The sequence below is a fragment of the Hyperoodon ampullatus genome, assembly GCF_949752795.1.
Source record: "Hyperoodon ampullatus genome assembly, chromosome: 2".
NCBI lineage: Eukaryota > Metazoa > Chordata > Mammalia > Artiodactyla > Ziphiidae > Hyperoodon > Hyperoodon ampullatus.
In genome coordinates this window covers 59,706,235-59,850,413 of record NC_136915.1, presented here as the reverse complement: position 1 = coordinate 59,850,413, position 144,179 = coordinate 59,706,235, and the positions used below count along the sequence as shown (strand labels likewise).

Sequence of the window (144,179 nt, the reverse complement as noted above, 5' to 3'; positions counted from 1 at the left end):
TGAACAGTTGATTGCATTTGCCCTTCTAATTTTAGAATGGGTGAAAAATGGTGATGAATAAAATTGTGAGATGATAGAAGATATACCCTAAGTGGCAGATCTGTGGCTTCAAATGGATGTTTATTGAACTTCAGCCTATATCTGTGTTCAGTTGTGAGGGTAAGAAAAAAATGAAAGGTCATCCAGGAAACATCAAGGTCTATCTTCTCAGACTACCTCAAAGGAGAGGATTTGGGGATATGAAGAAATCTTTAGATTATGAATTGTGAATCTATGTAAAAATTATTGCTATAATTTGAATGCCCAGAGGAGTTCAAGGCTGAGAGAGATACTGCCAGAGGTAAAATTCACAGATTCCTCCCTCAAGGAGAGAATGCCAGAGTTCAATTCCTTTTGACAAAAACTTCAAAAAGAAAAAACCAGAAGTTGCTGCCATAAAGTCATCTTTATAAACTCCTGCTCAATATCCTGCACAATCTCATTTTGCAAATCCTTTTTCCCACAATGAAATGATGTGTTTTTTCTGTTTATAAGATGCCATCTTTAGAAAGTAAGTTCCTTACAGGCAGAAATATATTTTGTTCACTGAAGAACTCCAAGCACCCAGATCAGTACCTGGCATAGAATAATCACTTAATAATTATTTACTGAATTTAATTCAAGTAAAGTCAAGTTGGAATAAGATATTACTTTATAAAATTATTTGCTATATTCAATTTTCTCTGTGTTAAACAATCATGTGTACCTGGTGTAACCCAGGAGTTTAAGGAAAGCTAAAATGGAGAATACAATTAGGATTTTATTATTTTAGCTCTTTCAGGTCCAGAAAAGTTAAGCATCAGGTTAGGTTCTGTCTTGCATGAAGAGTTTAATATTGATCAAGTCACTAAACTTCCCTGAACCTGACTTAAGATAGATAAATAATGACATGTTTATGTAGCAAACTATTTGTTTAGCAAACTATTTGTTTATCTATGTATCCGCCTCACAGAATTAGGACACCTTCTAAGAATACATACAATGGACCAAAACAAATTAGATAAACTGAATAAAGAAATGTATAAATACATGTGTAAGTTTCAAAAAAACTATAGGCTAAAGGAGAAGATATGACAAAGAATAAAGCTTTGTTTTTTTCAGTTTTAAGTTAAGAAATGGCACCAACCTTGCAGATTGATGTATTGAATGATTTTATGTGATATTAACTGTAAGCTTAACACATTTTAGGTCTTTTAGTTGTAATAGTTGTTGTAATTGTAACCTTAAAGATGAGTAGGGTAACTTCATGTTTCCTACCTTCATACCATTTGTGGCATTAATCTCCCCTCTGCACTGTAATCTTTGTGACAATTGTGGATGCTCAGTGGGTATTACTGAGGGTGACACAGTGTGGTAGATTATATGCAAAGATGGCCACTAGCAACACCTCCTATTCTTATATGTCTGCTGGGCCTCTCCTCTAGAAGTGCAGTTTATTTTCCTTTCTCTTAAATCTGGGATGACCTTGTGACTTGCTTTGTCCAAAAGAATGGAACGGAAGTAATATTGCACCAAGCTTTGTGAAGTGTTGAAACTTGTATTTTCACTCTCTTGGGAGCCCTCTGAGACACCATATAAAGGAGTCCATCTACCCTGCTAGACAGAGAGGCCATAAGGAGAGAAACAAGCCCAGTCATTCCCGGCCATTCTAGCCACCCACTCTAGCTGGAGCTCCAGTCATGTGCATGAAGCCATCCGAGATCCTCCAATCCAGGGGAGCCACCCAGCCAAGAACACATGGGGCAGAGAAGAGCTGTCCACCCAAATCCTGGCCAATTTGGAGAATTGTGGGCAAAAGTGTGGCTCTTGTTGGAAGCCACTCACTTTTGGGGTGGCTCTTTATGCAGCAGTAGATCAACAGCATGGTTTTTCCCTGGGCAGAACCCCAGCCTCAGAAGTGCCCTATCCAATAGTAGTTTGTTTTGTTTGCTTCACCTGTTATCTCCCATCCTGAGCAACTTCCTCTTTATTTCTTCAGTTACCACTCCATTAGCTGATCTATCCACTGTCCATGGATTTTCAAGGAAGATCAGTGATGTTGTGAAAAGGGCCTTGACCTTTGATTGGTACCCCAGGGAAGACTATCAGGTGTGAGGACTAAGTGAAGATATTTAAATATTTAAAACTCAGAGTTGTTTAACAATACAGAAATGGAAATCTGGGCCTTTTATAGACCAAATACCAGAAACTGGATGTCACAGTGGCTTGTTTGCATAAGGCAAAAAGGAAGGAAAATGACATTAGTCAGTCCCAGTGGACCGCAATAAGATATTGGTATTGCACAGGAAATACAACCTCACTTCCCTTAAAAGTGAAAAAGAAGCGTAGCACACACACAAACATGCCCTTTTTATTTTCAATTTTAATGTATTATACAATCAATATTTTAATGACAAGGAAAAGAATAAAATAAGCCACAGTCTTACCACCAAATTCAACTATTTTCATTTTGCCAAGTTCTTTTCCAGTCATCTTCCATGTGTGTTAACTGTAAGCCCTTATTTTTAGCTGGTTAATTATCCAGCTTCTCTTGCACAAGAATAAAGACCAATAGGAACTGAAAGGAGTGAGAGAAGCAGGGAAGGAAAATAAGGGAACTGTGCCCCCTGTCTCCATGGAGGCTTGGAGAGAAGGTGTTAACGGTTAATTTATATCTTCATTTATTCAGTCAATGAACATTATTGCAAGTATTTTAAGTACTTTCCATTTCTTAACATTCTTCATCTGTGTAACTACTTGTTCCATGGTCTTCTGCCCAATTAGACTGTGAGTTATACATGTCAAGATCTGTTTTATCTTATTCACAATTATTTTTCTAGCATTTAATATAATGTCTAGCACTTTGAAGGTATTAAGTAAATATTAGTTGGATTGAAGCACAGGAATGGCAAGTCTAGAGAATATATTTACCAAACCAGAGATGGAAGGAAAGAAGGAAGGAGGAATGGTGGTTGTTAAATAGTGGGTAAGAGTCTATATATTAAAAGGAAAACATGCATGCCCTAATGTACTTTAAAATAAATGTGGCCTATTTGATTAATCCTGCTAGTTAGGATTTGGGTCTTCTGGAAAAATAATGATGAAACCATCTCCGGAGACATTGTGTATTCAGTTCATTTAATATTTATATCGAGCTTCTTAACTCAGCATCCTCAAGGAGACTGAAAATGAACATTGGAATGTGCAGTGATACTCAGGAGGATGGGGTAAGAGCACTCCCCACTCTCCCAGTCCCAGATAAATCAACATAGATTGAGTTAAATTTAGGTACTTTCCTGAAGGGCGGAGGAAGTACTATAGAATATTCAGAAAGGAAATATCCTTTCTCATCTCTTTCTCCACAAGACTCTAGCAGAGGTTTAAAAAGTAGGTTTGCTATTACGAAGAATAAAAAATATAAGTTAGGGGCTTCCCTGGTGGTGCAGTAGTTGAGAGTCCGCCTGCCGATGAGGGGGATGCGGGTTCGTGCCCCAGTCCAGAAAGATCCCACGTGCCGCGGAGCGGCTGGGCCTGTGAGCCATGGCCGCTGAGCCTGCACGTCTGGAGCCTGTGCTCCGCAACGGGAGAGGCCACAGCAGTGAGAGGCCACAGCAGTGAGAGGCCCGCGTACCACAAAAAAATATATATATATAAGTTAGAGTAGAGGTCAAAAAAAGACCCCAAAATTCAGTGGCTTTAAAGAAGATAAAATTTTACTGTGCTCTCTCATAGCAGTCTACAGGTGGGCAGACCAGGCCAGTAGACAGATTTGCTCAACAAAATAACTGACATTTAGATTTTTTTTCCATGGATGTTGATCCATCATCCGCTACTGAGGCAGTACTTCTCAAATGTTAATGTGCATTCAAACCACCTGAGGATCTTGCTAAGATGCAGATTCTGGTTCAGTGGGACTAGGATGGGGCCCAAGATTGTGCATTTCTAAAAGGCATCCAGGTGATGCTGATGCTGCTAGTCCAAAGACCACACTAGGGGTAGCAAGGCCCTAGGGTGGCACTGTCATTATCTGCATTGTCAAAGCTGGGTGGCTGGCTTTTTTTTTTTTTTTTTTGCGGTACGCAGGCCTGTCACTGTTGTGGCCTCTCCCATTGCGGAGCACAGGCTCCGGACATGCAGGCTCAGCGGCCATGGCTCACAGGCCCAGCCGCTCTGCAGCATATGGGATCTTCCCGGACCGGGGCACGAACCCGTGTCACCTGCATCGGCAGGAGGACTCCCAACCACTGCGCCACCAGGGAAGCCCGGCTGGCATATTTTGATTCCAGTTTTCAGGAAAGGGAAAGAGAGCAAGTCCAGGGCAAAAAGTTTCCTTAAAGTGAACAATGTAGAAATTATATGCATACCATCTGCTTATATTCAAAATCAGTCTTAGTACGATGGCCATGCTGGGGTTCCATGGGGCTGGCAAATATGCTTAGTCTCTAGTTGGCAGCCATGTTGCCAGCAAAAAATGTGGAGTGGAGGAGGAAAGCACCATTACCCTAGGAAAAGAGAGAATGGCTGTTGGGGAACTGTTATCAGTCTACACACAAAAACAAAGGAGGCAGGAATGTGTAATGAAGCAATAGAGATGAAATGGAACACCAAGAAATAGGATGTATGAGCTAGATATTACCCTTAAACCTATGAAGACAGCTTGAGCAAAAAGCTATTGGATCAGAAGTCTATGGGCGCTGACAGAATCCCATTTTAAGTTTTCAACCCCGGCATGCTTTGCTTGCGTGTCCTCTGTGACTTATTCTTGGGGGGTGCTGACAATATGATAGGTAACTGGGAATGACTCAGAGACTATTTTATTTTATTCTTGGCTGCAGTGGGTCTTCATTGCTGCACGCGGGCTTTCTCTAGTTGTGGCGAGTGGGGGCTGCTCCTTGTTGTGCACGGGCTTCTCACTGCAGTGGCTTCTCTTGCGACGGAGCACGGGCTCTAGGCGTGTGGGCTCAGTAGTTGTGGCTCGTGGGCTCTAGAGCGCAGGCTCAGTAGTTGTGGTGGACAGGCTTAGTTGCTCCGTGGCCTGTGGGATCTTCCCCGACCAGGGCTCGAACCCATGTCCCGTGCAGGCAGATTCTTAACCACTGTGCCACCAGGGAAGTCCCCAGAGACTATTTAGAGACACTGAGTAGACACTGACATCTGCCTATGGTTTGAGAAAAGAGATGTAAACAAAAATCAAGAGCATAGCTAAGATGTCATTAAAGACATTAGGCTAAATATTAAGAAAATCCAAGCATAAATTAGGAACTTCTGGACATAGTTAACATGATTTGTTATCCCTGTGACCATCAGTTTACCCGGGACGTATTTTGAAATTTGCTTCTGACAGCATCAGGAACAAAATTCATTGCCTAGCCCTTTGATATGACACATTTTCTCGGAACATTCAGTTGCATAATAAATTTGAGAAGCTTCCAGCAAAGAAAATTACATAAACTTTTCTGATAGTCCCACCTCATTTCAACATTTAATTATCCTCTGTCTTACATAAGATCTTGTTTGGATCTAACGTCGTTAGAGTGACCATGTTGGAACACTTCCGAAATTGAAATGGGCATTGTTAACAATTATGCCAGAACAATAGGTATAAACCAGGACTGTCCTGGGTAACCCAAGGGATATATAACTTAGTCTAGGTAATACCTATCATATCTTCTTTCTCTCTCTCTCTCTCTCTCTCTCTCTCTCTCTCTCTCTCTCTCTCTCTCTCTCTCTATATATATATATATATATATATATATATATATATAATATCTAAAAATATATTATTTCTTCAGTAGAAGTAGGGAACATTAACTGTATTAATAAGGTTAAGATTGTAGTGAATAGTCAGTTGCAGATTGTCTTTGGTAATGAGAGTTTGTTCCAATAAAAATAACAAGAAAGTGTGGCTGGGGAGCTGTGCAATCAGTCACTGTTGACTCTAATCCTGTACTTTTTTTTTTTTTTTTTTTTTTTTTGCGGTATGCGGGCCTCTCACTGTTGTGGCCTCTCCTGTTGCAGAGCACAGGCTCCGGACGCGCAGGCCCAGCGGCCATGGCTCACGGGCCCAGCCGCTCCGCGGCATGTGGGATCTTCCCAGACCGGGGCACGAACCCGTGTCCCCTGCATCGGCAGGCGGACTCTCAACCACTGCGCCACCGGGGAAGCCCTAATCCTATACTTTTAAGAATGGGATGTTCAACATCGTTCAGGATATAGTCTGGGTTCCACTGTCTCTTCCTCTCTGTGTGCCTTTGTTGGGCAGAGATATTGCCAAGTCCAAAGCACTTGGCCTTCTTCACATCAAGCGCATTCAAGTTTGCCTTGTTCAATCAATAGTACCCAGGGAACAAAGACAGTTTACCTCATTGAAAATGTGAACTTTATGTGGGCTTTTTGTAGGAAAAAAAAAAAAAACTAGTTGAGGATCATTTGCTCTGAAGTCATAGCATGCACATAGAACACTGTGAACAGGACTTCCCCGGTGGCGCAGTGGTTAAGAATCCACCTGCCAATGAAGGGGACACGGGTTCGAGCCCTGGTCCGGGAAGATCCCACATGCCGCGGAGCAACTAAGCCCGTGTGCCACAACTACTGAGCCCACGTGCCACAACTACTGAACCCCGCAAGCTCTAGGGCCCATGCTCCGCAACAATAGAAGCCACTGCAATGAGAAGCCCACACACTGCAACGAAGAGTAGACCCCACTCACCACAACTAGAGAAACCCTGCGCACAGCAACGAAGACCCAATGCAATCAAAAAAAAAAAAAAAGGAACACTTTGAACATTTCTCTAGTAAAACAAATCTGTTGTGTTGTATATTTCCACTTATGTTTTTTGCTTTAAATGGAAGAAGCATACAATTGATTGGGATATTCAGAAAGGAAATAACATTCTTTCCTATCTCTTTTTCCATGTGACTTTGTAGAGGTTAAAAAAGTAGATTGTGGGGTTTCTCTGGTGGCGCAGTGGTTGAGAGTCTGCCTGCCGATGCAGGGGACGCGGGTTCATGCCCCGGTCCGGGAGGTTCCCACATGCCGCGGAGCGGCTGGGCCCGTGAGCCATGGCTGCTGGGCCTGTGCGTCCGGAGCCTGTGCTCCGCAGCGGGAGAGGCCACAACAGTGAGAGGCCCGCGTACCGCAAAAAAAAAAAAAAAGTAGATTGTGGATTGTGGTCCATTATGACCATATAGCTTATTTGGTCATTTGATTACTCCTTTGTAGGATTCTGTTACCAGAAGAAGTGGGGAGAGTGAATGTGATGGGCAGACAAAAATACAAATACTATCATGCTGGACAAGTGATAAAAGCTGATAGAGTGAAGTAGAAAATGTGTGGAACTTACCCCAGTGATACTGGCAATCTGAACAGGAGCTGCCCTCCAAGATGAGAGTTTAGATTGTGTCTGGAGAGGAATGCTATGTAGAAGGTGTGAACTCAGAATCACATAGCCCAGAGAGGGTTTCATAATGAAAGAACGTATTATGCGGGAAAGGGAGCTAAGATTATAACCTGGAAAAAATCGGATGTTGCCTTAAGCCACAGAGACTCAATTGGAAGTATAAATATGGTAATGCATATGATAAAGACAGTTAAGTGAGGGATGAGGGGATGCAGGGTCAAGGTCAGGGATTTTTGTATATGGCTTCTTGAATTTTGCATATCTGGTAGAGAATATTTCTTTTAAATGTGGGTCCTAGCTTGTTTCATGATAGTGGAAAATAATTCTTAAACAAGTTGAAAAGAACCAAATTAGATAAATTTCTTATTTCAAGGAAGTACAAAGCACTGAGATAGAAATTCCCTTCCATAGGCACTCCACTGCCTGGGCGAGAAAAATGAAGCCAGCAAGGAGGCCACGAGTGGGCGAGTGTGATGGTATTTGGGAGGCGAGAGCTCCTTGAGCATTCACTCTTTCCTTGTTGTACCAAGTGCCAACACTATCCATAGTTTTTAAATGTGCTGTTCCCCAACAGAGTGGAGACATGCAATAAAACTTTATTGGATGAATGTATGATTGGTACTATTATTTCCCTTTTCCCCCTTCAAAACAAGCAAAGCCTGAACGTCCAACCTTCCCTCTCTATAAACACTGTGAAGGAACCAAGCCTAGAAACAGAATTAAACCTAAGGTGTTCCTTTTAGTATTTTCCACAAGCTAAATAAACTTTAACCTATTCAACTTGCTAATGTCTAGACCCAGTGTATTCTCTTAATTATATCCCTTTTCAGGGCCATCAGGACCAGTTACTAAGGTATAAGAAGGAGCATGTATAGTTAACCAACTTGAATCAGAGACAGGGATACAGAACCCAGCTACTAATCATGGGTCAAGGGCTTATTGTGGCAGAGACTGAGTCGGTATTCACCAAATCTATTTTCTCTTCTCCCTGAAACATTTTTCAGTCTTGTTTACAATTAAATGTGATTATGTTTTAGCTAATAGAATGTGAAAAAAGTGATATGTGCAAATTTTAGATCTGCTCAATAACCTTCCATCCCTCCATAGCATACAATCTTTGTTTTCTTTTCTATTCCCCTGGCTTAGCGATAATAAGCATGGTGACCTGGGATGCCATAGTTTGAAGATAACAGAATCACAAGATGAAGGAAGTCCCAAATCTTCACTTGGAGGAGAGCCACCTACTTATCAGATGTCTGTTTTGGACTTTATATGAGTAAGAAATAAACATCTTTTGTATTATGTCACTGAGATGCTGGTGTCTATCTGCTGTAGCAACTAGCATCACCTGACTGGTTCCTATACACATGAAGAAAGAATCATGGAAATTAGAGCTGGAAAGGGCCTTAGAAATCATCAAATCCAACTCTCTCAATATTCAGAAGTGTGGCCCAGAGAGGAAAAATATTTCCCCAAGACTAATGAGCTAGTACTAGAATCCATGTGTTATTTATTAGTCAGGATGAACTGTAACCGTACTAAACAAAAAACAGTAATGTATTGGCTCACATAACTGAAAAACTCATGGGTAGGGCTTCATCCAGAGGCTGAGACAATATCATCAGGATTTGGCCTTGCCCCCTCTCTCTGCTGTTCCTTCTACTGGGTGAGCTCTGTTCTTAGGAAGACTCTCCACTTTTGGGAGCAAAATGTCTGCTGGCAGCTCCAAGATACAACCCCAAAAGAATGAGAGTTTTTCTTTACTTCGCTTTAAACAAAAATCCTGGAATAATTGCTTCTGATTGACGTAGCCCTGTCATATGCCCATTTCAGGACCAAATGCTGCAGCCACCAAGCTAGATGACTTGCTAGGTGGCATCGACCCCACACATAAGATCTAGAAAAGCCAAAGGTCAGTGTTCTTACCTTACATAACTCAATGCACCATCTCTTCCTCACAAGAGCATTGACCATGCATTTACTCACTGTATATTTGCAGTATGCCAGGCTCTGTGCAGGATGCTATAATGGATAAAAAGATAAATAAGACACAGGTCCTTCACTCAAAGATCTATCAATCTTGTGTGTTTGATAAAACATATACACAAATAATTACCTGGCCACCAAGCAACCATACGAGCAAGCTATCAATCATAACTAGGATATGCTTAGAGTTTATGATTGCAATTTCCTACCATGGGACAACATGTTTGTTAAAATCCACAGTCAGTGCCACTAAAAAGAGGAGAAACAGTTGAATTAGGGAATTAAAGAAAGGCCAATTGAAACATACTTGGGGAAAATAGAATAAAGCTCGTTTTCCCTTGTAATTCCAAATTCCAGCTTTAGTTACTAAAACAAAAGCCCAATTTATCAAAAGTAGTTTAAACAAGATAGAAGTGTATTTCTCTCTCATAGAACATTTTAACAATAAATGATAATAAGGCAGCTTCATAGTGTGAAAAGTCTAAATTCCTTCTGTCTCCGTCATTCCTGATGGTGCTCTCTCCTCGTGCTTGAAGGTGGATTGCCAACACATCTCCTCAATCAGCTTTCGGCAAGCAGGAAGACGGAAAGGTTCAAGGGAAAGACATGCTTTTTCCTTCTAAAGGTACAACCCAGAAGTTGCAAACATTACTTCTGCTCATATCCCATTGACTACAAGGGAGACTGGGAAATAGCTTTTGTAGCTGAGAGTTCTAATAAGGGACAAAGAGAATGGGCACTAAGGGACAGCTAGCAATCATGCTACACAGTAGAAATAACGATTTAATCTATCCATGAATGATTAGGGAGAACGTTGGTATTATTTAGTCAACTTCTATTGTAGGAAACCAAGATTCAGAGAGGTTGAATGATTTAGCTAAAGTCACATAGCAAATTATTGAGGGAGCCAGGACACAAATTGGTGTTAGTTGACTTCAGATGGTAAACCGTTGTTATCACCCTGTGCTGCCTGTATTTTATTTTTATTATTTTTTAAAATACGTGCACTTTTTTTTCTTTTTAATGCTTCTAGTACTCTTTGTTTTTAAATTAATTAATTAATTAATTAATTTTTGGCTGCTTTGGGTCTTCGTTGCTGTGCGAGGGCTTTCTCCAGTTGCAGCAAGTGGGGGCTACTCTTCGTTGCAGTGCATGGGCTTCTCATTGCCGTGGCTTCTCTTGTGGAGCACGGGCTCTAGGCGCCCGGGCTTCAGTAGTTGTGGCACGTGGGCTCAGTAGTTGTGGCTTGTGGGCTCTAGAGCGCAGGCTCAGTAGTTGTGGCTCACAGGCTTAGTTGCTCCATGGCATGTGGAATCTTCCCGGACCCAGGCTTGAACCTGTGTCCCCTGCATTGGCAGGAGGATTCTTAACCACTGCACCACCAGGGAAGTCCTGTGCTTCCTTTAAAAGTGCTTTGTCACATAAAGTTGTAAAAAAGAAAATAGTAGTGTAAGATATCAATGAGAGCTTCTATAAGAAATGTTAAAAGGCAGAAGTACTGATTTTTTTTATTGCATAGTTGATAGAGCTTATATAGATTTTAAGATATTTGGTTGTGTTATTTAATGCAAATTAATATGCAGTCACAAGAATTAAAGTATCACAGAAGTGGTTAAAAGTAAAAATCTTCCCGGGCATGACCGCTCTTAACAATTTGTGCAGAGATCTTCTCAGGTAGATTTTCAAAGGTTCTTGTGTTTATTCCCAAAGTGATGAGACGCCCAGCAATATTTTTTTAAGTAGGATCAAGGGGAAAAGGCAAGTAGATTAGCAGAACCATTCCCAGTCACTGCAAAGTGGGGTGATTCTTTGGTTAGGAAACTTCGGAGGCACCTGGGGTCAGGCCACAGAGAAGTAAAGAGCCAGTATAAGAGGTGGGCACACCTGCAGTTGTCATCTTGCCAACACCAGGACTGGTTGCTTGGCATCAATTCCTCCCTCCATCTCCATAACCAGTGCTCCATCCAAGCTGATATTATCCCTGAGGACACTGCCTTCCTTCCTCCCCAAAGACTGGCTTCCACAGCCACATTCACTTGGTGGAAAATATTAAGTTTAGGGGCAAAGGGAGAGGAAGAGCATGAGTTTTTTTGTGTGATTTTCTGACCGTTCGGAATGACAGCCCAGAACTGTATTCCCGTTCATTCTGTCTGTCCAAGAGATAGTGTGTGCTGAAAGGCAGAGAGCTCAGTTCAAGGCCTTGTGCCACTATTTACCATACATGTGCCTTGTAACAAGTCACTTAGCTCTTTGAGCCTAAATTTCTTCATGGTGACCAGGGACAATTAATCTTACCGGGTTGAGAAAATTAGTGAGATGCTGTATATGAACACTGTTGTAACTCTAAGCCTTTGTGGAAGAGACGTGTAAGGCCCTGCTATCAATGGGCTACACTACCTTCTTTCTTGATTCAAGTAATTTCTGATATTAAAAAGAGTAAACGTGTTCATATACCACTGAAATTTGTGTTGAAAATCCCACAAGTTCTAATTTATAAAAATATTTTGAGGGGGCTTCCCTGGTGGCACAGTGGTTGAGAGTCCGCCTGCTGATGCAGGGGACATGGGTTCGTGCCCCGGTCCGGGAAGATCCCACATACCGTGGAGCGGCTGGGCCCGTGAGCCATGGCCGCTGAACCTGCACGTCCGGAGCCTGTGCTCCGCAATGGGAGAGGCCACAACAGTGAGAGGCCCGCGTACCGCAAAAAAAAAAAAAAAAAAAAAAAAAAAATTTTGAGGAACAGGACATAACAACAAAAATATTAGACTAAAATCTAATATTCATAATTCTTTAGGGACTTAGCAAGCCCCAGGTTATAGGTTTGAAGTGCCCTGGATATTTTTAGCATTAATAAAAGGATTCTCCTTAATGAATAAGCAGTAATTCTGTAACATTATTCTTAATCTCAGAACTAGATCAGAGGGGCTAGTCCTTTTATTTTTTGTTTTTATTGTGAGTTCTATTACTTCCTTTTTTAGTTCTAAACTTCACACGAAGATTCTCTGGGCCATTACTATGTTGGCAACAAGGGAAATAGATTGAGGAAGCCTAACAGGTAGGGGTGATAGCCAGCAGGTACCATTAATTCAGGCTAAAAGTGGTGGTTTAAGGCTGGCCTTTCTTCTGATTAATACCTGAATCAGTGCTAACAGGGACATTTCATTAAAGAAGCAAATGTCCGTTTGAAAATCAACTCATTCTTGAGGAGAGTAGAGTAAACTTAAAGCATCTTTACTTTGTTTGGGCAGAAAGGTTTAAATCAAAGGCAGATTTTTTTTTGTTTCTTTTGGCAGATATGTTTTTCAACTCCCCAAACAAATGTCATTTACAAGTTGACTGAATTGCATAGACTTGCCCTTGGGTTTTGGTCCTGTTTTAAGCATAGTTTGGGGTCACTTAAAAAATAAGCAAACAAATGAATCAACCTCCTCCACTGCTCCCCTCCCTGCAAAGAAACCCAACAAACAAAATCAGTGGTGTCAGGAACGCACTAACCATTTTTGCTCATAGACATAGCAGCATGTGTGTCTTTCTTTCCAAGATCCATTTTCAACCAAGAATACAAGCAAGTGCATACTCCTAATCCTTGCCATTCCCTTGAAGATATTCCTGAATCTACATATATATATATATATATATATATATATGTCAACCCCAAAGTGTTTGAAGACAGCAATTTGTGAATTGGTATATCTGTCTTCCTTCTTTATTTCTTTCTCTCTTTCTTTCTTTTGAAACATTTTAAGCTAGTGACTAATAAAACTAAGATTTTCCAGCTTTTCAACCAAAGATTAGAAACCCTACCCATTTCCTGGCCTCTGATAATTTTGCTTCCATTTATAGGACACAAAGAAAAGACAGCATGGGGAAATCAGTTAATTCAGAAATTACTTCTCTGTCAGTTGTGCATATTGAAATCAGATGTATAGACATATAGAAAGAAAATTATGAGGAAAACAAGAAATTCAGAGAACTCAATCATTTCTATTATGACTGAATCAAAACAATTATTTAAGCCACTATATCTATCAAGTCTAAGCATAGCTTATATAAATGAGGAATAAAATTTGAATTACTCCAAACTATCAGGTTATTCTATTGATACTTTTCTACAATACACTGAAATATTCACTTTCTGTATTTTAGATTTGAGATTGTGGATGATCAATTGCTTTCTTTTTTCTTCAAAAATTTTTTGACTCACATATACTATCAAAATCGGTGTTACTTTTTAAATTAGAAAAGTGAATAAAATATTATAGTCAGTTTTTATCATTAGAATACTCTTTTCTGTTCTAAAATGTTGATTCCACTGTGAAAAGTAAGAATTAATAGTTGTTGATTTTGCTGTTGTCCTCTACTGTTCAATTAATCTTAGAATTTTTTTGATGGAATCTTTGTTGGCAAGGTACCACAATTCTGAAGTCAGTGTACTTTCATAAAATTGAATATTTCTCTTATGTAATAAGTCTCAGGGAGGTAACAAAAGCCAAATTATTCAACCTAGAAAGAGCCTGAATCACCTCTAATAGAAGCTAAAATTTATAATTTTGTTTAATTTTGCCTTATGCTTATTTTATGAACTTTAGTTTCACCTAAAGAAGAGTCAGGTACCTGATTCTGACCAGGAAATGAAACAAAGACTTAGGCACATTTGCCTTAAACAAAGTAAAGTTTTGAATTTATGACAGTAATATAACCTTTAATATAATTTATTTTTTATATTTAGCAACCAGATAATTTCTAAAAAAGATTGACTAATGACTAACATTAGTCAGAGGAACTCTAATAGTCAAAGAAAATTCCCCAGAAGGAAATATCACAACAGTCTTCCTTGGTTTAATTTATGAAATTGATTAATAAACCTGAAATACAAATTTGCCTCCATGACAAAGATGAGCAGTTTATTGTGACCTCTGAATATTAGCAGTCAATCCACAGCAACATTAGACAAGGAACAGTTAAAACATGTTAGCTTTCAGCAATTTAATGTGTTCCCACCATTAAAATGATTATTTCAAACCAGTATCCCTTCTAATGTTTCAATGTTTTAGGAAAAATAAGCTTCTATTGATTATCTCAACAAATTCAGATGTTTAGGATTTTTTCCCATATTGAGGTTAGGAGTTATTGGAATTTTTTTAGCAGTAAAGATAATAGGTATGACTGCAAATAAATCATTCTTGTGTATGTGTTACATTTTTTACTAGAAATAAATTCCGTCTATGAAAAGCAGAACAGCCTGATGTTTAAGAATACAGATCTGTGTCAGAACCTTGGAGTCAAATCTTGCCTCTGCCAATTACAAGTGGTAAAACTTTCAACAAGTCAACCCACCTGACACTCAGTTTCCTCATCTGTAAAATGGGAACATCTCATTGGAATGTTGTAATGATTATACAAAATACAAAACTACAGTTTCTTATCCAAAACCCTAAGGCCTAATGTGTTTCAGAATTTAGATAGTATGTTTACAAAGGAAATATTGTGAACATACCATATATTATGCAATACCCCCACTAGAGTCTGGGGTGGCACTCCAAAATCAAACATGTTGTGTTAGTCAGCTCCTGCCTCAATAATTCCTCATAACAAAACACACCAAAACTCAATGGCTTACAAAAACAATCGTATGTATATGTTTTTTATTTATAGGTCTGTGGGTCAGTTGGCATGACCACTTCAGCCTGTGGGTCACCTGAGCTCAGCTAGGATTGGCTGGGTTTGCTCCAGAAGGTAGCTTGGGGAGGCTGTTCTGCATTTCTTCTCATTCTTCTTGGACCAGCAAGTTCCTGGGGCAGGCTTTCTCATGGTGAATCATAGGAAGGCCAGAGGCAAACCAAATTCAAACCTCACAAGCAGATTTAAAGCCCCTGCTCTCATCACCTTCGCTCCATTCCACTGGCCAAAGCAAGCCACATGGCCAAGTCCAGAGTTAGGGGAATACATTTCAGAATGAAGTAAGTGAAATTATTTCTGTAAAATACTCAAATCTATCATACATATTAACATTTCTTCAGTAAAATATACTAATATACTCATATTAAGTGGGATAAACACTAATTATAAATAACCTCATTATAGTCTGGTTTTCAGAACTTTTTGAATTTTATATTTGTTACTAAGACATTGTGGATCAGTAATGTACGCAAAGAAAGCACTTTTACTGTGCCTGATAATAGATAGTCTTCTTCTGTGCTCACAGATGATGTATAACCTTTATGGTACCTAGAGACTTAACTATTGAAAACTTTTTCCCATGTCATGCCAAACATATTAAAATGTATTTCTATCCCCTCTTGCATATATGAATAAAATTGAACTGTAACTAGTTAGATGACATAATTCTAGATTGTAATGATGCCTAAACATTTATTAAACTTAATTAATTTATTTTAGTTTTCTTCTTGAAGGTTGAAACGAGTAATATGTCTTTAAATCTGAAACACCTACATGTAAACACAACATAGAGCTTACTATGAGCCAGGCACTATTAAACTTCACATGTAGAGCTAATTTAATCCTTATAACCACTCTGTGAGTTAGCCACTATTGTTATCCTCAGTTTGATATCCCCAGATAAAGAAACTGGATCATCTTAGATGCTCTAAAACTTAAATCAAGTTCACATACCTAGGAAGCTGCAGAATTGGGATTCAAATCCCGGGGGAGCCCACTCTCTTCTCCTTTCTCTTAACCTTGTGCTAAGTGTTTTTGTAAACACAAAGAAGCTTAAGTTTTTCAACAGTGGACCAAGAATCCGTTGTGGATAAAAAAAGTCCCTGTTTGCACATGAATCTAGGACTTCTCCAGCTATCTTTTAAGATTTGGAAGATCTAGTCACTATAGTTTACTTTTTGTCAGTAACGTTTATCTGTGAGCTCCTGAAAGGCAGGAGGGCCATGTGCTATACCATTATATTTCCAGCATCTGGCATAATGCCTGGCATATAATAGGCACCAAATATATATTTGTTGAACAAAATGAATGACCAAATGAGTAAGCTATACATAATTAATGCATTTTAAACATGGACCTTTAAGGTAATAGTGTGTATAATTTCCATCAAATCACGTGGTATTTCCACTCATCCTTTTACTCTGCAATTCCTACTCCTGAGACTAAGAGCTGAAGTAAGGATGACCTCCCCTCTGATCAAGGCAGGCAAAAGCTACTGCTGGTACCTGATTCCTAATGTTCTCCATGGCACCTTGGCTCTTTCAGATTTCATCTACTTCTTTTGTTGCTCTCACAGGGCCTAACAAAAGCTTCAGACCCATAGGAGGTCCATAAAATAATGCTTATTCAATTGGATTATAACATCAGTGAAGGCTGTAGATGATGCAAGCCAATTGTGAGAAGGCTTGGGGAGTTCAGCCCCAGGGATGTTCCTGCCATTCAGCTAGTGTATCTCATCCACTCCTACTCTGTAATCACTCTTCTTAAAGAACATCTGAACAATTTTCAGGTGGGTTAATTAAACTTCACATTTTCCATTTATTTACTAATTCATACTGCCATGTTTTTAACCAGAGTGAGATAGTTACTTAGACTTCAATAATATTCTCCTAAAATAAAGAAAACAAATCTTGGCAATAAAGTTATACTTAACATTTAAGGCCAGCTAATAATTAGTGACTATACCATTTATGTATTCCCTTAGTTTTCTGAGAATCATGTTTCTAAGGGGATTTGAAGTAAAGCTATGGACTTGTATTCAGAGCGGAATATTGCCCAGTAACAGTGCTATCTACCATATATTTATCCCTAACCCTTTTGGCCTAGATTGTAATTAAAGAGAGGGTTATTACAACAGCATGGTTATTACTTGTTTCATGTTACAGTAGGTTGGTTGATGTCTTCTTGAAAAATAAAGAACTCAACTTTAAGCTGAGTGATTTTTCTAAATACCCTGATGCCATTCTTGAGTGCACAAAATTATGATTTCTCAGGTTTCGAAAGAAGATGAAATAAATCCAAAGATTTATGAAAGAAAAACCATAGAAAACAATACTGCTGAATTACTGGCAATTGAACCAGACAAAAGAGTCAAAATGAATTACATTTATTTTTAAAGCTAAATCATGAAGAAATAGCAAATCAAAAATAAATAAAACAAGAGACATTTTTATGCTCACAAAGGAGATTTCTTAACATTTTTCTGGGACTTCAAAGATTCTCACACACATGCACAATTGACAAAAATTTTCCATTGCTTTTTATTTTTATTTTTTCAAATTTATTTATTTATTTATTTTTGGCTGCGCTGGGTCTTCGTTGCTGTGCGCAGGCTTTCTCTAGTTGCGACGAGCGAGGACTACTCTTTGTTGTGGTGCGTGGGCTTCTCATTTCGGTGGCTTCTCTTGTTGCGAAGCATGGGCTGTAGGGTGTGTGGGCTTCAGTAGTTGTGGCATGCAGACTCAGTAGTTGTGGCACACGGGCTTAGCTGCTCCGCAGCATGAGGGATCTTCCCAGACCAGGGCTTGAACCCATGTCCCCTGAATTGGCAGGCGGATTCTTAACCACTGTGCCACCAGGGAAGTCCTCCATTGCTTTTTAAAATTAACTATTTTATTACAATAGTAATATAGGCTCAATATTTTAAATATTAACAAAATAGAGAGGTATAGGTAAAACAAAATTTCCCTGCCTTCTGTCCTTCATACTCTGTAATCCCACTTTCTGGAGATAACTACTGGTAACATTTTCTTCCTTTTACAGCCGTTGAAAAGGTTTCACTTTTATTCTTTGTATTAGTTTGCTAGGGTTACCATAACACAATACCAGACTGGGGGCCTTAAACAAGAGAAATGTATTTTCTCACAGTTCTGGAGGCCAGAATCCCAAGATTAAGGTGTTTGAGGGGTTGATTTCTTCTAAGGCCTCTCTCCTTGTGTCATACACAGCTGTTTCCTCCCTCTGTCTTCTTGCAGTCTTTCCTCTGTGCATCTCCATCTCTCTGAGTCCTAATCTCTTCTTCTTATGGGGACACCAGTCACATTGGAGTAGGGCCACCCTAACAGCCTCCTCTTAACCTAGTCACCTCTTTAAAAGTCCTATCTCCAAATACAGTCACATTCAGGGGATCTGGGGGTTAAGGTTTCTACATATGAATTTTGGGGAGACACAACTCAGCCCATAACACTATTAAAAGCAATACTACAACAAAATTGTGAAATTCCTGTACATATATCTTCAAAAACCTTTGCAAGTATATGAGTAGGATAAATTTCAACATGGAGGTCAAAGGATATGCTCATTAGTAATTTGGAAAAATGTTGATAAATTTCCTAAAATGGTTTATAATAATTTATACTATCAACAATACATAGAAATATCAATTTCCCTTTAGCCTTGAACTGACCTAATCTTTTAATTTTTAACTGAATAGAAAAAAGTGACAATTTATTCTTGTTTTAATTTGTACAATTTAAAATATGAATATGGTTGGGTATCTTTTCATGTGTTAATTGTCTATTAAGATTTTTTTCCATGAACTCCCTTGCCCATTTTTTCTCTTGGGTTATTTATCTTTTACTTACTTATTTGTGAGAATTTCTTGTATACTAAGGATGCTTTTTCATATGTATTACAAATATTTTTTCCAATTTGTTCTTGTCTATATTTTTGCCCTTTTTTATTGCATAGTCTTAAAATTAATAAAAACTTAAATATTAAGATATAAATTTGGATATTAAATGTTCTTGAATAGCTTGAGAGGTTTGAAAAATGCTTTAGAAAGGCCTTTCCCATGCCAAAATTGTTTATGTGTTACTATTATCTCAAGTTCTCATCCAGGTATTTTATGGTTTGTTTTTTCACATTTAAGTTTCTTTTTTCACATTTTAATATAGAAGAAGAAGAATATTCAGCTTTATGTACGTCAAATGTTCAGCCATTCTCACCGACATTATTTATTCAACAATTCATATTTTCCTAATTTATTAAAGTTGGCTTTTATCACTTATTAAATTCTGAAAATTATTCAAGTTTATTTATGAATTCTCTCTTCTGTCTCATTGATCTGTTTGTCTAATCTAAGGTCAGGGAAATACAGTTTGAAATACTTTACTTGTTACTCTCCTCATGATTTTTCTCTTTTAGAATTTTTTCGTACATGTACATTTTTCACATGAATTTTAGCATCATTTAGTTCAAGTTAAAAAAAAAAACAACACAAAACCTTGTTCATATTTTTGATTGATTCAAAGATAACTGATGTCTTTTTAAATATTGACTCCTCTATCCAAATTAAGGAAATCTTTTCATTTATTTAACTCTTCTTATAGGTACCTCAGAGGAATTTTTAATTTCTGTGCCTTTTTTGTTATATTAATTCCTAGAATCTCAATATTTCATAGTAATTGTGAATGAGACTTTCCCTTAATTCTACTTTCTGATAGTTAATCATTAAGGTAAAGTAACTGTCTTTCATATTAAATTTTTGATTAACCATATTAATGAATTTTTATTGTGCTAAATAATTTTTATTTGAATTGTTTGTAATTTTTAGGTTTATAATTATATCAATTACAAATTATTGTAAATTTGTTTCCTTTTTGCTTCTTTTTTAATTCTCTTGTCCAGTTGCACTGGCTAGCATTTCCAAAATAAACATCAAATAATAGTGGTGACTTTTCAATTTTACATTGTACTGAAGGAATTGGCCATACCTATAAGAAAACAAAATAAAGCTGTAATGTTTGGAAAGGAAGAAGTAAAATTGTCATTATTTGTACATGACATGATTGTTCATGTAAAAATTCAAAAGAATCTACAAATAAATTATAAAAATAACTTAATTTTGGGCTTCCCTCGTGGCGCAGTGGTTGAGAGTCCGCCTGCCGATGCAGGGGACACGGGTTCGTGCCCCGGTGCGAGAAGATCCCACATGCCACGGAGCGGCTGGGCCCGTGAGCCATGGCCACTGAGTCTGCGCGTCCGGAGCCTGTGCTCCGCAATGGGAGAGGCCACAACAGTGAGAGGCCCGCGTACCGCAAAAAAAAAAAAAAAAAAAAAAAAATAACTTAATTTTGCAAGGTCACTGGATAGAAGGTCAATATAGAAATATATATATATAGGTACCAAACTAGAAAATAAAAATTTTTAAATTACCATTTATAATAGCACCAAAAAAATCCAATATTTAAGAACAGATCTAACAAAAGAAGCATAAGACCTCTTCCCTTAAAATTAAAATATGACTGAGAGAATCTAAAGAAGACTCAAATCATTAGAAGAGACCCCATGTTTATTGATTGGAAAACTTAGTATAATAAGATGTCAATTCTTGGCAAATTGTTTCAATGCAATCCTCATCAAAACCCAGCGAGTTCTGTTGTGGAAATTGACAAGATTATTCTAAAATTTATTTAAAGTTCAGAGAACTTAGGAGAGCCAAGGCAATTTTGAAGAAGAGCTAATCTGGTAAACTTAATTTATATCAAGTTTTAGCATAAAGCTTTAATAATTAAAACAGTCTAGTGTTACCACAAATTGAGATAAATAGACAAATGGCAGAGGATACAGATCCCAGAAGAAGACCTGCACAAATATGTTTACCTGATTTAGCTACATAGCAACTACTGCAATTCAGTGGGAAAGAAGTGGTGCTGGATCAATTGGCTAGACATACAGAAAAATTAATTTGAGGTGAATCATAATCTTTTACATGAAAATAAAACAATCGAACTTCTAGAAGAAAACACAGGAGAATATCTTCATGACCTGAGAATTAGACAAGGTTTCTAAAAATGGAGCATCAAGACAAACTGTAAAAGGAAAGATTGAAACATTGAACTTAAGAATGTTAAGAATTAACATTAAGAATGTCTATTCATGAAAAAACACCATTTAAATAGAGAAAAGACAAGCCATAGAACAAGAGATATCTGCAATACAAATACTGAAGAAGGGTCTGTATCAAGAATATACAAAGAACTGCAAAAATCAACCAATTTAAAAATGGAGGGCTTCCCTGGTGGCGCAATGGTTGAGAGTCCGCCTGCCAATGCAGGGGACACAGGTTCGTGCCCCGGTCCAGGAAGGTCCCACATGCCGTCGAGCGGCTAGGCCCGTGAGCCATGGCTGCTGAGCCTGTGCGTCCAGAGCCTGTGCTCCGCAATGGGAGAGGCCACAACAGTGAGAGGCCCGCGTACCGCAAAAAAAATAAAAATAAAAAAATAAAATAAAATAAATTAAAAAAATTAAAAAAATTAAAATGGAAAGAAGACTTGAACAGACATTTCACAAAAGAGGATATCAAATGACCAAAAGTCAACAGCATTAGAGAGCAGGGAAATACAAATTAAAACTCCAAAGATATACTCATACATCCCACCAGAAAGGCTAAAATTAAAGAACTGATAATGCTAAGTGTTGATGAAGATGTGGAACAACTGGAGCTTACATTGCCAGTATATGTTGACACACTTACTTTGGAAAATTATTCTACAGTATCTGTTAACATTGAATACACCCATATATCTATAGCTTAACAATTCCACTTTTGCTATATACCTAGCAGAAAGGAATGATTATGTCCACCAAAAGACGTATATAAGAATACTTACAGCAGCTTTATCATAAGTCAAAAACTGGGAGCAACTCAAATATTGTATAAATTGTAACATATTTACACAATAAAATGAAATAAAATACTGCTACATGCAATAACATGGATGGATCTCACAGACAAAATTTGGGGGGAAAAACAGCAGTCAAAAAGATAACAAACCCATATTATGAAGTTCTGAAACAGGAAAAAACATCAATGGTGATAAAGATGAAAAGGGATTAGCACTGGAGGATTGATTGACTGGAAGAGAGCACAGAAGAACCTTTTGAGATTAAGGAAATGTTCTATACCTTGATCTAGGCAGTATCTTATATATGTATTTTCTACAGCTGAATTATGTCCTCCTTCAAAGTCATATGTTAAAGTCCCACCCCCCAGTACCTAAGAATGTAACTATATTTGAAGATAAGGTCTTTAAAGAGGTGATTAAGTTAAAAGAGACCATTTGGGAGGGGCCCTAATCCAATATGACTGATGTTTTTAGGAGAAGAGGAGGGGACATCAGGGGTACAAACACACAGAGCAAAGATCATATGAAGAGACAGTAAGAGAGTGGCCATGTTCAAGCCAGGAGAGCAGTCTCAGAGGAATGCAACTCTACCAGCACTTTAATGTTATATTTACAGCCTCCAGAACTGTGAGAAAATAAATTTGTTACTTAAGTCACCCAGTCTGTGGTATTTTGTTATGGCATCTCTAGCAAACAAATACAGTATTCATTTGTAGAAATTCATCAATGCGTATACCTATGATTTATATAGTTTACTGTATGTAAGTTACATATACATCCATCTAAATTAAAAAAACAAAGTTTCCTTCTGGCAGACAACCTAACTTATCCCAAACACATCAGTCCTACTCATCATTGGAAACCTAGTTTATCCAGGATTTTCTGCAGAGCTCATCACTCTATCTGATTATCTTTAGCTCCACCTTAGCCTTTTCAGCTACAAGATTTTGCTCTATTTTTCCATGACAAGAAGAGGAATGGGGGGAGAGTGTGGAATTAGCATGATCTTGTTATTTTGGACACTTCAGTGAGCTGCAATTTAGAGTCCCATTTCTAGGTCCATCAGTAACTTTTTGTGCAACCCTGGATTTCTGCCTTCCCTACCTTGTACTTCTGCTTTCCTGTATAGAAAATGGTGATAATTATAATTGGCCAGACCTCCAAGGTTGTGAAGATTACTAAGATAGTACCTTAAAATTGTACAGAATTGGTGCTATACAAACACAGAAGAAGTGTTATTATTCCCAGTCCAATAATAAACATGGTTTCAAATGATAGCTTTTAAAGATCTATAATCATAATGAGAACATCACTTCTCCACCCTTGTTATGTTCCTATTCCCATGGCTATAGGTCTCCAAAGCAATATGGTGGAGACACAATGACACATTATACTACCTCTTTTGTATGAGCTTTAGGAGTTACTCTTCCCTGATTTTAATATTGCCTATCTATCTATCTATATATTTTGCCTACTTGGAGAAAACCTGCTCATTTTTAAAAACTCATCTAGAGTTACCTTCTTCTCTAAAGATTTATATGAACTCCTTTACTCACTCTTTGTTCTTGCTTCTCAATGCCCATGTTTCCTTATATGGTAATTTCATTAAAACAACAACTACTGCTACTACTACTAGCTACAGCTGCCCTTTACTTAGTGTTGCCATGTTCCAGGCAGTGATCAAAGTTCTTTATATATAGTAAAACTTAAAATCTTAATAGCAATCATATGATGTAGGCATAAATAATTTAAATGAATTTCCTAAGATCACACAGGAGGTATGTGGCAAGGCCAGGCTTTGAACAAGCTCTATCTTGTTCTAGAGTCTGTGTTTTGTGTTTGTTTTTTTTTTCTGGCCACACTGCAAGGCATGTGGGATTTTAGTTCCCCGACCAGGGACAGAACCTGTGCCCCCTGTGGTGGAAGCACGGAGTCTTAATCACTGGACCACCAGGGAAGCCCCTAGAGTCTGTTTTCTTAACCTCTTTGTAATTCTACCTGTTATACTTCATTGTACTTGTTGGCTTTAATGTCCTTTTCATTTTCTAGATTTTTATTTTCTGAAGAGAAGAAACATTCTCTGGAGTATTTAGTATCTTTCATACAGTAGGTATTCAATAAATGTTTGCTTAATAGGTAAATGGTTGACTGAATAAAAGAGACCCTCACTCTCATACTGGAAAGGTACCTAAAAGTTTGTATTAAATGATCTGAGAAAGAGAAATTTCCAAGGAATTCTGAAACAAGCCTTTAAAAGAGTAAAAGTATATGCTTTTGCACTGAGTATTCACTTCAAGGTTTTTATGGGTTTCCAGTTTGAACTTTTATTCAGTTTTCTTTAAATTTATCTGTATAGATAATCAAGGAGAAAAATGACACCTACCTCACAGAGGGTGTTGTAAGGACTGAATGAAGTAATACATGTAATATATTCAGAGCAGTGCCTGGTAGATAGAAAACCTTAAGGTATGCTACTATCACTGCTATTTGAATCAAAGGCAGAAGAGAGCATCTGTTAAGTGCAAGGACTTTGGTGCTATACTGATTGGGTTCACAGCCCAGCTCCAGTGTTTATTAACTTTGTGATCCTGGGTAAATTACTAATCCTCTCTAAACCAAAGTTTCCCCAGTGTCTAAAATAGCATAATAGCATGTATCTCAAATGGTTGTTGTGACGTTAAAATGTTCTAAGTGATATGTATAAGAGTACACTTAGAACACTTAATCCTCACTACAACTATTTGAGGTATATGTTTGTATTATACTTTAGTAGTTCTAAGTGTTATATATTTACATTCTATCTATCTATCTATCTATCTATCTACCTCCCTAACTATCTAACTATCTCACTTCAAACAGGGTCTGTTACGTAGTAAGTATGATGTGAGTATTTTGTGTTATTATAATGATGCATTATTTATGATGCCTGGCAGGTAATATTGTCAGTATCTGTTGACTACATTTACTAATGAGAAGTCTAGGATAATTTCTAGGTTTCCATTGGGTCTCTGGATAGCCAGCACTTTTAAACAGACAATGCAACAGGAAAAATACCATGAAATCATAGCTTGGTGACATCGCCTTAGGGGTCAACTAGTCTATCCCAATAATTATGTCACAAGGAGAAAGACATAAGCTAGACTGTGAATTATACACAGTGAGGTACAAAGAAGTGCCTTGGTGAGTCTGGGAACAAAAGGTAGTACAAAAGAACTAGATCTGAGAGTACTCAGTGGAATTTTGCTAGACAAGGGCTTAAAAAGTAGATTTTATTTGTAGGCAGTGGGAAGATACCACAGAATTATATTCAGAAAGTGAGCAAAACAGATCTGCGTTTTATAACGATCATACTTGGAAACTGTGTGCAGACTGGATTATCTAGAGTAAGAAACCAGAGATTGGAGAATTGTTAAGGAAGGTCTTCAGTAGTCCCAATTTGGAGAGATAATGAGGGTCTGGAGTTGCAGAGAAGTGGGGAAGATGGAGATGAAAAGGTAGCTCATTATGGGTAAGGAAGACAGAATCTGGTCTGGATAACTGATTGGATGTGGGGTAATGAATCAAGGATTGCCTTGTAACTTGGGTAATTGGTTGGAAAGTTGGGCCATTAAGTGAGATACAGAAGACACCTGGTTGGTTTGGAGATGCATGTAGGCAGAGATGTCTAGGAAGTGACATCTATAAACTCTATGAGTCTATAGTTTAGTCAAGAGGTCAGGGCTGAAGATGCAGATTTGCCCACGGATTCTATGAGAAGAGATGAGGTAAAGGAAAGAATACTCGGGGATATTACCATTCAAGGAGTGGGCAGAGGAAATGGAGCTGGTGAAAGAGAGCAAAGGGGATGTTAGAGAAATAGGAAGAGAATCGAGAAAGCAAAGTTATTAAAGCTGAGGTAGGGAGAGCTTTGCCAAAAGTAGTGTTAAATTTCAGAGGCATCAAGTAGGATGAAGACCAAAGAGGTCACTGGTGATATTTGTCAGAGTAGAGAAGAGTAGAGTCAGTGGAATACTGGGTCTGGAATCTAGATCATCTGCAGTAAGTCAGGGAGGGAATGGGAAATGAGGTTATAAAGCCTGCAAATATGAACCATTCTTTCCAGAAATTTGATTCACAGCCAAAAGAAAGAAGCCAGTGAAGATGATGGATTAAAGAGAATGTGAAGGATGTATTTTAGGGTGGAGATTTGAGAGTAAGATTGAAGAAAGGTAGGAAAAAAGATCATTAAATAAGCAAGTTGTAGAAGGTGATGGAAGGTAATTAATAATAATAGGTAACAATTATTGATTGAATACCATGTGCTAAGTACTCTATCTAGGAAGTGCTTTCCACAGGCTAATTCATTTAATCCTTATTCTCACCCTGGAGGCAGGGGCTAAACAGAGCACACACTCTTAACCCTTAGGCTGTGCTGGCCAGCTTTCTAAAATAGGCCTAAGAGCATAAGTTAAGGTGGATATGCATCAGTAAAGTTGTATGCTTTGCCCAAGAGGGGGTTCATTGCTTCTTTGGAGATCAGGCATCGGAAAATATTGATGGGTTTGGAGGCTAAGAATGTTTATACCTGATGGCTCCTTCCCCAGTAAAATAGAGCAACTATTTTGAGAGGAAGGTGAAGAGACAAAAATCAGGAAGAAAGATCTGTAAGGATCACTACAGAGCCTGGGTTTCTAATAGAATTAAATAAAAACTCTTCTGAGTAAAACACAGTCCTTCTACCTTAAAAAACTGTGTGACTTAATAGAGTAGATATGACAAGTGCCCAAATAACTACAATATCAGGTAGCATGTGTGAAGGGATATAATAGACATAGCTATATGAGGGTTCACCCAAAGGAGATACTGTATCTGTTTATGAGGCAGGAGAATCAAAAAGTATCTCCAACTATATCTGTGATACTGGAAAAATAGAGTTTCAGCAAGCAGTCCTAGAGGCTTAGTATCCCATTCTTTCTAACAGACAGCTCCACAGCTCCATAAGAGCAGGCTTGTTCCATGAGAGAGTTTTCAACAAGGACTACAGGGAATTGGAGTTGATGGGAACAAAGCACGGGGGAAGGAAGAGTCCCTGAACAGGGAAGGATGGGAAGGCAAGGGTTGAGAGCACTGAACCTGTTTTCCAACTAAAAAATGTCAGCCATCTCTAAGATTATTCTCCTCTTCCTCCTCCTGCTCTTCCTCTAGTTCCTCATTATTGAGTGCTTATCAAATGCCTGGTACTTTACTAAGCTCTCTATATATTGAATGTATTCAATCTTCTCCATAGCTTTTGTGAAGATGTGATCCTCTCTACTTTACTGGTGACTTAGCTGAGGCTCTAAGAGGTCATGTTACTTGCCCAGGGAATTCCACCCAGATCTGTTTGATCTTTATCCTTGCTTCTCACACTGCCTCCAATAATTATACAAACAGCACCTGGCATATAGGAGATATCCCATACATTAATAATGATGATAATAATAGTAATAATAATTATTAATGGATATATATCCAACAACACATGGTGCTTTGGGGATTTATCAAGATGTTAAAGTGAACAGAGTCCAAGGTACATTTGTGGGAGTGATAGAAAAGGAAAAAATTTATTTGTTTATTTATTTTTAGCAAATCCATTGAACTTAAAATCAGCCAGTTTTAAATACTTTACACAAATTATCCCATTTAATCTGCATAATGATTATACTTGGGGAGGGTATTATTATTCCCATTTTACAGGTGAGGGTACTGAGTGACAAAACAATTACCTTAACTGGCCCAGGCACACAACCAATAATTGGCAAAGCAAGGATTCAGATCCCAGGTAATCTGGCCCCAGATCCATGCTCTTCACTGCTACACTATGCTGACTCTGAAGGTTAAATGGAGCCAGAGTGTGGAGGACCTCGTACATTCAGCCAAGGAAGGCACACCCCCTCTCAGAGCACATTCCCTTTCTCTTTCTCAGATCAGAGTGTCTCCCATGCATCTTACACCAGTGATTCTTTAGGGCTTACTATCTTGGCTAATAGGGCCATTGCATCACCAAGATCCTTGGACACACCTGAGATTATAAGCTTTACGAGAGTAAGAGTATATCTGTCCTTTTTGTATTTGTATCCCAGCACTTGCCAGACACTTGGCAGATGGTAAATGTATAATAAATTTTTATGAAATAAATGAAAAGAAGTATCATCAAATCATTCAGGCTTCAGGTTCAGATTTCCTAGAAAGGTAAGACATATATCAGAAGTAGGAATTTTTACCCATATAAATGATACAGTAAGATGAATAATATTTATAAAGCAACTTGAAACTTTGTGTAGAGACAACACAATATCAAACAAAAATATTTTAGGACTCAATCTGCAGCTTAGCTAAGCCAAAATTAATTTTGTTCATTGAATGTCTTTTCCTAATGTATATTTTCAAGGATGTTCTCAAAACACTGTGAAATCATGCTTAACAATTTCTTCCATGAGTCATTTGACTTGAAAATTGATCTTCAACTTGGAAAAGCCTTAGTGGCAGATCCAAGCAAGGAAAGAATTGCAAAGATTTAAGACTTTATTGGAGGGAGTTTGACCTGAGTGAGAGTAAGGTGCTGAAGAAAAAAACAGAGTTGAGTGTATGAACTAAGTAGTAGCTGAAAAACACTAAAACAGGCCCTGTCTCAGAATTGGCAGGAAAAGGGGTTTCTGAATGATTGTCTCCTGAGGGAAACATGGGAAAGCAGGAGTTAGGCCCCTCAGCCCAATGACAACATGATTTCTACTCACTTCCACAGCCTTATGGGGTTCTTTCTTTGATAAGTTCAAAGGGCATGGCTGACATAAAGGAGGTGAGAACCTAGGCCCTGAAGTGAGCTTTCTAAAGTAAGCTGCATGAGGGCAAGGCCTGTGTTGGGCTCACTGCTCTTCCCCAGGGTCTAGATCAGCCCCTGGCACTTAGAGGAGTTCAGTACATATTTGGTGATTGAATGAATGGAGTGTTGCATCTACTTTAGAATCTTAATTCCCCACGTTACTAGCTCTGTGGCCAAGGGAATATTTGTTACCTTCTCTGAACTGGCTTTCCCCTTTTAAAAATGATAAAAATAATACCTACCTCAAAAGTTGTCACGTGCATTAATGGTGATAACATATGTAAAGCATTTCATGGAGTGCTTGGTACATAGGAAGCAATATAAGTTCTTGTTGTTGTTGCTGTTATAATTATTGGTGTTATTATTAGGGGCTATTTGCTGCCATGTATCTGACATTTGGGGAATTACCTGCCCTCCCTCACTCCCAGTCATCCCAGTTTCCTTTGGCTAGTGGGAAGTAGAAATATGAAGTTCCTTGACTTTCACGTATTTTATTCTCATACAACCTTTACTTTCCCACATTACACATAGATGCCTGAAGCTGTTTTTATTGGAGATTGTCCTTCATGCTGAGCTGCTTAGTGATGATTCTGAGCTAATTTACAATTAACATGGGGTAAGGACTGGGCTTTGGTCCAAGTCAGGGCCTATTCTCACCCCAGATGGTCTAGGGCTGACGTTAAGTCTGAGCCCCTCTTCTTGCCATTGGCCACCTGTGGGGGGCCTTCTTGAACCCCTGGACAGCCAGGGACTGGGACATGTTCATTGGTCATTCATTCATTCAGCAAAATTTGTGTGCTGACTCTGTGCCACGGTGTCGAGTGCTGTCTACACATCATAGGATCACTGTCCAGGCTCTCCTCCCACTGCTACTCTTGCTGGGGAGAAGCAGATGGAAAGGAGCTTGTGAGCATGACAGAGCACAAGGTGAGATGGGGAGGGAGAGCAGTTGTGAGAGGATGGGGAGTGAGGGTAGCAGTCAGCTCAGACCCCATTAGGCTTATACCGGCTATGAAAACACGCTAAGAGAAAAAGCCCTTTCCTCCACCTCTGCTCCAGGAACCCAGCAGGTGTGACCTCTGAGGTTTAAACACTGGAGGCATGTCTGCTCTCTGCCGAAGCTTCTTTCAAGCCTGGGAAGCAGCAGGATGCTGGCTGGCTACTTCAAGTTGTCAGCTGCCTCCCACTGGAGGCCTCTGGAAACCTATAAAGTTTCTTACCTGCCCTTCCGGGTTGCAATTTCAAAGAGACAATAATTAGGTGTTTCATAGTTCTTTGGGGTTTTTTTGTTTGTTTTTTCCTATCTGGGAACAGAAATCTCCTCCTTTATAACATGCAAAATGTTTGTTGAGTGCCCACTTTGTGCCAGGCTCTGTGCTAGGCACTTTGTAACATTATTTTGCTTAATGCTCACCACAAACTATGAGGTTATATTATCACCTTTTTTTTTTTTAGAAATAAGAAAAATAAATACCAAAAAGGTAAGTAATTTTCTCAAGTTTATTTACACAATTAGTAAGACTTAAAGTTGGGCATGAATAAGCCTAATGTCTGAAATGTATGCGAAATGTGAAAGAAAAAGTGAAATGGAGAACTTCAGGGCAGGTGCTGATATGTAAAAAGGGAGGGGTGGCGGGGTATTTATTAATTAAACAAATTCATCTAAAGATCAGGTTGAAATACTTGTCTTCCAAGCTCTGGGTTCTACATAGTTCCTACCCAAGGTTAGCCTGTGAAGGAGGGGGCTGGGAAGGGTCTTGTGTGTATACACAAAACAAGACAATGGGACTCAGAGAAAGAAGGGAAGGGCGGTTCCGTGTGGAAAAAAAATAAGCATTTTAAAAGAAACTGAATATATATATATATACATTCAGGGAGAGAGACAGAGTGAGGGAGAAAAGTGACGCTGAATAATAGAGTGTGAACCCCAAATGCCTGCTCGCATTCACAGGCACTAACTGTGAGAAAATACCAACAACGGAGGAGCTGCGGGGATGCTATTTATGGATAAAAGCTATTTATGAGAATGAGAAGCCTCAGAGTGGGACTATTACTCTTGTTAGGTCCCTCCGAGAAGTAAATTACGTGTTTGAGTAGGTAGGTGCAACTCTTTTGTATTTCTATGTTACATTTACTGCGATGACAATAATGATATGCCACCCTTGGCTTCCAAAGGGGGCTTTCTCAACTTGAGGAACTGAGCCTCGCTCTGTGCAAGTTGCCGTGCTGGGGCTGTGAGAGACACAAAGGCTCAGTCCATATCTCCTTGTTTTTAAGGAGCTTGCCAGCCACGGGTGACAATGCAGCACATATATAGATAGATGTGCAAACTTCAGCGCAGGAAAATGTGCCAGATAGGCATTTAGTCAGTGAACGCTATACAGGAATGGGGGTTGGGAGAGGGGGAGGAATTGCAGTGAATCCACCTGCAGTTAGATATTCATTTATTCATACATTCGTTCACTCATTCATTCATCCATTCAATAAATATGCACTGCAATCTTTATGACCTTCCATATGCCAAACCCTTCAAATAAATCAATGGATAAATCAGGATCCCCAACTTAAAGTCTAGCGACGTGGAGTTGGAATGATCAGTTTCAGTTGGCAGAGTTGGATTGCATCCTTGGATTATCTGTCTTTTGGACAATGTACCTAATGACTCCAAAAAAGTGTTTTACTGGTGATTGGGCGCAGAGTTTAGAATAGCATATCTATATTTAAGGTTCACTGAGTGTTGTTCAGAGTTCAGTACTAGATGTTGGCCTTGTTAGCACTTTTGTCAAATAGTTAATCACCCAGACTGATCCTAAAATATGCTTCCAAAAATAATTATAACATGATAAAATTTTAGAGCTGAGAAAGAACCAATTAGTGATCAGTTTTACTAGTCTTTTAACACAAAATTTTTGTTTTCTTCTAAGGGTTCCTAAATATAATCATCGTTATCATCATCATCATATCTTGCAAGAATACCATGAGGTAGGTACTATTATGATCTCCATTTTACAGATGAGAAACCTGAGCCTCAGAGTGGGTAAATGACTGTGTAATGGTTTATGGTGATCACACATAGCAAGAGACAGAGCTGGGATCCAGCGGACTCAAACACTCATGCTCTTTTCTACTCATCTGTGTTATTCCCCTGGGAAATAAGGATCCGATAGTCACTTTTAATATTCATAAAGACATAATAGACATTGTGAATTTTTTAAAGCAGTTCATGGTGATGAATATTGCATGTTGTCTGCCCTACACTCAGTTTGGCAATATTGGTAATCTCAGGCAAGCTAGAAGCATTTATTAGCAATTAGAAATATCTCTTTTTAATAAAAATGGTTATATAAGTGCCTGTTCAAAATAGGGGATCATATTTGTGGGGAACCAGTATCTTATCCCAAGCCTCTGGTTTCCAGATGTGGACACTGGAACATAAAGAGTTAAGCCAGTTAGTCTGAAGAGATGCATTTGGGAGCTACGGGGATGGGGTGTGTTGTAGCAGTTGATAGAAAAATGAGTTGAGGACTCATTAATCTTAAATGAAGAAACCAGTGCAACTAGCCAAGAATATCTTATGGATCCAATTCAAACTTGAAGTGCGTGGGACACCCATTTCTTTCTTCTTAAATAGTGAAATGTAATATCAAATGGAGAGTAAATCTTGATATTGAATCCTGTCAACCTTACTTTAGAAATATCCCTTGATGTTAAAAAAAGGAATTCTAACCCTAAGGCATTATTATTTAAATGTGTGGAAGTTGCCAGCTTGTTGAGATGAGAACACAGAATGTGGAGTTAACTAGCAGTAAGGTGAGAAGGACATTCTTACTTCTTTTTATGATGCTCTGGAACTAATTCTGACAGGGAAAAAAATGATGTAAGATTCTGAAAAGGTAAAGAAGGAATGCAAAAATAACCCACGCTGGTCTATCTATGTTTGGGTACCAAAGAGCTGACCGCTATTGTTCACAACAATTCTGTCTATTTCTGACCATTTGCCATTTGATCTGCTGTTCTGTAAAGTAAAGATGGTTAATCACTATTCAGTGAATAACAGCTAGTCTGGGGCTCCTCCAGGTCAAGGGCAAGTGTCTTCACATCTTGGTATCCTCAAGTACTTAGAAAAGAAAAGTTGGGACAAGTTAAGGGTGCAATATGTGCCTATTGGTTAAAGGGAAGAATAAATAAATAACAACTGTATCCCCAGAACTGTTAAAAACTGTTAGACTCCAAGGAGATGGAATTTTATATATGTATGGTTTGGCACCTGTCCTTAAGGAGTTCCTGGTCTAGCTGGAGATTAGAATCGAACACTTCTATTAAGTGTAACCTGCATGGCATCTTCTATAAGGGCACCGAGAAATCAGGAACAGAGTAGAGGAGGAGACAGGACTTGGCATATTCCCTTGGCATGAAGAGGGTGTAGGTGGAGGCGAGGGACAAGAAACTAGGCATGTAAGGGGTGGTGGGTGGTGGAAACTGTGTATGTGTGAGAATAGGGTGCTACCAAACCAAGGGTCTGTGGGGCAATGTGAGTTAGACTGGCCAAGTGGCTAGTTTATGTAACGTGGAACAGCCAGGCCCAGGAATTTAGACTTGATGGAGCAGGAAATCTCTAGAGTCCCACTTACCTTTCCCCCTGGAAGTTAAGCATAAATATAAATATATCCTTACAAAGAGAGGACAAACATTGTAACTTAATATGTGTTCCCTCTAAGGCAAATAAGGTCTCAGGCTTTTGAAATGCACACCGTGGGCTTGCTTTCACATTCACTTATTTATTCATTCCACAAAACTTTACAGAGGACCTACTAGAGCTAGAATTTTGTTAAGCACCACGGGGGGTACAAAGATGAAGAGCACTCGGTCCCTATCCCCCAGGAGTTTACAGCTAAATGGTGGAGACAAACGTGTACACACAAGTCCTTGCAATAGGAGGTAAGAACGTAAACACAGGAATTGTAGGGGCTTAATGCCCGGAAATATTAAAAGGAGGTGGTTTGGAAAGTAAGAAAGATTTTTCAGGCGAGCTGGTTTTTAAATGAGGTTTAAAACTCCGATGGGGTAGAATATATTTTCTTTCAAGGCAAGAGCCAGGGTTAAGGCTCTGGAAACCTATGGAATAGGGGGATAATGTGGTAATGAACAGTGGCCTGATCTGGCTGGAGCGCAGGGTTCCCCAAGGGGTGTAGTGGGGGGGATTTAGCTGGGTATTTGCCCAATAACGAGGCTGGGATCAGGCAGAAGGAAGCCCAGCTGAGACTTTATTCCGCATCTCCGTGCTTTGACTTAAGCATCTATTGGGTCCCTTTAAAAAATTCTCCTCCTCTTTCCTAAAGAGAGTTCTAGCAGTTGGGGGTGGGGACCATTTCCTAAAGTCAAGGCGTAAGTTAAAGGTCTGCCGAGCTGCCCACGGGGGATTTAAATCTCGCACCAGAAGACGAAACGTGTGGGAAGCGGAGTAGGGGGAACCCACTAAACAACAACATCAGCCCCCAAACGACACGAGCCCCTGGCGGGACAGGTTGCCTTCCAGACCCGGGAGCCGGACACCAGCACCCGCCAGAGCTCGGAGCCCCGCACTGGCGGGCAAGAGGGAGTGGAAGAGCGGGAGGTAGGGAGGGAGGGAGGAAGCGCGAGAGGGAGAGGAAGAAAGGGAGGGAGGCGGCGTCATGTGATCCGCTTCCCTGCTCCTTTAAGCGTCCACAGGCGGCGGAGCGGCCACAATCACAGCTCCTGGCATTGGGGGAGCCCGAGCCGGCTGTGCCGGGGGAATCCGTGCGGGCGTCTTCCGTCCCGGTCCCATCCTCGCCGCGCTCCCGCACCCCTGAAGTTTTGCAGCTCCCAGAAAGGAGGCGAGGGAGAAGGGAGCGTGAGAGGAAAGGGAGCAAAAAGCACACCCTAAAACATTTATTTCAAGGAGAAAAGAAAAAGGGGGGCGCAAAAATGGCTGGGGCAATTATAGAAAACATGAGCACCAAGAAGCTGTGCATTGTTGGTGGGATTCTGCTCCTGTTCCAAATCATCGCCTTTCTGGTGGGAGGCTTGATGGGTAAGTGCGAGAGCTGCAAACTTTTCCCCCTTTTCTCTCTTTTCGGGCCCCTTCCCTCTTTGCCTCTTCGGCTACTTGTTACAGTATCACTGCCTTGCTTCTATGATCTAATTAGTCCGGCTATTGTGCTTAAGAAAGCAGAGCTCCATGGGGCTCCGTGGGGCACAATCCAGTCTAGTGGCTAAGAGAAAAGGAGGGGGAAAAGTTTTGGCCTAGTTTCAGTATCCACTTGAAAGGAAGGAGGGGGGTAGCGGGGGTGGGAATCTTAAGCATGGCGACGGATCGCGCGAGGAAGCGCTGGGTTACAAAGTTGATTGCCGCTCCCCCCGCTTTTTCCCGCGTTCCCCCCCTTTTCCTCTCGCTTCCCTCCCAATCAGCTCCCGGAGGGCAACGTAATCGACTTTATTAGGAACAACTGAAGAGTCAGAGAACTGCGCCCGGCGCAAACCCAGAGAGCCCTGTTACAGGGCTGGGATCTCTGCATGTGTAAACGCTTTGGGTTGTCTCAGCTGGGGGCTGAGAGTTTGCATTTTGGGTCCTGACCTTCGTGCCCTCGGCTTCCTCGTCGCACTCCCGTCCCACGCCCCGCCGTGGCCGTCCGCAAGGTCCGAGCCTTGGCCTGGAGCCTGGATGGGGTGAGGTACGGTGGGAGAAAGTCCTTGGATGGCGCTGCGGGAAGTTGGAGAGGCCGGAGGGGAAAGGCGTATCAGAAAGGTGTTGCTTTTGGCCTCCCGCCCTCTCGCGAATCTCCCCTCCCCCACTTCTTAGAGCTCCAAGAGCCGGTGAGTCTGGAGCCCCGGGTCCTACCTTGGCGCCTAGGAGGGCGGCCTGCGCCCCGCCGCAGCACCCCGCAGGTGACAGCTCCCCCCCTGGGAGACCTCCCCTGGCGTGCATCGCCCGGACCTCTCGAGCCAAACACGCTTCCGGGTGAAGAAGATGGTTTCACAGACCTTCCACTCAAAAATACTCCCTTCTTCTCGCCGTGTCTCCATCTCCATCCATCCTCCCGCCTCTCCGCACAGTCGCTTTCCCCTTACCCTCGAGATTTAGGACGTCCCGGCGCAAACTTCAGCGCCAACTTCGCCACGGGTAGGGATGAGAGGCTTGGCTTCCGTATTTCGCAGATCTGTAAAACTTTGCGGAGTGGAGAGTCTACGGAGGGGCTTTCTGCGCGCGTCCCTTTTCCGGAGCCCGCGCGGCGCGGGTGTCGTCGTGGTCGTGAGAGCTGCACAGGCTTGGGCACCTCGAGTCCTGTGCCTGGCGTTTTGTCTCCAGACTGGGTTTGATGGGAACAAATGAAAGGGAGTCTGGTATTGTAAATCACCGTAACATCCAAGCTAATTGTTTAAACAAAGGAGAGTGGGTGAAGCTTCACCAAGGAGAGAAATTTCTGGAGGAGATCCGTGCCTTTCGCTGTGTGTGTATCCACAAAGCAGAAGGAGGTTCAGAGTTTTCCAAGCTCGTATCCTCAATTTGGGTCAAACAGCTTAATCTTTTTATTCCTGTAACCCTCCCCCCACCCCTCCCGTTAGGAGCTCCTGTTTAGCTACGTGCAATCTCCATGTTTCCCTGTATTGGATTTTTCGAGGCTCTTAATACATTCTCTACTGGGAGCTGAAGGCAGCCTTCTCTGTGCCCTCACGGTGATTATGCAGCGGTTACAATTACACCTCTTGTCTCCCTTGATGAGCAGTTGCAGTTAGATGCCATTGGATCTTGTGTGATTTCAGTGGCAGACCATAATTAAAATTTCTTGCACCTTGTGCTTTCAGAATTAAATTGGCCTATTATCCCTGTCTGACCTTCATCCTCTTTGAGGTTTTTGCACAAGCAGTGAACCATTACACATAGTTCCCTGGTATTTGTTGGTGTGTGTTTCTTTTTCTAAAGTTGATCTAGCCCATTATCCACTGTTGTAGGTTTCTTAGGGCACTTCTGGAACTAGCATAATTTCTGGAATCTTAGTACTGTGGAGAAGGTCCAAGGGCATTGGTGAGTGGCTGCTGGACATTGGAGTTTCCATAGGATCAGAACAGTTGTATATTCAAGGAGGGGTTTGTTTGGAGTAAGTGGTGCCAAGGGTTGTTTTTCCCTGAGAACTTGATTAGTGACCATATCTGATAACAATCTCAAAAAGTTAGTGATAGGTCTAGATTCCCCTCAGTAAATCAACTGATTGAATTCCATCTTTGCTTGAAAAAGAAAACTATCTCTGTATAACACTTCTTGGGGGAAATTGTTGTGTACGTTTACCTCTTACCTCTCCTCCTTAGCTGCCAAGGCTATGTCCCTAGTTCTGGCCTGAAGGCTGAAAAGATCAGATCCATTTCACCGCAACACTTGAATAGTGGCTTAGCCCTTACCACAACCAGTTGTAGAGTAATTTTTTTTTTTTTTTGCTGTTAAACAAATCTAAGAACTTAGCTATGCTATAAGACCCAAACATGGGAAATAAATATCAACAAAAGGTAAGTGATATGTCTTCCCACCAAACTTCCCTAAACTGGAAAGCAGGTGAAAATAAGCAAAGGATGGAACTTCAAGAAAGTGAGTGAGTGGAATCAGTAGCTGGAGAAGTGTGTAGGCTGGAAAGTCTAAGTAAAGTCCAGAAACCTCCTCTTCCACGCTCCCCAGTGAGAAGAGAACTTCTTCACTGCTCAACCCTATTGATCCCGATGTCTTAGGTGTGCATTGTCTTTCTAATTCATCTGCAGAGGCCAAGTGAGAAAGTGAAATCTTCACTTTGAATTGGCCTTGGTATATAAATTCCTTTTTGATCACTGTTGTCCTAGATGAAAGGAAACATGACAGCCTAGCCTAGAAAGGGGAGGATCCGAATGGCAAAGCTCCTGATGGTAAGGGTGTTGTAAGTACTCCACACACGCAGACGCAAAACAAAAACAATCAACCACCCCCCCAAACAATAATGACAAACCATGCACCCGAGGTGACAGGCACTTTTTCAGTTAACCAACAGGCTTCAGTCTCCTCATTGGTAGGTTGATGAGTTTAAGATTCCTTTCAGTTGTGAAATTGTATGAATTTTTCAGTGCTTAAGTTTTATGTGGCATTCAGACTGGTGTTTGGTTGTAGCCTTCTAGAATTGATGCGGAAAAATTTAAACACTAGGTAAAAAGGAAATAAGAGGGATTGGGTTTTGGTTTAGTCAGCTTAAATCCTCCCCTGCTCCAACAGCCTTCTTAGAACCAAGGTTTTTTTGGTTTGTTTTTGTGCTTGTTTTGTTTGTTTTGTGCCAGGGTCTGTATACTGCTAAGCCTTTAATGGGATTTTTCAAGAAGTCTCTGGGAAGCTATATCTTATGTGGTAGAATTTGGGGTACTTAAGAATTCACTGAATTATGCCATGCTTTTGTAAAAACTTTGAGTCATTATAAAATCATGCATCTGATTGTTTTCTTATGTATTGAGAAGGTTTCTTAAGTGGCTAACTTATTTTGTATTTAGAATTCATTTAAAAATTTAAGAACCCCTGAAGGAAAAGAAAATATTTTTAGAGATATAGCTTAATCTTTAGCCTCCTTAAAAATAAGCCTGCAGAAAATTTAAAAAATAATTTTCCTTTGATTTCACGTTTGGTGAGTTTAGTTCATAGAGAAGCAGCTGCAGGGGTGGTGGAAGGGGGGAGGGGAAGGAGACCATGTGTGCTGAAACAAGAGTGCAGCCGACGAAAAATCATGAACTTGATTCCCTGGCCTATTATGTGCAATTTGCTCAGCTTCAAATTAGTCATGTCTGGGAGATATAATGGTTGGAAAAGCAGGTCACCGTTCCCACCTGTTCTAAAACTGGTAAGAGTATAAAGATCAGGATTGGATGAATAGAAAATTATTGCATTGTTTTAAGCATACCCATAAATTAGAATATTCCAAACTTAAACCCAAATATGTATCAACAAATTGCCCATTATTATTTTTTTAGGAAGGATTGCTTTCTTTCAAAGGCTTAGTATGTGAGCAGCCTTTTCTTGTTTTTTATTGCTGAGAATATTATATGTGTGTATGCATGTATAATACACATACATACACACATATATAATCAGTTTTCTCAATTTTAGCATAGACTTATCTACTGCTTTTCAATGATATAGCCCGTATTATTGTGCTATTATTGTTTGAATGGAAACTATGGATGGTTTTGATTGTGGTCCATTAATATGAAGAGTTTTTGCTTCTGCTACTATCACTTACTTGAAAGGGGCAGGATTTTAAGAAATTAGATAAAATTACAGTTATGCAGAGTATATAAGTGTTTGCTTCCCTCCCAATATATTAGGTTTTAAACTTGTTGTAGTATTTATTACATTTTAACATATATTAATAATGCAATACTTGGCAGTCCTGCAGTGTTTGGGTATCTGTTGAGAAAAGAACTAATGAACTTGCTTTTGGTTGATGTTACTCAACATTTTTCTGTATTTGATTCTTATTTTGTAAAATTTCATATCTGACTAAACCATGTCATTTTTTTCTTTGTTAACTATCAGAGTATCTAATATGGTTTGTAGAAGTACTGTGCAACCTCAAAAATTCTTTTGTAAAGAGTGGGAAATTTTTTGTAATTGAAATTACATTATTTGACTTTTAAAAAACTATCTAAGCTATCTACTTGGTTATTGCAACAGAGTCATGCTAGTGCTAACAGTCTCTAATCATGCTTTCATCTAATCATTCAGTACAGCCTGTCTAGGCTTCTATTGGAACTTTCCCTTTTCCCTGTTCAAAGTGAGAAACATTTCCTTGAGATAATAGTGTGGCTTTGTAAGGTTTTCAAGTCCCCTGCCTGGAACCCAGATCTAGACTCAAAGCCTTTCCTAGCTAGTTGACATTTTGCAGTAATGCAGCCTTTAAAAAAAAATTTTTTTTTTAATCCATGTAGACTGAGGAAAGATTCTTACCTTATCTTCCTCATAAAGGTGTTTCTATGGAGATTTAGAATTTGGAATTGTGTGAAAGTCCTTAGCTTAGAGCTCATGTATGTTACCTACCTAGTGTGCAAAATATTGATTAGAGCCTAATGTGTACCCAGCATAGTGCTACAATGCTGACTAGGGCTTAGGAAAGAGGGGACTTGAAGCCTGAGTAACCTCGGGGAGCCAGAGGTAGAAAAGAGTCCCTCTTAATCCAAGTTCACTAGCCAAAGATTTCTTATGATGAGGTTTTTAATATCATGATAATTCTCACTCATTTACTGGGAATTTGAGAACATGTGAAATAAGAAGCCAAAGGGTTATATTAATATTTTGTCTTAACATATTAATATAACAATATAAATAATGCTAAACATGTGTTAAATATGTACTGTGTGCCAGACTTTGTTTAATTTGATTCATGCAAAGCCTTGCCACATTGGTACTGTTGTACCCATTTTACACATAAGTAAACTGAGGTACAGAAAGGTCTAGAAAAATTGCTCAAGATTACCCAGCTAGTCAGGGTCAAAACTCAGATTGGATTCCAGTCAATCCAGAATTATCAACCATTAGGTGCTCCTGACCCCACTTCCCAAAGCCTTGCCTTCTAGGGCTGAATAGAAATGGTTTGAATGTAGACAGACATGATAAGTAACACTGCAAATGCAACCAATTTCTCATTTCTAACCAACAGGTAACATGTTAAAAGAAAAAGTATAAAACCTGATGATAAGTGAAATGGAGTCCAGCTGTACTTAATAAAGCAGAGCCTTGACCCAGCTAAGGGAGGACAACTTCTGAGAAGCCTATATATGCCAGTCCAACCAATTTCTTACAGGTTTTAACCAGTCCCCATAATTCTATGAATAATCCAACTGGCTGAGCAGCCAAGTTCATTAGCCACAAAGTGTTTGAGTTCTGCTACCTTAAGGAAGATTACTCAATTTTATTTTATCTAGTTAGTGGTTTTAACATTTATACAGTTATATAAGTCTGGACTTTTTCAAAGGAAGAAGAGAGAAGAAATCAACTGAGGTTGGAGAGGTTTTTTAGAGGGTGTGGATTGGCAGTGAGAGCAGTTGAAAGAAGAGCCTCTTACTGAAAGTTGAAAATTCAGTTTCCCCAAAGGATAATTTTTGTTTATATATACACCCATGCATAATAACGAGGGCATTTCAAACTGGAGGCTTCCATGCTGACGCCATGAATAGGTACATGTCCTATTGAAAAAAATGCTGATGGATTTTCTCTATTGAGAGATTTACTGCCCTCAGTTTTAATAGAGACTCTGAGATGAAGGGAGACAGAGAGCATCAAGATGTGAAAAGATCATGTCTATTTCATTTGTCTTCTGTTTTCTCTGAGGTGTTGTAACGGTGGCACAATAGAATAGACAAGTGTGCCAGATGTGGATGGTTCCCAGAAAAAGTGACTGGATAGGGATGGGAGTGGAGAGGAGGAGCTTGAGGCACTGAACTTCTCAAACTTGATGATGAAATGTTTTGCATTTTTTCCTTTTCATAATAGGGCTAATCAAAAAGAATTGATAAATAACAGAAAAGAGCAACTCATATGTTTTAGAATACAGAAATCCTAAGGTTCTTTAGCCCTTTAGCACTACCTCTCCCTCCCCTCCATCCCTCCCACCCTACCATGTTCCACCCATAATTAAATTTTGTTGAGGAGCAAAAGCAATAATCAGAGTGTCATCTGACCAGTAGTGAGGGATTTGGCTAATTATGATTTGTTGCTTTTTTGAAGATTTATTGGGTGACTATGGAAAACATTTTACATGTATTGATTCACTTAATGAACATAACAACCTAGAGGAGCAGGTTCTTTCTCCAGTTTTCAGGTGAGCATGAGGCTCACTTAAGGAACTTTTCAGAGTTAACAGAGATGGTAAATAAGAGGGCTGGCATTCAAGCCCGTGATCCTGAACTGAATCAAGCCATGCTCTCAAGTCTAATGCCACTCTCCTCCTATTGTTCCTTCAATTTCTATGGGAAACAAAGAGTCAAGTGTGATGAAACATTCTACACAGATTCAAAAGAAGATGAAAGCTCAGACTGGCTTTTTCTGCTTCTACGCCTTTCCCAGACCACGTACTCCCATCACTGCCTGGGTACTATTCATTGACCTAGTTACTTCCTATACAAATGATCCCAATTCCTAAAATATATTAACCTCCTTCACCAGCTATTGTAAATGTTGGCCAGTGCTTGCAGGCAATGCCGAAGAGGGCTGAACCCGAAGAAATTACACCCCATCCCCCCGCAAAAGAAATTATTACACACAGCAAAGAGTAACTGAGAGTTGTAATTGAAAACTTGTCAAAGAGTTGCTTCGACCTGAATGCCAGCTAGACTTAGCATACACAATAGGTCCTGAATATAGCTGTTAAATACAAGAGAGGGGAATGTGGGTGTGGAGAAGGGAGATAGGAGTAGAATATGGATTCAGGAAAGGAAAATTAAGGCCCCTATAAACATATGAGAACCTCTCTTTGGGACATAACTTATGCCTGGATTTCCAAAATCTACTTCCTATGTCACCCACTCCTCCCAAGCTGAGCTAGTGTTTCTCTACTTGCCTGTTTAAATCCTGGGCCTTCAAGTGCAATTTCTGCTCCCTCTTTTTCTTTTCTACTCTATTCTTTTAATATTCCCTGGTAAAGGGTGTTCTTTCTTCACTGGCCCACCGGAATTATAGGGCCTTCTTAATCTTCTAGTTAATTCCCTGGGTTAACTAAGAGGCTTTATCCATAAATACACATTTCCAAGAAAGCAGAAGAAATTGAAAGAAGACGCCAAGTTATTACATTTGTTTTGGCAAGGCATTATGATTTTTCTTTATGAAGAAGGTAACCGGTCTGTAAATGATTGGTTCAGTTTTTTTTTTTTTTTCAAGCCCCAGATTAAGGAGGTTAAGCTCATGAGAGCTGGTTGGGGGCCAGTTATCTGCTGCTTTTAGTTTTGGACTGAACCCCTCCCAGGGAGAGAGTGCCTGGTCTCAGGGCAGCATCATGTAGTGGAGAGGAACTTGGCTGTAACCCTGCAGACGACCTGTGGTCTCCGTGATCGCAAATAAGTCACAAAAGCTCCTTGGCTCCCACCCTCAACTGTGATGTGGGGCAGAGGCCTCCTATTTCATGGATGACTGTAGTGAAGAATCCACTATCATGAGGATAAGGCACCCTTTGGGTTTCTCATTGAGCCAGGCCCACCAGAGATCTGATTCCCAGAGGACATTTTGCTGAAACCATCTGCTTAACCCATATCCATTTCTCCTACTTTTCTTTCTCTGTACCTCTCTGCTCTTAGATCTGGAAGAATTTAGCCTTGACGTCGTTTTTTTTTTTCTTTCTTGAGTCACCACCACTTTGTCAAACACCTCCAGATTCATGGATCTATTTAGGCAGAGGGAAGTGGAATGACCCAAAACATTACTCATTTTGGGTTTGAAGGTGCCCAGAGAGGTCAACCTGCTTTCTAACATGAATTCCCATTATAACTGTATGTCTCAGAATGAGCCTTCCCCAAATGGTAGATATTAATATTGTTGCAGATAACTAGCTAAAAAGAACATGAGTCTAAATCATTGTCCTAAAGCATGCACATTTTGCTCCAGGTTAATTACTTTTGCTTTATAGGCAATTTTAATAAAGCTTGGTTATGCCATTTTCTAAGTCTACAGCAGTTGGGACAATTTGCCATAGAAACTCATTGGCAGCAGAAAGATGTAGATGTGTGGTAGGTAACATGAGGACATGTTACCTAGAGAGAAAGGGAGCATGCCCCTGGTTCTGGGGTCTCTGGATATAGGCAAGTCATTTCACACCTAGCAGTAGCACCCCTTCCCCCTCCAGGGGCATCGTTACATTATAGGCTGGGGTATGTTAATTGATTCCACTCTAAAGCTTTGTGATCTTATCACTTGCCATGAGTGCAGCTTTTTGGATCCACTGTGTCTGTCCCCTTTGGTGGTATCTGGCCTGAATGGAAGCTGTGAAGCTTGTTGCTATTAAATTGTAAAGATAAAAGGGCCTTGGAGACCATCTTGTCCTACCTCCTTTGAGGACGAATCCGAGTCCCAAGAAAGGGAAGGGGCTCAGTTTACACAATTAGAGGCAGAGCCTTGGTTTAGACTCAGGTTCTAATGCCAGTCAGCACTCCAAGCATATATCTCTTTCTGCTTTTCAGCGTGAAGATCATCTGATTTCCGTCGTATAGTTAATGTGCAGAAAATTCCCAACCTGTGGTTCTTAAAGCTCTGTTGACTTTCCTGTTACTTGAAAATAAAGTAGCAATAACTTTACTGTCTTCTGCTTGCCTTTGTGTACTTAATGTTCTTAGCTAACTTCTGATGAAGCAATAGGATTATATGGAGTGTTAAGCTGTTCTATGTGGATTCTAAAGAATACCACATAATAATAAAAAACAAAAATAAAGGTAAATTTCTTCCTTGTTTGCTGAGCGGGTGGTACATCCCCTTTCTCCTGCTTGAGAAAATGTAAATTTAAAACTTAAAACTGTGCACTATGGTCCTTACCAATCCAACCCAAAGTGACATCCTCATGTTTAAAGACTTCATCAGTCTAAAGCTTCCTTGTCTAAACGTCTGTGACTAACTTTTGTGCTTTCAGGGGATGTTTGTGGCAGGCATAATTCTGAAGTTGTAGTGAGTTTAGGGGAAGTGACATGCCCTGTATTTTCTGGGTCTATTTTACATACAAAAGAAACAACAAAGTTGCTCATCCTTTGTATCTGCCATTTCTGCACTCTGAAGGTACTTGCAAGTAGAAAATTCAAATTGCCAAAACAGGGCTTAAAATGTTGAAGGCCTCATGCAGTTGTGTCTGACAAGCATATTTTTGTGATTTCAGAGGTGCCGGTATGACAGGGTAGATTCTTCTACTTCTCTTATTTTTGCTGAAACTAAACAGTCACAAAGCACTGTTTTTCTGCGCCTCTGATTTAGCTGTAATGAATTTTTTTTCTTTTAATTCTCTCTTTAACATGCTTGCCTTCAGGTGATCCCAACCAGAAAGTTGGGATCCATATTTGTGAAACCCAGCCCTCTGTCAAGGCAGATCAAGACTTTTTTCTGTTCCTTTTACTCCAGGTTCTTATATATTTTATCTGCTCTCATTTAGGTTAGAACTCGCCTGAGAACGGAATGCCTCAAATGTAGAAAAGACACATCCCCACATTCCTTTCTTTGCTCTGCTCTGTTGAGCTAGTTCTGGCTTGTGTGAAATGGGCTCTGACTTCAGCCTCTGCGTGCCTGGGCAAAAGGAAGTTGTAGATAAGATTTTTACTGAGGCTTTGGAAAGAGACTGCACCAGGGGCCTTGCTGTCACTTAAAGAACACATCTGTACTTAGAAGGGATCAGCTTCTTCCGAATTGTGAGGTGGCAGTGGGTGAGGTGGGGAGGGGCTTGTGACAGGCAACTCCAGGGCCTTGGACATCCATTCAGTCACCCAGTCTCCTAACTGTACAGCGTGTGCATGTTCACGAGCCAGCCTGTGTTAAATCCTCGGCCAGCATCGTTCTTTGAACATGCCCAAATGGAACAGAGTTATGCTCTATGAGCATGTGGTGTTTCTGGATAATAGTTGATGAAAGAGAAAGAAACAGAATAATTTGTAGATGCCTAAGATTTTTAAACTAAAAGTATGCTAAGGTCCCCTTTCAGTTAGCATCTTAGTTTTTTCTAGAGATCGGGAGAATTCTCTCATGTTGCTTCTCTACCCCACCTACCTGTTAAAAAAGACAAAGAGAGGGCTTCCCTGGTGGCACAGTGGTTGAGAGTCTGCCTGCCGAGGCAGGGGACACGGGTTCATGCCCCGGTCCGGGAGGATCCCACATGCCGCAAAGCAACTAAGCCCGTGAGCCATGGCTGCTGAGCCTGCGTGTCCGGAGCCTGTGCTCCGCAACGGGAGAGGCCACAACAGGGAGAGGCCCGCGTACCGCAAAAAAAAAAAAAAGACAAAGAGAGAAAATATAGTTTGGGAGAGGGATGAGCAGTAGGCTTGGGATTTGAACAAAATCAACACTAGTATATATTTGAGAAGACAACATTTCCAGGTCAGGATGTGGTTAGGTACTGATACCAGCTCTGTCCAGGGAAGCCGCCAGCTCTCTGTGCATCTCATGTTAGAGTAACTCCCCCAGCTAAGCAGTGACGTTACAGGAATTTGGAAGTTGCCTTTAATGACTTGGGCTTCTTATAAGATTCCTAGGGAATTGTCACACTGCAAAACAACATGGTGTTGGCTCAAGGTTTTCCATATGATGTTTCTGTTCAATGATAGACTTACTGATTTAAAGTGATCAGATTTCTAACTGCTGGCATGCGGTTTTTGGGTTGATCAATGGGTGTGATCCGGTTTGTTATCAAACTTGGACAAACCATTTGCATTCTATGAGCCAGCCTCAGTTCCCTCATCTAAACATTTTTCCCTCACAGGAGGTTATGGGTTTAAATGAGAGAATATGTTACCTGTGCGTATGTGCTAGATCCATCAATATATGTTAGACGTTTCCCTGAATTAGAAGTCATCACTAATTAGCTTTTTAAGGATTTTTTTGAGTCATCCCATGTCTAGTTAGGCTCATGGCAGCTTATTTCTGCCTCTTAGTGAATTACATAAAATTAGAAACCCAGCCACCCTGCTTGATAGCCTTCCCATTAAGCATAATCCATGCAAGCCAGCAGTTCAAGAAGCATGTCATCCACATATTTGGTGAATTAGAGCAGGTAACTTACTTTTTGATCCAGTTAGTGATAGTTTTCACCAAGGTTTAATTTGAATCTTAAATTTTGCCTTTTAAAATGCTTGCCAGTATTCATGGCTCTTTATAGCATATATAGCCCAGGTAGCTTGACTTTTAAATGAATACCACTCAATATGTGGAAGAGAGATTCCATCCATGCTTGCTGCCTGGCAAATCCCAGTTGTTCTGTTTTACATTATAAAATTGAAGTCATCATCCACTGGGAAATGTTTTTGCTTCTAGATATAATATAAATGACAAAGACCTTTGAAAGTCAAGCTTCAAGGAAAGAAATGATCTTTTTCTTATAAAATGTTAACTACTTCTGAAACCTTAGCTAGAATTATTGTGTTGTATTATAAGGAATTATAAAGAAAAATAAAGTTAAAATATAATCCCTGTAAGACTATAAACTACATGAGAACAAGGATGGTCTAATGTGCTCATCTTTATCTCCAGTGGTTACTACAGGGTAGTGCAGTATAGGTGCTCAGTAATACTTTTTTTTTTTTTTTTGTTTTTGTTTTTGTTTTTGTTTTGCGGTACACGGGCCTCTCACTGTGGTGGCCTCTCCCGTTGCGGAGCACAGGCTCCGGACGCGCAGGCTCAGCGGCCATGGCTCACGGGCTCAGCCGCTCCGCGGCACGTGGGATCCTCCCAGACCGGGGCACGAACCCGTGTCTCCTGCATCTGCAGGCGGACTCTCAACTGCTGCGCCACCAGGGAAGCCCCAGTAATACTTTTTGAAGAAATAGATAAATGCCTTGCATTTTGGACCTGTTGCAGGGGTAGCTAAAATGCTTCAACTTTAAGGTCAGCCCTAAAATTTCTAACGCTCTATTCTGGGCTATTCTTTTATAATGTAAATGAGGACAGGTTTCTTATTACTTACTTGAACTTAAAAGATTATGTCACCTTCATGACTTATATGCTTAGATTTATAAAATTGTAAGTTTGAGGAGTTTGGGGAAGGGACCTTTTCTTGTTATGTCGTATAATAGAAACTAAAGCACAGAGAAATTGCAGTGAGAGAAGATTTGAACCAAGTTTCCTGACTGCTAGGGGAGTGTTTCATTACCTATGCCTAGTGTTACAGTGATTACTACTAGGTCTGATTTATGTATTGGGTCTTTATTTGGCCATAAAGGCAGAAAATTGATTGTGGTTATCCATACTAGCTGATAAAGTTTGCTGGGAAAAAGAGACACCCTAGTACATGAATCTTGAATATTCAAATGGGAATGTGGAACCATAATGGAATTTTGTGATTTATTATCTTTAAGAATTAAGTGTGTTTCTTCTGCTCCCTGAGAGCTGATTTTTAGGGGCTTCTTTAAGAAGATCACATAATTTGCTTAATTTTCTATAAACTTTTAAAGATGGAAAACTCATCTTTCAGAGTTTCCCTTCCAAGAATTTTGCAGATGTATTTATGGTTCTTCTTAGAGATCAGTAATGTATTTGTAATGTCAGCTTTTATAACTGCCCTTGACAAGAAAGCATAAGACATTCAAATAACCACCTCTGCATCCCATTGTGTTCAGCTTGTTGATCTGGTGGGTGGGAATGAATTCATCCACACATTCTTCCAGGTTCCTGAACTCTACTGAAACATGCTGTGTGGAATAGGTGCCTTCAGGCAAAGAGGAGCCTGGGCCTGCTGACTTTCCAGTGGAGCCAGGTGGAAAGGTGGGAACAGAGATTTAAGAAACAGATGTACACTGAAAGGGAAGGAAGCAAAAACCAAGGAGAAAGCTACGCAAAAGCTGAACTTGGACTTCTCTTAGCCAGACCTTCCAGCTAGAGGTGGAAGTATTGGGGAGGGGACACAGAGCTGACACAAGAGTCAGGGGAGAGGAGGCGGTGGTGATGGAGAGAAAATGGGCTTGAAAGAGGCGACAGGAATTCCTCCTCGGTTGGGTCATCACATCATCATGCAGGCCTTCCCTCTAAAATAATGACGTGTGTGTGTGTGTGTGTGTGTGTGTGTGTGTGTGTACGCTATGAACCTATCCACTGCTCTAAAGGCTAGGTAAAACCACAGCGGAAATAGAAGTTTGCTATTCTAAATATAAGCAAGAGCGTTGCATTCAGAAGGACTGGATAGAAATCCTGGCTCTACCCCTTGGTGGCTATGTGGCCTTGAACAAATTATTTAAACTCAGAACCAGAGTTTCCTCATCTACCTCTTGGGTAAAATGGGAGTAGTAGCGCTTGTGACATTGCTGTGAGGATTAAATGAAATAATCTGTGAAATGAAAAGTATGTGTACAGTAACTTGCAAATTGTAACCACATAGAATATGCTACATGTTATTTTATTATTAGTCTTATTCTTTTAACCCAAGAATGATTTCCCAGTGTTAAATCACCCAGAGTCCTTTGGGAGCTGATATAAAAGGTTTTCTGCCTGCTCCGAACCTGGATACAATGGTTCAGGGAGATGTAGGTGGCTCTAGAGTCGGGTTTAGATTGCTAGTGACTAGAGACATGCATTTTTGTCCCCTCCTAATTTTATTTGTTTTTAAGCAAGAACACAATGATGTTAAAGGAATTAAAAGCAAAGAAAAAAGGAAAAGAATCCTCCTAAAATGCACCATTTTAATACAATTCCGTGTTAATTTTTTATTTTTTCACACTTCTGTGACTATTTCCAATTTTATATAAAAGAAATGTAAAAGCCTAGTTAGCAGAGGCTCAGACGTTTATTGTTTATTCCTCTACCAATTATGTGTTTTCTTTGGAAATTCAGCAGTCAGTTCCTCCTCTCCTTCTAAAACTCTTCTCTCATACTTAACTCAAGATTGCTTGTTGAACCATTGAACCATGGGAAATTCATTTTCAAAATCTGCTTAATTGCTGTGAGACTTTTAATTTGTTCTGGATGATGGTGCTAATGTCTGGGAACTGGGACCGAAGCCCTCCAAAGTTGTTAATTCAATCAGCCACTGTGCCCTTGCCATGCCTAATGAAGGGAGGGGGGTATCCAGACCCCTCTCACAAAGAGGCTGGGTCCCTCCTGACCACCTCGTCAAAGATGAATAAGAGGGACCCCACAGTTAGGTCGAACACTTGGGGCAAATTACCAGGGTGTCAGTCCACATTATCCAAAGCCCTGGGTTGTGCTTTCCCAAATAATTATTCAGTTGGTTTTATGTAGGAGCCCAGAGTTTTAAGGCATGGTTTTTGTGTGCATGTGTTCACACCTGCTAATCTGCAAAATTCTTTAATCACCAGCGTCTATTTGGCTCTGTCTGCAATCTGTAAGATCATAAACATCACCCCCAGACTATTGATATTCCTGTTAACCACTGAAGTTTTCCATGGCGAGACTGGTGAAAGCTTGCTCTGTCCTCATGATAAATTAGCTTGTTTATTCCTCTTCTGCTTATTTCTATCCTGCTGTTGGTTAGTGTAATGAAGCAGAAGTCCATTGTGTATGTTCATTGGGTAGCGATCCTCTGGCACCAAAGGGGGTAATTGAGTAGAAAGGCAGAATGCTGTTGGTGCATGGGAGAAGTTAACACCACATGAGGTCACCAGGCTTCAAGCTTTAATCAATGTGGACACAATGCAATTGAGATTTTGAAAAGGATTTGTTTATAGTGTGAGAGTAAGGGTCAGTAGTTAATTTGAAATGCTGTAGGTGTGTTTTCCTTGAACCAAGAAGGTACAGAGCATGTGTCATAGAGGATTGTAAATATCCTCAAGGGAGGGATGTAATTGGGGTGGAGGCTTGAAAAGAAGGGAATTTAAGAACTTCAGTGTGCTTATTATTGACCCATCCATGTTTCATTTAAACTTTTACCATTCTTCACAATGGGAAAAAGACTGTAGGAAAAAACCCTATAAAAGTCCATAGTATAAGGGCACAGCCCTACCAAGAAACAACTTTTTTGTTTTTTTTAAAGCAATGCTTTCCTTTGGGAAGATATTTGGAGTGCTATAAAATATTGCACTAAGAGTACTTAGTAGTACTAATATTACTCTTACTATTAGCTGCTAATTTTCAAAGAATTCCCACTCTCAAAAGTTTACATCTTTTAGGATTTTTAATTGCTGTGGCTTGAATGAGATAATATGAAAACCCTTAACCCCTCTACTCATTTATGCTGCTGCCTCTTTCCATTTCAGGCTCCAGTCTAAACCAAGCATGTCTGTCTGCTTTTTGGATTATCTTTGACATTTCTCCCCATTATTTAATTACCTACATTTCAACAGCTAGAAACACCATGCTTTTATAATCACTATTCCAATTTGAAAGTAGAGAGGGCCCTATCCTTTTGTTGCAGGGAAACTCTGCAGGCCAACGTCTGGTTTTCAGAAATGACTACAGGAAAAGAACGTGAAGGCTATGGCAGAGCCAAAGACTAGACATAGACTCAGAGATGCTTTGTTAAGTGCATGTTAAACCTAGGTGATGACTTCATACTCCTAATACCTCATATTTGTATAGTGCTTTTATCTTTCTTCAAAGCACGTTCATATAAATGATCTCATTTGATCTTAATAACAGCACTCTGAGACAGGTCAGTCCACCAGGAATATTCACATTTTAAAGTTATGGAAACTGAAATGGAGAATAGCTGTGTTTGTGGTTAGTTTTGTTTGAGAAGGGTTGATTTGGTAAGATTTATTTGTGGTGGAGTTACTCTGAGGATTTGAAGATTAATTGCTACATGATGATATAGGATAAAGAGTAGTAAAAAGCTTAGTTTTTTAATATAGAGAATTATTTCTTACAGAAGTTGCTGTATATTAACCAAACATTACTTTCTGAGCTATCTTCTAGGACAAGTACATGTCACCTGTGGTCCATCATGTTTAATTTCCCCATGTAACACTCAGCTGCTCCCTTAAACAATTGTTAAGCAAATATGTCAAAAATATCTCTTTGAAGGAACAACAAATTTTAGCCTGTTGAAGGTGTCCAGATATTTTGACCTTTCCCTGGGCAGATCTGGGTCTTTAGAACCCTATGGAAAATCTTAAAGAAGGAGCCAGGGAGCAGCTAGAGATGAAAGTGAAATTAATTTACTAATTTTAGCTAGTAAATGGTGCTGTGGTATGGTCACCCACTTAGTAACTCTTCCATGGTATGCCTTTCTCCCTTAAAGTCATGCCAACAAATATGCATTGAAAAGCCATTTTTGGTGTTGGTATGACAGCCCATAGAATGGATTACCGTAATTAGTTTACCTAATCTCCTACTGTTGGACATTGATGTTATTTCCAGTTTGGGGGCTACATAATAGCACTACTGGGAAAAGCTCCCTTGTAGTTAAATTTTTATTCATGCCCTTAATTATTTTCTTAGCAATTTCACTTCTGTGAATTTATCTGAGGTCAAAAATTATGCCCATTTTTAAAGATTTTGATAATCTCCATCTCGCCCTTTGAGATCAATGATAACCATCACATATACCTCATAAGTCAATCCTAGGAGTGTCCATATCCCTGCATATTGGCCAGTACTGGGCGTTAATTTTATTTTTAAAAATTTTGCTAATGTGCCAAGAATATTTTTTTCTTTCTTTCTTTCTTTTTTTTTTTTTTTTTGCGGTACGCGGGCCTCTCACTGCTGTGGCCTCTCCCGTTGCGGAGCACAGGCTCCGGACGCGCAGGTTCAGCGGCCATGGCTCACGGGCCCAGCCGCTCCACGGCATGTGGGATCTTCCTGGACCGGGGGCACGAACCCGTGTCCCCTGCATCGGCAGGCGGACTCTCAACCACTGCGCCACCAGGGAAGCCCTTTTTCTTTTAATTTACATTTCTTTGATTACTGGTGAGGGTGAACGTATTTTCATATGCTTATTGGCTACTTATAGTCTTTTGTGACTTGCCTGGTTGTTTCCTTCCTTTAGTCTACTATTTTCAAAGTTGATCATCCTTGTAATACAACTTGTTAGAGATTAGGGAAAAAGGGAAGACTTACGGAGGAGGATGGTTCAGCCTAATTCTGTTGATAGCAGGATCCTGCATTTCCTTTGTGGTACCTCCCCTTTCCCACTCTCAGACCATGTGCTTTAAGAGAATTTTCATCTCTGACTCCAGTTATGGACATGTGACCAAGCCACAGGGGACACGTGGCTCAATTTAGTCTAATCAGAATGAAGTCTGAGATTTGTTGTGGAAGCTACCAGGAAGAGATGTCCTCTCTGTTTATTACTGAACCTGAACCCAGATAATATGAGCCTGGAACTGCTGGAGCCCTTCCAATGAAGTCTGAAAATGAAGCTAGTAAAATATGATAGAATTCAGTGACCGTAGAGAGATGAGATCTGTTGATATAATTTGATTTCTCAAAACAACCACTATCTAAAGACTATGCTGTCTCTGGACATTTTTCATCTTCACCTTGCTAATTGATTAATTTAATTTTTGCTCAAGCAGCTTTGTGCAGGGTTTCCTTTCTTTTGCAACCAAAAGACCCCAGACTGATTTACTTACTATGCCTTTGGTTTAAAGATAGGTCAATGGAGACTGCTGCTATATCGTAGAAGGTGTATTTGAAGAGTTTGCTCATGTTAGGTCTTTGGTAACAATTAAAAAATAAAATTAGCTATGGAACCAACTTCTGTTAGGCGCAGCTCTTCCAACTATAGCAATAGTTGAAATGGGGTGTGTGTGTGTGTGTGTGTGTGTGTGTGTTGTGTCACGTCACGGTTGGAGCACCAACTGGCTGGTGAAGATCATTAGTGACAATTCTTGGAACTTGGCCAGGCTGTTGGCTTTGAAGCAAAGCTCATTGCAACATGTACTCCTGCTGAGCTAGATGTGTGTGTGAAATGGATGGCAAGAGGATGTCCCAGCAGCTAAAATGAGGTTCTTGATGGCACCACAGGAGAAGCTTAATGACTGCCCAAGCAGGCTAGTATTTGGGGGGATGGTTGGGAAACTTGAGTAGGTATTATGGTGACTTGAGGTTTCTTTGGGGCATCCAGAAATCTGTGAGACAGAACAAAGGATGAGCTGGCACATGTTACTACAATCCCTGAGCTGGGTTAGTCATGGGCTACAGAAGGAATGCACACATGGATCTTGCCTTTGGGCAACTTAACTTTGATTAGAGAGATAAGAGCGATCAAATAAGACAGTCTGTTGTCAAGGTCAAAGTGGGTGAAATGGATGAAGTGCTCTAAGTATTTTTTAGATCAGATATAAAGATTTTTTTTTGAAGAATTAGGGAGTTTGACCTGGGCCTTTGCAGTGTGGGTGGTCATTGGAAGCACAATTTGATGTACATAATTCAAGACAAGATTCACGTCAAGACAAGATTCACGTCATTCAAGGCACTGAATTAAGAGCAAGCTTAATAGAAAAAGCTATGAGTAGAGTATCGAGATCTGGCCCTAGCCCCATTTGCCTCCTTAGACATATCATTTAATCTCTCATGCTTCTTCTTGCCTTTGATTATTTGCTGAGTAGACCTGGTAATGCTTTCCTTGGCAAATAAAGACAGAGGCATGTCTTTCTCAAAGCCAAATACGTTGGCTTTTTCCACCCATTTCTTTTCTTTTTGTTAAAGGCATTAAAGTAAGTCCTCAGAGTCTTTAGGTTACCGGCAGATTAGAAACTTGTTTAGATGGTGATTAAGGTATATCTTAGCACTTTGCTAAATTCTGGGGAACATAAAGAGGCAGAAATCATGATAATCTGCTCATCTGTCGTGTCATGGAAAGAAAGCGTGAAGTTGATGAGTTGAGATCTCAGGGAACCTATTTCTCACCAGCTATGAGACTAGGTTTGCTTTTAGTATCTTGTCTGTACCCTACCATAGATCTGTAAATCGGTAAATAAGAGGATGTGTATGAAGGCAAGGCACTTATCTTTTGTAATGTACCAAAGACGAATGAGGTGGCACCATTTTAGCTGAGTAGACAGGCAGGACATACATAAAAATATCATTAATAAAACAGAGCATGGTGTGGTAAAAATGTTAGGTAATATTAATTGAGCACTTACTATGTGCTAGGCAATGTGCTAAGTGTTTTATATGCATTATGTTGGCCCACTAACATGGTTGAGCTGGAACTAGAATCTTTGTTTCACTTGCTGTTTTCATGTTTAAAGGTCTAGAGAGACTGAATGATCCTTAAAGCACTGATTTGGACTTCTTTAACTGGATAATTGTATTTTCTTTAAAAACTGTAAGTTCGAAAAGCGGTGGAGTTTTGGGGACAAAACCTGGAGGTGGTTGTAAATTGACCAGAAGGTTTACAAATACCCATAAGGACCGGCATTGTGTTAGACATTGTGGGCAAATCCATTCAGCCTAGGGCCTTCCGTCTGTATTTCCCTTTGTGAACTCTTTTGCTGAATGTCCCATCATCCTTTGTGAGATGAGGTCCTGTTCATCCTGTCTGCTTTCACGACATAAATGTTTTAGGAACTCTCCACAGACTGGCTGGATTGTCTCTTTGGGCTATGAACAGATTGTGTGGGTGATGAGACAAGTAGGAAAAGACTCAGCAATCAAAAAAGGGGGGTGGAAGTCTCTTTCTCTGGCTCTCAGAATGGAGCTTGGACACAAAGGGAACTTCGTTAATCATGCCTCCTTTGTAATCAGAATGGTGGAGGCATTTTTTTTTTAAACCACTATTATTTTGTCCTTTGTCTCGTCTGAGTGAAACCAATTGTTAATAGCTAATCGAGGGGTTAAAAATTTCCCAGACATGGCCAGGCAGAATCAACTTCACTTGATAAAGTAGTGGGTTGATTCTGGTTGGAACACCAAGTCAGGTGTGGTGACAGGCTTCTTGCAGACATGGTGCTCGTCTGATAGGATACCCTTGTCCAAGATCTACATGGTGCCAGCTTTGTGCTTAGCTGATGAAAATTTCATGCATGTGTGAGAAATGGGGAAGAGATAGGTAAGACTTGGGTGTTTTGGTGAGTTAGGATTCAGTCACTTTGTAGTATTAAGTCCCTAAAACAAGCACTGAGTGGACAACTCCAAACATCTCAATTTACTGAGCAACTTGGACAGCTTACTTGTTTAATCTTTCTGTAGTTGCTTTCTTAGAAATCAAAAGAGGATAATAATCTTTGGTACCCACTTAATGGGTGTAAAACAATGAGAATATAAACACTTTGAGTGCCCTGGAAATGAAGAGATAGGGAAAATTCTCTTAATGTATTATTCATATATAATATGATAAGATGAATCAGTATGGTTTTTTTGAAAACCTGTTATTATTTTAGCACCTCCTCCCTTTTACAAGGGAGGTTGTGTGCCTTAGCAGAAGTTGACTTTGTAATAATTTTATTTGCCAAGACAGGTCCAGCAAATTTACAACGTGGTGGGTTTTCTAAGAGGAAAGGTTGAGGTTAGCCCTGTCCTAGCCATTCCCTGAATCTGGTGGTGAGTTGTTTTATAATGAATTGTTGGTTGAGGGCAAGTCAAGGATAGTGAAACCAAAGGCAATACCAGTGTTTAGAAGAAAGCTGTCAACTGTTATTCTAGCTAGTCCTTACCTGGATGTTTGTCTATTTTCTTTAAAAAATTGAATGGATTTTAAAAATCAGATAGAGCTGGCTGTAAATTCTAAGAAACAGGCATCACAGTGTATTAGGGTTGGAAGACAAAAGAAAGAGCTGCTTGATTTTTGGTCCTTTTTTAAAAAGCCTACTGCCCTACCCCTTCATCTATTCAGAAGAGAAAAAAATCCCCCACAAGGTCTTCCCCTCTTATCTGGTACCACCTAAATGATATTTTCTTCCCAGGCAAGATGGGAGTCTACCTCTCCTATTATGGCGATGAACTAATGCTGGTGCTTTTTGCCCAATGGAGATCCCCACCTTTCCCACCCTCCATTTGTTTGTTTTCAGCAGGAATCCACAATTTCCCAGTTCTTTAGAGAAACAGAGATTCTTGTTTTGTAAGGGGCCTGGGAATTTGTCTAGTCTAACCTCACCCACACTGGGGTCTCCCCAACACAGACGACCTCCCTGGCAGCATTTTTTTCCATTCCAGTGACGGTTGCTCAGTAGACAATTAAAATTGTTTAATTTTTCAATCGAGTTGAAACACTATGATGGTTAAATGTTCTTTCTTAAAATTCAATGGAAAACTGGTTTCCATTACCACATTGTATTTTCCACTCATGAATCCTGGACTTTCCTTTTGGAATAATCTAGAATATGTGCTGCTTCCCTTTTGTTAGATGGTGGCCTTCCAAATAATTGAAGATGCCTCTCATTTCTCTCTGACTTTCCCTTTTCCAGGTGAAAACACCGTTGTCTGGTAAGATTCCTTACCAGAATCTTGCTGTCCCTGTCTGGTGATTGTATTCCCAGTCAAGATTAAGTTTACCTCTGCTACCATGGCAACCAGCTACTGCTTGTTGTTTCTGCTTAGAGGAAACCACCATTTTCCTGTCTTCAGTAGAAAATCCATAATTCAAAAATCAACTTGTCAGTGTCCTTAGAACAAACACGCCTCTATTACTGGTGATCAGCTTAGTTCAGAGAGCACTGAGTTCTACAACAGTCTGTGTGCTGGCCTCTCCATTTTAACTCATGTAACTTACGCCAAATGTACTTCGCATATATGTCTGCACTGGTTTTTCTCATTAGGAGAAATAGTGTGACCTGAGACAGAGAGAGACTCTGGACTCAGATGGATTTAGGTTCAAACCCCAGCTCAACCCTTTATTGGCTGTGACCTTGGTTGAGTTATTTACATTTTCAGAGCCTCATTTTACTCATCTCTAAATGGAGATAATGATATCTACCACTTACTGCTGTATAAGAATGAAAATCAATCCAGTTAAATCCCCTAGCCTACTTCCTGGCACATATGAAATACCCAGCGATTGGTAGCTGTTATAATCATTTACAATTTGTAGATGACAACCTGATGCCCGATGCAGCCAGTCCAGCATGCAGGCAACTGTGATGGTTATGGATTATTCAGAGCTTGGAATCCCCGTAGTTGCAAACTCTGAAAAGGGAGTGTCGCAAATTGGCTTAGTGGGGTATGAATTTTATTCCGAAGCCCGAGTGATTGGGATAAAGCCGGGGTTCTCAACCAGGAGTGATTTTGCCCCCCAGGGGATATTTGGCAATGTCTAGAGACATTTTTGATTTGCACTACATTCGGGCAGAGGAGAGAAGATGCTCCTGGCAACTAGTGAACAGAAGCCAGGGCTGCTGCCAAATACCCTGTAGTGCCCAGAAGAGCCTCCACATTTATCCAGCCCCAAATGTCAACAGTGCCGGGGTTGAGAAACCCTGGGGTAGAGGGATGGCGGCAGGGTAGCCAGGAGTATTAAGAGGGAATAGGCATGTGCAGCTCTCTGATTGTAAAGAGCCCAGGCTTTGAACAAAATATTGAAATAAAATGATGATAGGGCTTCCCTGGTGGCGCAGTGGTTGAGAGTCTGCCTGCCAGTGCAGGGGACGTGGGTTTGTGCCCCGGTCCGGGAAGATCCCACATGCCATGGAGCGGCTGGGCCCGTGAGCCGTGGCCACTGAGCCTGCACGTCCGGAGCCTGTGCTCCGTGGTGGGAGAGGCCACAACAGTGAGAGGCCTGCGTACCACAAAAATTAAATAAATAAATAAATGATGATATAGTGTAGGTGTAGCTCTAACCTCATATGGTCAGCCCCATAATCCTAACTTGCCTTTTCTAAAATGTTAATCCTTTCCATCTTCCCAGTGTCATGTGCTGATTAAATAAGTCCTGCCAAAGGTTTGGATGACGTTTTTGCACCTGTTAATCTATTTTGTTTGTGTTGCCCCCATGTAAAGACATGACTAGCCTAATAGAGCCATCTTGAAGTAGTGATTCTGTCAAAGAAATAGGCAATCCCCCCAAAATGAATTAAAGTAATATAGTAACTTCAGTTCTCTATTCATACTGTGAAACACGGTAAAGAAGACGTATAATCTGTAGCACTACTTCTGGAAATCCCCCTTTTCTTCGATGCTTCTAACTTCTCTCTTCCAAAATACCCCTAAAACCTCCTCTGGTAAAATCCCCCCCACCCCCAGCCCAAGCCCATCTCTTCCACTTGTCCCTTTTCTCTTGATTGTGTGTATCATGAAAACTCAAAGAATCCATTTAGCAATAAGTTGAACCCTTGTTGGGGGCTGGTGAGAGCCTGCAACAGAGCAAGCAAACCCAGCATTCTCTCTATCTGCAGGGAGGAGGCGATGGAGTAGGGAAGACCCACATTAATACTTTTGGCTATAGTTATTTTCTAATAATTTATGGAAATAACTGAAAAAAGATGTTATTAAGCCCATTTCACTGAGGAGAAAATTAAGAGCTAATTCTGTGTTCAAACAACAGGCTACTTAGGATATCCCTGGGATGTTTCTTAGGGAAAGACGTCTTAGATGTTCAAGTTAAAATTCTGATAGAATCATCTCCGATTGCTGAGAACCTCTGTTTTTAATGAACCAAGATTCAGACCCTCTAGTTCCTTGAATGTTTAGATAAACACATCCCTGGGGGGAGGGAGGGGGAGACAGGATAGAGAGCAAGGAGCATGTCACCATCTCCCACCAGATTATTCTTCTCCATCTGCTGGCAGCTTTCTTATTATCAGTAGTTAACATTCATTAAGGCCTTACTATGTGCAAGGTATTGTGATAGGCTCTTTTTACTAATTATTTTATCTTTACAACAAACTTACGAGGTGGGTACTCATAGTAAACTTTTCCAAAGGAGAAACCGGCATTTTGTAAGGCCATGAAAATTGCCCAACTAAATTGCTAGTAAGAAACAGAGTTAGATTTGATCCCAAGTTTTTCTGAGTCTAGAGCCCTTGCTTTTAATTTCTCTTGTTCTGTTTTTGTAGATGCCTACAGCAACCTAAAGAACATTTTCAGTGAAAGCATTTCCCTTGCTGCACTGTAATTGTCATTTTCTCTTATGGAACATTTTTTATAGAGGGTAAATTTTGAAATATATTAAGAACCCAGCAGTTTAAATGAAAATCTGAATGAATGTTATGAATTGATGTCTCGTTAGCAAATTTTGTCCATGATCTTTTGGCTTAGGGCAGTGTTTGCCATGACTTCCATTTCTTCTGAATAATAGACTCAGCTCTGTTGAGCCTATTTCTATCAACCTGAAAAATAGAGGTTGGACATACTCCAGATTATTTCATTGTGTTGGAATGTCTTTGTGTTGTTATACTGCAAGTGTATGGGCCATTGGCTGGAAGCTGGAATGGAGTTTTGGGTTTTTTTCCCTAAACGTTTTCATTATGATTAGGTTGGACCACCTTCCCATACTATGTATTACAGGGGTATATTTCATCGTGCTGAATATATCAGTATGAAATTTTACATATACAGTTGGCTCTAGCTTGCCTTTGCTTTCTGGAATAATTTGTTGATGTCAGCAGTTGTTGGAAGATAGAAAACACCCAGAGCCCATTTCGACCTCAATAAGCAGCAGAGAAGAGTAGGAGATTACAGTCTTTTCCTCTAACAGATGTGAAAATACAAGGAAAATGAGGGGAGAAGGGGCTAGATGGGCAAGGCATGTCAGCCTGTAGTGTTGGCATATATATTGATCCTAATTTAAAAGGGTATTTTTCAACCTTAAAAGAATGACTTTCAGGGCTTCCCTGGTGGTGCAGTGGTTGAGAGTCCACCTGCCGATGCAAGGGACACGGGTTCTTGCCCCCGTTCGGGAAGATCCCACATGCCGTGGAGCCGCTGGGCCCGTGAGCCATGGCTGCTGAGCCTGCGTGTCTGGAGCCTGTGCTCCGCAACAGGAGAGGCCACAACAGTGAGAGGCCCACGTACCGCAAAAAAAAAAAAAAGAATGGCTTTCACCATAACATAGAACATATAAATTCCCTTTAGAGTCGAAGAATTTCTAAGTTAGGAATGTCTAGCAGTTAAAATACTGCCCTTTACAGTTGAGAGAACTGGGGCCCAAGATTGGTTGAATACTTCGCCTGCTTAGTGGCATATCCAGTACTAGAACTGCACAATCCTGATTCATTGATAATTTATGATAATTGATAATTCATTCTGCCAAGGTTCTTATCCTCAAACTTGTAGTAATTCAGGATAGCAGATCAATTTGTGGCCCAGAGTTGAAGCTCTAAATGTCTGAAGGGTGCTCATAGAATATAATGATGGAGAAGGCCCTAAAGGCTGCCTTTCCATCCCCATCAGTGCTCAAATGTCCTCTGCGCTCTTTGCACTTACCAAGTGTTTCTAGCAGGAGCATTTGTACTCAACACAGGTATGAGTAACTCATTGTCTTCAACTGGTCAGGTTAACTTCAGACCATCTGATTTCTATTGCTCTCAGATTTCCTTCCTTAGGACTTGCAGCATTGGAACCACCTAGAATAAATCTAACTCCTCTTCCAAATCTTAGTCATTCATGTATTTGACCTTTTATCTGTAACACCCCCTGCATCATACAGACTGAGCTCTTTAATTTAACAAGCTCTACACCCCCAGCTTCTTTATATTCTGCCTGTCATATGACATATCACTCATTTTCCTTTGATTCCTCTCCTAGAAAATGACATTGCCATCCATCTTCTGCCCATGCAAGGAACTTGGACATCCTTGACTTCTCCCCCTCACTCATGTCCCAGGTTAACCAACAGGGCCCACAAATTCTTCCTCCTAACTAGCTCTTCCCTCCAGTCACAATTGCATTTGCCTGTCACCATTCAGAAGCTCCATGTGTCATCTCAAGACTTCTGATACCATCCTGTGCTCCACAGTTCCTTCAACACCAGAAGTCTTCCATTGCTTTTCTTTGCTACTCTTTTGTGAACTTTCATATGTAATTCATTGGACCACAGAGAAAATCTCATTTAGAGCTGCTAGGTAAATAGATCGTAATGCCGCAGAAGATTCTTTTGCCCAGGTTTCTGTCTGAGCTGTTTTGTAGATTTGATCTCAGAAGTAGGATTTGATGCCTTTAAAAGCAAATGACTTGTGTAGGGGATGTTAATGAAATGGCCCAAAATTTCCCTATATATGTTCTTAGGCATATAGATTTTGTTATAAAATCTTCAAATTTGCAGCCATTAATTATATATACTTAAGTCTAAGATGTGAATATTTTATCTCATTTTGTCTCCTATTTTTCTTTCCACCATGCAGGCCTTGATCCCTTCAAGGCAGTGCTGGTATAGGGTAAATAATTGTTAAGTCCTACCTTTGTGAACCTCAGTTTCCAGGAAATAATGCTGAAGAGTGGTATCTAAACGTGCTCCCACAATTTTAATATTGGCTTCAAACCCTCATAGTAAACAGGTAAAGGCTAATGAGTAAACTGGCAATTGAGGCAATGTGGTGTATTGGAAGGAGCAGCAGATGTGAAGTGAGACCAGGGTTCTAGTCCCAGCTCTGCCACTTACTGGTGGGACAAAGCCACCAATCTTCTGCATATGCAGTGTGGACCATTATAATAACAACTTCACCTGTTTCCTATGAGGATTAGATGATCCAAGTGTCTGAAAGTGCTTTGTAAAATGCAACGTGCAGTTCACATATTAGTGTTCATGTCTATTATTATTATTATTATTATTTTTGCGATACACGGGCCTCTCACTGTTGTGGCCTCTCCCGTTGCGGAGCACAGGCTCCGGACACGCAGGCTCAGCGGCCATGGCTCACGGGCCCAGCCGCTCCGCGGCATGTGGGATCTTCCCGGACTGGGGCACGAACCTGTGTCCCCTGCATCGGCAGGCAGACTCTCAACCACTGCACCACCAGGGAAGCCCTCATGTTTATTATTAACATTGATGATATTGATAAAAGTAGAATATCCGTACTTTATAAATAATACATGTCTGATAATAATAAATTATAGGTAATAAACATGTGAAATTATTGTAGAATGTAATAGGTACTTCAGAACAAAGCAGCTATTTCTCCTAGAAGATTTAATTTGGGGGTTTTCTAACCCTAAAGTTTCACTCCAAAGGTGTGCCAGTGGTGAGCTTGCTGGTTCATAGAGCCAGGTGGCCACCTTTGTGTCTTCCCTACCCACATAGCTGCCAGGAGCAGTTTTGGGGGCCTCTACAGGGGCTCTGAGAGATTTTCCACACAAAAGCTTGTTCACCCTCCATGCTGGGTTTATGAGATCATAGCCAAGGTAGTAAATTATAAGATGCTATAATTCACTTTCCATAGGTGGTCTTGGCTGCATTCCACAGCCTTTTGGCTGAATGGTGGCTGATTTTGACGCACTGGCACCAAGTCAGAAATTCAGCCCAGATGACTGGTTTGCTGAGCGATGAGCAATAGTGTCAACAGATGAGCCGTTTGCTTTTTCTGTGGAGGACTTTTGTGTTCACTTCGTGTGTAGTTTCTAGTGTTTTGAGTCTTTTTGAAGCGATGGAGAAACAGTCATTGTAGGTATTTTTCAGAGCTAGAGGTTAGAAATATTTGATGTACCTGTCAAGCTTCTTAATTTAATCTCTGTTCATTGCCAGACACCAAAGTTGAGGGTCAGTTTTTTTAATCTGAATTCAGGATTGCTCCCCCAATTAGCACATCTAATGGTTGGCAGATTTTATGTGCTAACACTCTGGCAGGGCTCTTTATGTGCATTTTATTATTTTTTCAAAAAGAGGGGAAAAAAAACTGGCATTAATCTTGAGCCTAAAGTAACTTCATGTTTACCACAGCATTTCAAATACTATGTAAGAATTTGGCTCTGTGTCCCGAAGCACAGTAATTTTTTTCCTTTTGGTTCCAGCGCTCCTCAATTCCACAGGATCCAAGCCAGACAAGTAATGGAAGCCAAGTGGCGCTTCATGTTTGCTGTGTAGATTCTGACAAATGTAGAGTAATTCTTCTATTCCTCAAAGCTGTTGCATCTTTGGCTCCAGAACAATTGAGGTTGTAGGCTAAGCATTTAAAATCCTCATCAGCCTAAGATGTAAACATACACTATTTTTCAATATTTTTTAAGGAAGGAATGAATTACACAAGTGTTTGCTACAATTTCTGGACCTTTCCTGTCAAAATGTCTGTCATTTATTCATAAGTTTATGTTGTAGGGAACTGTTTTAAAATACGTGTTTGACTTGTGTGTGTACAGTACAAATTACTTTGCATTCATCTCTGCTATGTGGGGTGTGTGTGTGTTTGTGTGTTTTGGTGGTGGTAGGTTAGTGTAGAGGAATGTTCTGCTGTGTTTAAAAATTTAGCTTTCTTAGAACAGATGTTAGCATAATTAACTACTACTTACTGAAAACGGCTGGCAAGAATGAATTGCACGTCACTTAATGTACCCCGTTACGCCCACTGGGGCATAGCTAGGATAATTCTGAAAATTACTTCTCCAGATCTTGGCCCTGCACACCCACTTTTGGTTCTCTAGTGACTGAGATTGAATCGTGAAATAATATTTTAGTTAGTAATGTAGTAAGATTTAATTGGTATGGTTGAAATATAGGAGAATTTTATCTTCAAAGTCAATGGCAGAGGTAGAGTGGGTGTCTGACCATTACACCTTCAGAGCAATTTATGTAAAGGAATTAACAGACTGAGTCAGTTAATTCTGAAGCACTCAGTTTAACACAAGTATTTACACTTCCTTTAGCTGAAAAGTTTTGAAGTGGTCATTATTATGAGGCATTCTAAAACTTAGGTATATGCTGTGGTAGATACTAAGAAATCTTTTTAGGAACTGACCTGGAGGGAACAGTAAGCAGAATTGGTTAAGGAATTGCTAGTTGTCTAAAACCTCTCAACTCAACCAGATAATATGATGTGGCTACTTCAGTTGTATAGTATATCCCACATGTATCCTTTTTTTTTTTTTTTAAAGCTTTCTTTTTTTTAAAATTTATTTATTTTTGCTGTGTTGGGTCTTCGCTTCTGTGCGAGGGCTTTCTCTAGTTGTGGCAAGTGGGGACCACTCTTCATCGCGGTGCGCGGGCCTCTCACTGTCGCGGCCTCTCTTGTTGCGGAGCACAAGCTCCAGACACGCAGGCTCAGTAGTTGTGGCTCACGGGCCTAGTTGCTCCGCGGCATGTGGGATCCTCCCAGACCGGGGCTCGAACCTGCGTCCCCTGCATTGGCAGGCAGATTCTCAACCACTGCGCCACCAGGGAAGCCCGCACATGTATCCTTTTAACTAGAATTAAGGTAGAAGGTTTCTGAGCTTAAGAAAGGCAGGTGCAATCTCTGAGGGAATTCAATTTAATACATTTAAAAACTAATTTTTAAATTTAGCTGAAGATTCCTTTATGTTAAATGAGTGTTTGGGGGGGGGGTGGTTTGAATAAAACTTGTAGTTGTATAAATAACAGGTATTCATCTGTTCTCCTTGGTTTCTGTGGCCACCTATGTTCCTCTGCCCCTCTTTTCCCCATCCCCTTCCTTGGGAGGGAATCAAAAAATTCTAAGCAAACCCTGGAATTGTCCAAGGGCCTTAGAGGCCCAATGCCTTTCATATAAATTCTCATTTAAGCAAGCATAGATATTCAGATAGTCAAAGCTTAGAACCAATTTGAGTATATAATCTTTTATGAACATCTTATACATACCATCCATGATGAACATCTTACACATACCGTTCATAGCCAGGAAATGGAAGTTTTCTTTATATTACAAAGTGAAATGGATATTGAGCCATTTAGCTTTGTAGTTCAGGTGAAAGCTGTGGGGCTTACATTATCCAGCTATTGCTTTTATTCTCTACTTTCATAGATACAGACATAGGCCAAGTAATTCTTAGTGCCCCAAACATTAATTCCATGCTTTTAAATCAGCCTCAACTCTTTTTAAAAAATAAAGTCTAATATTCTCTTCCTAGTATCCAGAATCTTTTAGGGAACAAAGTAGAGAACAAATAAACAAATTAAATTGTAAAAAATAAACCAATTATTCATGTTTATACGGGTCAGAGAGATTTCAAGAGTTAAATCAACCTCCCTCTTGAGTCAGTAGAAAGTATCTGCTAGCAATTGTCTGTGTTTTTATTTATTTATTTATTTATTTATTTTCACTTTAATATTTTAATACATCTCTCTTCTAAATATAATTCTGTCATATTTTTTACACCTATATAAACAGCTTAATAAGTTATTTTAAGAAATAGGAATGAAATTAAAGGAAATAACACCTTAAATTTTTATTAATTAGCAAAAACAAAATAATGAAAAATAAGAGTAATGAACTCTTATATAAGTGCACCATTTTCTACAACAAAGACATATAACACTTTCAAGAAAGTAAATAATTGTAAGAATATAAATAATGTACTTTGTTTAAACAGTTCTATAGTTTACCTGGATCAGACTTATTGCATATATTTCATAACAGTTTAAAAATTTCTCCAGATTTAAATGTTAAGTCCCCAAATTTATAACATTATATATCACATTTCATTCCAGAAGAGAAAATGACCTGGTCTCAGGGATAGTTGCTTACAGCTTGGATATTTTGTAAACTTTTATATGAAGTATTAATATAATTTCTTTCATTCAGACAATTAAAACAATTTTCCTGGAATATAATAGGGTACAAAATGTGTAGAAATCTTATAGTTAAATGGGATCAAATCAGACAGCAAAGATTTCCCAGACCATAAAATCTATGAAGACAGGAAGCAAGTGATTTAACTTTCAAGATGTTAATTTACAGATCTAACTCTTCATTTATGTTTGACATTAAAACAAATTTTGAATAAGTACTGTTACAGCATTTTTTTCTAGGGACAATCTTATACTGGTTGGGTTATTCTGTCAATTATTATATATTCATTATTAGATCATATAATTAATGGGAGTCTACTCAGCTTTGTTTCATTTCATTAATTGTAAGGGTGTGTTTTTATTTTTTTAAATGTTTTTCTTCCAGTTTTATTGAGATATAGTTGACATACAGCACTGTATAAGTTTAAGGGGTACAGGATAATGATTTGACTTACATACATCATGAAATTATTGTGTTTTTAAATCAGTGTGTATAGTTTTGTTTTTTCATTTTTGTTAACTAAGATGCTATTATAAAAATAAAATTCTCTAAAATATTTCTGAAATGTTTGACCATTTTTAATTAAAATCGTTACTTTTTCAATTAGAGAGGTTCTGGTTATTAATGCTTGTAAACATGAATTACCCTTTTAATTGGTCTCTTTTCCACATTCCTTCCCCTTGGAGCCCAAAGCACATTAATCCTGAAATATCATTTCGGTTGCAAGGAAGACAGTCTTCCTCTAATTTAGGTGAAGTCTATTCTGATAATGGAGACTGCACAGGCTCTTTGGAGACCCCATTGCCTTCTCCCTTCCTTCCGGGGCACCGTGTTGCTCATGTCTGGCCTTGTGGCTACCTATAAGATACCAACAGTGTCTTAGAAGGAAAGATTCCCCCAAATAAAAGTTCTTTGTTATTTGTGGATCTCTTCATGTCGCTGTACAAAGTGAAGCTGAGACTGTTGGGAACAGAAGCCAAGGCCCCCTAGAGAACTAGACCCCTGGTCAGAGAAAGCAAAGGGCTGTAACAAGGTTAGGGCTGTGCAGCATTTTCACCTAGTAAATGATCTCTTCTTAAATTTGATGCTCAAGGGCTTCCCTGGTGGCGCAGTGGTTGGGAGTCTGCCTGCGAATGCAGGGGATGCAGGTTCGAGCTCCAGTCCGGGAAGATCCCACATGCCGCGGAGCGGCTGGGCCCGTGAGCCATGGCCGCTGAGCCTGCGCGTCCGGAGCCTGTGCTCCGCAATGGGAGAGGCCACAACAGTGAGAGGCCCGCGTACCGCAAAAAAAAAAAAAAAAAAATTGATGCTCAAACACAGACCGTACGATTGGCCTTCGGTATCCTCAGATCAACCAGCCAGGGATTGATCTGCTGATCAGGAGGGCCGACTATATAGTGCCATTTTACAGAAGGGACTTGAGCATCCTCAGAATTTCGTATCCATAGGGGCCGTGGAAGCAATCCTCCACGGATACAGAAGAACGACTGTATTGTGGTTTTCTAGATAGCCTCTGACCCAGCACATGCTCTTCTTCAGCGCCTTCCCTACTCCTGTCCCCTTTTCCACCTGGCTAACTAACACCTGCTCTCCTTGAAGTCTAAGTCCAGGCCTCGGGCAAGCAGCTCTCCCAGCCCCCTTCACAAATGATGCCTCCTGTGCAACATCTGTAAGGGCACGTTTCTATCAGGATGGACTTCTCTGCCAACTTCTCACCCTCCCACACTCGACTGTGAGCAACTCAGGGTCTGGGACTGTCATTTGTCTCTATCTTTAGTTTGCACAGTGCCCGCATAATAGTAATACTCCTAGATAACTGCTAAAGGAAACTTCTTTACTTGTAATAAAGCAAAGAAATAAATAGTCTGTGTTGGCTTAAACGGAGACCATGTGTCATGTCAGCATGTTGTTTTAATTTTATTTTAACTTTTCTAGGAGGGAACCAAGTCTTGTGTCTCTGTCCAGCTCTCTAATTAAAGGTTCTGGCGGGAGTAGGGGCTAATGATTTGATGTTGACTCAGCTTTGAGCATGATAGCGGTAGTGGTTGGCCAGATAGTAATTTGTAAACTGGACAGCCATTTGAGATGCCATAACAGGAAGCTGACTGGAGTCAATGAATATTCTTCCAAAAGAAGTACAGGTTTAGTCATTGTTCACTTACATTTTTATTCAAGGTTGCATTGTAATGATGACTGGAATTTTTGCCTCGTTCTAGTGAATTCATTTCTCCTGCCTTCCAAATATCTGACTATGGCCCTTTCTCAGGTAATGTCAGGGTAAATATAGTATCACCACAACTATACTTACTTTTTCCTGTAATTATTTATGTATTGTCTGTTTTCCCCATTATTTTTACATTCCACATGGCTGGTGTCTGTTAGGTTCCCTCAAGCACCTAACAGTGCTTCGTGCATAGTAGGTATTCAAGACATATTTGGTGAATGCAGTATGAGCCTTAGTGATGTATGTCACTGAAGGGTCACTGAGTTTTTAAAGAGGCTTCATGTTGTGTTTGTCCAGTTTTTCACAGCCTCGAATTAGAAGTCTTATTGATTTCACATCACTTTAAATGTTGTGTAGTGTCATATTTCACGGTTCTCTGCTATTGTGGAGAGATGGAGGCCAAAAATACTGTGTTGAAATACAGATAAAAAAAGGAAAAAAAAATGGCCTATGTTTGACACGGTAAAGAGAACTGGCCTCAAAATGGGGTGGTGTTTTCAAAGAGTAGCTTGTGTTTTATAACTTCTGTGCCTACTCCAAAAGTTGTGTTAACCTACCATAAACTAACCAGTCCACAGTGCCTGGGCATATTCATTTTGGGCCAAACTGCTCTGTCTATGAAATTGTACTGATGTAGAAGTAGCTTTGGGCCACTTGTTTTCAACTAAGTGCTACGAATGGGTAGAGTAGGGACATTTATAATATGTGCCGAAGCAGCTGGGTGATATTACATTACTATCCTAGGAATACTGAGGAGTGGTTATTTTTAGCTTTCACCTGAGCAAACATGACTCAGTTTGTTGACCTGAATCCATCTAGTTCCTTCTTAAGTACACAAACTATTAATCCCTAGAACCATGCTGGCGACTGAGGCCTTCCTTGCATATAACTGTTGGTTAGTTGACTGTGGCTTGTTCAAAGGTCACAGATAATTTCAGCTTCTCCCATTTCATTCTCTTCTCTTACAATAAAGTCCCTCACACTTTTTAAAAATTTAAAGACAGAAATCAAAGTTCTTTTGATTTTAGACACTGCTTTGTGATCTATGTAGTCACATTGTTGGCTATAGCTGATGAAAACACCTTCTATAGTAGGCAAGGAGCTAAGAGCTATAGACTTTGTTTTTGGCTTACTTTGATATGCTTTCTACATAAGAAACACCTGGAAATTCACTTTTAGCTGGAGTAGGAAGTTGTCTTAAACTGTAAACATGTTATTCAGGGAACATTAATTGTCCATGTTTGAATAACAGAATGTCTGTTTACTTTCTCAAATAATACAAGGGTTTTGCCTTTTGAGCACTATTAGAAATGGAAAATGTTGAATTATCTTCAGGTTTTTAAAGTTATACAAAAGGTTTTTTAGACTAGATTTATTCAAGTGAAGAAAAATACTTGTGATTCTTATAGAACAGCTTGAGATGCACTTGCGGCTTCCCAAGTTCATTGCCATGATATTTATGAAAATATTAGTATTCCTGGGATTTTCTTCTTTATGCAAGAAACACTAGACTAATGAAAGAATGAAAATAATTCAGGCTGCTACAAAGGCAGGCGTTCACCGTGTCCATTAAAAATGCAGCCTTTGTGCCTGTAAAGTGTTCAGCTTCTCTGTTATTAAGTTTGGAATGTGGTTTTGGAGGTTAACTGGGAACTCAGATAGTTATTTTTCATTTTGGTCTAAGGAGGAAAAGACTTGTTTTTCAAAAGGAAAAAAAAAATAAAGAAATGAAAAAAGGTTAGGTTCATTTTGGAAGAATAGAAGTTTTAAAATGTAGTAACTATTTTCTGCAGCAAATAGTCAGTTTGAGTATGTTAGCCAAAAATAGAATTCGTGACTTTTGTCTCCCTGTTTATTCTCCAACCACATTAAAAGAAGTTTAGTTAAATGTGCCATTTGGTCTTTGTAATGTTGGTGGGCTGTTTAGCAGAGTCAGGATAACCAAAGTTTGATTGGTTCATATTTCTAATAATAAGTGAGATGTCTGATTTTAGATGGATTAGGTGTAAAATGTATTCATGATACAGTTTTGAGTTTTAAAGAAAAACTTCCCTGGCCTGGATTAGTGGTGGCTCTGTGTTGTGGTATTCAGGATACTACATTGAAGAACTTTCAGCTAGAGTTTAGCAGTGCTGTGTTTTCTGGCAAGTTTTAGTAGGCATCATCCCAACTTTCTGGGAACATAACATTTTACTACTCAAAATTTACTGTTAGGATTGATATTTAGGGATAGAAAAATGTGTATTTGAGCACTAGAAGTAGGGCAAAGTATTAATAATACACACTCTTGCGTCATAAATGACTTTTCCTCTTACTTTACATATTCCTCTAGTTGCTATTTGATCTCTGTCAAGTAAGAGATGATTTCTGTTCATAAAGGGTCTGAAAGCACTGCATGTCAAGTATCATATGTGCAAAATTAAACATATTTAAACCATGCACATAAACCAGATTTATGTTTTCCTTCCACTACTTTCAGAGAAAAGTTTTATAAATAGATTTAAAAATATATTGTAGGAGAAGGATCTACATGAAGAAAACTATGAAAATTTTCAAAGAGATATTAAAATGGACTGCAGTTAATAAAGAAGTGATCACTGTTCTTGGGTGGGAAAACTAAATGTCAGGAAAGGATGCTGACTCTGTCCACATTAATTTATAGATGTAATGTAATTTCAATCAGATCCCAGCAAAAAATATAAACATGAAATGGCATGGGGGAGGGGTTTTACTCTATCAGATATTGATATAAACCATCAGTTTACGTGACTTAAAACCATGTTGTGTTGGGCCATGAATTTACAGTCCAACACATGGAAATAGACTAGATTGTCCAGAAATATCTATTTGTATACATAAGACAAAGGTGCTGTCATAAAGCAACAAAAAAGGAGAGTTTGTTCAGTAAAGAATAATTTAAATATTTAGAAAAATGAAGCTAGATTCTCACCTCATCCCTTATATCAAACAAATTCCAGGTGGATCAACTATTTAGATATTTAAAAAATGAAATTGTTAAAAATGACTAGAAGGTAAAAGTTTATTGAATTTGGAGATTAGAAAGTCTCTCTATACACAGAAGAATGGGAAGAACATAAAAGTGTGATTGTACATGAAATCTGGGATTTCTCTGTATTAAAATATGCCGTAAACAAATTGAGACAGCAGAGGGAAAAGTTGAGGTAAATCACTAACAAAACATATTAGGCAAAGAATTATTCTTATTTATAGACAACCTTTACAAAACAAGGGGTGGGGGGTTATAGGTAAATTAAAAGGGTGTATCGTGTGATTATTTTGCAACCACTAGTTGAAAAATTTTAATTACATAGAAAATGTTTATAATATAATAGCTAAAATTAATTTTATATTTTTTCATGTACTTTCAAGCACTGTTCTGAATACTTTTCATATGTTAATTTGTTTAATGTATGCAACGACTCAGAAAGTGTGACAAGATCTGAGACATTGAGGAAGTGATTCCAAGGGAAATCGAAGCCAATGACATTGTGTCTTCTGTCCACAGTCCCCTCCCCTCCATGGAGATGAGTCCTTGGTTCCAGGTCATGCTGTTTATCCTGCAGCTGGACACTGCATTCAAGCTATTATTTTTGCCATTTAAGATATAACAAGACTAATATACAGACAGGTTTAGAAATTCACCCCAAACTTTGCTAGCTTGGATTCATGATGACACAACCAGAAATGAGAGAGCCAGGCAAGTTGGCTTCACAGCTTGTGTTATTTACCACTGTTCTACTCTACTTTGCTAAGTGATTAAAAAGAAGAAGCTACAAATAGGTATGACCCTATTTTGTAACAATATGTGTTAATATTAGTATGTATTTTAAAGTTATACAAATTAATTCCTCTATAAATTTGTATCTAGTTACACACTCATAGAAAAGACAGATAATACTTTGATATTTTTCCAACAGTGGTTACTTCTCTTTAGTGGGATTTTGGGTAAATGTTGTTTTGAACTTCAACATTTCTGTATTTTGCAAATTTTCTGTTATAATTATGTGACCATTTTATAATCACAAAATTGTGTTGTTAATGTTATATATTTCAAATTTGATGATCCCTCTTGAAATGCATGTATCGTATTTTAGTATATCCTTGAAGTGTCAGTCAGTGTTTGGGTTCCATCCTCTGATAGGTACATTAAATGGGGGCCCAAAGTCAGAAAAACTCTTTCTCTCAATCAAAAGCAGTGTTGTAGAATTTCAGAGTTAAGAAGAATCTTAGAAACCAGCCATCTTGCTTGAATTTTAGAAGCCAACCATCTTATTTCTCAGTTGAGGATCCTGAAGCTACTATAGATTTAACCAATTTACCCAAAATTACCTGAGAGTAAGTCATTCAACCAGGCTTCAGACCCAGGTCTTCTGACTTCAGACACTGTGTTCTGTGAAGCCCCTGAGGTCTCCAAGCCCTCAGGCAGGTGGAAAGTGAAGCACAGTTGATTTTTGTGACATTTGTTTGGAATGAGGAAGGAACTGAACAAAACTGAAGAAAACAAATGTATTCTTTCAATAAATAACAGTCACTGAAAACAATGGGAAGGCTCTTGGGGATGCTTTATGATGCCTCTGGAGGTCACTGAAGGATCCTCACCCGGATTTGGGAGATCTCTTGGTATTAATGACCTCAAGTTATAGAAGGTGGTGTGAAAAATGGAGAGAGGACAGTAGTGGAAAGAATATTAGAAAGAAATAGGCACTTCCGTGGATGATTCTTCTAAAACAGGAAAATATTCTCTTTTCAGCTCCAGGACCCACAACGGCAGTGTCCTACATGTCAGTGAAATGCGTGGATGCCCGTAAAAACCATCACAAGACAAAATGGTTAATGCCTTGGGGACCCAACCAGTGTGACAAGATCCGAGACATTGAGGAAGCGATTCCAAGGGAAATCGAAGCCAATGACATTGTGTTTTCTGTTCACATTCCCCTCCCCTCCATGGAGATGAGTCCTTGGTTCCAGTTCATGCTGTTTATCCTGCAGCTGGACATTGCATTCAAGCTGAACAACCAAATCAGTAAGTGCATTCTCCCCATCCCTCTCCTATCCTGGAGAATTTCTCTCTTCAGGCTTTTCAGAACCAGTTATAATAACAGTAAAATAATAGTATTACTAGTGGCAATTATCGACTGCTTTCTACTTACTAGACACTTTTCTGAGTACTCTACCTGAATTAACCCATTTAATTCCTAGAGGTAGGTCTTATTTCATTTTACACATAGAAAACTCAGACATCAGTGAGACTGCCCAAAGTCAGAAGGCTAGAGAGTGGAAGAGCTGGAATTCAAAGTCAGGTGGCCAGAGCCCTGCCCTAACCAAGTTTCATCACCTCTCTAGTGCTGAGAGGGAGCTCATCCTAGTGGAGTGATTTGAGGGTTTCTGAAAGGTCCCATCTTTGCAAATGTCTTTTCTGGCTGGGCTTTGAGTGAAGCCATTGTCTTAGAAAAATATACCTGTCAAAATGGGAATACCAACCCACAAGCACCCATTTTCCCACAAACCAGGTTATTTTTCTAGCTTACTCAATTATGATTCAAGACTCTGAGGGCATGAGGCATATAAACATTTTGTGAGGAGAAGATTATTGGGTGATTTTGGAGAGGAAGATCCACTTGTGGCATCTGAGGACAGTATAAGGAATCTGCAATTGAGAAGGAAGAGAACGTTTTTTACTGAAGCAGGATCAGGGGTGAGAATGAAAGAGAAAAAGGTGTGTTGAAGACAGATCTGCCTAGGGCCTATCCATGGATTAAAGCACATTTTCAATTCTAATTTTCCTGTATCAACAATTATCTTGATACACAATCACATTGATTTTACTCTGTTTAGGAGTTGGAGCAGTATATGTGCCTGGTTGACATTTTATCTGGAACAGATTATGCTAAGATAATTTTTCAAAATGTAGAGTTTCCACCCTACCCCTAATTCATTCAGTCTCTTACCCATTATTTCAAACTGTTTTTGAGTACCCACTACGGCCACATACCAAATTGATGGCTGGACATGTGGTTACATGTGAAGACACTGTCCTTCAAGGGGCTTATAGTTAAGTGGAAATGACAGGCAAATAACCAGTCATTACAGTAGAGTGTGCTAGGTGCTGTGACCAAGGTATACCCAGGAGCTGTGGGAGCATAAAGAAAAGGCTTCAGAGCAGAGAAAGGGAAGGCTGCCTTGGTGCGCATACACACACGTGTGTGTGTGTGTGTGTGTGTGTGTGTAGAGGTGAGCAGACACATCTTTGAGGTGAGTGTTAAATAGTGAAAACCCTGACAAGGAGTTGGGTTGAGGGTGGGTGCAAGTGGAAGAGTACTTTAGGTAGAAGTAATGGCTGATGGGCACATCTGGACCTTCATAACAGCATTCAAGTGGTACTTCCCACATCCGCATTCTCTTGCCTATTGACTTGCTTACTCATTCATTGCTTGTGTAACACATTTGTTCATTCAAGCTTTATTAAGTCTCAACCATGTGTTAAGCAGTAGGTACTGAAGATACAAGATTGAACAAAGCACTAGGGAAGAAGTGGTTGGGAGAAAGATACTTAAACATACCATAAGGAAAGATAAGTGCTATAACGAGAGGAATATGCCATATAATGTGTGAGAATCGGGCAGGAAACTTTGCTATGAGGTTAAAAACTGAGACCAAAGCTAATGTATATATCTTGAGGTTTGGGCTTTGATAGTCCTAATTCTAAGAACGTATTCAAGGAAAGGAGAATTACAACAGTTAGAGGAGCCATGGTAGGCTGACATGGGTAGATTAACTGGCTCATTTATGTTTTGGTGTGAAGGTCAAGGACAGAGTTTTCTGTTATCTGGTTGTCTGTTGTGTATTTCAGGAATAATGTTCCCAGACAGACTCCTAGCTCCAAGTATAAAGGAAATGATTTACTCTGTAATAGAAATTAAATAATTGCTCTGTATTGGCTGTATTAGTGCTGGGTATAACAAATTATCCTGAAATTTAGCAGCATAAATCAATAAGCATGTATTATCTCCCTGTTTCTCTGGGTCAGGGATCTGGGTACAGCTTAACTTGGGAGTCTCTGGCTGAGCTTCTCTTTTGAGGTTGCAGTCAAGGTGTTGGTCTGGTCTGCAGTCTCATGAGAAGGCTTGAAGGCTCGACTGGTGGAGATCTGCTTCATGTGGTCACTCATGTGGTCGCTGGTAGGCCTTGTTCCATCACCACATGGGCCTTGCCATGGGGCTGTCTTAGAGTAGGTCCCCCCCACCCCTCAATAAGGGCTAGTGATGAGAGAGAGGCAGAGAGAGAGAGAGAGAGAGAGAGAGAGAGAAAACGCAGGTGCCTAAGACAGAAGCCACTCAGTCTTAGAAGTGACATCTCATCTCTTCTACTGTATTCTACTGGTTAGAAGTGAACGAGTAAGTGCAGCCCACACTTGAGGGAGATTACATAGGGCATGAATATCGGGAAATGGAGATCATTGAGGACCAATGAGTTGATCAATCAAGCCTATATGATGAAACCTCCATAAAAACCCAGACGGAGAGCTTCCACGTGGCACCATACTGGACCCCAAACTCCATGAGGACAGAAGCTCCTTTGCTAGGGATCTTGCCCTATGTATCTAGATGTTGATTTGTATCTACTTTAATATCTTTTGTAATAAACCTATAATCTAATTAATAAATGGGTTTCTGAGTTCTGTGAGCAGCTCTAGCAAATTAATCAAACCTGAGAAGGGGGTTGTGGGAACCTCTAGTTCGTAGCTACTAGGTTGGAAGTACAGGTAACAACCTGGACTTGGCGGCTGGCATCTGAAGTCTAAGGAGGGGACCATGGGATCCTCCATTCTGTAGCCAGTAGGTCAGAGGTGCAGGTAACAACCTGGGCTTGTGATTAGCGTCTGAAGAGAGGGGCAGTTTTGTGCAACTGAGCCCTTAACATGTGGGATCTGATGATATCTCTGGGTAGATAGTGTCAGAATTGAATTGAATTGTAGGACACCCTACTGGCATCAGAATTGTTGGATGTGTGGGAAATTTCACACCCCATCCTTATTGGTTGTCAGAACCTATTACATATCTTAATAACTTCGCAGATGAATTGCTTCCCATCAAATATTAATTCTAAACATCAAAAATGCCTATGTTGGTAAGGCTTTAACTAAAACATTGCTATATGTAAATGAAATGTGAATGCATCTTATGGTTTCTTTTCCCAAGTACATCTTCAGGTTCCAAGATATATTTTATCTTCATCTAGAAAAAGAGTGGACTAAAGATTCCTTATCTTAGAAACATACTTTAATTTCTTATATCATGAGGGTCTGCACTTAATAGGGGCACACTAAAAAATTTTTTTCCGAGCGAGGGCTACTCTTCGTTGCAGTGCACGGGCTTCTCATTGTGGTGGCTTCTCTTGTTGCGGAGCAGGGGCTCTAGGTGCGCAGGCTTCAGTAGTTGCGGCATGTGGGCTCAGTACTTGTGGCACACAGGCTTAGTTGCTCCGCGGCATGTGGGATCTTCCCGGACTAGGGATTTAACCTGTGTCCCCTGCGTTGGCAGGCAGATTCTTAACCACTGTGCCACCAGGGAAGCCCCCCACACTAAAAATTTAACAAGATGGACAGCTAACAGTTCCTTCAATAAATGTATAAAATAACTGAAACCATAGAGTCATCAAGAAAACCAGATCAAAAAATGCTTATTTTGAGCAGTAGCTCTGGGTGGAGGCTGTTGACTTTAATATGAAAATGTTACATTTTGGGTTTATGAGAATATTTTTTCTTTAAATGTATTCTCCTTACCTTTTGCTTGTGGGCATTAAGGAGGGCATTGATGAAAGAGGGATGGTAGAGGGATGGTATGTCTTTGCTGATTGATATAGACATATACACACATACATATATTTTAATTATAATAATATTTATAAGACATGGTAGGTCTGGGTTTTACCCTGATCCTTATATTAAAGAGTATATGCAGCTGCCGGTTCACTTTTTATATTTTATCATTGTTTGGATGCCTTTCTGACAGCAAGAGATGGGGCAGAAGAAAAAAGATAAGTGTGGTGAACAAGATCCTATTATATGTGGATGGCTTTCTGTTTATCAGAGATTCAGCTCTAGCAATATTACCTCAAATGGAAGGAAAAGTCAGGCCAATCCTGTTTTTTTTTAAACTTTCCTAGACAGTCTGTGAAATGAGTTTCAGATTTCAAGTAGTAAGAGATTTCACATTTGGACTATGAAATTAAAGTTAGGATTATATATATATATATGTGTATATATATATGTATTCAGAGTTTTCATGTATCTTTGAAGGGTCTTTGAGCAGATAAAATAATCTAAGGACTATATATTTTAAAGGACAGTCATTTGGTGCTAAATTTTATTCATTTTATTTTTAAATTTATTTATTTATTTAAAATTTTTATTTATTTATTTATTTTTGGGTGAGTTGGGTCTTCGTTGCTTCACGCAGGCTTTCTCTAGTTGCGGCAAATGGGCTACTCTTCGTTGCGGTGTGCGGGCTTCTCATTGCGGTGGCTTCTCTTGTTGTAGAGCACCAGCTCTAGGCATCGGGCTCAGTAGTTGTGGCATGTGGGCTCAGTAGTTGTGGCTCTCGGGCTCTAGAGCACAGGCTCAGTAGTTGTGGTGCACGGGCTTAGTTGCTCCATGACATGTGGGATCTTCCCGGACCAGGGCTTGAACCCATGTCCCCCACACTGGCAGGCGGATTCTTAACAACTGCGCCACCAGGGAAGCCCTGTTTATTCCTTTTAAACTTTCAATTTAAGATGATACAGGTTTTGGCTAGGATTTGAAATCTTGACAATCCATCAGAAACTGAATAAGAATTGACATTCACTTTAAAAACTGGTCATTGTTTCATCAACTTCAAGATTTCATCAGACTGATGTTTTTTGGAGGGAAATGATGATATTATAGGATAATTTATAGTAATAAAAGTGTTTAGAGAATGTGTATATTTTATTTGATTGTTGAAAAAGATGATATTCCATGTTTATTATTCAATAAAAGTAATCCATACCTGAAAAAGCAATTTTAAGCAGAATCCCTACTATCATTTTTAAAACATAAACAGTTAAAAAACCTACAGTTGTCATTCAGTAATAAGTATGAAAAGTAGTAGCCAGTTCAACTTGTAAATGGTGATAGTTTTAAAACTATAGTCTGCAGGATCTGGGAAGGGAAAGCCAGTTGAATAGAATCTAGTTCTAGATGCTTAGAAAGTGGACATTTCAGTAAATGCCAATTACAGTTGGCCCTTCGTATCTCATCCTTGGATACTGAGGGCCTATTGTACTATGGTACTTTGTATAGGTTACTTGAGCTTCCATAGATTTTGGTATTTGCTGAGGGTTGGGGGTGGAGGGTGGTCCTGGAAACAATCTCCTTGGATAACGAGGGATGACTGTACAAATTCTGAGCAGACCTGTCTGTTGAAATCTATGTTTGGGTCACTGCTGACTTTTACCTAAACATTTCAGAGGCATGGAATTAACGTGTTTGTCAGGGCACAAACGTGGTGCTTCTATAGAGTTGAAAGAGACAGAGAACTTCAGTTTTTGCTCTGGAGAGTTAGAAAATGGAGGGAGTGTGAGTAGACTAAAAAGTGTCAAAAAAAAGTCAACCTAAACATCTGGTGTCTGGATGGTTGATCATTGAGAAAAATGAATGCTTATCTATGTGATGCGCTTAGATTGTTCTGTAACAGCAAATTCTGTTACTTGAAAATATCCTCTAGAGTGGGTGTATGTCATCCTTTTTAAAGTGTTTTATCAGTCACTTAATTTATGTATGTATTTGTGAAATACAGGTTTGGGTTGGCTAAAATGGTACCCACTTGTAATGGAATGTCGCTCTACTGATTACAACTGCAAGTCACATACTTAGCATAACCTCAGACTCTCCATGGGGCTTCTTTTGAGGAACTTGGGTGGAGAGATCAAAGAAGGAGGGTTTTTTTGACATGTCTCTACCCAGCTTTCAAATCTACTGTTGAAATAGAAGCACTGAAATTCTTTGGCAGAAAGCCTCAAGGTGGATTGATCTGTCTTGAGTAGTAAATCTAGGATTTCAGGGGTCTAAATATCCCTTAGGATGAAGAAATACTGATAAATGGTGTGGGATGGGGAAAGCCAGAGCATTTATTCTGTTCTTAGGTAATGAAGTCATTATGTTTTGCCTCGAACCCCGTGCTGTACGCTATAATTGAGTATTGTCTTATTTGCTTGTTTCATTCTTGCAAATGACTACATGTAACGATGGAATTATTTCTGTAACAAGTGATTTTTCTTTTCTCAAACTGAAAACATTTCTCTAAAACATTTCTAGTAAAAAAAAAAAAAAGTAGAATGATATTATTACCCAGTCATTTTTCAAGTTAGATGGCTGAGTGTCCTGGGAGGAAATTGCCTAACTTTTTATGAAATGATTGTGTGCTTCCATTTGTGTATCTATTATAGAATGTTAGTTAGACACCACATGAAGACAGAATAAAGGAACAATCTGCTGACTGTAGAAAATAAACTGTCACATTATCTAAAATGATTAGGGATGAATTTATAGAAGGAAGAAAGACGGAATCCTATTGTGATCTTATTGTTGACCATCAGCAAGAGTCATGGTTCTTAATTCTATTATATTTTGAGATGCCTCTTGGAAAGAGTCCACAAAGAGAGCTTAATGGGGCAGAGGATTCTGTACACCGTAAAACTACAACTACTGTGATGGAACAGGCCATTGGTAATATGGTATTCACATAACTGGAATTCCATGCTTCATCAGATAATCCTCTTTAACAAACTATACTAAAGCAAGTCACTGAGAAGAAATCTAATTCTACCCTCCCACTCCCATTCCCCCACTTCCCCTAATAGGGACCTTCTTTTATTAATGACCATGTCACAGTCTCTATTTATAAGAAACATTTCTGATTGGACAGTTTTTGTTACAGGCTGGTGACACCAAGATTTTTTAAGTTACCTTTTAAATTTCTTTGCCTGCCCCAGAGTCAATGTGAGCAGAAATAAAAACCTCAAATTTTTCATCTCCTCTCGCCCCTCCCCCTTAAAAAAAGATAAGCTGAAAAAGCTCAAAACACACCGGAAAGATGTGGCAGACTTAAATGGAGTGGGGTTTGAGGTGGTGGGTAAAGGTAAAGAGGTTGTCACTATTCGAGATGGATTTACACGGCCATTCCTTTTTCTTATGGAGTCGTGTTTCCCCTTCAAACCAAGGCTAGAACCTAGAACTTACAAGCATGACTCAGTCTTACCTACTGACTTGAAATAGAAGGAAACTGAAGTCGTGGGAGAAGACCATATTTTGTTGATTAACCCAGGATAGTGAATATTAAGGATATCATGTTTGTTTACTCTCATTCATGGATTATCTTTCCCTTTGCGGGAATCTTCAGGCACAACTTTGGAATTAACCATTGTGAACGTGTTTATATTGGCAGGAGCATGGGAACCTTTGGCTTTGTTTTATTTGGGTGTGATGGGTGTAAGCATGTGACTTGGACGGCATCACTATAAAGCTGTCTGGATCTCTATATCTGGCTCAATGGTTTTGGGTTCTGTATTTCCAAATGAAAAAATCCAGTTGAGAAACAGAGTTGGGCTCTTTCAAAACCTTCCCAAGATGTTTTATTAATGTTTATAGTTTGCTTATCCAGTCCCTCCCACTTCCTTCCAGTCATTCATTGACTTACCAGTCAATTTAACATTGGAAGCTAGACCGTTTTGGATTGGTCTTTAGTCTTAGCAAAACACCCATCTATGGTGTTGAATAATTTGCAGTAATTGTTACTAAACATCAACTGTGTGATTGCAGGCTCTGAGCACTGGAAGATTGGTTAGAGTGCTGCTGGTCTAATTATCTTTAACCAGGAGTCTATGGGTAGGGTTCAAGGGCCACATGAGCCCCTGATACTCTGTGAAATTTTAGTCATATTTACTTATGTGCATTTTGGGAGTAAAAGGGTTTCTGGCTTTTGTCAGGTTTTCAAATGGGTGTTTGGCCCCAAAATGTTAAAGGACTAGTCCCTTAGTTTACTAGATGAGGAAACCTTACAATACTTGCCCACTGTAGCACAGCTGGCTGGAGACAGAGCAGGATCTCCTGGTGTATATCAGCCATGTAGGCAGGTGGATGGTACCTAGCAACAAGTAGCTACCGTATACAGAGCAGTGAGCCTTCTGCCAAACAGCGGCCTCTAAGATTCTTGGACAGAAGTTGTGCTGGTCTTTCTAAAATGGTGTATTCTCTATGGTTTTTTGTTTTTTTTTTAATCTCCCAAGTTCAGGAAATTTAGTGCAGTCTAGAATCTAGACTAGGAGGTAGGCTGGTCCTGTTTATAGTGCCACAGCTGCAGATCACCCATGTGTCTCATTTCCTGCTCTGAGTTTAGAATATAAATGAGGAGATTCTCTTTGCATCCATAACAAGTATATCCTGGTTACTAAAATAAAAGCCTGGTGACATCAATGAAAAATGGGAACAGCAAAGCCACCAGCAGCAGCAGATTCCTTGTTGGTGCTCCACTATATATAAGGTGTTTTTGTGCTTTTACCTCCTCTTCTAATTTGGGGTATTTTTGTTAATATTTAAATGCCAGTCAATCACCACATAGCTAATATGAGGTTATTTTATGGGGAATCATACCTTTATTTTGGGTAACCTGAGAAAATATGAAGTAAAATTATTTTCTGGATGATGCTTTTCAAAGCAAAAGAAAGTTAGATGGGGAAAGAAAATCCTTTGTTAAGCAAAGCAGAATTCTACTTGCAAAAGTGCCAGGGATTCTACAATGGAAAAAACCACTTTCTTCAACATCTGCCTACTGTCTACACACTGATGCTAGAAATGGTTCCAGTTCCTCTTTTGCTTTAGTAAGTTAGTGCTAATGGTATTAGTAGGAGAGGTAGTAGTAATTCTTTAAAGGAAGAAGAGGTTCTGGTTTTTTAATTGTTCTGGTTTAGGTTGTTTCCTAAAGTAATTGTCCAATGAATCTATCTTTCCTGCCTTGCTGGTTATTCATATTATGACCACAAAGGAAAGCCCAGGCCTGACCTAACAAGCAAGATTATGTGTTCTTTAAAGGTAAAGGTTGGGGGAAGATTGTAAACATTTAAATTTAGTTATCTTCTAAAAAGTTACTGTCAACGTAGAAAAGAGTTTTAATAGTTGAAGTTGTTCAGCAATGAAAAGGCTGTCTCTTCAAGTAGTGAGCAGCCTGTCATTGGTAGTAATCAACCAGAAGCTGGTTGAGGGGGGAATTATAATGATGACCCCAAGTGATAACTTGCATTTGGTGGTGATTTCTTTACAAAGTACTTTCGTACTAGGAGTGCTGGTGGTTGTCTGTGTTGCCAGCCATTTGCTTTGGCCTCATGTCATTTTTCTGCAGAACTTGTCTATCTCTCCTCTCTGATTGTGGGCTTCCACCGTGCCTGCTGAGTGGGCACCTGGCCACATGATCAGTCCCCCAGCCACAGGTGATTGGATTAGGATGGGCCCTTGCCCCAAGGGGGAACAATCAGATTCTCTCTTATAACAAATCGGGATTCACTATTTCTAGGCCCACCTTCATTGGCATTTAAACTGAAGAGTCCTGGGGGCTACCTGGGCAGCAGGTGTTGGAGATGTTGGAGAGAAAAGTTGTTTGGCAGATTGGGAAAATCAGATGCGAAGAGAAAAGTGGAGACAAAGGACCATAATTATGGGGTATAATTATGATCAACTGCAAATGATGAATCTCTCTCTGACAGGTTTCTCTTCCTGGTTCTGGTTCCTCAAGCTTGTCAGCACTTTGTGTCCTGAGTTTCTTGAGATACCTTTGTATCCTTCCAGCTAATTTCTGCTTAAGCTAGTGTGCATAAAATCCTGTTACTTGCAAGCAAATCATCTCTGATTAAGACAACTTTATTTTATTTCATCTGATCATCTCAATAGTTCTTCTCCCTTATAAAATCAGAGGAAACTGAGGATGAGAGAAGCTAAATGATTTGTCCAAAGGCTCCCAGCTGAGAAATAGAGGGGTTACAAGTGAAAGCAATCTTGGAACTCTAGTGCCTTGATCCCACTGAGTCTATGGCGTGAATCCATCCATAGTGCTCTGGAGAGGCTTCCTGATCTGAGTGGGAAATCATACGAGATGACTCCTAAGGTTCCATCCACTGTACATCTCTTTTGCTGAAGAGTCCATGACTCACTTAAGATTCTTTGGCTCTATAAAAATCTCATGAGTATCCCTTCAGCTTTGTGAATCAGTTACTTCAAAGACTTTAAGTGTAACCATTTTAGAAGATGCTGCTCAGTGGGGATGGATGCCTCTTTGTTAGTGGGTGAACTTAGTGTTGAAATGAGTGAGTTTTCTTGTCTTTTATTTTGTTACGTGTTACCTTGTGTTCATTTCTAGTCCTTGGGTAGGCAGACAGGGTTGGTGTACTGGAAGTGTATTTTTAGTCTGACATTAAAAAATGTATCATAGACACCAACACAGGAAACAGTTTTTAGGTGAGTCAGTATACAAATAACCTCAAAGAGTTTTCATAAAGGGATGGTAGATCTTTTAAATTTAACAGTCCAGTTTCTGAGGCCCCCTTCCCAATGTCCTGCATTCATTTATTGCTTATTTATTGGGCTGTGTGCTGGCATTTTTTAATCAGGAATTAAGGTATAAAGATAAGTCCTTATCTTTCATAATACAGTTTCAAAAGACATCATGACCCTTCTTTGTTTACTTCTCCCTATCCTGAAAGACTGAATTTTGAGGGCAAGGACTGTATCTTGTTCTTGTATCTTTGGGTCCCTAGCACAGCCCCTGGCACAGTAAATACTTGAGATGTAGTCAAAAGAATTAGGTGCTCACTGTCTAATTCAGAGAGAAAGAAACAAAAAAATCACACTAATGTGTTCAGTGCTAAGTGCCCAGAATATTCCGTGAACACAGAAGGGGAAATGATGAACTAACTGCGAAGATAGTTTTTTAACTGAGTCTTGAAGGGTGGAGTCTTAAAGGAGATGTTGGAATTTGTGACTGTCTGCTATCTGATGGCAAAGGAACAATCCAAGGGCAGCCTTATTTTGTTCTGGGAAGCCAGAGTTTGGGGGCCAAATCCCCGACCTATCGCTTATAAATTATATGACACTTTTGGTAAGTTTGTGAACTTCCTTATACTTCATTTTCTTTATCAATAGAATAGATATAATAGTAGTACCACCCTTATTAGGATTGTTTTAAGGATGAAACTAGAATAAAATACACATGAGGCTTCTACATAGTAAGTGTACAGAGTAAATGCTCAGTAAAGGTGAGTATTATTCTTGGACTTGAGCAGAGAGAAGAAATGTGAGTTCTGGAGAGAATATAGTAGCCCAGAAAGGGAGGCAGCAGGGTCAAATGTGCAAAACAAGGACCTGGGTGGATGATGGCCTTAGGCCTTTCATTACTTCAGGACAGTGGTTCTTAACTTTGGATCAAGGACCTTGACCTTGGGAGAAAAATGTGCATAAGCCCCATTCAAATATTTTGTATTCATACTTCAACAGAAGACCTGAAGGTCATCTGTGGAATTTAGAGGTTTATGAATCTCAAGGTAAGAGTTCCAACTTCATGGTATAGGTAGACCCCATGCGTGCCAAATTTCATGTTGATCACCACCTAAGCAATTGGAGAACACCCTAAAACAGAAGTTACGGGAAATTCTCAGCATCCTTAGGAGAATATGTCCACAAGGGATGATTTAATCTTATTTGACTGTAAACATACGAATATGTAAATTAAAGTGTTTGGGAATAGAGTAATAAGTCAAGATGGGAGCGGAGGTATGTGGGTGACAACCTTTTAGAGGTCTGCAAACTGAGATTATAGAAGGTATGTGATTTCTCCACAGTCATCTGGTTTGCAGCTGAGAAAGGCAGGACTAAGACCCATATTTTTCCACCGTGAAATACTGTGAAATGACGTGTTGTATGCAAAGGACAGTAAATTTACTTGTTAGAAGAATTCTAGATTGGAGAGAAAAGATAAGCTCCTGACAGATAGAGGGCCAGTCTGTGAGTTGCCTTGATGACCGGGCTAAGAAACTTGGAGTTTGATCCTTGAGAAAAGGAATTGAAAATCACATATTTAGGACTGAAATGAAATGTGGAATTCAAGATTTGAGACTCATAGCTTGTCCTTTGAATTATACAGCAGCTGGAAATCGAATTTCTTTTTTTTCCATCTGGACTTCTCTCATGGTGGTCTTCCCGACGGGAGGGCATCTGTGAACTTTTTAATGGGAGAAGTCGTAAAGCTGGGTTAGGGCTGTGTTCGCACAAGGCTGGCTTCCGAGGCAGGTAAAATCGAACTCCCCTTTTTCTTTTCAGTTACAGACACAGCCATTGCTGCCACCACCAGCTGAGTGACTCGGAATCTAGGGGTTGCCAGTAATTGTGGGTTTTAAGTCACAGAGGAGAAAGATAAGAGGCGAGCAAGGCTGGTTTTTTCACAATTAAATGTTGCCTCTCGGGCTTCTCTGTCGGCAGGAATCCAAGAGGTCAGGACCCACCAGCCATATTATTTTTCTCCCTGGCTGCCTGCTGTCATTCTTATCCCTTCCTCATTCATGGGAACGAAGAAAAGGTGGGTTGGAAATAAAAAGCTTGTTCTAGCCTACTTTTTCCTTTACGAAACTTGTCGGAAACAAAGCTTTCCCGTGAAACAGACGGGATCCCCTCTGGTAGCTGGCTTTTCCTGCCAGCAGCACAAAGATATTTTCTGGCGGGGAGAGAAACCATTGTTGAAATGCACTTTTGTCCTTTTATAGTTATGACTTTGTTTTTTCTCAAGGACTGCCATGGACTCCGGTATTTTTGTATTTGTTTAACTCATGTTAGTCAAAATCAAGTTTTTATCCCTGGTTGCTCCAACTCCATTATAAGTGCCCTGAGGGCAGGAATTGTTCTACTGTTCTTTGTTTTTACTGCAGTGCCTCAAAGGTAGAAGGAAGTTAAGCAGCTAGTGGTTTAGTTTTCTGCATTCATGAGATGTTAGAACTAGAAGGACCTTAGTCATCATACGTTCAACTTCAGTATTTAATGAAAGAATACAGTGTGTACAGTGACTTACTCCAATTGTACAGCTAATTAGTGGTTTTTCTAGAGCAAGAAACAGGCCTCGTCCCCGAACTCATGACATGATGGGAAAGGCCTGGAGTGGTGGAGGTGGGCAAGCCTGGTTCATAGTTTGCCTCCTTCCCAGTTTCCTCATTTTGAGATTGCAGGTGATCATTTACATCTGGCTGGCATCTATGTGCAGCTGAAAATGTCTGCACATAATAAGCACTCAAAAATGTGAGCTTTAGGGCTTCCCTGGTGGCGCAGTGGTTGAGAGTCCGCCTGCCGAGGCAGGGGACACGGGTTCCTGCCGGGTTCCGGGAAGATCCCACATGCCGCAGAGCGGCTGGGCCCGTGAGCCATGGCCGCTGGGCCTGCGCGTCCGGAGCCTGTCCTCCGCAACGTTGAGAGGCCACAACAGTGAGAGGCCCGTGTACCACAAAAAAAAAAAAAAAAAAAAAGTGGGCTTTAGAGAATCATTGTTTTATTTCTTTTTGAAATACAAGACCTCCTTTATACGAAAACACATTTCTTTTTTTAATTTTTATTTTATTTATTTATTTTTTATGTCTTTAGAATATCCTTTACTATTATTTTTTAAACATCTTTATTGGAGTATAATTGCTTTACAATGGTGAGTTAGTTTCTGCTGTATAACAAAGTGAATCAGCTATACATATGTCCCCATATCTCCTCCCTCTTGCGTCTCCCTCCCATCCTCCCTATCCCATCCCTCTAGGTGGTCACAGAGCACCGAGCTGATCTCCCTGTGCTATGCAGCTGCTTCCCACTAGCTATCTATTTTACCTTTGGTAGTGTATATATGTCCATGCCACTCTCTCACTTCATCCCAGCTTACCTTCCCCCTCCTTGTGTCCTCAAGTCCGTTCTCTATGTCTGCGTCTTTATTCCCGTCTTGCCCCTAGGTTCTTCGGAACCTTTTTTTTTTTTTTTTTTTTTTTAGATTCCACATATATGTGTTAGCATATGGTATTTGTTTTTCTCTTTCTGACTTACTTCACTCTGTATGACAGACTCTAGGTCCATCCACCTCACTACAAATAACTCAATTTCGTTTCCTTTTATGGCTGAGTACTATTCCATTGTATATATGTGCCACATCTTCTTTATCCATTCGTCTGTCGATGGACACTTAGGTTGTTTCCATGTCCTGGCTATTGTAAATAGTGCTGCAATGAACATTGTGGTACATGACTCTTTTTGAATTACGGTTAAGAAAACACATTTCTGGGATCTCTTTAATGTCAGAAAACGTAGCCCGATTGCTGTTGTGAGAACAGCTTAGGAAGGAGAGCAGGTTAATAGGGCTCCTGGTTGGATGCAGCGTAGAATTGCCTACAAGTGGAAACTGGTCCTGCCCACAGATAAAAAAGGCCACAAGTGCAATGCTTTTGCCTGGGTCCCATCAGCCCTTGCTGGAAGGGAGTTGGGTTGCTATGTTCAGCAGTTAGTAAGGGATGCCTGCTGTGCCTGCCTTGCTGAGCAAGAGGCTCGACTGTAGGGGGTGGGAGGGTACGAACGAGAGTCCACGGGCCCAGCTTGCGTCAGTAGGCGATGCAGTGGGAGAGGGGAAGGCCAGGGTCTGAGGGAACACAAGAGGCACTGGCACAAGGCATGCAAGAGGACGCTTTCCAGGCCTAGTGTTGTTCAGAGGCAAGTTTGAGGAGAGGTGCACAGAGAGACCGACAGAGATGAAGGGGGTGCCAACATTACATGAAAGGAAAGAGGCTTTCACAGGAGAGACTGAGGGAGACGGCTGGAGAGGAAGAGCAGAAGAAGGAACCTCCTTTTAGTACTGGTGGCTTTTATTGAGGGAGGGGCCGTTGAGGTCTTCGGGGCCCAACCCAGGGTCCTGGTTTTCTTCTCTCTCTCACAGACACACATGCCTTCTCCACACAGACACACACGCCTTCTCCACCCTCTTTGTGGTGTTATGAGTCCAACCATCTCCCGGAAGCCTGAGCAGCAGCCCAACATTGTCCCATTGCTGCCCGGAGGTCAGGGAATGCCCTTGCTGATGATCAAGGGGAGGACCTACTCTGCAAATAGCACCCCAGTCCCATGTGCAATAATTCCCCACCTAAGCCCCACGAAACACATACTCTGTGCAAATAACACTGGCCTGACTCCAGCAGTGACACAGCTGTTGAAACAGCTTAGTCACCGGGGCGATGGAGGTGGCGTGGCTCGGGAATGCGGGGTGCAGCGATCTGACATTTAGCTGGCTGGCAGCCACCCTGAGAGCCAGCACAGATCTGTGGGAGAGCTGCAGAGAGAATCTGCTTCCTGTCCACAAGCATACCCTTGTTTCTTTTGAAGCCCAACCATAATCCCCTCCCTGGGCAGGACAGACTGGGGAACAAAATGTTTTGGGACCGAGGAGAGGGGAAAAAAAGGGTGAATTCCTTTGAGACACCTGGTTTCTTTCCCTTAATGATCCATGTTAATTTCCTGGATAACTTTTTTTTTTTCCTGCCTCAGGCTAGGCAGAGTGTGATTTAGACTTCCTGAAGGTAGGGCAGGGCAGGGGGGAAGAGCTAACTTATCTAGGAAATGGAGTGACTTTCTTAGCTTTTAAGGTATCCAGGTAATGTAGGAAAAAGTTAAGAAGACAAGTCCTGGCCCTCCTGCCTGATCTTGATTGCATTTCTTCAGCCGTTTCATCTGCCAGAGCTCCTGTCTGAAGGACTCTGGGCAGATCTGGGCACATTACTTCACTGGTTTCATCAGGATTTGAGGAGGACTAATAAACTGCCACAGAGTGACCCCATTCCTCTTCCAGCCCTTTGAAGAAGTGACCTTTGTGTTTTCTCTTTATCCTGGACTTCTTCTGCACTGTTTGTTTTGGGAGTTGTTAAGTTAAATTAGCCATCCCTTTCCTCTCCTGGTTACTGTATGAGAATGCAGCTGTCAGTCTGTTAACTCTGCCGTCGTCTATTTTTAGATTCAGTGTGAATGAAGCTCTCTTCTCTAATTGCATTCAGAGAGAGAGAGAGAGAGAGAGAGAGGGAGGGAGGCAGGTAGATTTTTGTAACCATCACACTGGCTATTATTCTAGATGCTCTGTGCACTGATGGTGTCCTGGGGAGAAAGCAAAGAAACCCACTGTGTGTTTCCCTCCCTTGGCTGTCAAGTTTGTTTTCACTCCACATTTATGTTGATTATGGTCACATAGGAAAGAGCAGTGTCGCCACATTTGCTCTCCAGTGTTTTAACACTTGCCAGCTTGGATGGTTCTGATTTCTCTAGCTTTTTAAGGAAAAGATTGGCTCATTGTTGAGTTCAAATTCCTTGGAAAATGGGGAAGGTCCTTCTGGTGACCTTTACTATGAGATGAAATAATCTTAAACATGCTGAAAACTGTGTAAGTGCAGCGGGCCACAGTTTCTTCTAGATCTCTCTGCCCCTTCCCCCACCTTATCCCAGTCTGCCTTTCACACAGCCGCCAGATCTCTTTGCTTAAACATCCTTCTAAAGAAAATGCTGGGACTTCTCTGGTGGCGCAGTGGTTAAGAGTCCGCCTGCCAATGCAGGGAACACAGGTTTGATCCCTGGTCCGGGAGGACCCCACGTACTGCGGAGCAACTAAGCCCGTGCGCCACAACTACTGAGCCTGTGCTCTAGAGTCCACGAGCCACAACTACTGAGCCCACGTGCCTAGAGCCCGTGCTCTGCAACAAGAGAAGCCACCGCAATGAGAAGCCTGTGCACGGCAATGAAGAGTAGCCCCCGCTTGCCACAACTAGAGAAAGTCTGTGCGCAGCAACGAAGACTCAACCCAGCCAAAGAAATAAATAAGTAAAATATTAAAATAAATAAATAAATAAAATGCAGCATTCAGAGCACGTTTCTTCTCTTTGTCAGAAAATCCTTCCTCCTCTCAACCTTGTCTGTTTTCTCCACTCCTTTTCCCATTCCCCGCCGTATTGAATTAGTTGATTTCTCTGACTACACTGTCCTATTTTTTGCTTCCATGACTCTTTAGGCATGCGGCTTCCTCTGCCTATAATTTCTTCTCCTGCTTCCTTACCTAGTGAACTCTTACTCATCCTGTGATTCACAGTTAAACATCATCTATTCTAGATGAGATAATCTAGAACGTCATGTGTTCTATGCTGCATTTCTTGTCCCCCTACCAGGCACTCTTGACATCTTTGTGCTGACTACAGTCATCCCTCGATATCCCTGGGGGATTGGTTACAGGATCCACCTGAATATCAAAATTCATGGACGCCCAAGTCCTTTGTGTAAAATGGTGCAGTACAGTCAGCCTTGTATATCTGCAGGTTCTGCATCTGTATATAGAGAACTGACTGTATATACCTACTTTAGATGTACTACCCACATGAGATAGCACTTATTTATGTATATGCCTGCATATACATAAAAAAATATATGTATATTTCCCCACCTTACTGTGAACAATCGAGGGCAATGACTTTGCCTTGTATGTCTTTTTCATCCCCACTATTGTGCATAGAAACTAGTAGGTGCTTAAACATATTTGGTGGAGGAAAAAAATGAATTGGATTGGATGATCCACTTAGAATTAGAGGTTTCAGAGGTACATTATTCCATCTTGGTGGCCACACCAGCTGTTATGACTTCCTGTTATGAGTTCCTGATGGGCTTCTTTTCTGTCTTGGAAAGTAGGCTTGAGTAGATTACCAGAGACCTGATGTGTTCTACCCAAATGGGTGCTGTACAGTTTTTCTTCTCTGAAGTCTCTTGCCAGTAGTTCCAGCTCTTCTCTTATCCCTATAGACTTGGGCAGGTATGATACACACCTCAAAGACCCATCTTTTTATTGCTTTACTTAAACCTTAAACTCTAGAACAGGTCAGAAAACTATGTGGTTTCTAGTCCCTGTGGCTACATCTTTTCTCCTTCTTTACCCCTACTAGCCCTCTCAAGCAGAACACTACTGCATCCCCATATTATAATTCAGATGGAGAGGGAGGAAGGACATGGTGCCTCCCTCAGGCTCACTCCCCTTCCACCCAGCCCCAGGAACAGCATATTACTTCTAGATGGGACCCTTGGCCAAATTTGAGGAACATCCTTTTTTCGGAGTGTGTGCGTGTGTTGGTGGGGGGTGTGTGTGGGAGAAGGGAAGCAGGCAGTGGGGAAAAGAAAGTGAATGCCACCAAAACAGAGCAAACTATAGACTACACACGTTTGTTATAGAGGTGATGGAGTGATGGAGGGAATTTTGGATTGTAGGAATATTTGGAGAAAGAAGAATGATATTCATTAATTTGGCAAATATTTAATGACTATCTGTTTTGGAAAGACATGTGTGATAGAGCTGTGAGCAAGCCTGAGGTAGTCCCTGGCTTTCAGGAACCTCTCAGTCTAAGTGGGTGGTGGGTAGGGAAAGAGATACAGGTAAGTAGTCCTGTAGCTGAACTGCAGTAGGATACGTGTTACGGTGCTGGACACACAGGGTACTGTGCGAGCAAGAGGAGGGGCACTTCATCCATTTTAGTGGGTGAGGGAAGGTGGGAATGAATCTGTAGAATTCTAGAAGATGAGCAGGAGTTGTTCTGGCACGAGTGGGAATGCCAAACACTATCTGCAGAGTACTGTCGGCAGCCCAGAGGCAAAGAAGCTCTTTTGTAATTCATCCTCTCAAAGGGGACAACTATTAAAAACCTCGTGTGCAAGCAGGGACCCCAAGTGCAGTAAGTGTAGGTAACCTTGAGTAGCAGACTTAAAAAAGCAGTCAGCATTTACTGAGCGCTTACTGTATGCCAGGGCTGTGCTGAGTGATTAGCGCATTTAGTCCTCACAACCTTAGGAGATGGGCATACCGTTCTCCCCCTTTTATAGAGAGAGAAGTTCAGTGGCTTGCCTGCTGTTGCACACCTTGCCTACTTGGCCACCAAGTGGCCAAGGTGGGCCGTGATTCCAGGCTGCCTCTCTCCAGAGCCTGAACTCTTACCTGTCTTCCAGGCTGGAGGCAGGATGGCAGGCTAAGGTGACTAGTCTTGGGGGGCAGGAATAGGGAAGGGTTTGCGAGATGAGACCCTGGGATGCTAACCAAGAGTCAGATCTTAGTCTCTTATGCCATTTAAGGAGTTTCAACATTAGACTGGGGGTAATGTAAAGACATTGAAAGTATCTCAGAAATCATCTATCTGGCTACAGTGTGAAACACAGGCATGGGGCATGTGTTTGCATCATCTAGACCTGAGATGATGGTGGCCTTGAACACGGGGAGTGGTGGTGAGGAGAGAGACAGGGATAAATCTGCAAGACTTGATGAGCTGAGAGAATTGACCAGATTTGGTGGTTTGGCTTTCTTTTCTTTTTTTTTTTTTTTTTTTGTGGTACGCGGGCCTCTCACTGTTGTGGCCTCTCCCGTTGCGGAGCACAGGCTCCGGACGCGCAGGCTCAGCGGCCATGGCTCACGGGCCCAGACGCTCCGCGGCATGTGGGATCCTCCCAGACCGGGGCACGAACCCATGTCCCCTGCATCGGCAGGTGGACTCTCAACCACTGCGCCACCAGGGAAGCCCCTGGCTTTCTTTTCTGAACTACAGAAATAAAGCCATCCAGTGGGTAGTGAGTGTGCAGATTTGAAACTTAGGAGGGGAATCTGAACTTGAGAGGTGGCTGGTGTCCCAAGAGCAGATGAGACCCCTCAGGGCAAGTGAGCTGAGTTGGAAGGGGAAGGAGCTATTCTACAACCCAGTGAACACCAGGATGTATTTTTTCTATATTCTGTGGTCCTGCAGATTCATTTGTTTACAAAACATTTGATGCCCCAGCTACTTTTCCAAATGTATAGCCTTTAAGCGGTCCAGTAGGGTGCCGTAAGTGTGAGTGGATGTTTTCTAATGGCAAAGGGCCTGATGTGAGGAACATTCCCCTATGCCCTAGTCATGTTTCATAGACAGCTTACTTCAATTAGGAGATACTGCTTCAGAATATAGCAAGGGATCATTCTGATGATGCTTAGAAAAATGTCTTCCTACATGTGGAAAATATTTCTCCACAACGCAAATGCTTGACGTGATGGGGGAAAAATGAGCGAGGTGGTGTGAACTAAACTGTTAGGCTGGTTTGCAAAATAATTGTACTCATTCATTTTATAACTGCTTACACCCAGGCCTGTAGGGCATCTTAAGAAAACAGCTGAGACCAAATTTATAATTAGCTGAGTCCATTTTTGCCAGACCTAACCGTGGATATAGGACAGGGTTGGTTTTGTTATTTCCTTAATTGAAAACGTCGAGAAAATACAAGCCAGGTCGGGGAGTTTTTGATCAGGGTAGGAATGCTGGCATAAATAACCCCAGATTATATGTCTGCAGGAGGCTGGGAGGAGGCCGGTCTGCATGGCCTCCTTCTGAGGTTACCCAAACAAACCTGGTGACTGGCCACTCCCCTATGTAATGTGGGAATGCATGTGAGCATTTTGAAATCTCTTTACTTTTTTCCCAGAACAAGGGCCCAGGGAAATCAAGGTTTCTTAGGGAACTGAAAAGCTTTTGACAACCATAAAATAATTCTTTAATAACTCTTAATGTAACTTGTCCTCCCCCTTTTCCCCTTTATTTCCAGTTAATTGATCAATAATATAACATAACCATCCTAGGACTGGATGGAAAGGGAGTGAGTATTTTTAAGTACCTATATGCCAAGCAGTCCTGTCAACAGCCTTGGGAAGTAGGTCCCACTATTTCTATATTGCAGAGGTGGAAACTAAGACATTTCAGGTCTCTCAGCTAGGAAGACATGAAGATTAAATTGAAAAGCAGATCTGTTTGGCTGCCAAACTCTTTGTACTATCCTGGCTGGCAAATACCTGTTTCTAAAAGTGTAAGTAAGAAGCATTTTGATTACTTTCTTTCTTTTTCCTCAAGGAAAGCTCATCTTTCATCACTTTAGCCCCTCCTCCCAGGGGCCATTCTTACCTTAAGCAGCTGCCCTAGGTTTCTTGAGGTGCTCACACTGTTTTCCTAGCTATTTGTCCCCCCACCATTTTTGGCATATGCTAAGGACTTGCTCACCTCTCTGGCCTTCCACTTGTCTTCAGAAAACTGATTGGCAAACACTTTTCTCATGAAGGGCAAGGCGTTTTAACTCATACAGAGATAAATGCTTCTTAAGGATATGATTGGTCTATACTTCCCAATATGGAAAGGCACAGATCTTTCTGCTGGTAATGATACTCTGCAGTCTGGGTCGGCTCCTCCGGAACCCTAGAGTGCAGGTTCCTCACACCAGAGCACTGCTCCCATAACAGGATGGAAATACCGAGTGTGCCTTTCCACACCTCCCTTCCCAGTATTGAGAATGGATTTTCCCTGCAACCAAAATGTGTCTCCAAAGCCATTTGAGAAACGCGAGGCTCCGACAACCCACAGGATAGCAAAGCTGCTGGTCTCGTTTAGGTGTGGAAAACCATGCATTTCAAATCTATAAATGCCCTATGCTGATATACTTCACAACTTTACCCCATGGAACTGGTATAACCAGCGTCCTTGTTTTATAGGGAAGGTTCTCCAGGTGCCAGAGGTAGCCTTGGCCTTCCTGCCATTCTCCCAGGGCGTTCAAATTGGATGCTTTACTTTCATTATCTCTGTGGGGAGGGGAGGGGTGTCATGAGACCAGTGTTTTATTACATGCAACATAGTCATTAAAGCTGAACTTTGTTTCCGAGTCCATTGGAGACAGAAGAGAAAGTGATTCTGGTGGCTGACTTCAGAGCTTTGCTGTGTTTCTCTGCCCAGTGTTTTCCTTTTTCTGAGTTTTGTGTTCCAGGTTTGGATACGGGTTCATTGTGGGAGGTCCCATGTCCCTGAAACCCGGTAATTATTTTGAATTAAAGTAAGTATAAGACTGACTTTCACTTCCCTAATAAAAATGATAAAAACAATAGCTAACCCTTCATGCTTTCTGCACTATTCTAAGGATTTTTCATGTAGTATCTAATTTAATGATCACAGAATCCTAGGAGGCAAGTCCTATTCCAACAGGGTAAGGAACCTGAATGTTCATGGCAGGGTGGGTAGGGGAGATCACAGAGTCCAGCCAGGGAAGGCTCGAGGGCCACTTGAACCGGCCATTCTCCCTGTGGTTTCTGTAAGAACTATACGCCATGAAACTCTAGAAGCTTGAGTGTCTGATGTTTCTAGGGGTAAAACTTTCCAAGCCTTGGCTTCTCTGCCTCATAAACAGGAATGATAACACCTGCCCCCAGATGGCAAAGGAAGTAAGGAGGTGATGTGTGAGGATTAGGCAGAGTATGTGGTAAAGTTCATGAACCAAAATAGAAAGCTTTAGAAAGAACTTCGCCTAATGCTGAAATGGAAAGAAAAGAGAACGGTGGTGTGGGGGGAGTATGAAAAGTGTCCCCTCAAAGAATGACACAGCTTGCCTGATGTCTTATTAGCTGACCTGCGCAGAGATTTTGTTTCCTTTTATTTTTAGGGAATTGGTTATTGACATTTAAAGATTGAGAGATGTTGTATAACCAGCTGCATTTCTGGCTTCTCTTGAAAGAAGCAGCAGGTCTGGTCGGAAGACCTGTGCTGCCTTACGATGATGGCTGGAGCTGAAAGCAGCTGCCCCCAGTCCACGGGGCTCACTCCTGTCCCTGACTACATGCCCGGTTAGGGCCAGATCCACAACATGAACACAAGCGTCCCCAGGCTTCCAACTCCACGCTGGGGTTGGGGGGGGGTCGGGTCACATCACACTCCTCCAGTCAGTTTTCTGAAGTAGTGCTGTGTTTCCCTCCTGTAGAAAGTTGTGTTTGGTCAGAGTTGAGTGGTCTCTGCACGCAGTGTGTTTGATTCAACTGTTAAGTTTCTTTTGAATTCTCTTTCTACCAACAAAGGTAACAGAGAGTGGTGGGGTCTAGGGTGATCCAGACTGAGGTTTAAGGCCCAGCTCTGCAATTACTAGCCATGTACTCTTGGACAATTTGTATAACTAACCTCTTCTTTATAGGATGGGTGTGAGGACCGAAGGGGACAGTGTACACGCAGAGACTTGCTTTTATTAAAGACTACCTATTCATATTTTGTGACTAGTTTGAGGGGCTTCTTTCATCATAAGTTACCCAGTTTTCTTTAAGCTGTACAAAAAAGATGGCTGTCTTTTAAGACAGTTTCAAAATACTTCTCTTTCTCATGTTACCAACAATAATACAACTTCAGGCAAGTCACTTCATATCTGAGGACCCTGGTTTACTCACTAATCAAAAGGAAATATCCATGCCCACTTTATAAGTTGTTTCACGAGGTCATTTAAATGAAAGCACGGAAGTCACGAGGGCCTAACACAGAGTAATTGTACACGAAAACAGTGTTTAAAATTTTTGTTTGTTTGTTTGTTTCTTTGTTTTGCGGTACATGGGCCTCTCACTGTTGTGGCCTCTCCCATTGCGGAGCACAGGCTCCGGACACGCAGGCTTAGCGGCCATGGCTCACAGGCCCAGCCGCTCCACGGCATGTGGGATCTTCCCGGACCGGGGCACGAACCCGTGTCCCCTGCGTCGGCGGCGGACTCTCAACCACTGCGCCACCAGGGAAGCCCCTTTTGTTTGTTTTTAACAGCATATTTTAAAACAGTCTGGGGGTTCCCAACAGGTGGCAATAACTTTTAAAGCCAGAGCAGGCCAGGAGGCCAGTCTGTCTGGCCCTTTCTCTCCCTGAGGCACCTGCTCTGTACCAGGCCCACTCCTAACATTTGTGGGGTGCAAGGTAAGAGTACCTATGAAGGCATGGCTGCCACATGTCTCAATATTTTAAAGTGATAAATTTGGCTTAGCAAATTGTTAAGCCAAATAAGTCTTATCATCCAGTTGTAACAAATTTACTTTCGTAATGCACTAGAAGTCTGGATGTGAATTTAAGATTCTTGGATGCCTTGGAATTCCGTGCCAAAAATGTGATGGACCAGGGAGTGTGGGCTTATAGATGTCTTTTCTTCCCACCCCTGGCTCCATCCCATACAAAGAGTGTGTTTCTGTGTGGACACCCCACCCTCCAAGCTCAATCTCTGTCCGTATCCTCCTCCAAACAACAGCCCTTTGAGCACTCCTGAGCCCAAGGGTGCACAAGTAGTTGTGTAGTTCCCTCTGGGAGGCCAGATCTGGGGAAGAGGTTCCCCCCAGTCCCACGATGTGGAAGTAGGCTCAGGGCTGTCTGGGTACATATTCTGGGGTCCTGAGTTCCTGGACCATGTTCTAAAAATTGGGGGAGGGGTTAGGATATTGATGGACATGTCCCCTTCACTTCAGGGTCTTCTCATCTGGAGAGGAAGAGAACAGCTGGAAAAGGGCCAGACAGAGCGGGACCCTTTAAAAGTGTGGCACCCAGATTCAGGACCCCTCCTGCTGTGTGTCTAGGGCCAGTGCTGCTCTGAACCCTGGTCCTCCAAGGAGCGCAATATGAGAATTGATAACTTCCTTTATACCTTTCAGTTTTTGTTTTTTTTTTTGCGGTACGCGGGCCTCTCACTGTTGTGGCCTCTCCCGCTGCGGACCACAGGCTCCGGACGTGCAGGCTCAGCGGCCATGGCTCATGGGCCCAGCTGCTCCGCGGCATGTGGGATCCTCCCGGACCGGGGCACGAACCCATGTCCCCTGCATCGGCAGGCGGACTCTCAACCACTGCGCCACCAGGGAAGCCCTACCTTTCAGATTTATACTGTTGAGTTCTGTGGTTCTGGAAGTGCCCTTTCGACAGAGTTGAAAGTCCCAATTCCTAATCCCAATGTTAGAAATGAAAAGGAGGTACCCTGGTGCCTAATATTGAACTCACAGATGGGAGTTCTGCTCAGTTCTTTCTTTGGACCACTGAGGCTGCCAAGTGACAAACAGTTGTAGCCATTCTGGTTCCTAACCAAGAGGGTATACAAACTCCGAGCATTGCTTCTGCCAAGCCAGGCGTCCCACAGTTTCTTATACAGACTCTTATTATCCATTCTCAGCCCTGGGTCTCTGCACAGCCTAGTGTCCTCAAGTCCAGAGTCTCCTGGATTATGTGGAGATGGGAAGATGGATGAGAACTGGGGTTCCAGTGATTCTGTGTACAGACTTTGACCCCGCTACCCTGTTGTCAGCATCTTGCCTCTTCTGTCTTATGCAACACCTGGTGCTTTCCAGTTCTGAGTGGCTTGGGGGTCTATTGGACATGTTGGCTCACTTTTCCAAAATATACCTTCTGTGGAGTTTCGGTTGTGCCCATCTCTGTGGCTGTCAGGAAATCCTACTCCATCTGTTTTTCATCTTCAAAAAAATTGTTGCAGTCTCTGGTTTGCTCATGTCACTACCATTTTTTTCCCCCTTGTGATTTAATATCCTTTGTGTTCTTTTACTGTTTTTTTGTTTGTTTTTTTTGTGGAGTTTCAGGAGTGAGAGGAGGAAAACATACGTAGCCAATTCACCATGTTTGACTGAGACTTATTATCTTTAGTTATTTTTTCATTGAAGTATAGTTAATGTACAGTATTATATTAGTTTCAGATATACAGCATAGAGATTCAGGGTTTTGTTTTTTTTTTTACAGATTATACTCTATTAACAGTTATTATAAAATAATGGCTATAATCCCCTATGCTATACAATATATCCTTGTTGTTTTTCTATTTTATACATAGCAGTTTGTATCTCTTAATCTCATGCCACTCACCCTTTCCCTCTCCCTGCAGGTAACCACTAGTTTGTTTTCTATATCTGTTTCTATTTTGCTATATACATTCGTTTGTATTATTTTTTAGATTCCACATATAAGTGATATCATATAGTATTTGTCTTTCTCTGACATAAGCAAAGCATAATATTCTCTAGGTCCATTCACATAGCTGCAAATGGCAGAACTTTATTCTCTTTTATGGCTGAGTAATATTCCATTGTGTGTGCTTATGTGTGTGTGTGTATTTATATATGTATGTATATATATATATATATATATTTATACCACATCTTCTTTATCCATTTGTCTGTCAGTGGACACTTGGATTGCTTCCATATCTTGGCTACTGAAAATAGTGCTGCTATGAACATTAGGGTGCATGTATCTTTTCGAATTAGTGTTTTCATTTTTTCTGGATATGTACCCAGGAGTGGAATTGCTGGATTGTGTGGTAGTTCTATTTTTAGTTTTTTGAGGAACCTCCATACTGTTTTCTGTAGTGGCTGCACCGATTTACATTCCCACCAACAGTGTACAGGGTTCTTTTTTCTCTACATCCTCACCAACACTTGTTATTTGTAGACTTTTTGATGGTAGCCATTCTGATGGGTGTGAGGTAATCTCTCACTGTGCTTTGACTTGCATTTCTCTAATATTAGAAATGTTGAGCATCTTTTCATGTGACTGTTGGCCATCTGTATATCTTCTTTGGAAAAATGTCTATTCAAGTCTTCTGCCCATTTTTTGACTGGATTGTTTGTTTTTTTGATACTGAGTTGTATGAGCTGTTTGTATATTTTGGATTTTAATCCCTTGTCAGTTGCATCATTTGCATATATTTTCTCCCATTCTGTAGGCCGTCTTTTTGTTTTATCATTGCTTTCCTTTGCATGCAAAAACTTTTAAGTTTAATTAGGTCCCATTTGTTTATTTTTGCTTTTATTTCTTTTGCCTTAGGGGACAAATCCAAAAAAATATTGCTGTGATTTATGTCAAAGAGTGTTCTGCCTATGTTATCTTCTTTATGGTATCATGTTCTACATTTAGGTCTTTAATCAATTTTGAGTTTATTTTTGTATATAGTGTGAGGAAATGTTGTAATCTCATTCTTTTACATGTAGCTGTCCAGTTTCCCCAGCACTACTTATTAAAGTGACTATCTTTTCTCCATTGTATATTCTTGCTTCCTTTCTCATAGATTAATTGACCACAGGTGTTTGGGTTTATTTCTGGGCTCACTATTCTGTTCCATTGATCTATGTGTCTGTTTTTGTGCCAATACCATGCTGTTTTGATTACTGTAGCTTTGTAGTATAGTCTGAAATCTGGGAAGGTGACACCTCCAGCTTTATTCTTTTTTTCTCAAGATTGCTTTGCCAATTCTGGTTCTTTTGTGGTTCCATATAAATTTTAGGGTTATTTGTTTTAGTTCTGTGAAAAAGGTCATCAGTATTTTCATAGGGACTGCATTAAATCTGTAGATAGCTCTGGGTAGCATGGCCATTTTAACAATATTGATTATTCCGATACAAGAGCATGGGAGATCTTTCCACTTCTTTGTATCATCTTCAGTTTCCTTCATCAGTATTTTATAGTTTGCAGAGTATAGGTCTTTTATCTTCTTGGTTAAGTTTATTCCTAGGTATTTTATTCTTTTTGATGTGATTTTTAAATGTGATTTTTTTTTTTTTTACTTTCTCTTTCTGATAGTTCATTATTAGTGACAGAGGGTTTAAATAATACTAATAAAGGAGCAGGTGCTGATGTTCATGAAGGTTTGGTCTATATCAGAATGGCCTCAAATTCCTTCTTTCCTGCATTATTTCCTTCTCTTCCTAGATTTCCTCAGAGAACCAGGGATTCACCACACTGTCAAATTGTCTACAAGCCACACTGGGTCAGTGGAAAGAACAGCCCTAATTTTTCAGACAGCAGTTATTCTTATGTTTCCCTTGTGACCTGATATTCAGGTTCCAGAGCCTAGAACTGAGCCCAGTCTCATAACCCCAGTGGGAGCTGGCTCACCAAGGTCATTTTGGAAATGTAGTCTGTGCTTTTTTTCCTCCATTAAGACTCCTCTGTTCTTGAACTTGCTCAACAGAGTATAAAACAGACAAAATGGATAGAGGCAGTTTTTATTACTCTAATCTCCTTAATGAGTTCTATGGTGAGTTAAACCCATTCATGGTCCTTATTGATATGGAAGTGTATGTGAATGTTCCTTTGCACAATTATGAACTTATTATTATATTCCTATCTGTGTATAAGTCTTTAATTTGGAAAAACCCTTTACCTCTTATATTAACTTTGTCCATACTCTGAAGAAGGGGTTTTGAGAAGCAGCAGAGCCTATATTTGAGAGCTTCTTGGGGGTAATTTTAAAAAGGATGCTTTCAGACTAGAGTATGTCCTGAAGAAAGCACCCAAGATACTTAAATCATGTCTCTGAGGGGTGGCTGAAAAAGTTGGTCATTTTTATCAGAGAGGAGAGGAAACACAGGCAGATGAGTTGCAGGTTTCAAGTACCTAAGGAACTTTTGTGGAAAAAGGACTTCATCTTCTGTGGGACTCCTACAGGCAGACCTAGGACCAGTGGTGCAAGTTAAGGAGGATGAATGCTGACCGTGAGTTGGAATCTGACCATTTGAACTGCCTCAGAGAGAGTGAGACCCCTGTCTCTGGAGGAATTTAAGTGGATGCTCTTTGACTCCTTGGCAGAACAGTTGATTATGGGAGGGAACCCAACCTCCAGCTTAGACAGTCATCCTATGACTTTTAAGTCCTTGGGTTTGGAGAGTCAGGTTTGGCATTTTATAGGAACTGATACGTCTCTTTTGTCTTATTGGTTTCCATGGTGGAGCCTATAAGAATTTTTAAACTGTTTCCAAAGTATCTTCCCAGAAGCTGTTTCTGAATTGTGCATCCTTTCTCTTGCAGGAGAAAATGCAGAAGTTTCCATGGATATTTCCCTGGCTTACCGAGATGATATGTTTGCTGAGTGGACTGAAATGGCCCATGAGAGAGTGCCCCGGAAACTCAAATGTACCTTCACCTCCCCCAAGGTAGGGTACCTTGAAGTCTCAGTTGATGAGGTTTTTTATTTTGTTTCCAGGTATGTGGGAACATTTGGTCAGACACATTTCTTGTTCCTAAGCATGCATGACCCACAAAGGTTAGTAGTCACTGTCCTTTGTCCTAGAAGAGGGCCATGTAGATATTTCATGTCCCTGCAAAGGAGGAAAGAACAGAACAAGGAATGTCTGTTTGAAGTGATTTAGTTGTTTCTCTGAAATACCTCCGTAAAAATAAATTCTTGTTCTTTGGATATTAACAAAAAGTGTTTGAAGATCATTGCTAAGTTAATTTTAGGTGTACAAATCTGTTCATATCGGTTCAATGCATGTGTCTGCTTCTCTGTTTCATCGGCATCTCTGTTGCCAAAGTCAGTGTGCAGGTGTGAAGACTAACAATCCCAGGGAACAAACACCACAGACAAAAAGAGGACCTGAGGGAGAAATCTAGTTTCCTTTGAGACCTCTCAGTTCTCTTTCATACTTTTAGGACTCTCCCTTCTTTGGTTCTTCCGGGAAGACTCATTTAACCACCAAGGGGAGGAAAGCCACTATCCTTCATTGAGAGTAGGGAGACACTTTCTCTTGGACAAAGGCCTTAGATTCTCCAGGAATTAAAATACAGGCATGGACTCAGTGACCCTCAGAGGATAGTGGGATTTGTCTGTATAAGGACCAAATCAGAATTAGTGAGGGGCCCTTTTCCAGTGCCACATGCTGCCCTCACACATGCCTCCCCAAGATTCTGTCCCCCTCCCCCCTCACCACCCCCTTCCCCCCTTGAAAGTCTCTGTGAAGTTGAAATGGAGCCGTAGTTACTGTTACTCATGGTTACTCACATTCCTCAAGAGTGTTGACAAGGAACACCACCAGCTAGGTGATCTCTGATGTCCCTTCACAGACATAAATAGTCTTGTTTTCTTTGCATGAAATGCATGAGAGGCCAAACTTCACTGAAGCACATTCCTGATTATGTCATTTGTCACTTGATATCTTCAGGTCAGTTGCTCCTGAAGGATTTGGGCTACCTTGTAGTACTCGCTCTGTTGACTGATTTAGTTCCTCTCTTCTCCTAACATTGGCCTTTCCTAACTTCACTTTTGCCTATAACTGGAAAATTGGGGTTCCCTGTGGAATGGTAAGAGTGGCAGGTTGAAGCCTCTGAGTACCATGCCCCTGCCCTGCCCATCCTGCCCCAAAGAGGAGTAAGATGGGTCCGGCCAGGTTCATGAACATTAGTTAAAGGCCTGGATTTGGAGCAAAACATACTTGGCTTCACTTCCAGGCTGTTTTCACTTACTGACTGCATGACCTCAGGCAAGGTTGCTTCATCTGTCCAAGCTTCAGTTTCTCCTTTGCAAAATGGGATAATAATACCTGCCCTGGGAATTTTTTAAGGACAAGATGAGATAATGAACCTTATCACTTAAAATCAAGTCTGGGACATGTTTCACCAGTCGGGCCAACAGGACAAAAGGTATAAATTAAAACTCTCATGGGCAAACCATGCACCCTACACATAAGCATCTTTTGGGGCACCTGGTGTTTGTTAATTCTCCCTCCCCAGGTTCCCTATACAAGAGCTATGGAAAGTGTGGTCTAAGGACTAACAGCGTCAGCATCACCTAGTAGCTTGTAGGAAATGCAGATTCCCAGGGCACACCCCAAACCTATGAATCAAAATCTCAGCATGTAGGACCAAGGAATCTGTGTTTTAACAGGATTTCAATTCCTTCTCTTAAGCCTGATAAAGTTTGAAAATCACTTCAGTAGACCCTTTACTGAATGGTCAAATATAGGGTTCCCCCCACCCAAAAGCCATCTGGAATTGTTTTGGGTAGGCCTTTGGGGGCAATCTGTAGGTAAAAATGAATGGTCAAGAGAAATTGGAGGTAGCAGGAGAGAGATATGTAATATTTCTAGACCTTTATATGCAATGGAGGAAATTAATTAAAAGTTGACCTCATCATTCAGAGGTTAAGACTGGTTGGCTGTCTAAGCTAAAGGATATAAAGCTTTTGGATATGGAATTTAAACCTCAGAAAAGGGAAAAGTCATTTCTCATCTTATGTATACACTTAGAGGGCACTGAGAAGCAGAGTCAGGGGGAGGCCGTTAAGAAGACTACAACTGCTTCTTAATGACAGTTGCTTAATTATCTTTAGGATGTGTTGATCCCTTTCAAGAAAGGTATTAAACCTTGAAAAGTGTGAAGGAAATGAATCATCAAATCTATGCTTTTTGATTGCAGTGAAATTTAGACTTGAGTTTGAAGATTAAATGAGAAATTGCTTTAAAGCCTTTTAGTCCCTGGTGGATTGTGAAGTTAAAAAAAAAGTCAAGTTGCCACCTGCTGTAATTTGTCCTAATTAGCCAGGCTTATGCTGGATTTGGGGGAGGGTGGAGGGATGTGGGGGAAAGGAAAAGGAGGGAGGAAGAGAGAGAAGGAAATCTTTCTTCCTAAATGCCCTAAATACTGGCAGAGGCAGAACCTCAGTGAATAAGGAAAAGTCCCCAGCAGGATACAGTGAATTTGTCTCTCAGACAGGTAGGCCAGGCCAGGATCCCAGGACCCTGTGTGTCTCTCTCATTTGTTGGACTTAGGTAAACTTGTCTCATGTGGTGGTGTTACCCTTTCTGTAGGGACAGGGAAGTGGAGGACACACAGAGACCCCTGACGGGGCATTAGAAGGAACCCCAGAGATCATATAATTAAACGTTCTTGCTTTACTTAGGAAGAAAGTGAGGCCAAATGAGGTGGATGACCTTCCCCAGGTACCCAGCAATGGGTGAGGTCAGGACTAGAATTTCAGCCTCCTGGCTTGAAGTTCAGGGCCCCCCTTATCACAGCACAATGCCTGCCTTCAGGCATGTCTGAGGCAAAACAGCATTCCTTTCTTTCTGCTGCACTCACGAGTCCTCCTCCGAATCAGAGCTGGAGGCTGGACTTGGGAGACCCACGTCCTCAACCCAATTCTGCCATGACTTTTGGACCTTGGGTGAGCCACATAATCAAGTCAGTGGCATTAGACTAAATAAGTTTTGTTTCCTTCAAACTCTCAGTTTCTATAAATAAGACCCTGACTGGAAACACATCAGAAAACCCACCTCTTGCTGTTACCATAGCAGGTAATCAGCCTCCTGAGTGCAGCTTCATCTGAGGCTGAGTTAGAGCCTGTACTGTATTTTCAGTAGTTCTGCAGAGTCCTAATAATAGCCTTGATTTGTAAGTATAAGAGAAAGGAGCAGAGGGGAGAGGAAGACAGATTTATACAGGAAGACTCATCCAACCTGAAGCTGGAGTTTGGAAAAGAAGGATCCTTTCTACAGAAGAATTTTTAAAATCTTACATGCCGTGTCTAATCAACTGGTAGTTCTGATAAGAGCCCCTTAGACCTTAGAGGATGAAAAATTATCATGATTGATTAGTGATGTCTGCCATGAGTGGGAAAGGGAAAAGTGGAAGTGCATAAGCAAGATATTTGCCTGCTCTACCTCTAGTTATGTGTGTCTTCCATTCCTGTACAAAGGTCTGTTTATTGCACTCTAAGCTCTGACTGTCCAGTAAAGAGCACCCCCATCCCCTGCCCCAAGATCACAGAAGAAACAGACTCCTTTTTATCTTCCTTTTGATTTCTCCACTGGATTTTTTACTCTGAAGATTAACAAAAAATTTTGGAGGCCCTGAGAATTTAGGCTTAGGAACACCAAATCAGTCCCCCATCACTTCATCAGGAGGTAATACGCAAACATTGAAGCTGGCATACGAACCCAGCAGTGAAGACAAGACACTCATCTGCTTTATCAGGGAAGAGTCCTCGGTTGCTGAGGCTCCTGCCTATACGTGTCCATACTTACCCGCTTCCCCCACCCCTCAGCTGGGACACATAGCCATGTGTCCTGCGAAGGAAGAGCAGAATTTAGTTTTCAAAAGCAAGTTGTACTACTTGCCAATCTCCCACTGCCATGTGCTGGCTGGTACCTCTTAAATTGTTTGGCAGGAAGTCCAAGAGGCTTTTCTAGAAACTGGGCTAAATTTTTGTTTATTTAATTTCTGCTCCCTCTGCCATCTTGTCTCTTGGGCAGTTAGAAAGCTTTAGAGGCAGAGAATTGCAAGTGGTCATCTCTAGCAAGCTAATCTCATTGTTTCCTTTCATCTCCCTGTGTCTTCCCCAAATTCCAAGGGCTTCTTGGGTAGCTTCTTTTTTTTTTTTGGTCAAATCAATAAAAAGTAGATATTTTCAGCTTCTGGTAGCTTCTCCTGCAGGCCAAAACCATGTAAATAAGTAGTCATCATCCAAGAAAGTGATGAACATTAGCAAGGGCTTCCTCCTGAACATTTGAGTTGACTGTTCTACAGAGCCTTAGAGGTCTCCGATGGTATGCTGCAAATAAAATTGTAGCCCTGGTAGACCAGGTTAGTCTGACGTGAGGCTCTAATGAGGACTGAAGAGCTGAGAAAGGTGTCGAAATAGAAGAAATTTCTGCTTGTTACCTAAAATTTCTGGTTCTGTCTTGAATGTGGCTGGGTTTTATTTTTATCTTTTTATAAAGTTATTTATTTCTTTTTGGTTGTGTTGGGTCTTCGTTGCTGTGCGCGGGCTTTCTCTTGTTGCAGCGAGTGGGGGCTACTCTTCATTGTGGTGTGCGTGCTTCTCACTGCGGTGGCTTTTCTTGTTGCGGAGCATGGGCTCTAGGCACGTGGGCTTCAGTAGTTGTGGCTCGCCAGTTCAGTAGTTGTGGCTTGTGGGCTCTAGAGTGCAGGCTCAGTAGTTGTGGCTCATGGGCTTAGGTGCTCTGTGGCATGTGGGATCTTCCTGGACCAGGGCTTGAACCCATGTCCCCTGCATTGGCAGGAGGATTCTTAACCACTGTACCACCAGGGAAGTCCCTGGGTTTTATTTTGTGGGAGGGGGCAGCTTGTAGATGCCATGCCTCCAGTGTACCCTATTATCTGTACCTCTGAGGTATACCTTTAAGCATTAGCTTTTTAGAATTGGTGATATGAGGCAAAGGCAAGACACTTCAGACATCGTCTATTGGAAATAGTGACCATGCCTCAAACCCTCCACTCTTCTTCCAGACCGCAGAACATGAGGGCCGTTACTATGAATGTGACGTCCTTCCTTTCATGGAAATTGGGTCTGTGGCTCATAAGTATTACCTTCTAAACATCCGGCTGCCTGTGAACGAGAAGAAGAAAATCAATGTTGGGATTGGAGAGATTAAGGATATCCGGCTGGTGGTAAGTGAATCTGATTGATCCAGGAAGCCTGTCACATCAAAGCACTGGCTAAGAACACTGGTTGTGAGCATGTGTATTAGAAAGATGCTCCATCTCACTCTTGAATTCTCCATGTCTCAACTATTTCATTGAGAAGTAAGAAGAATAACAAACCCATGGAAATGGAAAGTAATGCAATTATTGTGTCCATTTAAGATTTTATTATGATGGTCATGATTATATAGTGAATAACACCAAGATAAAGTAATTTTTTTTTACATGTTTCACCTTGCAAGCACAAATGTTAAAGGGAGCAGTTGTGATTTAGGTTCTTTCCATTTTATCTCTTTAGTAGGGGAAAAAATAGAATGTTCAGCATGACTTTTTATATCTAATTTAGGATTTTTTACATCTAAAAAACAAATTCATATTTACTCTAGAAAATTAGAAGCACAAATAAGCACAGAGTAGAACATAAACGTTACCTGTAACATCCTGCCATCTAGAGAAATAACCACTTTGAGGTTATGCTGTATCTCCTCAATTTTTTTCTCTGTGTATATACGTATATAATCCTTCCCTTACAAAAAAAAAGGCCATCATACTCAACTGACTCTTTCGTTCCTTGCTTTTTAAAATTAATTGTATGTATCTTTCCTTGGAAGAAATTTTGAGAATATTTAAAATGTCTTAATTTGGGATTATTCTACATGAAACCCAGAATTTCAGTGTTTCTGTATCTTCATTAGCAAATACTAAAAGCACTTTGATACAGTGGTTTTCAAGAGTTTCTTCACTGTGAAATACAGTGGCTGGTGCTTATGTATATACCAACTTTCATGGGCATACTATGTCAGTAGGCACCCACAAAATCTTTTTCATCTCTTGAAGAGAGAATGTGTTTATATGCAACTCCTGTGGCAGTGACATCCATTCCACCCCTTTCTCTCCACTAAAGGAAGGATATTGTAACACAAGTAGGGTATAATGAAATCTTATGGGAATAACCTGAAAGCCACTCTAACAAATTTTAAAAAAATGTTGTTATCATTAACAATACTGTATTAATAGAAACAAATCACATTACAACTGTATTCCAACTGTTGGCACAATGTAGGCACTCAATATTTGTCTGATGAGTGTATTAACTAGACACCCACATATTACTGAACGCCCACATATTATTAAAAACATGATGGAAAATATTTGTGTTGAGATCTGGGATTGATTCACCAATGAATGGCAAGGGTATGTGTAAAGTTACATATGTATTCAAGATGTTGATAATATAATACATTTCTCTGAGTTCATAAAGAGTTTGTGACAAAAAAAAATTAATGGTATATTGTGAATACAGTATAAATATACTTTGTAGTACTGCTTAGCATTCCACAGTACGGATTTACCTTAACACGTTTTACCAATGCCAACATTTTGGGCATCTAAGATAGCTCCAATTTTTCAATGAAAACCTTATAGACAAATCTTTGATCATGTTCTTAATCATTCCCTTAGGATAGAATGAGTCTATCTTTATGCCTTTTGATTTATATTTCTACAGTGCCTGAGGAGGGGCCCAGGGGGGTAGGATGAGGACAGTACATGCTGTGAATGTTAGCGCTCTTGATCTTGAAAGTTCAGCAAAAAGATCTCCATTTACCTCTCCCCAGAATGCATCTGCTGGTAGAAAATAACACTAAGATATATTGACCTTCAAAATTATGATTGGTCTCTATCTAGGGAATTCACCAAAATGGAGGCTTCACCAAGGTGTGGTTTGCCATGAAGACCTTCCTTACACCCAGCATCTTCATCATTATGGTGTGGTATTGGAGAAGGATCACCATGATGTCTCGACCCCCAGTGCTTCTGGAAAAGTAAGAGCTGATTTTGGAGCACCCTTAAGGAACGCTGGCATCCTGTGATTTGCCTGCCATGGACCTGGTTTTGCTGGGGGCCTAGTTCAAGTGGTCAGTGTGTTATCAATACTTGGGCTGGTGATTTGACCACAAATCAGCCTGGACTCCTTTTTCTCCTTCAGCTTTCATATGCAAATTATTATTAAATCCTAGGGGTTCTACTGCTCTCATATTTCCAGCTCTCTGTTGTATCTTTGCTCTTCATTTCCATGTTCTGAATCAGATACTTCTCTCTATTACAGTGGACGAACTGCCTTGCTGCTAACTGATCCCAACCCCTCTCACTGCCAGAAGGATGATGTTTCTGTAGACATAGCCCCTTTCTCTCCCACATTATTGACTTTTTCCTTTCTGCTGGATTATTCCCATTAATACACAGACACACTCTGCCTTCTCCCATTCTTAGTCAAAACTCTTTGTACTTCCCCCTGAAGCCACCACACCAATTTTTCTGCTTTTTACAGCAAAACTCCTCAAAAATCTTGTCTATATATCTTCTCCTCCCGCTTTTTCTTGAGCTCCTTCAACCCCTTATTAAAATTGCTCAACAGAACCACCAATGGCCTCCACATTCCAAATCCAGTGCTCATTTCTCAGTCCTCGCTTTTCTTGACTTGTCATTAGCATTTGGCATAACTGATCACTCCCTTTTTCTTCATAGAGCCTCCTCCACATTCTCATTGTTATTCTCCTTTGCTGACCACTCAGTCTCCATGGCTGTTTCCAATGATTTTTCCGACCTCTTAAACTTTGGAACCAGGGCTCGGTCTTTGGACATCTTCTTTTTCTTAGCTACGCTGCTTTCCCTGGGTGATCTCATCTAGTCTTGTGGTCTTAAAAAATCATCTACACTCTGATGACTCTACATTTACATGGTCAACCTCAGCTTCTCCCAAATCTAGACCCAAATATTCTACCTGTTTACTTAACATCTTCACTCACACAGAAATGTAACACATACGAAGAACACTTGTTTTCCTCTCACTTCAAACTTGCTCCTCTTCGGGCCCTCCTGGTCTTTGGAATTGGCAACTCTATCCTTTCAGCTGCTCAGAAGCAGCTGAGCAGACATGTAGGAGGCATCCTTTACTTCTCTTTTTTCACACGCCTCTTCCAACACACCAGGAAATCTCACCATTTCCATTCCTACCACCCTAATCTAACTCACCATGATTTCTCATTTTTCACCTGGATTATAGGAAATAGCCTCTTATTTGCTATAAGATGCTCCTCTTGTTTCCATCATTTTCCTTCCTGAAATCTATTCATACAGCAGACAGACTGTTCCCTTTTAAGTAGAAATTGGATGACGTCACTGCTCTGCTCAAAACTCTCTACTGGCTTTTCATTTCCTTTGCTCTGGCCTATAAACCCTCGATGATCCTGGCTCTTCACCACCTCTAAATTTTATCTCCTATTCTCTGCACCACCTACCATCCACCTTGATGGTTCTCAGACATGCCCAGCATGCACCCACCTTAGAGCCTTTGCACTTGCTATTCTCTTCATCTGAAGTGCTCTTTCCCAGGTATCATTGTGGCTCAATGCCTCATTTCCTTCAGGACCTGATATAATTTCTGTCTTAAAGGCTTTTTCCCATCTACCTTATTTAAATTGCACCCGATCTCTCTCCATTCTCCTACCTTGCTTTATTATACTTCTTCATAATACTCATTCTCTATTTATTTATTATCATTCCTCCCATACCCCTCCACTCACCCCATCTGAATACAAGCATCACTAGAGCAGAATTCTTACCTACTTTGTTTACTACTATATCCCCAGCATTTAGAATAGTGACTGGAACATAGTAGGAGCTCAATAAATATAAATTTGTTGAATGAATGAATGGAATGATGTCACTCCATTGCTTAACCTTCTTATTGGATCCTCAGTCCTTTCAAGATAATTTTCAAATTCTCTAATGAGGTATGCAAGTTTCTTTACCAGCTCAGCCTTTTTTATTTCTCTGGTATCATGTCCTGTCATTTCCTGATATGTGCCACATACAGATCCCCAAATGCTTCAGGCTGTTCCAGACTTCCGTGCCTCCCTCCAGGCTCTTCCTTCTGCTGGGAATGCCCTTCCACCTCCCTAATCTTGACTCACAACTCAGTTCAATTTCTGTCTCTATCAAAGTGAGAAATCCTGGTAGCAGCCTGTGCACACTTCTGTCACATTACTTATCACAGTTTGTCTGGCTCAGCCACTGAATATACCTCCTTGAAGGAAAGAACTGGTCCTATTCATTTAGGTATGTATGTCCCTAACAAAATGCCTGGTACATGATTTGTGCTTAATAAACATATCATGGGTGTGAATGAAAGTGTGAATAAGTCAGTAACAAAATGAATGATATTTTGATAGAGAAGTGGAAATAACAGGAGAAAAGCAAAATAAAAATGAAACAAGCAGCTAAAATAATTTGTATTTCATATTGTTTGGAGTCATGTATTATTGAAACAAATATGCTTGTATACTTTATAGTTGCTGAGGATATCATAATAATGAGTGTTCTTAATGATCAGGTTAATGATAACCTGAATAGGTAAGAGCAGATAATTATATTCAGTGAGGTCTGTTTAAGAAGGCAAGGGAGGGTGAAAACACTATAGGAAGCTCTTGATCTGACGTGGCACCAAGATAAAGTCCAGAGCATTCAGGAGGTTAGGTTCAGTTACTGTGTAGAAAGATTAATGTAACACTCCTTCATTCTGCAGTGGTGCCAGTGAAAGAAGACATTTAGCATCTCCGTGTAAAGACTCATTATGAGAGCAAAGAAACTGATCATATGGCTTCAGTCCCAATATGTAACATCTCAGTTCCCAAAACTGGGTTTTGATTTTTAAATCAAAAATGTTTTGCCTCCCAGATGAATAAAGTAGTTTTCCTGATATTGTCTCACCATCAGAGTCATCTTTGCCCTTGGGATTTCCATGACTTTTATCAATATCCCAGTGGAATGGTTTTCCATTGGGTTTGACTGGACCTGGATGCTATTGTTTGGCGATATCCGACAGGGCATCTTCTATGCAATGCTTCTCTCCTTCTGGATCATCTTCTGTGGTGAGCACATGATGGTAAGAGCGCCCTGGGGAAGAGGCAGTGGATGAGGCAGAATAAACTAGTGGTTACAGGAGTAGTGAGCTCAAGAGCCCTGGAGTCAGACTCGTGGTTCAGGTTCCTGCATTACCACTTATTAACTAGCTGGCAAGTGACTTGACCACTCTGAATCTCAGGTTCCTCAACTATAAAATGGGTTTTAAAGGCTAATGTATAGGGTTTTCGTGAGGTTTAAATGAGATAACATGGCTAAGTATTTAGCAGAAAGTAAATGCACAAACATTAATGATGATCACTCTTTCTTGTCCTTTGGCTTCATCTCTGCTTGTGCCTAGGACCAAGGTAACCGCCAGAGAATGTGGGCCGGGCTCTTTCCAGCTGGCAATTTGTCCAGGTGGCCTAGTAACCCCTATTACCCTGAAATACTGACCTCCCTGGTCTAAGTTTGCACAGACACCAAATCATATTTCAAGAGGGATTGAAGATACCATGGATAAAAATAAGAATGGTGCAGTCATCACGTTGTGGCTAGGAGGATAGGCCAGCTGGAGCTTGGTCCTTGTGTCAGGCACATGGGCCTCATAGTAGAGCGGACTGTTTTTAAATTCCATTATGGTTTGATCATTGCTTCTGAAGCCTTGCAGCCCTTCCACAAGAGCAGTGAGCAGAGAGAGAAGCTCTTCCTTACAGCTGGGGTGGGCATGAGGGGTCCTTCAGCCCTCGGCAGCAGGGATGGGAGTTGAGGTGACTCAGGGGGCAGCAGCAGGACAGCCAGTCTGGGTGGATTGCCTAGCCTGGATGCTACGACATGTCTTTTACCTTTCCCTGTTTTCTCACTTTACATTCCTTCATTTTCTGTCTCTTAACATCTTTGTATATCTATCAAGAGGAATCATTCTTCTTTTTAATGAAGATAGACTTTATTTCTATTTTCCTAACCATAAGAGACCTCTTACACTTGACGTATTTTAATGCATTTAAGTCTTTATTTTGTCCTCTGGGAACTACCCCACCTGAAAAAACACAAGTGATAAGTCACATAGGAATTTAATTCTGAATGAGTTATTTTGTGGATCACAGAACTTCCACTACCTAAGGGGAGCAAAATTTGCCACTCAAAACCAAAATATCTCTTTGACGTGTGAATTATTTCTAGCTGAAACAATCAAGGTTCAAAAGACTCAGGAAGAAACTTGGACCTTCCCCCTAACTGCCTAAAACAATTTCAGTAGAGGCCCTGTTCCCTGAATAGAGCTATCACCAGAGACATCTGCAAGAATATGGGCTGGGTGTGGTGGGGAAAACTCTAAGCAGGGCCTCAAAAATCAGTTTACTCCATCTCATTGCGTCAGCAGGGCCCAGCAAACATTTATTTACCAAACATTTGGTTTTCCATCTCCATGTGAATTGCCTTCCTCCTCTTTGAAGTCCCAAACCACTACCCCCAACAGCCTCTTTTGTCTTCAGCTGAAGATGGTATTTAAGAAGTGAGGGTCAGCGGCCTGGTGATTAGGTCAAGGTATTTATAAAAGCTAAGCAAAGTGTGGATCTATTTTTTAGATAATTTATGGAAGATGTCAAGAAAGAGTTGTTAAGGCTTTATGATGTAATTGTTTTTAAAAAACAAAAAGCTATATACAACTTGGAGAAATGTTTTCCATTTGTGAACACTATGTTTCTTATCTATATCATGAAGGAATTATGGAATGGGTGCATTTTTCTCTAAGTAAATTTTCCACCCATTTATTGCTATCAAAGAAAAAGGGAGGTGAGGGTTTTGGCCATTTTGGCAAGTTACTCAGTTGTCCTGGGACTATCCCATGTTATTAAACTTTTGTTTGATTTTCACCTTGTTAATCTGTCTCATGTCACTTTAATTCTTAGACCAGCCAGAAGAACCTAGAAGGGTAGAGGAAAATATCTTCCTCCCTGACAGGTACAAGGCCTTTCTTTGTGTTCCCTCCTGTGGCATCTTGTTCTTATGGGAACAGGATGAGAGCCCTTATGGATGGGCTTGTATGCTGGTCTAGCACGATGCTTGATACACAACAGGTGGTCAGCAAGGATTGTTGGATGACTGAGTCACCTATAGAATTGCTTTGCTCTCCCACATCTTGATCTCATTTTTCAACTTGGTTTTCCTCAGGATCAGCATGAGCGGAATCACATAGCAGGGTATTGGAAGCAAGTCGGACCAATTGCTGTTGGCTCTTTCTGTCTCTTCATATTTGACATGTGTGAGAGGTGAGCAGGGGGATCGTGGGACTCTGGGCTGAAAGGCATGTCACCAGGTCCACTCCAAGCTCTTTTGAAAAAGTATCTGAAAAAGAGAGGGGGTGGTCGGGAGCCTGTAGGATGAAAGCACGGGACATGGTCACATCCTCAGATAAGCACTGGGATTAAATCAGAGACAGAGCTCTTTATAGATACAAAATATTTGAGCTGATTGTATTCTTCAAACTCCGTTTTCTCTTTTAAGTCCTCTGTGACTTAGTCTAAATACAGTCTCCACCCCTCTGGCTGAAAAGCTGAGAGTATGTAAGGAGGAAAGTTCCCCTTTGCCTCTGTATTAATTGTTTCTTGCCTTTCCGTCTCGTTTCTCTTTGTAGAGGGGTACAACTCACGAATCCCTTCTACAGTATCTGGACTACAGATGTTGGAACAGAGCTGGCTGTATCCTTTCTTGATGGGCTCAGGGTTTTATTTCGTCCCATAGCCGCCTGGTCCCCAAGATCATTTTCTAAGTCCCACTGATGCTCTCCGTATGTGCTCAGCCAGGGCTTTGATCTTCAGACCAATGATAACAGCACAATTAAGGCAAATAATGAGGAGAATTAATGCTTGCTTTCAAGCCTGGGTGACAGCAGGCCAAATGAGAGATAGCAGCACATCCCCATGGCAGAAGAATCAGAGTAGCTGGTCTTACTGCTGCCTGTCTAAATGATCTATTATACACTTGTTCACTGCAGACTGAAGCATGACTAGCTTTTCCCTGGAGCCACGGAGGTTCATCTCTGGGCCCCTGTGGGAGAGCCTGTTTCTGAAGTCGTCTGTGTGCAAGGCTTCTTACAGTGACTTTGGTGTGCTGGCATCCCATGCTGCTGCTATTCATTTCCAAGACCAAGTGGAGATAAGGCTAAGGGGATTAGTTCCAGAGGAGTCACCCAGGCTTCTGGTTGGTTGGCATAAAGTGTCTGAGTCATCTTTATGAAGCAGAAGCGACAGTCTTAGCTTATCCCTTTTAGGATGCTGGATTTAAATATTTTATCTTCCTCAACAATATGTTAAGTGCTTCAGGAGAAAAAGACTGTCCTCTGGAGAGGGGGCTTGAGTTGTATTCTTTCTTGATAGATAATATCTTGTCCTGTGCTGGTGAATATGCTTTCTTTGGCCATGATCAATAATATCATTGCTTTAAAGACAAGAGAGTTGAGCTCCCCCTTTCCGCTCTGCGCCCCCTCAAATGTGAGCTGCACAACACCAAGAATATTTATAATGTTAAGCCTGCCTCAACCCCTTTATTCTGTAGATGTGATAGAGGTCTAAGGAGGCAAATAAGTTGTCAAGTCTTGCAGCAAACAACTCTTTTCTCTTCATCCAAGGGTACCATTGATTTTAGGAAAGAAAGAGAAACTGCGTTAAATATATTATTTAATGAAATATAAATGCTGAGTTCACACTTGTTAAAATTTTTTAAAATATGCAACTTGGCATGGAGTTGTAGCAGAAAAAAGTTGGAGTCTGGTCACCTGCCTCCGAAGCCAGCTCACTCTACCCCAAACCTGGTTGGTTCTCAGATTAAGCTTTGAAGATCGGCCTCAGAGTATATTGCTCCCACCCTCAGCTCCCACTTTAGCCATGCGTTCTTCTGCTCCCCGTTCCATTTGACAAGATTTTTCTCGTGGTGAGAGAAGGTTGCGACAGAACTTCATCCCTGGTTTTACTTGAAGACCTGCAGTCTCAGGCCCAGTATCCCTTGTAGCAGCAGCTGCTGCTATTGCACCCAGCCCCACTCCATCCCCTCCAGATTCCAGGGTATCTCAATCTCCTTATAAAAATCCAGGGACTAGCCCAATGTTTCCCAAACATGGTTGTACTTGGTTTACCAGCCCTTGGAAAATCTGATTCTGTAGATCTGCAGTGAGACCTAGGCACCTGTATTTTAACTCTTGTGGTGATTTTAATGCAACTTTCCACTTGATTGATATTTTACAACTTATATCCAATATTTTAGTGCTTTTCAAATTTACTGTGCATATGACACTCCTTGGGATCTTGTTAAAAGGCAGATTCTGATTCAGGAGGTCTAGGGTGGACCCTAGAGTCTGCATTTCTAAAAGCAAGGCTCCATTCCTCTTCTTACTCAGCTTAGAAAGCAATTTGGAACATTCCTCACTGGTATTTTTGTGTCAGAAAACCTCTCTATTGTTGATATTAGAATGCCAGGTTTTAAGATTTTTATCCTCCCAAGAATTGCCTAAATATTTTGAGACAAAGAGTATCACCCACAGAGATGGGGAGAGAAGTACTTGAGTCCTTGGCAATGAGCTGGCCATTTCCTTGACTGGATGCCATCAGATGGCCTTCATCATTGTGGCTGGCATCTGCCTCTGCCTCTACTTCCTGTTTCTGTGCTTCATGGTCTTTCAGGTGTTTCGGAACATCAGCGGGAAGCAGTCCAGCCTGTCAGCCATGAGCAAAGTCCGGCGGCTGCACTATGAGGTGAGCACATCTCTGGGCTCATTCAGGAACTGGTGCCCACTGTCTTCTGCTTGTTGTGAACACACACACACACACACACACACACACCGCACTACACCTGGAGATGTAGGGGAGATGGAAGCCTTTATTTCAAATACACACTGAGAGATTCTCATGTAATGTAGAACCTCTAGGCAAAATAAGAGGCTAAATCCTACTCTGAGAGGCATCTAGCTTTCTGGCTTATCTAGATCTTGGAGTTTTCTGTGGTATAAATGTCTTTCTATCCCCAATAAGGAGTAAACTTGCTCAGCAGGTTCTTCAGCTTTGGAATGGAATGTGGGTGTGTGCTAGATAGGAGACCTGACTATGGTAGAATTGGGATCTGGCTTGGAGTGAGGCTTTATTTAAAGTTCTCTTGCTGAGAATCAGCCTTGAGAGTGGGGTTCAGCCCAGGTGATCTGATTTCCAGACTTCAATTAACCAACTTTCCCCTAAAATGTCCAGCAGGTGCTCACTCTGTTTATAGATCATGTCCCTAGTCAAGAGAAACACACGACAGCCTCGCATCTCTAATGCAGGCAACACATTCTTAATTTTTGAAGGATCCCTTAAGCTCATGCCTAAGTGGCTGTCCTTGGAGACATGGGCCTAATTCCTTTGTGCAAAGAGAAACAGAAACTGCAGAACCACAGGGTTTTTATATGCAGCGGAAATAAGAGCCCCTGAATAAGAGACGTCTCTCCCTGAAACACAGGTTCCCTCAAATCCTCTCAGGAAAGCAGGGGCACTTTCAGAAGCTTTGCCTGTGTCTAGAGCTGGAGTGACACATGAGAAAATTCAACCAAATCCACTTCATGCTGATTAATATGCACATTTCTCTTTGTTCACTGGAGCAGAGTTTTATTACAACCGCAGAAAACTTGGATTTGGTAACTTTGAACCCTTGCAGAGAAGCATAACTAGCTTAGCAGGGAAATTAGCAGCCTCATGACGTGCTGTGAATATAATTTCCCAGGCTCTGGTATCACTGTTTCATGACAGATAAGAACGTTGGAAATATTGGGCCCAGTACATTTTCCAGCCATATTCACTTCTGCAGGAGAAATGTTACTTTGTGAAATTATTTTACTGTTACTCTTAGGGATTTGGTTTTACAGATTTCTTTAAAATTAGCTTTTGATAGATTTATATATTGAGAAAAGGATTGGTGGTAGCTGGTAGAATGTTAAACTGCTCTTTCTCTCTTTCCTAACAGGGGCTAATTTTCAGGTTCAAGTTCCTCATGCTTATCACCTTGGCTTGTGCTGCCATGACTGTCATCTTCTTCATCGTTAGTCAGGTAAGTTGACCCTCAGAGGTCAGGATGAGAATGTCCTGAAATGGTGCCTCTGCTTTGCACAGAAAATTCTATAGAGGTACTGTGAAAGGAGCAGAGAGGCTGTTGTGCTGGGCAGCTGATCAAGCCATTGCTTTTAGGCTGCTCTAATCTGGGACTTGTTATCACCTGGCCAGAGGTAGACTGAATTTTTCTTTCAGTACAGCCTGGTAGGAGGGAAAAGTTGCTAAATAAATTAAAAGCCTGCAGCTAGACTGAAGGGCACTTGTTTCATTTACTTAAGAGAATAACTTTTCAAGCCCCGTAGCAGATCACCAACAAGCAAGTATTAATTTGATTTGATCTTTATCTAGCATTAACATAGATCCTTTTACAGTCCATTTGCCATTCTTTGTAACAATTATATTGCCACTTAAACACGAAATGTAATTCAAAATTCCCCTTGATAGAGCTTTATCTTTCTGCTGGTTACTTCCAAAGCTCAACATTTTGCTCTACTTGAAAATCTCAACAATGGTAATGATAATGATTTTTAAATATTGGTAACTTGCTTTGGAAAGTGGAAAGTACTGTTTAAATCATACATATTACGTACCTATCATGCTTTTGAGCTTCACAAAAATCTGATGTGTAAGTAGGATAGGAATTGCTATGCCATTTTGCTAGAATATGAAGTCTAATGGCCTTAGAGACATTTCTCATTTATGCTGTTTTCCAACTGGGTGGGACTATGGATGGATTACTGAACACTTCTAAGATTTAATTTTCTTATCCATAAAATGGATATAATAATAGCACCACCTGAAGAAGGCGGCTGTAAGGATCATATGAAGTAATGCTTGCAAAGTGATTTGCAGAGGGCCTGGCAAGCTGTGAGCGTGAGTAGCTGCGCTCTTATGAATAGCAGCAGGGTGAGTGTTGTACCAAGGGACATACAGTGAGTTAGGCACCAGAATCCAGTCTTTTGATTTTCTTTGCCAGCTGCTCTGTCATCCCTATATTTGATTAAAAGTGAGAATGTTAGTAGTGCAGATAGAGCCTTAGGACAAGACTTGCCCCATTCTGCTAGCAAGCTTCCTTTTAGGAGAGGGGCTCCTAAGCTTTTTGTGTCCTGGACCCCTTAAGTAACCTTAGGTGAAGGCCATGGCCTTCCAAACATCGAAAGGCCTCTTCTTTGAATATTTTTAAATGAACAAAATACTTTGGATTTCAAAGGGAATCATGTAGATACATAGATAGATAGATAGGCGATATATATTTGCAGTTATACATATTACAGAGATTTCAGATATATAAGTGTAATTGATATGAAAATATGATTTCTATTGGTGACAAAATTACAGGTATTGCTAATATTATGGGGATTTGTTTTTTACATTCATAATTGAAAGAAATGGTAACTTTCAGTTAGAGACTGGTGAAAATAAAGACATAATTTTTTCCCGCTCTAGTTCATGGACCCCTTGAATTCTATCCAAGGATACCCAAGGGTACCTCTAATCCCTAGAGCCCTGTTGGCTACGCCCACTGAGCAGTGTTAGTGCTGCTGCTGAAGGCTGATGTGAATAGAAAAAAATAAAACAAATATACATACACATCTTCAGAGGTTCTGTTCACCACCTCTGCTTTGACCTATAACAGTGCTGTGTTTGTATCAGACTGTTTGTTTATAAAACCTTGGCAACTTCACCCTCCACTCCAAATGCAGTAAAAATATTTCAGATTCTGAATGAGTTTTTTATTCAACCAGCTGAGGCTCAAACAAGGGTGTCTGCAGCCAGACTTATCCCTTGGCTGATTCCCTCATGTGCCCCAAATGCTTTCCAGTCCTCCAGACCCTCAGTAATGCACTGTGACACTTAATACAGCCAATTCTGCAAGGCTGCGAGAGCAGGACACACACTCTTTGGAGAAACAGAACCTCGAGGAAGATGGGCTGAGGAATAAAAGGTAATACCAAGATACGTTCTCAGGGAGGCAGAAAGAAAGGACCCCTTTGCTCCTAACACGTGCTTCTGCTACTTTAGAAAGCTGAAGTCATTCCCCCATGGCCCCATCCCATCCCACTTACTCTCTTGTTTCTGCAGAGCGTCTCTCCCATCTGAAGGCAAGAGGGATTTTTGGCTGTTAAGCTGGCTACATGTTGCCCAAATTTAATCTTGTACATGTTTCATTAGTACACCTTTCTGAGGTAAAGGAGGCCAACCTTCCAAGTCGCAGAGTTTGTGGCTTTTCTTTGGAGAAAAAGATTAATATTCTACTGCCCAGTATTTTCTAACACGGCTGCAGTCTGTGGCTGGCTTTTTATATCTGCTGCGACAGTTGGCCTGGAGTGGATTTCAACTCTAAGGGGGTAGCGATGAGGTCTTTTGGATTCCATTAGTTCTTTACAGTCCTCCTGCTGGGTTATTTTTTTTTAAGGTTTATTTATAGATATCTAAGACGTTTTCAGGCATAACTCTCAGTGTCCGAGGTACTGTATTAATATAATCATCAGAGGATTTATTTTTTAATGTCATTTTGGAATGTCTCAGCAATGAGCTCACCTGAAAGAAAACCTATTGGGTAACTTTCTGAAATAGATCCCAGCCTTAGGTAAAAGGAATGTATTAAAACTCCCATTATACTCTCAGGCTTGCTGGGAGAGCTTGCATTTAAGCCCCATGAAATATAATGCGAGGGGATCTCGCCAGGATATTGAAGCTCTGAGGCCAGGAATGAAAGGCCGACGGAAGCTGTGGAATGCAGTGACCTTGAGGCTTTGTAGTTGGGTACTGAGGTGCAGTCTTTTAATGCCTGCCATTTAAATGGCCTCAGTCATAGCAACCAAGTGATGGCACGTCACAGTCTGGTATTTTAGCTCCTTCCCTCTGGAAAAGAAAGAAGCATTCCATTTAGGAATGGCAGGCAGTAGGGAACAGAAGTGCAATGCAAGAAAGACGGTCACTGACCTTCACTAAGGGGATTCCAGGTGCCTGACATTTAGGTCGAGCCACATGCAGCAAACTCCCAGAGAGCCTTCCCCAGTTCTTTTTTTGTATGTGATCACTTCATTCTGTTACTTACAGAGGAAATGTTTCCAGTAAGAGAGCCTGTGTCTGGGATTTGGAAATCTCGTTGTAAAGTGGAATGTTGGTTGTCAAGACTACTGGGTGTAAAGGGATTTGACCTTCACTTGGCTACAGGGGTATAATTGGGTGGTTTCACACAAAAGTAAATTGTTCAAAAGTGAAATCAGGAAAAACGGGGACTTTTAGAAATAAGACTTCAGGCAGAGGGGAGATTCTTTTCTTTTCTTTTTTTTTTTTGGTTGGGGCTACCTGATTTTTCTCTCTGGAAGTTTAAAGGGGGTGACTGTCACCTCTTTGACTTGCCATTAATAAGATTTTGGATTTACAAGGCCTGCTCTGTTGAAGCTGCTCATTGTGGTACATATTGGTGGGAATGTACTCTGAGCTCAGGATGTCTCAGGCATGAGTAATTGAGAGAGAAGTGGGGAAAGCACAATGGGGTCTCCAAACAGTAGAGTGACATTATGTATACAGTCCGTTTATGCAAATTCAACTCCTTGCCCTCAGCAGGAAGTAATGCATTTAGAGATTACAAATCAAATAGTGTGGGTAATTCTGCAACTGCATTTTAAACAAGTGCAGGTGTCCTAAAGCAAGCATGGGATGGGGGAATGAATCTACTGTTTCCTCAGCCAGTCCTGGTTCCAGTGCATCCCTCAGAGTATAAGCATCTCATTTCAGTGTTTCTACTGTAAAACTGTATTTTGCATATATATCTAGTTTGTTATATACCAAACATTACTACATCTGGGATACATAGTTCATATAATTACAGATTTGAATATAAAAACCTGTGTATGTATGTGTGTGTGTGTGTATATATATATATATATATACACACACACACACACACACATACTGTGTAAATATGTGCATTGTGCTCAATTAAGTGAATTTCAAAGGAAATTTGACCCAATAGTTGCCTCTTAGTCTCTCTAACTAAGAGACTCATCCTATTTAAGATAATATTCCTACTCCTGTGTTGTATAATGGTTAGGAACACCCACCTTTTTGGTGGGTCAGAGCCACAACTTTCTGGCTGAGCAATCTTGGGCAAGATACTCTGTGTCACAGTTTACCATCAGTTGAGTGGAGATATTACCTGCCTACCTCACAGAATTGTTATTAAGACTAAATGATATCTTCCACGTACAGTTCTTAGTATAGTGCCTGACCCATCGTTAGCACTGAATAAACGTTAACTATCATTATCCTTGTTATTATTTCTAAAAGTCTTAGCTTTGTTAATATCTACATTAACAATTTGTTTTAAGTGATAATAAAGGAATAGAGTAGAGAGCACTATTTAAATGATTTGACCTATTGACTACTCATTAGGTCATTGACTACTCCTTTTAAGTGTAATTATTATGGTTTACTATGGACTGCAATATTTTCTTTTTACTTCTTAGATATTTCCTAAAAGTGACTCTTTCTATACACCCTTTCTACCTCCCTGTATTTGTGCTGGCATTCTTGCACTCATCCCTGTGCTTTTGCCTGTATTGATTCAACAAATATCTGTCTGTTGAGTGCCATTGTATACCAGGCATGCAGGGGGGTGTTTCCTCAGAAACACTTCAAGCCTGTGTCCTTCTGCTTCTCCATACTGCCCCACTCAGGAAAACTACTCACTCCGAGGATCCATTTGTTTATTTAACCAACCCTGTGGTATATCAGGTGCTGAAGATACGGCAGAAAACAAACCAGAACTGGTCTCTGCCTGCAGGGAGTTTACATCCAGCTGGGAATACAGGTAGCAGAGGAGGAACTATAATTGTAGATAAGCGTTGAGACTCAATGCCGTTTCATTAAATTAGGGATAATGCTGTGCTGCTGTTTTAGGAAGAGACACTACCCAGGTGATGCTGATGTGCAGCCAAGATGAGAACCACTGGCTTTGTGCCTGACACATAGTAAATCCTCAATTAACCTTAATTCATACTAGTATGATTCAGATTAAAAGATGGAATCTTACATGGCCCTTTACTTTCACATATATGGAAGAGACTTGGTGTTTGTGTTAGTTGGTTCCTATGTTGGAGTTGTTTCTTCTTGGTTCCAATTGAATGTCACTCCTTTATCCTGTAGGTGACTGAAGGCCATTGGAAGTGGGGCGGCGTCACGGTCCAAGTGAACAGTGCCTTTTTTACAGGCATCTATGGCATGTGGAACCTGTATGTCTTTGCTTTGATGTTCTTGTATGCACCATCCCATAAGAACTATGGGGAAGACCAGTCCAATGGTGAGTTCCAGCCTCTTTGGCATAGCTTTAATCAGGATAAGTAGGCTTCTGTCTCTACAAGACTTAGATAGCAAAGGCTCTGGGTTCCCCAGTCGAATGTTCCCTCCAAGTGTGAATGAACACCTCCAGAGACTCTGGGGCCATAAGACAAAACGCCAGCATAGGGCAGGTATTTCTATTAAGTCCTCATTTTTAAAAAATCTTTAAAATACATTGGGAATATTGCATTCTAGTCTACAGTATCTCCCAGTCTTAGTACAAAAATTAAATTTACTTTCCTCAATTTTTTGAACAAAATTGACTGTTGGAAAGTGTGCTACATTTATTCTTCTAGTTTGAGAACCACAATCTGAGATATTGGGTGGATGGGGACTGGGCCCTGAGTGGAAGTGGAGCTAGCTTCGTTTTTCCCCTGCTCATTTTCCTGCAAGCCTGTTGACACATCCAAACCAGTAGCTATTCTCCTGTCCCCATAGCCTTCCTCCCCTTAAGTGCTAGTATGTGCTGTCTTTGGTGCTGCTGCAAGGAGCCTTGGAGAACTTAGTCAGTCCAGTCATTTTATAGATGAGGAAACTGAGACCCAGAGAAGGGAGAGACTTGCCTGGGGTTTCTCTACCAGCCATGGCAGAGGGAAATGAACATTACTGCCTGGGCCAGTGCTGTTAACATGGAAGAGGTGACCTGGTAAACAACACATCTGAGAGCTCCTTTTTCTTTGCATACTTAGGCCTACATTCTTTGGCTCCACCCTTATTCTTTCTTCCCTTTTTCATGCCTGCTTTACCCTGGCCATGTGCCTCCTATTCCCCAAACAAAAGATGCTTTTTGTCAAATCAGAACCAGTGCCCTTCACTCTGCCCCGAAGCAGAGATCATGGCTTTAAGGTCTGCATGTCTGCGTGGCACCAAGGGTTGGCCTTGCTCATAGGAAGTGCTCAGCAAGTGTCTGCTGAGTCGATGGATTCATATCCCCCCTCCATCTGGGCCTGATAAAACCCTACTCATCTTTTGGGTCCATTCAAAATGTTTTCTCCTCCTTCAGACCCATTCCTGATCACCCCAGTTGGAGTCCGGCAAATTATATTCAATAGAATATTGTTGCCATGGGTTGTTGGTAGGCTTTAGTAGTCAAATGAGTTTGAGAATCATTGGGTTTTTAATCAGCATTAATATGATTTTACTGAAAGATATCTTAATGCCTTTAGCACATTAATTTGTACTATGTCTTCTAAAATGGGTGGGGGTAACAGCACTTCCAAATTATTATTTTTTAAAATTATTTATTTATTTATTTGGCTGCGCTGGGTCTTAATTGCGGCACACGGATCTGTAGTTGTGGTATACGGGATCTTTAGTTGTGGCATGCGGGCTCCTAGTTGTGGCATGCAGGATCTAGTTCCCTGACCAGGGATCAAACCTGGCCCCCCTGCATTGGGAGCACAGAGTCTTAACCACTGGATCACCAGGGTAGTCCCACTTCTAAATTATTAAATCATTTGGCCCTGGAACCCTTTTTCCAGGCATGGTATCTTTTGGAACTAGTGTTCTGAAGAGCAGGCCTGGGGGAACATGACTACACTTTTCACATGACACTCACTGTGTAGGTGTAGTAGATGAGTTTGCCTGTGCCTTCTCTCTCTTGCTGGAACACTTAACTCCTTAAGGGCCAGGATCGGTTCTTAAGGGTGCTTTGAAAATGTTGAGTGCATTAATGCTTTAGAAATAAGAGTTCTAGATTAGCTTTCTTATTTCACAGATGGGCCAGTGATCTTGAGATAGGTCATCTTGAGATGACATGAGGGATGGAGCAGGGAGAGGAGGGCATCTGTGCTGAGGGTCAAGGGTCGTGGAATGGTCTTAGCCACCATCTGTCCCCAGTATTACACCTGCCTCTTCTGTACAAAAGCATCCTAGACACCAGGCCTCTCTTCCTTTCTAATCCATGACTTCCTGTCACACTATCAAGTCCATCTCTGACTATGGGTCCTGGGCAAGAATAAAGACCTTTGGCTCACCTATCCACCTGCCCAACTCTTGGTTTGATTGACTTCCCTTCTGCAAAGTTTGTGAGCCAGGTAGCCTTCAGCTTCCTTTCCACTGCTAGCACTCTGTGTTTTACTATATGCATGGTAATGGGAGCATGTAGTCTCTTAGTGGCCCTCCATAATGCCAAAGGAAGGGATTCTGGGCTTGTGAACAAGAATCTTGATTTCATTTCATGGCCATCCTCTTGGACTTTGACAGAAACCATATGGACTTGTCCTTGACTTGAGAGTATTAAGCAGGAACCTAGTAGGTGGAGTTCTTGCCTTCCAGGGAAATACTACCTAAAGCAATGGCTGGACTTCCTGGGATGTTGGAATAATAATCCTAGCGGGTAACAGTTATTGAGTACTGACTGCGTGCTACAGCACTTTATGGACGTAAACTATTCTGGTTGTTTTTGCTGTGTGACTGGTGGCGAACTGCTTCCCTCTCTGTGCACCACTTCTCCCACCTGTATGTGATTGCTTAAAATCTTTTGGGACCGTAAAATTCTGTGGTTCTCTTCGTTCCCGTTAGCAAGGAAGGGGCAGAAGATCACCTCCTTTCATAAAGTGTCAGCCCAGAGGGTGATTCCGTCACACGTAAGGGATTTCTAAACACTGGTGAGAATTCGCCCAAGCCCAGCACTTTCAGGCACATGGGAGGCCAGAGCTGTAGCCAGGTCTGCAGAGGCAGGATGACTGCCTGCCACCCTGTGGGGTCAGATGATTGAGCTGCTAGCCAAGTGTTAGGCCGCTCCCATGAGGACGTCTTACTCAGCACAGCAGCCACCCTTCTAGGCTTCGAACCTTGCCATTGAGAATAGAACTTGGTTTGTTCCCCAACAGATTTGTTGTTGTTTTTGAAGTCTACACAACACACAGATCTGTAATTTCACAGAAAGCTCAAAAGCTATTCTCAACAGGAGGTCATATCCACTGAATCCCTTGCAAAGAGGTGTTTGGAAATATCTATGGCTGTACTGGATTGTCATTTATGACTGGGACGTGCCACTGGCATTTAGTGACCAGATTCTAGGGATGCTAAATGTCCTACAAGGAGCAAAACAGTCCCTTATAGTAAAGAGTTATCCTGCCCAAAATGCCAATAGGGCCCTTGTTGAAAAACATTCAAGCAATCTAGCAGGCAGACTCTTTTGGGACCCTGTTCTGATCATAAACACAATTTTTAGTCACACGATTTAGCAGCCCTGCAGTGACATGACCCACTGTGACTTTGCAGAAGCCCGTAAGCCCCTAGCAGCTTGTTGTGCCCTTAGCTTACCTGGCTGGTGCTGTGCCCTGTGCATTTGGAAAGGGCTCTTCCAATTTGGGTTCTCCGATCATTTTCTTTCTCTGCTCTCTTCCCTTTTCATCTCTTCATCCGCTGCCAGATAACACAGTGTATCGTAGGAATTATGGAGCGTTTGTCAAGATTTTGAAGCTCCTTGGAAAAAGCTAATTTGGAATATTACATGGAAACCTAGAAAATGAACTCTCAGAGGGATAAACTGTATTTTTTAAAATATATCTTTATTGGAGTATAACTGCTTCACAATACTGCGCTAGCCTCTGTCACACAACAAAGTGAATCAGCCACGTGCATACATACATCCCCATATCCCCTCTGTCTTGAGCCTCCCTCCCACCCTCCCTGTCCCACCCCTCTAGGTCATCACAAAGCACAGAGCTGCTCTCCCTGTGCTATGCTGCTGCTTCCCACTAGCTAACTATTTTACATTTGGTAGTGTATATATGTCCATGCTACTCTCACTTCACCAAGGCTGCCCCCTGCCCTCCGTGTCCTCAAGTCCATTCTCTATGTCTACGTCTTTGTTACTGCCCTGCACTAGGTTCAGCAGTACCATTTTTTTGTTGTTGTTTTTTTCAGATTCCATATAGATGCGTTAGCATATGGTATTTGTTTTTCTCTTTCTGACTTACTTCACTCTGTATGACAGACTCTAGGTCCATCTACCTCACTACAAATAACTCAGTTTCGTTCCTTTTTATGGCTGAGTAATATTCCATTGTATATATGTGCCACATCTTCTTTATCCATTCATCTGTCGATGGACATTTAGGTTGCTTCCATGTCCTAGCTATTGTAAATAGTGCTGCAATGAACACTGTGGTACATGTCTCTCTTTGAAATATGGTTTTCTCAGGGTATATGCCCAGTAGTGGGATTGCTGGGTCATATGGTAGTTCTACTTTAAGTTTTTTAAGGAACCTCCATACTGTTCTCTGTAGTGGCTGTATCAATTTACATTTGCACCAACAGTGCAGGAGGGTTCCCTCTACACTACACCCTTTCCAGCATTTACTGTTTCTAGATTTTTTGATGATGACCATTATGACCGGTGTGAGGTGATAACTCATTGTAGTTTGGATTTGCATTTCTCTAATAATTAGTGATGTTGAGCATCTTTTCATTTGCCTCTTGGCCATCTGTATGTCTTCTTTGGTGAAATGCCTATTTAGGTCTTCCATGTATTTTTAAATAGGATTGTTTGTTTTTTGGATATTGAGCTCCATGAGCTGTTTGTATGTTTTGGAGACTGATCCTTCATCCATTGTTTCACTTGCAAATATTTTCTCCCATTCTGAGGGTTGGCTTTTCATTTTGTTTATTGTTTCCTTTGCTGTGCAAAAGCTTTTACATTTAATTAGTTTCCGTTTGTTTATTTTTGTTTTTATTTTCATTACTCTAGGAGGTGGGTGAAAAAAGATCTTGCTGTGGTTTATGTCAAAGAGTGTTTTTCCTATGTTTTCCTCTAAGAGTTTTATAGTGTCTGGTCTTACGTTTAGGTCTTTAATCCATTTGGAGTTTATTTTTGTGTATGGTGTAGGGAGTGTTCTAATTTCATTCTTTTAAATGTAGCTGTCCAGTTTTCCCAGCACCACTTATTGAAGAGGCTGCCTTTTCTCCATTGTATGTTCTTGCCTCCCTTGTCGTAAATTTGGTGGCCATATGTGCGTGGGTTTATCTCTAGGCTTTCTATCCTGTACCATTGATCTATATTTCTGTTTTTGTGCCAGTACCATACTGTCTTGATTACTGTAGCTTTGTAGTATAGTTTGAAGTCAGGGAGCCTGATTCCTCCAGCTCCGTTTTTCTTTCTCAAGATTGCTTTGGATATTTGAGGTCTTTTGTGTTTCCATACGAACTGTCAAATTTTTTCTAATTCTCTGAAGAATACCATTGGTAATTTGATAGGGATTGCATTGAATCTGTAGATTGCTTTGGGTAGTAGAGTCATTTTGACAGTATTGATTCTTCCAATCCAAGAACATGGTGTATTCCTCCATCTGTTTATGTCATCTTTGATTTCTTTCATCAGTGTTTTATAGTTTTCTGAGTACAAGTCTTTCGCCTCCTTAGGCAGGTTTATTCCTAGGTATTTTATTCTTTTTGTTGCGATGGTAAATGGGATTGTTTCCTTAATTTCTCTTTCTGATTTTTTGTTGTTAGTGTATAGGAATACCAGAGATTTCTGTGCATTAATTTTGTATCCTGCAACCTTACCAAATTCATTGATTAGCTCTAGTAGTTTTCTGGTGGCATCTTTAGGATTTTCTATGTATAGTATCATGTCATCTGCAAACAGTGACAGTTTTATTTATTCTTTTCCCATTTGTATTCCTTTTATTTCTTTTTCTTCTCTGATTGCTGTGGCTAGGTCTTCCAAAACAATGTTGAATGAGAGTGGTGAGAGTGGACATCCTTGTCTTGTTCCGGATCTTAATAGAAATGCTTTCAGTGTTTCACCACTGAGTATGATGTTTGCTGTGGGTTTGTAATATGTGGCCTTTATTATGTTGAGGTAGGTTCCCTCTGTGCCCATTTTCTGGAGAGTTTTTATCATAAATGGGTGTTGAATTTTGTCAAAAGCTTTTTCTGCATCTATTGAGATGATCATATGGTTTTTATTCTTCAATTTGTTAATATGGTGTATCACATTGATTGATTTGCATATATTGAAGAATCCTTGCATCCCTGGGATAAATCCCACTTGATCATGGTGTATGACCCTTTTAATGTGTTGTTGGCTTCTGTTTGCTAGTGTTTTGTTCAGAATTTTTGCATCTATGTTCATCAGTGATATTGGACTATAATTTTTTTTTTTTTGTAATATCTTTTTCTGGTTTTGGTATCAGGGTGATGGTCACTTTGTAGAATGAATTTGGGAGTGTTCCTCCCCCTGTACTTTTTGGAAGAGTTTGAGAAGAATCAGTTTTAGCTCTTCTCTAAATGTTTGATAGAATTCGCCTGTGGAGCCATCTGGTCCTGGACTTTTGTTTGTTGGAAGAGTTTTAATTACAGTTTCAATTTCATTACTTGTAATAGGTCTGTTTATATTTTCTAATTCTTCCTGGTTCAGTCTTGGAAAATTGTACCTTTCCAAGAATTTGTCCATTTCTTCGTGGTTGTCCATTTTATTGGCATATAGTTTGTAGTAGTGTCTTATAATTCTTTGTACTTCTGTGGTGTCAGTTGTGATTTCTCCTTTTTCATTTCTAATTTTATTGATATGCGTCCTTTCCCCTTTTTTCTTGATGAGTCTGGCTAAGGGTTTATCAATTTTGTTTATCTTCTCAAAGAACCAGCTTTTAGTTTTATTGATGTTTGCTATCGTTTCCTTCATTTCTTTTTCATTTCTTTCTGATCTGATCTTTATGATTTCTTTCCTTCTGCTAACTTTGGGGTATTTTTGTTCTTCTTTCTCTAATTGCTTTAGGTCTAGGGTTAGATTGTTTATTTGAGATTTTTCTTGTTTCTTGAGGTGAGATTGAATTGCTATAAACTTCCCTCTTAGAACTGCTTTTGTGTTCCATAGGTTTTGGGTCATCATGTTTTCATTGTCATTTGTTTCTGTGTATTTTTTTTATTTCTTCTTTGATTTCCTCAGTGATCTCTTGGTTATTTAGTAGCTCACAGTTTAGCCTCCATGTATTTGTGGTTTTTACAGTTTTTTTCCTGTAATTGATTTCCAGTCTCATAGCATTGTGGTCAGAAAAGATGCTTGATAATTTCAATTTTCTTAAATTTACCAAGGCTTGATTTGTGACCCAAGAGGTGATCTATCCTGGAGAATGTTCTGTGTCTACTTGAGAAATGTATTCTGCAACTTTAGGGTGGAATGTTCTATAAATATCAATTAAATCTATCTGGTCTATTGTGTCATCTAAAGCTTGTGTTTCCTTATTTTCTGTTTGGATGATCTGTCCATTGGTTTAAGTGGGGTGTTAAAGTCCCCTACTATTATTGTGTTACTGTTGATTTCCCCTTTCATGGTTGTTAGCATTGGCCTTATGTCTTGAGGTGGATTTATGCACCCTATGTTAGGTGCCAAAACATTTATAATTGTTATATCTTCTTCTTGGATTGATCCCTTGATCATTATGTAGTGTCCTTCCTTATCTCTTGTAACAATCTTTATTTTAAAGTCTATTTTATCTGATATGCATATTGCTACTCCAGCTTTCTTGTGATTTCCATTTGCATGGAGTATCTTTTTCTATCCCTTCACTTTCAGTCTGTATGTGTCTGTAGGTCTGAAGTGGGTCTCTTATAGACAGGCATATATATGGATCTTGTTTTTGTATCCATTTAACCAGTCTATGTCTTTTGGTTGGGACATTTAATCCATTTATGTTCAAGGTTATTATCGATATGTATGTTCCTATTACCATTTTCTTAATTGTTTTGTGTTTGTTTTTGTGGGTCTTTTTCTTCTCTTGTGTTTACTGCCTAGAGAAGTTTCTTTAGCATTTGTTGTAAAGCTGGTTTGGTGGTGCTGAATTCTCTTAGCTTTGGCTTGTCTGAGAAGCTTTTGATTTCTCCATTGAATCTGAATGCGATCCTTGCTGGGTAGAGTAATCTTGGTTGTAGGTTTTTCTCTTTCATCCCTTAAAGTATATCCTGCCACTCCCTTATGGCCTGCAGAGTTTCTGCTGAAAAGTCAGCTGATAACCTTATGGGATTTCCTTTGTATGTTATTTTTTGTTTTTCAGTTGCTGCTTTTAATATTTTTTCTTTGAATTTAATTTTTGTTAGTTTGATAAATATGTGGTTTGATGTGTTTCTCTTGGGGTTTATCCTGGATGGGACTCTCTGTGCTTCTTGGACTTGGGTGACTATTTCCTTTCCCATGTTAGGGAAGTTTTCCATGGTGCCTAAGCAGGGGTGGGGTTTGGGCAGTGGGCGAGCCCTATGCTTAGGATCCACAGGACTGGAAAAGGCCCTGGGGGTGTTGAGGGTTGGGCTTAGGCTAAGTGGAACAGAAGGGGCCCAGGCGTGCCTCCCACCTCTGGTCTCAGAGCACTGGGGACCCCACCTGGGAGCTCAGTAGGTTTCCCGGGCTCGAGTGGGTGGGGCCAACGCCCTCTGTTCCTCTCCCGCTCCTCTGGTCCTGGAGGCCCCCTCCTGCCCACCTCTCCTGATCTCCTCCCCGCCTCTCCTGATCTCCTCCCCATCTCCCTCCTATGCCCCCAGGACCCATGCAGCCTGGAGTGGGCCTCTGAGGGCATAGGACCTGGCCCAAGAGTCAGGCAGACTTCTCTGGACGATTGGGCAGGGGATGCACTGAGTGTGCTCCCCCTGATCCAAGCCTCCAAGGGTGAACCCCTTCCCCCTCTCAGCCACCCCTCAAGGGCACCGGTCCTGTCTGGCCTCCACTTATCCTACCTCCTCAGTCCCCCCATGTCCTACCAGTTCACTTGGGGGTTCCTCCTGTCACCTTGGGCTTCAAGGTACCCCACCAGCATCCTGCCAGTGCCCACGTTGTGGGGAGATGTGAACTCCTCATCTTCCCACACTGCCCTACACTGTATTTTTAAATTCTCCGACTCTCTGGATGGCATTCCTCCTCCTTCCTCAGCTTTCCCATGCTCCTTTTCCCTTCTTGTGGAAAGTTTTATTTTTAAATGGCTTGGACTCCCTCCCCACTCTAGCTTTTAAGGTCCAGAGCCAAGAATTTGGGTCTCTTGCTATGGAGAATGAATCCTAGGTATGTGGCTCTTCTTGCCTTCGTGAGATGGATCCTGAGTGGAGCTCTGGAGAAAGCTCATTTCCAGGAACTTGGCAAGCAGTTTCTGATGTGGCAGAGGCCAGAGGGGCTAAAGAAAGAGAAAGAACCATTGAGAAGTGTTGTTTTGTTTGGGAGATGGAGAGAGATGCCGAGAAATGTGTGTGTGTGTGTGTGTGTGTGTGTGTGTGTGTTTGTGTAGACTTTTGCTTCTCCCTTTTGGTCAAGGAATGGACAGAGAGAAACAAAGCGGGCAGCAGGTTTGAGAAAGTGTCAGTTTCCAATCTCACATAATTCTGTTTATTGTGTGGCTTGGAAAATGAGCCTTAAAAATGAACCAGTGAGTACCTCAGTGCTTCGCACTTTGCTGGATTTGAGAGGATGAGTGACAGAGACACATGCTTGCTGTCACAGAGCTAGCAGTCTGATCTAGGAGACAAGACTTCCTACTCTGCCTCCTGAAACATGGGATGTGGCAGGACAACTTCAGCCAGGGTGTCCAAGCCAGAATGTTTTCATGTTGTCAGCGGCTCATTGGTGCCGCAGGGGTGCAGTGCTCCAGGTTCCTAACTGTCGGTTGATCCACCATAGCTGGCTGCAGTGTTGGTATAAACACATTCAAATCAGTCTATATATATATGGTCATAAAATTAATTTACGTCCATGTTTACTAAACGATTACCCTTAGTTTTATAAACCATAGAGATCCCAATTCTCAGATTCTTATATGAGAAGAACAGGAATGTTTTTGAATGCTTGTAATCTGTATTTTGATTGAGGATCATACGGTGGATTTTGAAAGGCTTTATTTAGACTATGTGTGTACTTAATATACCTTAATTAATAAAACTGAAGAGTTTTTAATGTGTTAAAAATATATATAATGAGACTATCAATGTATACATATGTATCTGTTTACATATAATCATCTTATGTGTATATATGTATATATGTGTATACATATATATAGATATACATATACTTTTTTTCCTTTAATTTAGCAAAGATACTTTAGACCTTCTCTTTCAAGGACCATTCACATTTTCTGCCGTGCTCCTGATGCCTTTACATTAAAGCTTTTCCTTTTACCTGTTTCCATAATCAGTCTGCGAATCATTCTGAATGTCTTCCCAGGCAGAAACGAACTGCAACACAGGCTGATGTTAACCCTTATCCCGGAGCAAAGGCTTCATCTCTCAGGGGTACACCATTGATGCCCTGCACACAGGACACACTGTCCAGATCCCCTCAGTCACCAGTTCATGTAGGGAAAAAAAGTTGGAGTTGCTTATGAAGTCAGTTCTTGATACTAGCTTTCATTTTTGTGTTATTTCATTTATAAAATTCTTTTCAGAAGGTTTTAGAAAAAAAAGTGAGAAATGGAATTCCTGACTGGATGACTATGACAGAGGGAACAGGAGACACTCTAAGTGCCAACAGGTTCCTTTCTATTTCTATTCCCACTAAATGTCTTCTGTCTGACACATTCTTTCTGCTGGAAGCCACAGCAGCAACCCCAGGCCCTGTGTCTTAGTAGCTACCGTTCAGTGTCAGTTTTGCTTCTGGAGGCTTCTGAGGTCTCCTGCTGCTTGTTTCACAGGAAAGGTGGCTTTGGCTTTTGTTGCCTCAGTAAATGTTTGGTTTGAGTCATGAGGCTTTGACAGTGGCCGCCTTTTGTTGCAATCTTTCCCCTGCTTGTGTGTTAAGTGACACGCACCTACCCATGGCCAGGCTGGCTTCCCCTTGATGTCTGTGAGCAGCGATGGAATCGGTCTTCCCTCTAGGACTGGGCTTAGATTCTGAAGTGGGTCTTGATAGCCTGTCTCTTCACATGGTCTTTCCTGTGTGCATGTCTGTATCCTCATCTCTTTTTTTCTCAGAAGGAGAAATTATGGTTATATTGGATTAGGGCTCACCCTAATGACTTCATTTTAACTTAATCACCTCTTTAAAGACCCTGTATCCAAATACAGTCACATTCTGAGGTACTGGGAATTAGGACTTCAAAAAATGGATTGGCGGGGAGGTACAATTCAAGCTACGATGCTAAGATTTCTTGCAAAATGTCTAGGATTTATTGTTCCCCTCCTTAGAGGTGCCTGGCACTGAGTGTCTGGAGGCACCATGGAGGTAGATGGAAAATGGCTCCCTTCAAGCCTGGTATAAACCAACTTGATCGTTGAAAGGGATTGAGAGATCCCTGAACCCTTCCTACCAAGGCCACTCTGCCTTATGCCCCAGAAGGGATCACAAAGGCTGAGTCATCCCAAAAGCACTTTTTTTTTTTTTTTTTTTTGCGGTACGCGGGCCTCTCACTGTTGTGGCCTCTCCCGTTGTGGAGCACAGGCTCCAGACGCGCAGGCTCAGCGGCCATGGGTCACGGGCCTAGCCGCTCCACGGCATGTGGGATCTTCCCGGACTGGGGCCTGAACCCGTGCCCCTGCATTGGCAGGCGGACTCTCAACCACTGCGTCACCAGGGAAGCCCAGCACACCTGTTTTCTAGCTGAGCGTTTGTCCCTAAACCCCAGTGGGGAATTCCAGTGCTGGGGTGCTGGGCTAGATAGAGCCATGTAGAGCAGAGCAGGGAGGAGCTGGACCGACCCAGGTGAGGAAGTATTGGTGGGTGTTTTTAATGATCACTTACTACATAGCAGATACTGTGCTGGTGATTTACATTCTTTAAAAAAAAATTTTTTTTTTTAAAGATTTAGAAAACCCACCATCCAGTATTTTGTTAACACCCAAAATGTAGAAAGGATATAATTGTAAACAACAGTCCTTGGCGTGGAAATAATTTAGCTTTACAAACAATACACTCCTTGATTTTCTCATTTTGCCATTGAACCAGGGACATCATTACAGAGAGTTATCATTTGAGCTTAGCGTTGAAGGTGAAAATGGGAAGAAGTTTGTTGTGGGACTGGAAGAAATTCCACATAAAAGTCAGGAGTGTTATAGAAAGAACATAAGCTTTGGAGGTAGACACAGATGGTTTGGAATCCTGGCTCCAATACATACTGTGTATGACCTCAAGAAATAAATACCAACTCATAGTATGAGAGTTTTCTGGCTTCCACATCTGGGTAATGAGGTACTGATTTGCCTTAGTGGTTGTGAGGACAGAATTAGGTAGCCCTTACTAATATTAGAAGAATGTGGATCTCTCCCAAATTCTGTGAAACAACCTTGGAATTAAATTAGAAGTTTCCCTTCTTTGACTAAAGTAGCCACATTTACACAAATAATTGTCATTAAAATGCTGCCAGTCTTAGGAAGCTGTGCTCATCATTATATCATTAGAGTGCAGTTTATGTAGCTTTCTGCATCCCCAGTATGCATTCCAGCAGTTAAAATCAAGCAGCAGCTGCATATCTGTGGATGTCATACCATAGATGTGGATCTATTGATAGTCCTTTGAGATTAAATCCCATGGCAGAGATTGGTCTCATTTCACAATGGTTAGAAACAAGGCTTCATCTTTTTTCTTTTTTTCTTTTTTTTTTGCGGTACGTGGGCCTCTCACTGCTGTGGCCTCTCCCGCTGTGGAGCACAGGGTCCGGACGCGCAGGCTCAGCGGCCATGGCTCACGGGCCCAGCTGCTCCGTGGTATGTGGGATCTTCCCGGACCGGGGCACGAACCCACGTCCCCTGAATCGGCAGGCAGACTCTCAACCACTGTGCCACCAGGGAAGCCCAAGGCTTCATCTTATTGTTAATTAGCTGCGATGAACTGACATCATAACTAGGAAGAGAGACTTACTGCAAACTGAAGAATTCTTTTCCTTTCATAATTTATTCTTTTCCATTTATTCTGCCCCTACCCCCTAATAAGAAACATATCACATTTTCAGAAGGGGTTGTTTTGTTTTGTTTTGTTGTCTTGGAAGAGAAGAGACTTTGAACATGTTTGTGCGGTGAGCAGCAGAAGCTGAGAGAGGGAGGGTAGCAGGTGGAGTGAGACCTTGGCAGAAGAGGAAGTCTGTGGAGTTTGGAGACAAATGCCAGGATCCCTACTCCTGCTATGTCACTCTCATTTTCCCATCCATTCCCTAAGGGGAAAATGTTGGTCTTCAGGGTACAATGAAACCACACATGAATCATGGATTTTCCTAGCCAGGGTCCCATTGATCCAGGTGCTCATTCCGGCTCTGCTGGGAGCAAGCCTGGTCACATTAGAGAAATTCATTGCCTATTTGAGCCTTGGTGTCTTCACATCTTATTAGGAAATACAGGGCGTGCTAAGCCCCTAAAAGTGCATATGGTAAATACTCATAAATAATAGCTCTCCTTACTATCAGTGCCCTGATGTTGTGTGCTATAAACTTCCTTTCATCAGATGCAAATGCAAAATTAATATGCTGAACAGTTCATCCAATTACTGTATGTATATGTCTATGACAGTAACGTATTGTATGTGGATTAGTACTTCACCGGCAGTCTCAATGGGTGTTGGAAACTTGAATATTTACACAGAGTCAGCATAACCTAAGGTTGAGGAGCCTCATTGCTCTGGTTTCAACCCCACATCACTATTTACCAACTTGGGTCTTGGGAAAGTTACTTGACCTCTCTATGCCTCAGTTTCTTCGTCAAAAGAATGGAAATGATGAAATAGTACCTCTCTCAAAGGGCTGGTAATGAGGATTAAATGCATAAACATTTGTAAAGTGTTTAGAATGGAGTCAGACATAGGACAAACACTATAATATAGGTACCTGTTAAAATGAAAAAGCCCAAGTAATTTTGGCTGTTTTTTCACGTGATGTGATCTGTAATGGTCATACATATTTTCCAGGACCTGCTAATTGGAATCACATTTTAAGCTTAAATAATTGGTGCCTTCGGTTCAAAATCTGAGTAGAATTACAATCTAGTATCTATTTCTATGAAGTCTTTAGTGAAAGGGATTCCTTAGGTAAACACTTGGAGGTATTAATGGGTCTGCTGGGGTGCTCAGGACTCTCTTTGAAATTTTGATGACTCTCAGACATGCAGATCATGAAATTGGCTTTGAAGTTTTGGTTGGCTCACCCAGATATGCAAATCTAGGCTAGCTTTGACCAAGAAATTTGAGGTTTAAGCCCGTTCTTGACTGAGGAGTGGACTAGAAGTTGCAGCAGCGAGAAAGTAAGTTAGTGACCTGGGAAAACTTGCTCATTGTATAATTACTCGTGGCCCCAGGCAGCTCTGTGTAAAGCCTTTAAGCAGCCTTTCCACCCTACTGGTGCATGCCAAGGGCCGTAGCACTGGAGTCTGGGCTGATACCCCTTTGGTACCTGCTCTGCCCCCTGTCCTTGGATTGGACACTTGCTAGAACAGCCCCAAACTGCTATTAACAGTTTCTGCAACAGCTAATGACCCTGCTTCTGGGACTAAAGATTCTCCTGAGTAGAGGGCTACAATTCCAGCATTTCATAAGACTGATTTAGTTGCACAGCTGCTGAGGGTCTACAGTGAAAAATGAATATGCCGTGGCACACATGAAGGGCACCAGCCAAGCAGCCTGCAGGACCAGTGAGTTGGGTGACCCCTAGGGTCCTAAGGCCATCAGATTAATGGATGCCTAGCAATTCCTAAACTAGTGACAAGATATTAGTTGGGCCAGAGCTTTCTTCTAAGTAATAGTATGGAATCCCAATTGAAAACAGTGCTTGTGTGTTTAATTCCATGCTTTGAAGTAGGAAAGATTTCAATTCCAGAAACTATGAAATCATATGTGTACAATGTAAGTAAAAAAAAAATCCCAGACATAACCTTAACCTTTTGTTCTCCAGCACCCCTCTCTGCAAATATGCCTGTACATGTGCACCCCACATACAGTCTAACTGAGAACCATTTGGTCTTGGTGTTTTCTGTTTTCCCTTTGCCAACTATATATTCACTTGATGGTCTTACAGCAGGTAGCAGACTTTAAGGGTTTAACACAGAAACTTATTTTTCTCCTGCTAGTTGAGAAGAGGCCACATTATTCCATTTTAGCAGAGGAATACCTTTGTCCACTGGTGATGACTCCAGAACACTGGTGTTGTGTAGAATCCTGGGGGCAACAGAAAATTCAGAGCACATTTCTTATGCTTTTTTCCTGGAGGAGAAAACCCCTAATTATTCCTAAAGGCATTACACATAGTGCCCTGTCCAATCTGTTGGTAAATATAGGCAGGTCTTCTTTACATTCACATGGCCGTAGCTGCTTTGTAAATTATTCACAGCGAATGTGTACGTGATTTTGGAGTCAGACCTACCTTCCTTGGCCTAGTTCCCGGCTCCATCGTGTGTCTGCTCCTCTTCCTGACCCCCCTCCCAGCTTCCTCACCTGTAAAGCTGGCAAGACCAGAGTTCCTGCCTCGGAGGGCTCTCGTGAGGATTAAATACGGCAAAAACTGCATGGTCGTGTCAATAGACGCAGAAGACGCATTTGACAAATTTCAACCATCACGTATAAAGCATCAAGAATAGCGTCAGGCACAAAGTAAGCTCTATTAAATGTTAATAAATATTACGAATAATGTAGGCAGTAAGCTGACTCATCTAACCTTAAAATGTCTTCTCTGGGAGATGGAAATGCTAAGAAATTACTGGCAAGTCCGAGTGCAAAGGGTGGGAGTCAGCCCTAGTTTTAGGAGTCTGTGCCCTGGTTTTTTCTCTAAGCTCAGAATGTGAAAGAGCTCTGGCGTTGGGCGGTTGTTACTGAGACGAATCCCAGCTTTCTCCTTCCTCCTTGATCACATCTAACACCAAAAACCCTGTTTCAGGCGATCTGGGTGTCCACAGTGGGGAAGAACTCCAGCTCACCACCACTATCACCCACGTGGATGGACCCACCGAGATCTACAAGTTGACCCGCAAGGAGGCCCAGGAGTAGGAGGCTGCAGCACCTGGCTGGGACTGTCCCCCACGCCCCAGCCCCTCTAACTAGAGTGGGGAGTGTGCCAGAGAGCTCCATGTGCAAATGAATGCTCTGTCTCTTAGCTGTGGTTTACTTGGACCAGCAGTGTGGATGTTTGTCAGCTTGCCTTCTGATGGTAACTCTTGGAGGAAGATTCCTGCAGCCACTAATGCATTGTGTATGATAACAAACCCTCTGGTATGACACATGTTCTGTGATCATTGTTAATTAGTGACATAGTAACAGCTATAGCAGGTGGTTAGTCAACCTCGTGTGTTGGGGGTGCACTCCTTGGGGGATGGTTTGGGCCAGATGGGGTCTATATGGAGTGGAATATTTGATTCTTTTTTTTCCTGTTTTAGATTCTAGGATAGAGTTTAACATTCTTTGCTGTCAAGATGGGCTGGTGTCATAGTCTTCTTGCCTCTTAGTCCATGACCACTTTTTTTTTCCCCTATTTATATCACCAAGTAGCCTATCGAGTTAATATTTAAGTTGTCAATAGATATGTGCCCTTATTTTTTATGGCATAATATAAAATAACTGAATTTCATGAGAAGGTCTGTTACACCAGGGGCATTTCAGCTTTGAAACCAAATCTGTATATCCAGTACTAACCAGTCTGTTGGATGTGGGTTTTAAAAAATGTTTGCTAAACTATCCAAGTAGGATTTATTGTATTAAATGGCCTCTGGGTCTGAAAAGCTTTTTTAACCTCTTGCTTAAAATGTGTTTTCTTTTGATAAGATGCTTCAAACAGCCTCCGAAAGTGTAGATCCGATCATTTAAATAAACCTGTATGTATATGCATATATGTATATGCACACCTCGTCCTCATGCTCAGCCAGAACATGTGCATGCAGATTCTTTTCCGTGTTGCGTCTATGGGGTAGGGGGAAACAGCTCTATGAAAAATTAAAATATTTTGCCATCAAATCAAAGTGTTTGGGGGTGCTATATATTTCTGGAAATAGGGTAACATTTTCTGCACTGGATGGTTAACCTACCTAGGCTGACATGTGTGACAGAAAGGGTGGGGGGAAAATGTACATGATTTAGAAGTAAATTATGACCCTCCTACCTATGCCCACTTCCCCAAATAGCCTGTTTCATTGTACTTTAACTCTGCCATTGGAGAGACAACATGGTACAGCAGAGAGAAAGAATACTGGATCTGAGATTAGAAGGCAGAGTTTCCTAGCAGAGGCCCAACATTTATTACATAGCATGACCTTGTTGAAGCCACCTGACCTGGCTGTTCCCTCACCTACAAACTGGCATTCATAAACTTTAACTGCTTCATGGGGTGGCAGTGCAAATTAAGTCAGTTAATGTGTATGGAAATGCATTTTAAACTCTGAAGCTGTGTAACTATGTTCTTTCTGGATTTTAAAGACAACTTCATGAGTGTCCTGTTTTTCAGACATTGATGCCTGGAGGTTTGGAGCACAATCCATTTAATTCACCTACTCGGCAGTCCTTCTCCATCCTTTCTTTTCCCTGATTTTGGCTAAAACCATGGTAAATAGTGATGGGAGGAAATACTTTGGCTTTGGCTTTTCTCTCAGGCCTTTTCCTGTCCTGGTAAACATTTGATGGTGTTTAATCCAATGCACTCAACATCCACTTCTGATCGACTACTGTGATGCCAGGAATTAGATGTAGCCCATGTCTCACAGTCTGGAAGGGAAGATGAACTTAAAACATGACAAGTAATCTCCTGCCCCAGAGGATGGATGAGAGTTTCTCCTAAGGAGATGGGGAAAGGGCCTGAGATAGACCTTAAAGAAGAAGAAGTAAGATTTTACGAGGGCTGAAGGACAAAGGGAACAACAGTAAAAAATCATAGAGGAAGTGAAGAACAGAGAACGTTTGGACGAGGCTGGTCATCAGGCCTGACTGGCACATAAAAGGAGTGGATATAGCAGAAGATGGGCCCCATGTATCTGTGAGCCAGAATGAGAAAGGTCCTTAATGCTATGGGAAGAGCTATCAGACTCAGCCTAGAGTTTTAAGCAGAAAAGTGATATGATCAGAGTTACTGCTGGAGCAACAGAAAGGCTGGACAAGCCCAGCAAAAAGATCACAAACCCTGGAACCAGGGCAATAGTAGAGGACATGGAGAAGAGGGGATTAATTTTGCAGATAAAACTGGCAAGGCCTGAGCATTCTGAATGTGGACCTCATGAAAAGCAAGAGCAGAGTCAAATTTCAAGCCCTCCTAGGTGAGGGAACGTTAGGGCCCTTGACAGAATCAGGGATTTTTGGAGAGGAAGTATCAGTGAATCTGTTACCTAAGGGTCTGTAAGTACTAGAAGCCAAGTCTAGCAAGCTTAACTAAAAGAGGGACTTCAGTAGAACTTTCCAAGAGCACCCAGCACCAGGAATTCATGCACCTTTCCCCTAAAACACTACCATTAACTAGTCCAAGTCTTTGTCTCTCTCGCTTCAAAACTAGGGGAGGGTGAGTGTGTGGCTCAGTCTCAGGCAGGTGGCTGCCCCTGTGCAGATCACCTGTGATCAGGAAGCCAAGTCAAATTGCTGCTAGCAGCTTACCCTGTGGATTGACATCAGTTTCTAAAGAATGGAGAATCCATTTTGAGCTGGGCACACAATCAGAAAAGATGAATTACAGTGGGCCAGATGAGGAGTTTGGAGTTTTGGGTTTTAAAAGCCATCTTCTGGAGAAATTGACAAGCTAGCAGTTGGGAACAAGAGAAGAAGCGGACCAGTCAGGGCAGGAGGCTTTGCAGCCATCATCACTGAGAATGAAGTTCAGCTTGGCAGAGCAGCAAAGTGTCAGATAGCTGTGAGTGATGAACCAGGCACAGCCCTTTCAAGAGGTGAGAGGAAGAAACTGAGATAGATGACTCACAGGAACGCAAGGTGTCAAGCCAAAGAAAGAACCAGACCCAAGGGAAAAAAGTTCAATACCCTGAGAGATTCAACAGCATTTAAAGATTGAATAAGGCCTGTTGGATTTGGTGGTTTGGACATGTGGGACCTCATGGCAAGGGCAGACATTAGAGTGCTCATGATGGGAAGGAAAGAGGTAGGACGGTGGTCCAGGAGGAACCAGAGTCTGGGGAGAGAACGGGACTGAGTTTGTAAACTCTGAGGGGTGAGAGTCAGCCATGAAGTCAAGACAATGATGAAGTAACATAAGCCCCAAGGAAGGTCAGAGACTTGGGTTAAAGGACACAAGCTGATGAGTTAGCTTTGAAAGAGTGAAAGGTCACTTTTATCCAGAGACAGGAGAGAAATAACCGATGGATGTTAGAGGAGAAACTTTAGGTCAAAAGGAGAGAAGTTGCAGCCTGTCCCTCTGTGTGTTCTGTTTTCTCCATGAACATGAAATGAGCTTGGAGTTCTGCTGAAGAAGTTCTCAGTTTCAACAATGCAGGTTGAACACAATTGTTTTCAATCAGTTGGAGACTTCAAGAAACCCTTCAAGAGGTGAGAAAAAGCCTTTATTAAGGACTATCAACCTAGAGCAAAAGTTAATTATTGGTCATGTATGCATTTGACAAATTATGTTAAATTTTTTAAGTAGTTTTGAAGAATATTATGGAGAAGTATAAAATTCCCCAACTATCTGCCTTTAAAAAATAAGAGAATTGGGCTTCCCTGGTGGAGCAGTGGTTGAGAGTCCGCCTGCCGATGCAGGGGACACGGGTTCGTGCCCCGGTCCGGGAGGATCCCACATGCTGCGGAGCGGCTGCGCCTGTGAGCCATGGCCGCTGAGCCTGAGTGATCGGAGCCTGTGCTCCGCAAAGGGAGAGGCCACGGCATTGGGAGGCCCGCGTACTGCAAAAAAAAAATAAAAATAAAAATAAGAGAATTTAAGATTATATTCATCAAACAAGTAAGGTACAATTGCTATTTCCCATAGAAAACAATCAGTTTTATGTTGGTTAAGCCATTGGGTTCACGAGGTGTTAGCCCTACATTTTCCCCTTAGGGGAAGAAAACGTCCATAAAAATGAAATAAGTGGTTTCTCTCACAACCTCTCGGTAGTTCTAATCATTTCTCAGAACTGAGATGATGTCTCAATTCTGATATCTAAGAGCTGGTGAAGCCTTTGGAAGTCAGTCCCCTCGGGGTTCTGGCAGGTACCTTGAGAAGCTCTACAGAAGTGTCAGAAGGGAGGTTGGTCTTGGGTCTCATCCTCATCTTGGCAGTTCTAGAAACTCTATTTTGTCAACTTTTTCAAACTGATCCAGCTTTGAGAGGCTGCCTGGTCACATCGGGGAGTCTCAATGGATGGCAATTCCCATGCAGTCTCAACAGTGAATCGTTCGACACGCCTTGTGTCTCCATCATCCATCAAGGACGTGTTCTTCCTTGCTATTGTTGGGTAACTATGGAGGCTAAAAGAGGAAATGGGAGGTTTTTGGTGCACAGGGGATAAAAGCACAGAGAAATGAGAGCCCTTGAAAGAAATAACATCTCAACCATGATGAAGCCTGAGGGATCATCCCTGTACCTACAAAGAGAATACACACAGCTCCCTGAAGAGTGCTTAGCACAGTGTGGGAGTCCAGCTGGGGAGCAT

At 41.0% G+C, this 144,179-nt stretch overlaps 1 protein-coding gene across 2 annotated transcripts; it reads left to right on the top strand.

The window, feature by feature from the left end:
• Positions 1–34,778: 34,778 nt before the first annotated feature.
• Positions 34,779–139,599, top strand: WLS (Wnt ligand secretion mediator; the record flags this gene model as incomplete). 2 transcript variants are annotated; one of them, XM_079726508.1, is made up of 12 exons in its annotated part: positions 34,779–34,884; positions 73,016–73,288; positions 101,986–102,110; positions 107,203–107,364; positions 109,084–109,220; positions 112,174–112,342; positions 114,472–114,569; positions 114,935–114,998; positions 116,904–117,047; positions 118,285–118,368; positions 123,528–123,681; positions 139,490–139,599. In XM_079726508.1, the coding sequence occupies 12 exons, from the start codon at positions 34,779–34,781 to the stop codon at positions 139,597–139,599; spliced, it is 1,626 nt and encodes a 541-aa protein (XP_079582634.1). The 2 variants fall into 2 exon arrangements, with proteins under 2 accessions (XP_079582634.1, XP_079582635.1); XM_079726509.1 differs by lacking the exon at positions 73,016–73,288.
• Between the last annotated feature and the right edge of the window lie 4,580 nt (positions 139,600–144,179).